The 140,903-nt window shown below is 38.9% G+C and overlaps 11 protein-coding genes and 2 long non-coding RNA genes across 20 annotated transcripts in view; 5 read left to right on the top strand and 8 right to left on the bottom strand.

Moving 5' to 3' along the window:
• LOC146483681 (leucine-rich repeat serine/threonine-protein kinase 1-like) overlaps positions 1–6,256 on the bottom strand; it is a 55,010-nt gene extending 48,754 nt beyond the window's left edge. For both annotated transcript variants that reach the window (XR_014863816.1, XM_085105809.1), the window contains exons 1-3: positions 5,972–6,256; positions 1,859–2,075; positions 580–620 (exon numbers count right to left, since the gene is read on the bottom strand). Coding sequence is in view for 1 of the 2 variants with exons in the window: in XM_085105809.1 (XP_084961935.1) it covers positions 580–620; positions 1,859–2,060 (243 nt within the window). In the remaining variant the exon portion in view is untranslated. The remainder of the gene's footprint in view (positions 1–579; positions 621–1,858; positions 2,076–5,971) is intronic.
• Positions 6,257–14,808: 8,552 nt separating this feature from the next.
• LOC146483680 (uncharacterized) lies at positions 14,809–16,755 on the top strand. The gene is made up of 3 exons (XR_014863760.1): positions 14,809–14,949; positions 15,279–15,345; positions 16,440–16,755. It is a non-coding gene; the product is annotated as an uncharacterized LOC146483680 (long non-coding RNA).
• A 2,521-nt stretch (positions 16,756–19,276) lies between these two features.
• LOC146483679 (uncharacterized) lies at positions 19,277–23,216 on the top strand. Its single transcript, XR_014863759.1, has 3 exons — positions 19,277–19,409; positions 19,865–19,931; positions 22,901–23,216. It is a non-coding gene; the product is annotated as an uncharacterized LOC146483679 (long non-coding RNA).
• Positions 23,217–26,218: 3,002 nt separating this feature from the next.
• Positions 26,219–49,415, bottom strand: LOC146483677 (mannosyl-oligosaccharide 1,2-alpha-mannosidase IA-like). Of its 2 annotated transcripts, none has more exons than XM_085105819.1 (12): positions 49,141–49,415; positions 48,732–49,027; positions 41,522–41,737; positions 40,850–40,930; positions 39,256–39,350; positions 37,548–37,671; positions 35,473–35,566; positions 34,877–34,992; positions 34,085–34,183; positions 31,905–32,022; positions 29,961–30,133; positions 26,219–28,769 (listed from the first exon to the last, which is right to left on the bottom strand). In XM_085105819.1, exons 1-12 carry the CDS (start codon positions 49,391–49,393, stop codon positions 28,536–28,538), a joined length of 1,899 nt encoding a protein of 632 aa, XP_084961945.1. In that variant the 5' UTR covers positions 49,394–49,415; the 3' UTR covers positions 26,219–28,535. The 2 variants fall into 2 exon arrangements, with proteins under 2 accessions (XP_084961945.1, XP_084961946.1); XM_085105820.1 differs by having other exon boundaries at positions 48,732–49,024.
• On the bottom strand, positions 46,132–47,353 carry LOC146483678 (uncharacterized). Its single transcript, XM_085105592.1, has one exon. The coding sequence runs from the start codon at positions 47,071–47,073 to the stop codon at positions 46,132–46,134; it is 942 nt and encodes a 313-aa protein (XP_084961718.1). The 5' UTR covers positions 47,074–47,353.
• Positions 49,416–53,391: 3,976 nt separating the features above from the next.
• Positions 53,392–57,378, bottom strand: LOC146483676 (palmitoyl-protein thioesterase ABHD10, mitochondrial-like). Its single transcript, XM_085105549.1, has 2 exons — positions 56,983–57,378; positions 53,392–54,028 (listed from the first exon to the last, which is right to left on the bottom strand). The coding sequence occupies exons 1-2, from the start codon at positions 57,338–57,340 to the stop codon at positions 53,526–53,528; spliced, it is 861 nt and encodes a 286-aa protein (XP_084961675.1). The 5' UTR covers positions 57,341–57,378; the 3' UTR covers positions 53,392–53,525.
• A 1,069-nt stretch (positions 57,379–58,447) lies between these two features.
• LOC146483675 (calcineurin subunit B-like) lies at positions 58,448–67,083 on the bottom strand. The gene is made up of 5 exons (XM_085105805.1): positions 66,766–67,083; positions 61,734–61,794; positions 60,771–61,010; positions 60,063–60,247; positions 58,448–59,356 (listed from the first exon to the last, which is right to left on the bottom strand). The coding sequence occupies exons 1-5, from the start codon at positions 66,766–66,768 to the stop codon at positions 59,300–59,302; spliced, it is 546 nt and encodes a 181-aa protein (XP_084961931.1). The 5' UTR covers positions 66,769–67,083; the 3' UTR covers positions 58,448–59,299.
• A 165-nt stretch (positions 67,084–67,248) lies between these two features.
• On the top strand, positions 67,249–76,156 carry LOC146483674 (protein ripply2.1-like). 3 transcript variants are annotated; one of them, XM_085105807.1, is made up of 5 exons: positions 67,249–67,397; positions 68,027–68,097; positions 68,522–68,588; positions 73,344–73,408; positions 74,355–76,156. In XM_085105807.1, exons 2-5 carry the CDS (start codon positions 68,093–68,095, stop codon positions 74,605–74,607), a joined length of 390 nt encoding a protein of 129 aa, XP_084961933.1. In that variant the 5' UTR covers positions 67,249–67,397; positions 68,027–68,092; the 3' UTR covers positions 74,608–76,156. The 3 variants fall into 3 exon arrangements, with proteins under 3 accessions (XP_084961933.1, XP_084961932.1, XP_084961934.1); XM_085105806.1 differs by lacking the exon at positions 67,249–67,397 and adding an exon at positions 67,453–67,572; XM_085105808.1 differs by lacking the exon at positions 67,249–67,397 and adding an exon at positions 67,588–67,901.
• Positions 75,364–84,649, bottom strand: LOC146483673 (acetyl-CoA acetyltransferase, cytosolic-like). Its single transcript, XM_085105804.1, has 7 exons — positions 84,407–84,649; positions 82,101–82,282; positions 81,110–81,227; positions 79,232–79,375; positions 77,857–78,134; positions 77,059–77,169; positions 75,364–76,634 (listed from the first exon to the last, which is right to left on the bottom strand). Exons 1-7 carry the CDS (start codon positions 84,606–84,608, stop codon positions 76,464–76,466), a joined length of 1,206 nt encoding a protein of 401 aa, XP_084961930.1. The 5' UTR covers positions 84,609–84,649; the 3' UTR covers positions 75,364–76,463.
• A 90-nt stretch (positions 84,650–84,739) lies between these two features.
• LOC146483672 (pre-mRNA-splicing factor syf2-like) lies at positions 84,740–91,708 on the top strand. 2 transcript variants are annotated; one of them, XR_014863757.1, is made up of 8 exons: positions 84,740–84,759; positions 84,879–85,022; positions 85,960–86,085; positions 86,800–86,917; positions 88,313–88,403; positions 89,495–89,596; positions 90,958–91,402; positions 91,563–91,708. XR_014863757.1 is itself a non-coding variant. In XM_085105548.1 (7 exons), exons 2-7 carry the CDS (start codon positions 84,894–84,896, stop codon positions 91,121–91,123), a joined length of 732 nt encoding a protein of 243 aa, XP_084961674.1. In that variant the 5' UTR covers positions 84,740–84,759; positions 84,879–84,893; the 3' UTR covers positions 91,124–91,708. The 2 variants fall into 2 exon arrangements, 1 of the variants encoding a protein (XP_084961674.1); XM_085105548.1 differs by having other exon boundaries at positions 90,958–91,708.
• A 1,036-nt stretch (positions 91,709–92,744) lies between these two features.
• Positions 92,745–100,033, bottom strand: LOC146483671 (uncharacterized). Its single transcript, XM_085105826.1, has 3 exons — positions 99,806–100,033; positions 98,337–98,409; positions 92,745–96,504 (listed from the first exon to the last, which is right to left on the bottom strand). The coding sequence occupies exons 1-3, from the start codon at positions 100,021–100,023 to the stop codon at positions 96,310–96,312; spliced, it is 486 nt and encodes a 161-aa protein (XP_084961952.1). The 5' UTR covers positions 100,024–100,033; the 3' UTR covers positions 92,745–96,309.
• Positions 100,034–100,590: 557 nt separating this feature from the next.
• LOC146483670 (uncharacterized) lies at positions 100,591–102,041 on the top strand. The gene has a single exon (XM_085105547.1). The coding sequence runs from the start codon at positions 100,785–100,787 to the stop codon at positions 102,018–102,020; it is 1,236 nt and encodes a 411-aa protein (XP_084961673.1). The 5' UTR covers positions 100,591–100,784; the 3' UTR covers positions 102,021–102,041.
• Positions 102,042–104,831: 2,790 nt separating this feature from the next.
• On the bottom strand, positions 104,832–125,943 carry LOC146483669 (patched domain-containing protein 3-like). Of its 3 annotated transcripts, none has more exons than XM_085105800.1 (5): positions 125,650–125,943; positions 112,961–113,057; positions 111,088–112,311; positions 109,189–110,339; positions 104,832–106,669 (listed from the first exon to the last, which is right to left on the bottom strand). In XM_085105800.1, exons 2-5 carry the CDS (start codon positions 112,984–112,986, stop codon positions 106,287–106,289), a joined length of 2,784 nt encoding a protein of 927 aa, XP_084961926.1. In that variant the 5' UTR covers positions 112,987–113,057; positions 125,650–125,943; the 3' UTR covers positions 104,832–106,286. The 3 variants fall into 3 exon arrangements, with proteins under 3 accessions (XP_084961926.1, XP_084961928.1, XP_084961929.1); XM_085105802.1 differs by lacking the exon at positions 125,650–125,943 and adding an exon at positions 118,885–119,148; XM_085105803.1 differs by lacking the exon at positions 125,650–125,943 and adding an exon at positions 115,297–115,318.
• Positions 125,944–140,903: the final 14,960 nt, after the last annotated feature.

Here is a 140,903-nt window from a genome sequence, read left to right as displayed (position 1 = left end):
AAAACCGAATGACTTTCAATAAAAGCCCAGGATCCATGTTGCCCCGACCGTACAGCAAAGACTTGAGATGGTGGGGAATACGGATTCTGAGCTTTTATTGAATTTTATTGGGTATTTTCTAGACTACCTTTCGGCATTGTCGCATACGCTTTTACGCTTTTTTGGACAACTTTTGTCGAAACAGCTGTATATATATAGCGCGCGCGGAATATTTTCTCATCCCGGATGATCCGTTGATCGGCGAAAGCTTGGATTTTAGTTTTTACTTTTAAACAGCAGTTTAAGGGCTCAATAGAACAGTTTTATACATTATTAAAAACTTTATTGGCCAGTAATCATTGCGAAATCTCACAGGATCCCTAAAGTGACAAAATAATGTATTTTTATATGAAGCTGTGCATGTGGTTATCCCTTGAAGCCCCAACAGACACAAGCATCTAACAATAATATTATTATACTAGATCATAATAAATGCTTTGATCTTTAAATAAATTCTCCCAACTATTGCCATATCAAATAAGTGGAGAACAGTTAGGAGAATATGAAAGTTGATCATTTATTTATTTATTTTTAACTTACAGAGCAGTTATCCTCTGGAGAAGACTGTAAGTTTGCATCTCCTGACCAAAAAAAAATTCAACTTAAGAAATCAGAAGATAGGTACATATTAAGTACACATCATATAACACCATTAATACTTCAAAACTGGAGACATTGTCTAACACTTTTCCAAGCACATCATGATCAGCACACCCATTAGGAATGTAACTTACAATGCATTGAACTACTGATTTAACATGTACCAATAATTATCATTAATAATATAATATTAATAATTATTAATAATAATAATAATAATAATAATAATATTTATACAAAAGTTGTAAGGTGCTTCACAAAACAGAAGAAACACTAAATATTGAGAATGATGTATTATTCATTGAGTGACACAGGCATACTTGGAAAAAGGAAATCCGAGTGCTCCTATCAGGAGTCGAACCTAAGACCTTCTGATTACTAGTTCGGATGCTCTACCACTGAGCTTCAGGAGACTCGTGGGAGCTAAGGTCATTAAACTGGTTCATGGGACAAACATCCTGCATACCAATAGAATTGGAATGTCATGAGTGGCATATGTTCAATAAAATAAATGTGATGGAATATTTTTTTTAAGCCTGGCAAATATAAATGAGAATGATGTGTCATTCAGTGAATGACACAGGCATTTACTCGGAAAAAGGGGGCATTCGGATCTCCTCTTTCCGAGCATGCCTGTATAATTCACTGAATAATACATCATTCTCGTTTATTCACCAGGCTTAAAAAATGTTCTATCACATTTATTTCATTGCACTAATTAAAAATATTCTTTCTTGACTAATATTTATCAATATGAAAATGAATTAGTATGAATGATAATATTATTCACGTTAATTACATGTTAAGTTCCTGATATATATAGTTCCTATCTTGCTCAACAGTACAAGTGGACATTTAGATTTAAAGACCAAGCCCTAACAAAGGAGCCCAGCCCCACAGGAGTTAAGTCTTGCTACTTATGAAATTATTTAATGACGTCTTGTGAAAGCATATTTACTCAATGGCCGTTTTTATACTAGAGGATGCATTATCTGTCTGAATGAACTTGGGCAAACATTCATCTGGATGAACTATCTTCCATTGCTGGTGCATCGTTCAAGACGTACAATGGAAGATAGTTCATCCAGATGCCATAACCAGACTAACAATGAATGTTTGCCCGAGTTTGTCCAGACAGATAATGAGTCTAGATCTTCTGCCTGTCTTTATATACTAGAGATGCATTACTGGACAAACAGTGCAATACACTTCAACATACCTTCCCACTCCAGCAACTCTGTCAGGCAACCTACGCTGTTGTGAAGAGCTGCAGTGTGAAGAGGTGTTAATCCACGAGGGTCAGGACTGTTGGCTCCACCATGCACTCCAGCCTGTAGAAGAGATTTGAGCAACTCCCGCTGATCAAATATTGCTGCTTGATGTAACAGGTCCCCTAGGAATGTGAACACTGGTGCAGCCATTGCATTAAGAGAACCCTGAAGAAAAAATACAATTCCAATAATTTATTTTGATAGTAATTTAAATCTTCTATAATAAAAGAACGTTTGGCATATGTTTTAAGAGAACTGGTACAGTAACATGATGTTTTGGTGACTCTGTTCGTGTCCTTATTATCTACATTTTCACACTTACATTATACTTTCAAATACTTGTGAAATGTTCATGGCTAGTCTGATGTGGCGTTTCATCTCGGCCAAGAGACTCTTCAGAGACCTTTAGAATTTATAGGCAAACTCGTTGAGCATCACGCCCAAAGTCCCGTCCGCGAGTTGAAATTTATACAATAAATTCTAAAGGTCTCTGAAGAGTCTCTTGGCCGAGACGAAACGCCGCATCAGACTAGCCACGAACATTTCACAAGTATTTGACAATAATTTCAATTCTTTACATTATATTTTGTATATATAATCATCACACCTTGCATATTCACATTGGACTCAGTTGTACAAATATCACGTTCCCTTTTAATTGCTGATCTTTCTCTTAAAACGATCAGCTTTGGTACTTATTTCTGCCAGCAATTTATGGTCAGTTTTTGCTTCCCTCCCTATATCAGGGCTTCTGATAGGGTGCGAAAAAAATTTGGAAATTATGCGGCACTTTTAATTAAGTCTCATTATGCGGCAAGAAAGGTCTACTATGCGGCAAATTATGCGATTTCATTTTAGCTAGTTTATCCTTGTTTTATTAGGTCTAAGAGGAGCATAATCCATTTTTTGCTGTTCAAGAAGCAATTAGAGCACAGATAAATGAAGAAACAGCTGAAATAAATCATTTGTTGCCTCATTTCAAATTATTGAAAATCAGATATTGCTAATTTGGTCAAGTCAGCATTTGTTGCTTCCCATCCGCATTTTTTTCCGCGCTCTGCTTGTACGTGTGACTAGGCTTCAAGCTTGAAGGTCACAAACTTTCGAAGATGATCAACCACTATGTTGCACAAAGAGTAAAACAACAGACCATTGTCAACATGAAAAATTCCTTTGGGGTACTCTCTTTCCCTGTCTTTCACCACTGCTTTAGCCGAAATATTTACAGGAAGGTGCGATCTTTTTTTCTCCTGCGAAGAAGCGCTCGGCATTTTAACATCAAACTTATCCATAATGAGGATGTCTGTTTCAGTTGAAACAAAATAGCTAGTACATATTGGAAGCGACTTTCGAGCACTTTTCACACCAATACCTACATCACAAGTATGAAGGGATCAAATGACATCCTAAAAATATATCAATGATTGTGATTGGAGTATTTACATAAAAGGATTGTTTATTCCGTGCCAACGATCACTCGCTTAATATTGAAAACCAGCACCAGGTCTCCAACATCTGTTGGTTCGCTTGTTCAATTCCAACGAAGGAATGCTTCCAGGTGATTTTTGACACCTTTTGAAAGAAAAAACTCCTTGAGATAACATTCAAATTATCGGAGAACTTAACATTAAGCAAGATTTTTGCTCTTTTTTTTTCTTAAATTGTGCGATTTTGTACAAATTCTGCAATTTTTCATGAATTATGCGTTTTGTTGCGATTTTAGGTCAAGTATGCGAAATCGCAACATCGCATAATATCAGAAGCCCTGCTATATGCTACTCTTTTGGTCCATAGGGAATCCTGAAATACCCAATAATATTTAAATTTGGCCACCTTTTGCATATTATTTGGTGAAAAGGCACCCCTATCAGATACAGATCCAGGAAAAAAGAAGTCTGTTTTCTGATAATGTAAGCGCTAATGGTGCAAGGTTCTAGTGGGGTCCAAAATTTTCAAGTTTTATCTCCTGAAAGTGCAATTTTCTAGGTTTTCAAGTCTCTCCTACAGGCATTTTTCCATAATTAAATCTCAGAATAATTTGTCTTTTACTCTAAAAATATCTATTTGCTATCAAAAATCTGGCCGCTTTCTGGAAACCAGTCTGGATGCACACCTGCCTTTGGGGGAGAGCCTTGTATAGCCCACTAAATAGACTCCCCCCTCCCCCCAACTCCCCTGAAAAATGTAGTGTCTTCAGTCAATAATGGCCATTTTGTAAGAAGGCAATGGCTAGATTTAGCTTTCAAACGTTGTTAACTGCCATTTTTTCAATGGCATTATTAATCTCCATTAAGGTTACCTGATACCTTAAGAGGTGTCTCGCGTTTAAGCGATGTAACGCGTCCAGTTTAAACTGTAGATACCTAAACCCCTATATCAAATTAAAGCTTATAGAGCTGGCTATCAAACTATACCAAGAATTTTGAAATAAAATAAATTGTCAAATTTTTCACGACCTCTAATTGTGAGCGTCCGAATCACCTTTTTAAAGCTACAAGTCAAAGTGAATTTTGTTTTAAGCTAATTTAATTTGCGCCTCAGTTTCCGGACCCAAAGCGCTAAAAAAACGTGTCTCCGTTTTGCCATATTCAATCGCAGTGAAAAGTTATAGAGCATTTTCGAAATAGGATGAAAAAAATGTGGAGTAATCGTACAAAAAGCGCTCTCGGAGAAAAATATTTCGAAAGAAAAAATTCGCAGACACGTTTTTGTTGTTTATAAGCTTTAATTTGATATAAGGGTTCAAGTATCTACAGTTTAAGCCGGACGCGAGACACCTCTGAAGACACCTCTGAAGGTAACAGGTAACCTTAAAATCTCAATATTTTCTGTAAAATTTGTGTTTTTTATAAAGGTCTTCATTGTCAATGTAATGATCCAATACACACTCTAAATCACTACAATTTATAATATTTATGTTAATCTGATAAATAGCGGAAATTATATTTCACTATAATTATCCAATAAGACCATGTCCCTCAGCTTCATAAAATAATAATTATAACAAATGCTAATCCATTATTTCTAAAATGTATTGTATTCAGTTAATCAGGCCATTCTCAAACAATGCTTGTTGTGGTGTTTTCAGGACAAAAAAATTTGAGTTGTTCAAGAACAAAGTGAGGTTGTAAACCGAAAATGAATCACTAAAAATCATATTATTTTTCGTTCCGCAACTGATTTAATAAAAAGAAGCCCGATGAAATATACTCTTAATTTTAGAATTTTCTCGGTTGTCAATTAAATATTTATCAAAACAGGCTTCAGCTGCAATGGAGTGATGAAGAAGAGACAAAAAATGATCACGACTAAAGGGTACAGATTGAAGGGCGTTATTTATAATACCCATAAAATGCTTTCAATTTACTCAAAAAATCCACACCGTTGTTACTCTATATTCTCCGATCTGCCGAACACGGGACAAACGTTATTGCATATTTTAAAGCTACCGGTTGATCGATTACAAATAAACCAATATTTTAAACTTCATTTCGTTTCTGGCACGAGATCAGTTGATTTAGCATCCACTACATATATTAAATAAAACGTTACTATAAAACCTATAAAGCCCGTCGACCAGGGATCACAGATCACATAAAGCGTCTCGATTATCATATAAAGCATCCCTGAGGAAAGGAAATCCGCAAAACGAAATATTGATCATAAATTCTATCTTTACTTTTAATACAGGGCTAGAAAAGCAAACGACTCGAGTTCAAATTGACAAGCTCTTAATTCTAGTGATCTGTGCGAATTCATTCGATTTAAGGCCCAAGTACCGTTTTTAAAACGTAACCAATTCACCATTAAGTTACTTGGAAAATATAATCGTCTGTACTTGAACACATCTGCCGATCTCCAATCGACAATTCCTGAATACACTCCGGTCGTTCGAGTACAATGTGTGATATTTGTTTACAACCTCGTGACACAGAGGCCGAGAAGCTAAGTCAGTGAACAAGACCGATCGCTGCACCGCCAATATCAGTGTTCATAGTATCGTTAAGAGTCCTTCCTTTCCACATAAACAAATCAGAAAATCGGGAGAATGTTTCACCTACCTCTCACATCTGAATTCCAGTCAATAATCCCGTAGACATTTTTACAGTAAGCTTACTGATTCATTTGCAGCGCCGGTAATTGTCGATCAGCTTGCTATTTTGGCGCATTTTGAGTTTCAAGATATATTCTCCAGAGCCAAAATATTATTTTACAATCCAGGAAAATTTTCAGGTTGTCTTCCGGACGTCAGAAGAAAATTTAGACCAAAAAATCATCCCACTCAAAATCATGAAGGCACTGGCAAGCGAATCGAGGGCGCAGTGCTGGTACAAGACAAATTGTTTAGGGTAGGGAGAGTGACGAAAATTCACCTTAGAGATAAGAATCGAAAACGTGTCAATTAAAAAGAAACCAAGATGTTTCAGAAGAAGGGACGATTCGAAAAAAGATACTTAAAAATATGGAATTATTAAGATACAACTAACAAATAAAGTAATTAAACTGTTATATTAGAGAGCCCTTCCTACCCGTCCGTCATAGAGAAAGCAGCTGCACCAGACAGTGAGCTGGCCGGGAAGTCAGTTACAAGAGCCCACCGGAAACAGCGTGCAAATGTCCCCGGAAAAACGCTAAATGGGTGGGAATTCTCTAGCCAGTCATTCTTAAAATGGTAGAATTAGATTGAAAAAGTTTTTATCGGGCGTAGTTCATTGAGCAAACTCTAAAAATTACCAAGAAAACAGATAAAAATGTAATTTGGTGCTTCGTCGCAACTTCCGGTGTGTCAGCGGAAAATTTTATCTGGGAGAATTTGAAAAGAAACGAGAACAGAAAAGATGGAAGACAATTTGTCTCGCTGGATTCAAGAAACTATTTTGTCTTCCTACCTGGAAGAATGTCAAATTTTCAACGAGCTGGATGGTTCATACGGATTTGACTACCACTTTTCGCCAGAATTTCCCAGTGGTGACTGCTCTGTGAGGAAAAGAAAGCTCTGTTCGAGTTCGTGTGAGGACAGCACCGTTTCAGTGGGAAAACAAGCCAGGAGTACTTAATTGACCGCCTTTAGCCGTTTGCAATCGCTGTGTTGTTTTCCCAAAAGGCTGACAAACGCGGGGGAATGCAAGAAAAGATTTCCCAGCTGGCAAAAGTTTGAAATGTTACGAGTAATGAGTTCCACAATTCCATGGTTGCGCGCAAGCTGATCGATTCCAGCCAGGTCCTTGCCCGAAGGCGAAAGCAAGTCTGGAAAACTTATCGTTTGAAGCAATAACAATTATGCCTTGAAGACTGGCCCGTGTCGTTAAAAAGTCACGTTACAGGTTTAAATTTGGGTCTGCATTGTTCAAGATTCTGGGAACCCTGATGTACACACCAGATTTCACAAGTCGGTATTTCTCAGGAAGGCGCCATATTGCTTGGCAACGTGATTATTGCGTGCAGTGAGCAGGGCGAGTATATGGTTTCTTTTCGCTTGTCGAGCAAATGCTGTTGCCTCCTCTGCCGGAAAATTGTACTGTTTTCTCATTTTTGTAAGTTGGCTAGAGCAAACATTTGCATTTTTTAAGTAGAATGGAAATTATTGTCCAAAAATAATTTTAAAAAGAAAACAAGCTGAACGAAAGGAATTTTTACAAGCTTCCTGTTTGCAAAAGAATGAGAGAACGGATGACCTTTTCCAACCCAAATATGTTTTCTGAAAACAGATGCCTGGGATGGTCTGCAGGCATGCACTCATGCAGGCTGTGGAGGTCCACTTTTTTGTTGACCAACGATCTAAAAGAAGGGGAAGTGATAAAAAATATAGGTATAGTTCTGTTCTGATTCACTGTAATTGTAGTGAAAATGAAATAAATAAATAAGCAAAAAATATATACCCTCAATTGCATCTACCCGTGAACCCTGTGAATGCACTGGCACACAAAACATGTTTTTAAATTATATCAAATGTGTGCATTTCAGGTGTCAAACTTTGAAGTTTTCCCTCCCAAATATGAAGTTCCCATGACGGTTGTTGCTTTATAATTCACCATCATATATTGATAAATCTTCATCTACTTCTCTGAGGAAGTCCACAATGCTTTTTTGGCTCTTGCTGTGTCAGTGAAGGGATTTTCGCAAATTTGGTGCACATTTTTGACTGTGATGACAGCAGGCGAACGACTGTCGAGGGAACTTCACATTAGGGCTGCGAAAGCCTTGAAGGAGGGCGATAAAGACATTTATTCCAATCTTTGCGTGCTGCTAAAGATTTGCTGTACCATCCCAACCACTAGTTGCAAATGCAAAAGAAGTGCTACTGCTCTAAGATGGCTACACACTTTTAACAGAGCCAGCATGACACAAGAGAGGCTTCTCTTCACTGGCCCTTTTGCACATCCACTATCTAACAGACATTGATCTGGAAGAAGCAATTGATCTGTTTGCTAAGAGGTACCCAAGGAGGCTTGAGCTTGGCACACTACTGAAAGATCATGATGCATGAACAGCACTGCTGATCAGCAAACCCAGTGAATAATAAGCATTTTCAACTATTTCTATTTATGTTCTTTTTAAACAGCATTATTTCTCTAAAACTGTAAAATACACACGTAAAGTAGTCTTTGCAAAAAAATCCATTTTGAAGTTCAAAAGTTGGAATGAGTAATATCCACGTTTTTAAGTTCGCACTCCTGCCTTGAGAATCAGAAATAAGTACCAAAATGGATCGAAATCAACCAATCCCGAACTATAAAAGCTGTTGAAATAAACTATTTGTTTTCTAAAACATCCGTTCAGTTTGATAGCAATATAAATGTCCTTAGTTTATAACAATGTAGTGTTGTCAAAAGCCCCACAAATATGTCCTCTCAAGAGCCACAGAAAAACAAATTCTCCTGCAGTCGGATTCTTACTGCCACCATGAAAGAAAAACTTGCCATCGTTTGTTTACGTCTTCCTTCAAACGTGAAATTAGGAAATTTCATGTGGTAGTCCATGTAAAAGAAATGTCAAGGAAATGTACCAAAATCTGTGTGTACAGGTGCAAAGTTGTTGCTTTGGTCAGTAAATCTACTGCTTTTTTAACGTTCTCATTGCACCTTAAATTCCCTAATCGGCCTGGTTTTGGAGTGATGGAGGAGGGGGGGAGTTTTATTTAACCAATTTGCTCGGCCCCCTCACTTGTTTTAGCCTTGCTACAGGCCTCCTTGTTATTAGTATTTCAATATCACTGGCCTGGCCCTTTGTCTCCCCCTCACCTTGTCAACTTTGCTGTGTGAGTCATGGGATCAATATGCCCTTTTGAAAACCATCCAATGTTTTCAAGTGTTTCCTCTTTGATCGTGGGAGTGTAAATTCACCAACGAGAAATAACCAGCCTGAAATTACCTATGATAAAAGCGTTACCATTAGGTCTATGTTTCTCTTCTTGAAAATGTATTCGGTTTGAAAGCGGCTAAAGTCAAAATGAAGCTCAAAAAGCAATATTATTAAAAGGAAACCAAATGATAAGATTTAGATCAAAATAAAAAACTGAAACCAATCATTTACACAACTGGACCCTAAGTGTCATAAAAATTGTGAGGCCAATTTTAATGGATATGTAGTCCGCAAAAAATCCGTCAGATAACATTATGCCACCCTCAATGGAGGATGAACAGAGATTCAAAGAGGGAGACCAGGAGGTCTCAAAAGCCAAAGTTGTATATGAAGGAATAAAGCTAGATTAAAATTTCCTGAGACGAGGATCAGCCCAAACCAAAAACTCATCCAAAGGAGGCTAAGGCAGGGATAGTTTCTGTATAAAAACACAATCCATGAAAAATTTTATGGCCTTCTAATACTCTTGAGGAAAGTGGGGGAATTAATTTATGAATGATAATTAACTTATGCATTCGACACTATCTCCAGCTTACCCTATCGAACACTGGGCTTATCTGTCTCCTGTTGTCTAAGGGGGGTGGGATTCCCACCCCCCACAACAATGAAACACATGGATGGTAAATAGTGCATCCAAAGATTTTTCTGTGTGGCTGGTATAATGCAGCAGATATTGATAATTTACATCATATGTTTTGGCAGTTATGTCACACTTTCTGAAGGCCAGCCATCTTGGGCTCATCCGCATGGATTTCAAGATTCCTGAAAACTTTAGAAACTCACCAAAATTGACCAAAACCAAAAAGAGAAACAATAAAATGACATACAAGCATAAAAGTTATAATAACTGATTTAAGATTTTTAAAAATAGGAATATTACAATTTCTGAAAATCTCACCTGTCAAAATTTGGTTGGCAAGGTAACTTCAAAACTATAACCACCAAGCTCATGCCCCGGCCCCATGGCTTTTCCCTTGTCTAATTTTTCAAGGGAAAGCCATTAAGGGAACAAGGTTGAATAACCACATTAAAAGGCTTACCAAAAGATGTGACAAAGTTTGATGGCTCTTACTCACATATTAAAAAAGTTATAAACGTTGACAGTTTGTGTGAACAATACCCCCAGCCCCCTCCCCAACCACCCCCCCCCCCCCAAAAAAAAAGAGAAGAAAAAAAAAAAGAATCCGGTCTAGATAGAGTTGATTGTCAATAACCACAGGAGGCAATATAAACACTGTAAATTTTATCACCAGTTCCAGTCATCTGAAGCCGATCACAACGCGTATTAAAAGAAGAGAGGTTACTCCAGTACACAGCGTACGTATATGTGTAAACATTTAATAAAGCAAGTGATTCCAGAGGCCCCATGAACAAGCCAGCGATGTCATCGAAACAAACTTACCTACCTTGGCATCGGTTTTAAAATTCCTGCTTTGGCTAGCAACGAGAAAGCCTCGAAGCGAGTTTGTGCGATTTAATTAAATTTTGATAAAAATTCCGTTTAAATTGCGGGCGCGAAAGTGTACCGAAAAGGGTTCATTCAGACTGATGAGGGGGCGGCTGTGACCTGGCAATTCAGTTATGTTCGATACGATATGGTACGATAAGTTTATTTAGACACGGTAACTCCATTAGCCTGTTCCAGACTCTCGGTTTAATAGTAAAGCGAAATAAGCCGGGGCGAGCGAAAGGAAAAACGAGGGAGACTAGTCCCACCGCCCCTTTTTTCGCTTTTGCTATCTGTAACCGATAGCCTGGAACAGGCTATAATTCCATCAGCTACACGATAATCATTATCAAGTAAATACATTATAAAAGTAAAAAAACTTAAAAGAATGAATGCTGCTTTTCTTGGAGCGCGTGTTTAAAATCTTACCTAAAACCGTGGCGACTCAATTTATTCGAGGAAGTGGCTTGGCGTAATTCTAGCTACAGTGGAGCTCAGTTGTGGAACAGTGACCCCTAGCTATGATAACCTCCTCTTTAAATAATCAGTGCGGGGTTGTGGAAGAGTTACTCGGTGTGTTTTCAGTATTTCTTAAATGATAAGAATTCGCATTAACGCGAAAAACAAAGCATGATCTTTGATGACAGAGTTTTCGCCACCCTCGTGCCTGGAACAAATCATTCAAATTTTAAAAAATACCACAACCAGCAGTTCTCTGCTAGCAGAGGTCTCTGCTACCGCCAGGGAAACCCAGCAGACATCAAAATCGAGAACATTTTTAAATGTTTCTTTACTTAAAAGTAAAATACTTTTAATGTTGTCTCTTATGTTTCCAGATCGTTTTAAAGGCACATTTGTGTAAACTATTTCAGTTTGATCTGTTCGGATGAAAGTTTTAGGGATTCCCGCGAATTTACGAGCCGTTGTCGGCTTTACGAAAATACCTCGTTTTTCTTTCGTATTTTTGAGGAAACATTTGCCCCTCCGTAAACGAAATGCTCCAATTAGTTTTCCAGTGCTACGAAATCTTCGAAATGTATGTTAAAGTTCCCCCGATTACTGTACGGGGTATAGCAAACACTTCTTTAATCATCACGAAGAGGTCATTTTTTTGCCACCAGAGACGGCTGTTGCGTTTTGTTTTAGTTGTATTTTGCCAGTAATTTAACACTTACTGACAAAACATTACCACAGTACATGACCAAGGCATGTTTGCCCGTGATCACAAGTTACGATCACAAATCGAAGCAAAGTCCGGCCAACACCAATGATATGGCAAACAACACAAAATGCGATCTAACAGGTCTTATCACGGTTTTCGACGCCATTTTGACGAGTAGGCAAAGAGGCTTGAAATAACAGTGTTTGTATGGAAATCCGATGTCAAGTTACTTTCATAAAACATCGTTTCTGAAAAATTCATGAATTGGAAACTTTTAGTACTAGGAAAAAAATTTTAGGAAAAAAAATTAGAATGGATGTAGCTGTGCCAGAAAGCGTCCAGTCGTGTTTTGAACTTTCCATACATTTGTCTGTAAAGCGAATCAGCCGTGAACTGCTTCTAAAAATAGTTCGCGGGAAAAATACAGGGAAATGTATGGAAAGTTCAAAACACAACTGGACGCCTTCTGGCACAGCTACATCCTTCCAATTTTGTTCTCAAAATCCTTTTCCTAATGCCAAAAGTTTCCAATTCATGAATTTTTTAGAAGCGATGTTTTATGAAAATTATTTGACATCGGATTTCCATACAAACACTGTTATTTCAAGCTCGTTTGCCTACTCGTCCAAAATGACGTCGAAAACCGTGATAAGGCCTATTAGGAACTTCCACATAGGCATAGGTATGGGAAGACTCCTGTCGAGCAGAATGGCAGGGAGCACAAGCGTAAAAACCACATCCTTGCTTTTTCTTGTAAATAACTACAGAGCCTTGCCTTATTTTTCTTGAGTATTGGGAAGATGTGTGCTATCGTATTTCACAGTAGTTTGAATGGCATAAGATTATCGCAACCTTAAAAGAATTGATAATTTCTTCACAATCTTTCATCAGTGAAATTATATTCCCGCTGCAGTTTTAATCGAACAGTCTTAATCACGTGAGCGTGTTCAATCACAGGAGCTTGTGAAAGAAAGAATGAATGAAATTAAAATATTTAAGTTACGTTTTTTCGTTTACTGTTGTTTTGTATCCTGTGCATTCGCATCCAAGATGGTTGACACAAAAGCAGAGCAGTCGTGTGTTTAGGTCTTCTATGCCCGAGCGGATCTGAGGCTGGTTGTTTAAAGAGTGGATAATATTCTGATCCACTTTGTAACTGTCTGCATTATCCGGCAATTAGGATGAGGAAATTTCAATGTAAGCCTATTAATTATGAAAAGGACAAACTCATGTATAGTTAGGTTAGGTGCTGTTAAAGAAAACTGTATTATGAGGACTACATTTGCTCCGCTGGATAGTGGCTTATCCATTGGAATAAGTTATCCGCTCTTTGAAAAATAAGGCCTGACCATAATTAGTCCGACTCAGGCTACTTGATACAATAATGACGAGAGGAGCAGCCTATCTACGAAGCAGTTTGAAAGCCAGTCCTACGCAAAACCTTTAAATCCTTGTAGTCTTCGTCTTCTTGCAAGTAAAGTTTGCACAAACGAAAGCTGAATAATTTCTTAACACACTTTTCTGGCAGAATCCCGAAACCAAACGATTTCTATGTACCAGTTAGGTTCCTTTTTGGTAGTTAAAGGCGTTTATTATTATTTATTTTTCTTTTGCCTGCAACTGCATCCAATTACCATGGTAAAATACGGGTCACTGTTATGCGCCATCGCTTGCTCTCCCTACTCCACAGGAATGTTTTTTGCGCGAAAACTACGAAAAGGCACATCTCCATAGAAGAACACGGGTGTCCCGGCATGTCTTCACCGGCAAAGCATGTTATCACATAGCACGTTATATCTTGGTTTTACCCGATTCTTTATATCCCCAAACCTTAGCTTAGCTTAGGACATCTGCGCTCTTTAGGGAAGCCGAGGTCGTCACTTATTGATGGCATATTGAGTTCAACGGGAAATAAAATTGAAACCAACTTGTCACGCAAAGCTGCCCAATAGAGACGAAAGGCTCACTTCCGAAACTTCATCACTCGAATCTCTTTACGACTCCCAAATGTCTTGAAACGAGCCCGAAGGTCATATTTCTTTCCGGTCCTTTCCTTCAAAGTTGCCAATATAAAGATAAAAGGCTGCGCCGTTTTCTTCCCTCTTCTCTCCCTTATTTCTCTTTTCTTCTCTCATTTACGTCATTATGAACCTTCTCGGTACAGTGGCGTTGGCCGCCAAAATTGGACTTTCGCTTTCGAAGTTCAGTTTACATTTTATCTTGGTTGCCAGGGTTTCGACATTAGAGTTTTGCAATGCAACATTGAATCTTTAGAATGGGACATTATTTTTTCACGCGACATACCCTTTACACATTTTCAATTCAAAGTTTCTCTCTTGTTTGTTCGCTTATGCCAGTTTCACTTTTTCACTCCCGACACGCGGAATTTCAGTGCTTGTACATCAGTAGATTGTCAATGAACTTACGCAACGGTGACGGCGACAACAACGCCACAAAACAAAACGGCTTAATGAGCAAAAACAATCGCTCTCCACGTGCGTTTTAAATTTTGGTAAATTTCTTTGCTATCCGCATCCTCTGCAAAACAACAACCTCAAATGACCAATTTTTAATTTTTACTACAATTTAGTTGCTGGCGAATCCTGGGTAGTTCGTCGTTTCTGTTGAAGTTGAACGGCTTGAAATCATGCCGAAGTAGTACGAATAAAGAAAAGTTATTTTCAAGTGACATTTTCTTTAGTGTTTTATCGTCGTCGCTGCTTAAATTTCCTTATATGTAGGCGGGGAGTCTCTTCTCGTTTTTCACGCGAGCACAGACGTCTTCGGACAGGCTAAAGCGCCCTAAACCGGCGTAAGCGAGTCTTCAGCTTTGGAACCGTTGCATCACTCAGAAACCTTTCAGTTATGACATAGTACGATAAAACAAAAGTCGCATATGCATGTTGTCACAAATCACAAGACAAACAACGTAAAACTCGAACATAGGATTAATGTTACCACAAGCGTTTTAACCTTGAAAGTGCGTGCATCGATACTCAGTATCCAGAGAGTAATCAGGCAAGAAGTTCACACCATATCGTTCAAGAATGTCTGCTGCAAAAGACGAGGTACAGGAGCGCGCTAACTCGAAAACTACTCAAGCCGGCCGGCGACACACTTGACGATTTTATACGACAATCGCCGCGATCGGCGCGTATAAAATCGCCGTCATCTGGCATGTCAGATATCGGCGATTTACTAGAAATTAGACGAAAAAAGCGCCAAGTGTTTCCGCCTCAATCAAATTCGCCGCGATCGACGTATAAAATCGCCAGTTGTTTCGCTGGCTTTAGGCGATTTCCTTTTTATTTTAGTATTTATTGTTGTTGTTGTTGTTGTTTAGTTTTTGTTGTTGTTGTTGTTTTTTTTTTTTTCCTCTTTTTTTTTGTTTGCGCAGGTTGTGGTCCAAGACGAAATCTCACCCGAAACGATGGAAGAGGAATCGAAAACAGCAGAGTCCAAAGGTAAACTGTAAATAGTTATTAAGAGTTTAGTAAAACGTCGGGAAAGAAAATTCCTAGTAGTCACACATCGACATTTACAAACGAGCCACAGAATCGACTGAAGCTCTTCTACAGTAGAAATTATTTGATAATAATTACTGACCCTCATAATATCCTATTGTTCTCTCTCTCCGCATTAAATCAACGATTTCAGCCCGAAGAGGCGTGTTATTCAGGCTTGTGCAAGTGTCTCGAGGAAGACTGGTGTTCCGTGATCTGGAATAATAAGGATATAAAAATAAATGGCAAACCAGTTTTTTATAAAACCTTTTTCGATTTCGGAATATATTCTGTTAGTGATCTTTTATTTAACCTTAGCAACATCGAATCCTCAGTAGAACGTAATAAATAAGAAACTAAAAAAAGTTAATTTTCTTACGTGGTTTGGACTTCGACCTCTCAGTTTAAAGAAGATTTGTGGCCCCACTAAAGGTGTTCCTTCCTTCAAGCATAATGGAACTATTTTTGACATCACGAAAAACAAATCAAAAGTGAGATTATTATTGCTTGATTATTAGCAATAAAGCCCAACTCTTAAACAATGCACATAAACTGAAACATGAATTTAAATTATCCGAAGATGACTTGGAACTTATTTACACACTAGGCCATAAATGCGAAAAACATAACATAAAAATAACAGAAACTATAAAACTCAATTATTTTTCAATTCAATTATTTTTAAATTCTTAAAAGACACCGCACTTTGTGGAAAAAACGAAAAAACCTATAACTTTGCTTAGATTCAATCTCCATTCTTACACTAAAATGATTGTCAAATTATTCTCTACAGATTGAATAAGATTCTTCTGATGCGTCGTGAACAAAAAATTTTCGCCTGTTTTTTCCACTAATTGAATTTAAAACTCATTCACTGGGCATGCCCGAAAGTTAACAACTGAACCAACCAACTAACGAACCAAGTGAAACCGCACCATTGCTATAACTCGTTCATTGCGCATGCGCGCATTCACAAGTTAAAAATGACGTGTTTAAAAAGTCGAACTAAAAGTTAGCGCACACATTGTCTCATTTCATTCTTTTCGTTTTCTTAGGTTCGCCATCAAGAGTATCCAAAGTCCCGGGGGATTTCCCTGCAGCTTTTTCAATGCTGGAAAAGAGAAAAATGCCGAACAAGCCAGGGTGTCTATCTGGCTACTCCTTTTATGAAGATAGGAGTCAGGGTCAATTTTTTGATTAGTTTGAATGGCATAACATTATCGCTACCTTAAAAGAATTGATAATTTCTTCACAAATTTTCATGGAAATTCCCGCCGCAGTTTTAATCAAACAGTCTTTAAAGCACGTTAGCGTGTTCAATCACAGGTGCTTGTAAAAGAAAGAATGAATGAAATTAAAATATTCAAGTTACGCTTTCGTTTGCTGTTGTTTTTTATCCTGTGCATTTGCATCCAAGATGGTAGACACAAAAGCAGAGCAGTCGCGTGTTTAGCTCTTTTATGCCCGAACAGATCTGAGGCTGAGTGGCCTAATGTTCTGATCTACTTTTTAAGTCACTATCCGACGAACAACAAGTGTTTGCCCAAGTTCGTCCAGACGTGTCCAAATGTGTCCAAATGTGTCCTCTAGAATAAAAACGGCCATTAAAATGAACCGACGTTGTTGTGAGGTGAAATTCACGAGGCCATTAAATGTCTGGCACACGGATCGGAACGGACGATGATAGGGTGAAAAACGTACGGGGAGGATACTATAAATCACACACTTAGGTATTTTTTTTCTACTTTTTGAGGAATATCTTCATGGCTAAGGTTAAAACGGAGATTTCAAACCAAAGCGCATTAAAATCGCTCATATGGAAACGATATATAGACGACATATTTTCCCTATGGACTTTAAACAGAGAGGAGATAATGCAGTTCATCTAGCAAGCAAACAAACATTAGCCCACAATTAAATTTATGGCTGAAATTTCATAAACAGAAACGATATTTCTGGATACAAACATTTATAAAGGCGAAAGATTTAGAAGCAAGTCAGTTCGCGATGTGTGTAAGAACTTCAAACTTAGTAAAACATTTCAATATAAGGCAGGTACAAAAGTCGGACCGGATCAACTCGGACTGCCAGTCCGGGTCGGATCAACTCGGATCAACTCGGATCGCCTCGGATCATGGTAAAAACATAAAATAAAATGAAATTGAAACTTTTACTCATTTGAAGGTTGAAATTCCGGTCAAGAAAAGATGGCCTAGGTTTTACCTTCATCTGGGTCCATGATCGTGGAGATCGACGCGGCGGGATCTCGAGACGAGTCCGAGAGGAACTGCGACTTAAAATACAAAAGGGCGGCTTGACTACACAGCACGACACGTAGAAACGTCGCGAGTCTTTCTTAATTTGGCCCATTTTTGACCGGAATTTTAACCTTCAAATGGGTAAAAGTTTTAATTTCATTTAATTTTATGTTTTTTCCTAGTCCGAGGCGATCCGAGTTCATCCGGTCCGACTTTTGTACCTGCCTTTTCAATAAACGCGCTTCTCTTCATGCCACCCACCAAGGGTCAAAAGGGGCTTCATCAAACGCGAGGCTCTGACACTTGTCAGAAGAAACTCTTCTAAAAGTAAATATTTGAAGAGCAAATTCATAATCATAAATCACGCCTACGCGAAAGAGATTATCCCGAGAACCTTGGTCAAAGGACCCTCTCAGAAGTGCAGTTTGAAAACAGGAAATTGGCACTCCTTCAAAAACTAAAGGAGAACAAACGAATCTTGCCCTTTGTTACACAATACCACCCAGCAGTGCCAAACTTAAAACAAATCCTCATGAAAGACTGGCATTTCAATAGATAAACAACAATCGCTTAAAGAAATCTGCAGAGACCCGCCCCTCATAAGTTACAAAAAAAGGCGGTTAATCAAAGATATACTCGTGAGAGCCAAATTAGGAAATCGGTCATAACAAGTTTTTTCGAAGAGGACCCACCTTGTCTGGGGTAGGGAAATTCAACCGAAGACCGACCTGGCCTATCTCGTGAACATTACTGACAAAATTTTATTGGCTTTAAAATTTGGGTTCACACAGAAATATTCAGCAAGCAAGAGTCCGAGCATTGCTAGATAAACAAGAAAAGTGATGTTTAAATCTCAAAATCATTTTTTACTGCTGCATTGAGGAGTGGCTATGCATCTGCATCCTCTGCAAAACAACAACCTGAAATGGCCAAATTTAATTTTTACTACAATTTGGTAACTGGCGAATCCTGGGTAGTTCGTCGTTTCTGTTGAAGTTAAACGGCTTCAAATCATGCCGAAGTAGTACAAATGAAGAAAACGGTTATTTTCAAGTGACGTTTTCTTTAGTGTTTTATCGTCGTCGCTGCTTAAATTTCCTTATAATTAGGCCGGAAGTTTCTTCTCGTTTTTCACGCGAGCACAGACGTCAAGCACCCTGAACCGACGTAAACGAGTATTCAGCTTTGAAACCGTTGCATCACTCACAAACCGGTCTAGGCCGACAACCCTTGTAATATAACACTAAAAACTTTACCTTTCAGTTATGACAAAGTACCATAAAAAAAAGTCCCATATGCATGTTGTCACAAATCACAAGACAAACAACATAAAACACGAACATAGGATTAATGTTACCACAAGCGTTTTAACCTTGAAAGTACGTGCATCGATACTTTTCTCAGCATCCAGTTTTCAAAATATATAAGCAAATGAAACAATAATAATAATAATAATAATAATAATAATAATAATAATAATAACAAAAAATAAAAAATAATAAAAGGAAAAAACGCTAGTACATTTCTTCGCGAATATTGAGGCCATGTGGAAAAAGTAACCTTTAAACCTTTAAATATAGTAACCTTTAAACCGTATTTCTATGTTGTATCGGTCTCTGCTTCTTGTATCATAGGATTAATGTTACCACAAGCGTTTTAACCTTGAAAGAGCGTGCATCGATACTCAGTATCCAGAGAGTTTTCAAACAATCAGGCAAGAAGTTCACACCATATCGTTGTGCAAGAATGTCTGCTGCAAAAGACGAGGTACAGGAGCTAACTCGAAAACTACTGAAGCCGGCGACACACTTAGCGATTTTATACGACGATCGCCGCGATCGCCGTATAAATCGCCGTTATCTGGCATGTCAGATATCGGCAATTTACTAGATATTAGACGGCATTCGCCAAGTGTGCCCGTTCCTGCGATTTTCTTAGTTTATTGATTCGAATCGCCAGTAAAGCCAAGCCATCAGGTTGGGTGATTTTATCACACGACTTTTCTAAACTGCCACATCGCCGCGATCGGCGAAAAAATCGCCAAGTGTGTCCGCCTCAATCAAATTCGCCGTGATCGACGTATAAAATCGCCAGGTGTTTCGCTGGCTTTAGGCGATTTCCTTTTTATTTTAGTATTTATTGTTGTTGTTGTTGTTGTGTTTTTTTGTGTGTGTGTTTAGTTAAGTTTTTTTCTTTTTTTTCATTTTTTTTTGTTTGCGCAGGTTGTGGTCCAAGACGAAATCTCACCCGAAAGTGTGGAAGAGGAATCGAAAACAGCAGAGTCCAAAGGTAAACTGTAAATAGCTATTAAGAATTTAGTAAAACGTCGGAAAAGAACATTCCTAGTATCCACACATCGACATTTACAAACGAACCACAGAATCGACTGAACCTCTCCTACAGTGGAAATTATTTGATAATAATAACTGACCCTCCCTCTCTGCCTTAAATCAACGATTTCAGCCTGAGGAGGCGTGTTATTCAGGCTTGTGCAAGTGTCTCGAGGAAGACTGGTGTTCCGTGATCTGGAATAATAAGGATATAAAAATAAATGGAAAACCAGTTTTTTATAAAACACTTTTCGATTTCGGAATATATTCTGTTAGTGATCTTTTATTTAACCTTAGCAACATCGAAATATCCTAGAACGTAATAAATAAGAAACTAAAAAAGTTAATTTTCTTACGTGGTTTGGACTTAGACCTCTCCGTTTAAAGAAGATTTGTGGCCCCACTAAAGGTGTTCCTTCCTTCAAGCATAATGGAACTATTTTTGACATCACGAAAAACAAATCAAAAGTCAGATTATTATTGCTTGATTATTAGCAATAAAGCCCAACTTCCAAACAATGCACATAAACTGAAACATGAATTTAAATTATCCGAAGATGACTTGGAACTTATTTACACACTAGGCCATTAATGCGAAAAACATAACATAAAAATAACAGAAACTATAAAACTCCGAGCAAGGGACGAAAACACCTAAAAGTACAGCGCATAGCTACGAAAATTATTCAAGGAACGTAAACAAAATATCTAGCCAACTTGAAATTGGGCAACCGCGGCGCCCGCCGGCTTTGAGGTTGTTGCGCTTGGGCTTGAGGTTGTTGTGCTTGAGCTTGAACTTGTTGGTCCTGCACTAACGTTTGTCCTAATGCCTTTGGCCCTGAACTTGCATAGGGTTGGCCAAAGCTTCAGCATTAGGCTCTGCTATCCCTTGCAACAAGAAGCTCAAAATGACCAAGTACATTGTGTTATATACTATGCTAATATTCTTCGTCATGTACATGAAAGCCAACAGCACTTTTCATGGGTGCATGTGAGATACACATGTTCCAGGGAGATATAGGTCCCGGGGGAGGGGGGGGGGGGGGTACTTGGGTTAAGTTTTGCTGGGTATGTGCCGCTGGCCTATCAGAGCCCCTGCCCCATTATAGTCTATTTTGTGGCCAGTTATAGACCCCATCTTAGTCACTTTTTGGGAAAGTGTAATTTTCGCGATCCCAACTAAGTCACTTTCTATTTATGCATCTACTTTCAAGAACGGAATGTAATGCAAGGTGATTGTTACATTTAATAAACAACACCTTTCTGAACTTTTTAACCGTGACCATTTTGAATCCCTACTTAACAGAATTTTCTCACCCCAAAAATCCGAAAATGTGCGACCCCATTCTAGTAACTCTATTGAAAATGCGACCCCATTCTAGTCAATCCAGTCGTGAAAATGCGACCCCATCCAGCGGCACATCCCCATTAGCCTCTTATAAGGAAGTAACCCCCCCGGGATATAGGTAAAGTTGTAACACTTTTTAAAAGGCCATTTTACAGTTGTGCGCTTAGCGACCTGGCCTTGGATTAGAAGCGAGGCTGGGGGTGACTTTGTTTTGACACAAACCTCATTTCTTTTCATATGTTAATGCGAACTAGTTAGCATAAGGACAGTATGATCTACATATGTAAAACAGTGAGGTTTCTATGAAAACAAGGTCACCCCCAGCCTCGCTTCCAATCCAAGGCCAGGTCACTAAACTGTAAAATGGCCTATTACCAAGTTTTAATAATGGCTACAGTCACATCTGGGCTACGAACTATAGTTAAGACGGGGATAACTATAGTTAGCAATTTCGGTAATGTGACTGCTTCTCTGTTCGCTCAAAATATAGTTAGAAAATTTACGCCTCGGTGATCGCAAACAATACAGACTAACTATAGTTATACCCAAGCAGGGTTTATGGGTTAAAGTTTACAAACAAACAACCAATCAGAATGTGACAATTCTTTTCGCACGTGCGAGATGAGCATATGCAAAATGAAAACCAAAAACAACAATCCAAAAATTTACATACAACAAGGTAGCAAAACGTGTAGCCTTCAAGCTTTTGTGGAACCGTCCTTGTATTTGCTGCGATGAATTCCAGACCTTCCTCGCAGAATTCTTTTCCTGAAACAGTTATTTCGCATTTTTCTCCGACGGTTTGCCGCTCGGAAAAAATAAATAAGAAAAACCAGACACACTTTACGTCGGTCAACTATGTTGACATTTCAGGGATCAACAATAAGGGCCCTTTAATTCTGACGTCATCCATATGCTAATTAGAGCTAACTGTAGTTAACTGCGTGGTGTGACCGCAAAGTCCACCGAAAGCACTAACTACAGTTAAGTATGACGTCACGTAACTTGACACTGACTTAAGTTAAACTTTAGTTACGTCGTAGATGAGCCCGCAGCCAGTGACTGAACGTTGTAATACTAACAAATACCACTACTAGACAATGTATACTAATTTCATTGTTCGGGTAAAAAAACAACATTGTGAAGGCGACAGAAATCGTTGATTTAATGCAGAGAGAGAACAATAGGATATTATGAGGGTCAATAATTATAATAGATAATTGCTTCGTGCTATGAGAGATATTGCAGCCAGCTTCGGGATACGCCCTCGGCTGGCTGCGATATCTGTCATCGGCTCCGACTACCTCAGTAATTATATATTTACGACTCACTCTGGAAAGCTGGTTAACTAACTTAAAACAAACGTCACTCAACCGTTGCCTACTCGCCAGGATTATACTAATTTACGTATACGTATCATTCTTGCTTGCCTTAATTTGAGCGCTCCTGAGCTCTCAATCGTCGTATAACTTGTCCTTACACAAGGAACTTTTTGTAACGAGTTAAAAATGACGTGTTTAAAAAGTCGAGCTAAAAGTTAGTACACACATTGTCTCATTTCATTCTTTTCGTTTTCTTAGGTTTGCCATCAAGAGTATCCAAAGGCCAGGGAGTTTTCCCTGCAGCTTTTTTAATGCTGGAGAAGAGAAAAGTGCCGAACAAGCCAGGGTGTCTATCTGGCTACTCCTTTTATGAAGATAGGAGTGCGGGTCAATTTTTTGATTAGTTTGATTAGCATAACATTATCGCTACCTTAAAAGAATTGATAATTTCTTCACAAATTTTCATGGAAATTCCCGCCGCAGTTTTAATCGAACAGTCTTTAAAGCAAGTTAGCGTGTTCAATCACAGGAGCTTGTAAAAGAAAGAATGAATGAAGTTAAAATGTTCAAATTACGTTTCTTGTTTGCTGTTGTTTTGTATCCTATGCACTTGCATCCAAGATGGTAGACACAAAAGTACAGCAGTCGCGTGTTTAGCTCTTTTATGCCCGAGCGGATCTGAGGCTGAGTGGCCTAATGTTCTGATCTACTTTTTAAGTCACTATCCGACGAACAACAAGTGTTTTCCCAAGTTCGTCCAGACGTGTCCAAATGTGTCCAAATGTGTCCTCTAGTATAAAAACGGCCATTGAAATGAGCCGACGTTGTTGTGAGGTGAAATTCACGAGGCCATCAAATGTCTGGCACCCGGATCGGTTCGGACGATGATAGGATTAAAAATGAACGGGGATCGGAGAATACTATAAATCACACACTTAGCTATTTTTTCCTACTTTTTGAGGAATATCTTCATGGCTAAGGTTAAAACGGAGATTTCAAACCAAAGCGCATTAAAACCGCTCATATGGAAACGATATATAGACGACATATTTTCCCTATGGACTTTAAACAGAGAGGAGATAATGCAGTTCATCTAGCAAGCAAACAAACATTAGCCCACAATTAAATTTATGGCTGAAATTTCAGAAACAGAAACGATATTTCTGGATACAAACATTTATAAAGGCGAAAGATTCAGAAGCAAGTCAGTTCGCGATGTGTGTAAGCACTTCAAACCTAGTGAAGCATATTTCAATATACGCGCTTCTCTTCATGCCACCCTCGAAGGATCAAAAAAGACTTCATCAAACGCAAGGCTCTGACTCTTCTCCGAACAAACTCTTCTAAAAAAAATATTTGAAGAGCAAATTCAAAATCTTAAATCAAGCCTACGGGAAAGTGATTATCCCGAGAACCTTGTTCAAAGGACCCTCTCAGAAGTGCAGTTTTAAAATAGGAAACTGGAACTCCTTCAAAAACCAAAGGAGAACAAACGAATCTTGCCTTTCGTTACATAATACCACCCAGCAGTGTCAAACTTAAAACAAATCCTCGTGAAAGACTGACATTTTTATACAGCAACAACCATCGCTCAAAGAAATCTGTAGAGACCAGCCCCTCATAAGTTACAAAAGAGGGTGGTTAATCAGATATACTAGTGAGAGCCAAATTAGGAAACTGGTCATAAAAAGTTTTTTCGAAGACACCTGGCCTATCTCGTGAACATTACTGACAAAACTTATTGCCCTTAAAATTTGGGTTCACACAGAAATATTCAGCAAGCAAGAGTCAGCATTGCAAGATAAACAAGAAAAGTGATGTTTGAATTTCACTGTCATTTTTTACTGCTGCAAAGAGGGTTGGCTATAATCTCGTACCCTGATCTCAGTCGGTTCGGGAATGTCGAAATGTGAGATCTCTCCCTTCCGCCTGACCGTGGGAGATCTGGGTACTGACGAGATTAGGTTGGCTATGCAATAAAGTTTTGGGGTTTGGTGGGTCCTGTTCGAGTATAGTAGTTTTGATGTAATATATCAAACACGAGAAAGCGTGTTTCATCAGATATCCAAACACCGAGAAGTAGGTTTAAAAAACGAGGCGCAGACGAGTTTTTTTTAAGCGACTTCGAGGTGTTTGGATATCTGATGAAACACACTTTCGAGTGTTTGATATGGCTTCTCAAATGAGCAATAATTCTTGGAGAAATTCAAGGCTAAAGTTGGCAAAATTTTATGGTAATTAGGATCACATATCCAAACCTCGGTCACGGTAGTGATTTTCTTTGTTTTCTCTTGATGAATTATTAATGAGTTTGAGAACATTCCCTTATAATAAAAAGGCTAAAAAAAATACGCTAAGGAGTCGTGCAGGCCTGTCACTCTTGTACCCCATTATTGCCATGCACGTGCAGAGCCAGTGTTTTCCTTATAAAACAATTGTTTCTAACGTTCTCGTTGACGTCGTCGTCGTCGCCTCTTAAAGGTCCCGTTAACAACGTGAAATGGCCAAATTCAAGGATTTGTGGAGAACGTGAGCACACGACGATGAATTTTCTTTATTCTCTGTCTTAACTTGAACGCCGTTCCCACCTTTTCTGTTCCTATATAGTTCGGCCACATTAAATGCACAAGTTGAACGAATTCAAGTGATCACGAAGTAGTACAAGTAACCCCCAACTTATATTTTGAAATGACGTTTTCGTTGGCGTTACCATCGTGGTTCGGCTTCCAAGTCCCTTGACCAGGCTATAAACCAAGCACAGTGCTCAAGCACAACCACTATCTCTAAAGTTAGTGCACAAGTACTGTTCCTGCTACTCTGGGCCCGGTTTTTCGAAAAGCGATTAACGCTAATCCCCGATAACAAATTAACCAATCCAGGTTAAAAGCTAATTTTAAGCTAGTGGTACAGAAAAGTCCAAGTCAAAACTGAAAAAACAAAAATCTTTTTGAAGACTCCGCTTTGATTAGTAATTTAACTCGAATAAAAGTTTACGTTAGCTTGTGTTAAGCAGTTAGCTTGATCATGCTGAGTTCTGAAATTCTACTAATGCCATGAGATCAATATCACCATGCTACGATGAGGTTTCTTTCTGCCAAGCCTTTTACCATGTGCGAAGTCGTTCGCGTTTCTTGTATTTCGCGTAGGAACTCTCGGGGAAGTAAACAAGCCCACTACGCGAAATACTAGAGACGCAAAAGACTTCTTACATGCTAAAAGATTTACCAGAAAGAAATCTCTTCCAGCCGGGTGGATCAAAATTTAAACAATGCGTTGAAGGAGGTTCCATTTGGTGCCAATCACTATGTGCCAGTGGCGACATCAAATCTCAGTCGCGTATAAAATGAAATGAAGACAATTTGTCTTCTCCACGGTCCTGGGAAAGAACTTCTTCCTATTCTGAGAAAGGAAAGTCGGCGGGGTGTTGCAAAGTAACTCTGTCATATTGTTTACAATAACCTTTGCGCGTATGACACGCAAGACCCACGCGCGCGCATCGGCCTTTTTGCCTTTTTATTAGGTCAATGAGAACCATTAACCAGTTCTCTCCAGCCGGCCAATTCTGATAAAGCGGTCTATACTTATACCTTTTATTAAGTTGTTCTCTTTCCACCTAAAAAGTGCTAATCCTTCGTATTGGCTATACCCTCGACTGGGCAGCATATTGTACTACATTTACAAATTGCTCCAAAAAAAAAATTGCTAAAATAATGAATCAAATATTTACGTCTTATGGTGCAATCAAAAATTGTATTGGGAATAGATGTAAACAATTCTAAAATTATTGTACAATCCTAGTTATACTAAGCTATATAAAATGTTCATTCCAATACCCACTATTTAATTTTTACAGATTGTGTATTATGAATGTATAGAGTTTATTCCAGAGGCTGGGTTGTGAGGATAGATCTGCATGTATTTGAGCTTCTCAAATATTTTGAGATGTTGAACTGTCACTACAAACATGGCACTAATCTAGGAGGCCTGGAACAACTGCCAAATGATTGCATTTTCAAACATTGTACAAATATAGCACTTCTTATCAAAAAGACGATTTATTAAAGCAAAAAGCTCGACAAGTGAACATCATTTTTGCGAACTGAATGTGTTCAAACGTCTTTATTTTCGGCTGACTTTATGGACTACAACAACAAAAGTGTTTATAATTGTAATAATTTTTGAAGGTATTTTTTGTTGCAATAAACCCACAAAACCATACTCTGAGAATAAACTCTGAAATTTTGATCAAAGTAGGTGATATAAGAGGGTGGTGTTTTCATCATACCACTACGACTTCATCCCAGTTTAACACTACTGTGTCAAACCCTGTTAACCATATCAAGCTAAAAAATTTCAATGAGTACTATAAAGTTTGCCGAGCTCTTTCAATAATATTTATAGAGTGCATTTGTTTGTAGCTAGTTTTGTCATTTATGCTAATGTGGCTGAACTTATGAACAAAGATCCTGCTACTCATTCACATGATACTGGTCCAAAATCTCACCTCACTGCGAGTCAAGCCAGTGTGAGCTCAAGACTTTTGTTTATGGAAAAATAAATGAAGGAGCCCACAATTAAGGCCAAAAGCTGAGACGTTAGGAGACAAACCTGTGAAATATTATGCTACAGTGAAAACTCTAGGCGCCCAGAGCAATTTGATGATAACAAGATGTATAATAGAGTCGAGCCTCCCGTAAATTGACACCCTTGGGGCCAGAAAAAGTGTCCGCTTAAGAGAGGTGTCCGCTTATAGGAGGTTAAAAATGTAGTGTTTGTATGTAGCTGAGAACATGACAAAGAGTCCGCTTACGAGAGGTGTCCGGCTACGGGAGGAGTCCGTAAGCGTAGGTTCGACTGTATGTTACACACGAGGAAGGGTGTTTCATCCGATTTTCAAAAAGCCGAGAAGTGGTTTGAAGAAACAAGGCCCTGCCAAGCTTTTTTAAAAGACCTCCAAAGGAAGATGATACTGGAAAACTCTGTTGCCGAACATTTTCATATTGACTATACGTATCCATTTCTTTTAACCTGTATCAATAGTTTAATTTACCTTAGTTTTATGATAGTTTAGGGAGGGCGGTAATTGATATCACCCTCATTAAATAAAGTGTTATCATTAGTATTATTTTCACCAACTTCAAGGGCCGTTTGGAAATCGAATGAAACACTCTTTTGAGTGTTATTGGAGAATTCAAAGCAAAAGGATCACCAAATTTTGCGACAATTAAGATAACATTTTCAAACCTCTGCCACGGAGCGATTCACTTTGTGTTGTCTTAATGTATTGTTAATAGGTTTGAGAATAATTAAGTAAATCCCTCCTATGGCTGAGGTTTGTGGAATTAATAAAATCATTACCGGTATTTGGGACAGTCAAAGTAGTTTAAGCTGTAGTGTGTCAAACAGAAATCAGCCGCCATCTCGGTTGGCCGAATGGAGCTAGCTAGTATGAAAATTTCAATATGATTGAGAAGTATAATGTATTTAGTGCAATATTGATATACAAAGTTAACAGTACATACAACTGAAGCAGGGGTACTAGCATTGAACATAGTTAATTACAGGCAATGGTTATGAAACCTGACAAACTTCTTTGCTATATGTTTTTGTTTGTCTTTTTGGCCTTGACCCTGCACAAGCAACACTAGAATTTGGAATGTGTTGGAGCAATTGACCAATCGAAACGCTTTTGTTAAGATATTCAACTGTGGTGTGAACGTTATAACAAAGGATTGTGCAGGGTCGCAGCCCTTCCAACATAAATTGCAGCACCGTTGTTTTTGTGGCAAGGTTTCCTAACCAGCCCCTCAAGTAACTATGCATTGAAGCTTCTGATTTGGACAAGAAATGTCCAATCCTCGTTTAAACACATTTAAGATGTTAGGTGTCCTACCTATCTACTCTGAGCTGGTTGCATTTTGCCGAGTACAGGAAGCGGATGCGCTTCAGTGTTGAAGACCCAGTGGTCTAAAGGAATGAGAGTGTCCTCGGAAAATGTCAAATACAAGTATTTCAAAGTTTCTGCTAAGAAAAAACTCTGTTGGACATCGTCGTGTGACACTGCTGTCGTGGAGACGTCTCTTATTCCACAATATCCTACACCAACACGACAGTACTTCTCAATATTCTGGAAAAGGGTTAAAAAAACGCCAACACCTCTGTTAGTATTTATTAACAGTCTTGGCATGTATTAAAAAATATGGTATGTACAGAACATTACTGCTTGTGGCCCTCAAAACTTTAGCCTGGTTCATACATGATGACACGGTCAGAACATTAGGAAACGAATTTTATCCGTATGTCATTTAATTCTCCTCTTACACCGTTAAGTTGCCTAGTCCACACTAGTAACATACAATGTATAAAACTGACATCAAGTTGTTGTTGATGTTTTTGTTTTATATATGTTTGTGAGGTGAGGCCATGTTGTTATGTTGCTAGTATGGAACAACAACAACAACAACAACAAAACTTTATTAGGATCTTTACTTAAATTGAATGTACTAACAAAAAAATAGCACGTAAATAAATGAAAGGTACAGGCTTCCTAAAATAACTGATGGAGTCAAAGAACAAGGAAGCCATATTTACATGGAAATAATTTAAATTACAAGGTCCAAATCACACATTACACACACACACACACAAACACAACACACCATAACATGCAAGACACATAGGTATCTACTAAACAAAACGAGTGAAACTGACACTCAAAAGTATGTAGAAAATGGATCATAAATAAGCAATAAAAGCGTTATGATATCTCAGTTAGTATGCGCAGTGTGATTGGTCAATTATGTGGGCCGTATTTCACTGTATGGCCTGCTTGATTTGAAAGTTCCTTTCCCGCGCACCAGATAAACCTCAGAGGTATAATAAATAGCTTACTAACCTCGTTTTCTCGGTCCCTACTGTAAGTCAAGGCTGGTTTCCATATGATCGCGGATCGCAGATCGCAATAAGGTCTGCGATCGTCTGCGATCATATGGAAACCAGCCTTTAGATAGAACATGGTTCTATCTTCTGCGATCGTCTGCGATCGCGATCGCAGGATCGCAGACGATCGTAGACCTTATTGCGATCTGCGATCCGCGATCATATGGAAACCAGCCTTTACGGATCCTCGTTCTTCACCTTAATTTTTGATGAGTCAACGGGAAAAACTTGGTCCGTAACCTACAGTACGGACCTTGAACTCAGTCAGTAAGAGGTATATATAAGACAATCCAGCTGAGAACACCCGTCCAGTCCAGTCAGTTGGCCAGTCTGTCAGTCTGTCAGTCAGTCCATCAATAATCAATCAATCTTTACTAACCTGAGCTGCCTCCCAGGCCCATTCTCGATATTTGGGATTATGTGTGTAGCGCCACATGTAGAAGTATGCCTCAATAACTTCAGGTCGAAGTATGTAATACCTCTCTTGACTGCGTAAACCTACTGCCTCGTGAGGTCCCTGAAATCTAAATGCCTCTGGACCAATACCAGTGGCTGAAAATTAAACAGACAAAAACTATAATTTGTACATAGAAATTCATTATGGTCTAGTATTATATTGCACACACACAAATTGGATTGCATCATTGACTTCTCTTTGTTTCACTGACAATAATATTATTAGACTGTAGCTACAAGGCCAAGTTTTCTATGCAAAACTGCAGCAAGTTGACTAGCACTCATCGAAAATGCGGACAAAATCATCATCATCATCATCATCATCATCATTTTATTAAAAAGTTCTTTTTCATATTGTAAAGACGAAGACTACTCGCATATAGCGAAAGCTAACTGAGGCAGGTAGAAAAAAAAGTCACACTATTTCATACATTACAGGTGAATTGAAAAAAAATTAATACAAGCAACTGATTCATGCCAATAGCAAATTAGACGGCAGCCAAGAAAACAAGGAAATAAATTAAAATAAATTAAATAATTTAAACTAGCCAAAAATAAAGAAAGGTACCTGCAAAAAAGGGGGGAATTAAAAGTATCAAAATTTATAGAGTGCAATCATTACAGGTTTTCAGTTTTGAGATTAATGAATGGGCGTCAACACAATCATCCTCAAGCCCAATCACTGTAAGGAGAAAATTATGAATTTGTTGTTTGAATTAGCTGTTTACGTAGACAACTAACAAAACAAATCAGATTTGTATGTTTGCAATAGACCGTGGCTTAAAAGAACTTTGGACAGATGGATCTATTAATCTATGCTTCAATAGATTAATAGACCCTTCTCCAAAATGGCGGCCGAAAATTCATCGTATACCAGCACTAGAAAGAGCATTTTTACTTTAGAAACCCTGCAAAGTTTCAGCATAACAGGTGTAATATCAGCTGAGAAAATGTAAGTTGAAAAATGAAAAATTTACAGACGTCTGTATGACTGGGGGTATGAGGTATACCCCCAGTCATACAAACGTCTGTAAATTACATTCCTAAGCTGATATAACACCTAATATGCTGAAACTTTGCAAGGTTACTAAAGAAAAGGTGCTCTTTCCAGTGCTGGTATCAGTTTTTCATCCAGTTCATTTTTAACTCAATCAAATCTGTTGCTGCCATTTTGGAGAAGGGTCTATTACTGGGTGGTGTGAATGCAATCGCATGTCAGCATGATTTCTGTTTATTTTTCATTCATTCTAGTTTGCCAGATTATCAGTGGTATCTTCCACTATAAGTAAGAAAATATATTTGGCAAATAATCTTGAAAGTTATTAGCTAATGTAGTGAACATGCAATGCCCTTTCCTTCAGAAAGGCCAGAGTTCCAATCCTATGTGATTTGCTTTGGTTGTCTGTCATTTAAATATTGTTATTCATAGCAACTTTTGCTAAAAATCACTCAAATTACCCCCCCCCCCCCCCCTCACCACCACCACCACCACAACCACAAAAAAAAAAAAACTTAAACAATCTCTAAAACAGTACAAAAACATTATGTGTAAGGTTACTTCTATGGATCCCAGAAAATATCAAAATATTGACAAACACACCAAAACATGATAGATTACTTTTTCAGTCAGTGACATAGGCATACTCTGAAGAAGAAAAATCCGAGTTCTCCCAACAGAAGTCAAACTAATGACCTTCTCATAACTAGTTTGGATGCTCTACCACTGATTTACAGGAGACTCGTGGGGTTTAAGGCAATTAAACTAGGTTCATGTCACAAACATTCTACATACTGAAAAAACAACGAAACATCTTTGCATACTGAGAAACCATGCACAATTTAGTTGAGAGCTAAAGGGCTAACTCACCTGTTTTGCGATAGGATTCGTGACAAGTGTTAGCAATTTCAGCTCCAAGGTTGACAAAATGCTTCTCATTTCTTGAACCTTTGCTTCCAAGAGCAAACATACCAGCAGTAAAACAAGCCTGAATGTTAACAAAAGAAAACATGAATAAGAACAGGCAATCAAACATCACAATCATTATATAATTGGGTAAATTGGCCAAGTTCTTGCAAGAAAAGTTTGGAATGCAAGGTTCTTGTTAAGATTTGTAAAAGGAGGTAATAAATTTGCAATAGAAGGTGGTCACAATCTTGTTAAATGTCTCCCAGGGAATGATGGGAGTGATATGGCCGTGGGAAGAATGGAAACCAAACATGGCAGGGCTTTAAGTCAGCATTGTTTCTGAAGGAAAAAAAAGTCTCGAACCAAGACCGATTTCTTTATAGGTGATGGATTTTCAATGTGAAAGGAAAATAATTCCTAAAACAAGGATGAGTTTTTTTCAAAATACGATGAAGTTTGAAAGTGGTCTCAATAATTTCGGAAACAATTTTTTCACAATAGCCGGTAACATTTATGTGAATAGATTGTAAAAACAATAATATTATTGGTTATTGGCTCCTAATAAGAACCATGGGAATGCTGTCAATATTTTCTCAATACAGACTAAACAAGCTATGTACACAGTAGTTTAATAGAGGTTATGGCTCTTCACAAAGTTGCCAACACCAATGGAAAAACTGGGAAGTGTGTATGTGATGCAAAGATGAAAGTTGAGTACAAACATTTTAGTATTGTGCAGTTCCAGAAAAAAATCCATACCCACCCCACGGAAGGTCATCGAAAATTCCTAGGGGGAGGGGGGTCTTAAAAGTCAAACTTTTAGAAGTAAAGTATAAAGCTAAACTGGAATTTCCTAGTAGGGGGAGGAGGGATGCAAAACAAAAGACCTTCTGTGGGGGGAGTATGGATATTTTCTGGAACTGCACGTTGCCATTTCCCCAAAATAAGGTGAACAACTATGTGAGCAGTATATTGTAAGATAACAGTCTTTATTTAGCAAAATTTGTACTGCTCAGAGAACCAATCAACACGACCCTTTTCATCTTCCGCCAGTGTGGCAAGTTTGACCCTCTCAATCGTAGAGCCAAACCTTTACACATGTGCTTACTTAAATCATTATCAGTTCTGGATGAAGTGTGGTCAATCAAATGAAAGCTCAATTTATAAATTTTTGCAGCTGCAGTACTTTCCCGTGGTGCTGTTTATTATGCTTTACAAGGTGATTCTAACTGTTGAGTCTGTGGATGAAATCTGAAGATGTGAGCACTCAATTGGTCTCAATTGAAAGCTACTGATCACTACTGTCCTGTGGTGTTGTATACTGTCATGTGCTATACAGTGTACAAAACAGCTCGAACTTTTGTGGATGGAATCATCACGTGTGATTATTCAATTGAGTATTTTGGAACATACTTTCTCAAACTCATTAATTTGTCAAGAGAAAACAAAGAAAATCACTACTGTGACCGTGGTTTGGATATATACATGTTCCAATTTTGCCAACTTTAGCCTTGAATTTCTCCAAGAATTCTTGACCATTTGAGAAGCCATATCAAACACTCGAAAGCATCTTTCATCAGATATCCAAACAGCCCGAAGTCGTTTAAAAAAACTTGGCTACGCCTCGTGTTTTCAACCTACTTCTCAGTGTTTGGATATCTGATGAAACATACTTTCTTGTGTTTGATATAAAAATACAAAATTAATTAAGGGTCTATACCACAGCCTTATAACACCCCTTAACGAATCAGACTGGACCACCTCTGCAGGGAGGCGGTTCGATTCAGACACTTAACTTGAGGAAAGTGAGTGTTTGTAATAATCTCTTGTAGCCCTAGGCTGCCTATTAGTATAGTAATGTTATTTAAGGGTGTGTTCTATTGACCCTATTCCGGAATAGGAATACAAACAATGATGACAAGAAATCCCTCATAAAAGGTTTAGGAGTTGCTGGCGTATGACACGGCTCTTAAATTATCATGTGTCAGCGAAAGTTTGTACAAATGTCTTCCCAAATTACTTTAAAAAGGAAATCTAACAGCTATTCCGCTTATTCTTATTCCGGAATACGGTCAATCGAACACAACCTTAGTCTAAGAACAATTCATGTTAATATTTTGCATAAATTATTATTATCCTACCAAGTGATCCATCTTGTGCTCCAATCTTCCAAACCTGTATTCTGCAATGTATGTGAGGTTTGATGGCGACGACTTTCTCACCAAAATACTTTCTATAGCCTAGGTTACAAAATAGAATAAACATTGATGAGATACTCACCTTCTGTTGATCAACTTGAGAGTACATTGAAATGAATGCAAAACGTATTAAATGTCAATATAATATTTGAAGACAAGTGACAGATAACATAAAAAGAGACCATCACAGAACTTTATAAATAAATAAAAAAATAAATATTAAATAACCTTTAATTACCCTTAGCAGTGTTTGTAGCACAGGTGCCAGTGGGACCGAGCATTAAACTTCACAAAAAAATAATTTAATTTGAACATAACATGGTTAAAAATCCCATCTGGCAGGAGGCAGAATACCTGGCTATTTATAAGCGCAGCCGAGGAGTTGAACTTGGGGCTACCGAGAAACAACTCCAGCTAGCGGTCAGAGTAGGACTGGAACCTGGGACCTCTGGATTTCAAGTTCAACACCCTAATGGCTGGGCCATGCTCCCTCCCAGCAATTGCAACTTAAGCAGTTGCAAAAGGAAAGCCTGAAGAAAATTAAGGCTTGCAATGGATTCAAACCAGTGCCCTGCCAACTGAGCTATCAAGCCATTTGTGAGCTGGTCATCAAATGAGTTCATAATATTATAACTGTCCACGGAGGATGATGTGTTTTCAGAAAATTGTCATGTATTTTGGAAAATTACTGAGCACAATTTTAGCTGCAGTAGCCTAATGTAAATTAAGACACACCTCCACGGCTTTGTCGTACATCCGCCTGGCCACAGTGTCCGTCTCTCCACTCATCACCCACGACTTGATCAAGTATTCATAAAAGCTGTCTCCCAGGGCACCCAGGGAAACATGCTCTGTTGTTATCAAGAGGAATGCAAGATTATTACATTAATTATAATCTTCTTAAAAACAGAAATCATTAATTGAAGGGGAAGTATCATGCAAATTTGCTGAAAAAAAAACCGAAAAATGTTTGACTGAAAGCAGAAACAAAGAAATAATTATTGTCAAGTTTGTTATAAATTGTTACCCCAGTGCAATAAAACTGTCAATTAGTGCCTCTGGTCAGAGACAGAGAAGGCCGGTATGGAATGAAACTTGAAAAATGTTAAGCTAATGTTTTTCAAGTTCTCACATTTTTGTTTCCAAAATGCGCTAGAACAGATTACAAGTTGTTCGTTTCAAGAATTGAGTTGATTTCTTTCCTCTCATCATTCTAGAATTATTTGGCAGCTGATTGAAGGTTTTATTTTATCATTTCAAACAAAAGATACCAAAAACCCCATGATACTTCCCCTTTAATTTAAGACATTCAAGCAATTCTCAAAACTTACGTGAACCCCAAACTCCACTCCTGGGATTCAAATAGTTGGGGTACAATCCATTGGGTTTCTCTATCTGATCCAGGACTTCTCGGACTCGGTAGACCTAAAACAATGGTTGAAAATCGTTGCCATCAAAAGGGTCCTTCTAGATTTGGCATTCTTGCAACTTAAATCATTACACGCACAGTTAAGTAGTGAAAAGAGGAAGGAGATCTTCAAGTCTTTAATTAAGTAAAGAAATTTTCAGGAAAATCTTAAATTAAAGTAGGTGAAAATGACATGTCACAACCAACCCTGCGTCCCCTTAAAAGTATGGATCTAGAAAATATCCATACCTACCCCAAGAGAAGGTCATTGGAAATTCCGAGTTGGGGGGGGAGGGGTCTCAAAAATTCAAAATTTTGAAGGGAAAATATGAGGCTAAACTGGAAATTCTAGGGGGGATGGGGGGAATTTGTCCAACCAAAATACCTTCCATACGCGTATGAGCCTCCCACGCAGACTCTTGCTTGTCATGCATTCCTCCCCCACAACAGTAAAATTTAAATAATGTAAATTGTACAGTTCCAGAAAATATCCATACTCCCACCATGGAAGGTTTTTTGTTTTGCACCCCTCCTCCCCCTGGGAAATTCTGGTTTAGCTTCATACTTTGCTTTGGTGGTTGAGTTCATTGCACTGTAAGACCCCTAATGTGGAGTGTTGTTTTGTGAACTAGCTGGCAACAGTACATGCCCACTTTACATTTTACAAATTGAGATTGGATCTTATTACACAGAAAGTGCTGCTGGCTGCCACTGTCAGTTCATTTTCTATCTCACTGTTACCCACCCCACCCATGCCATAAAAAAATGAATGAAATGGAAAGGCTACAACTTTCACATTAATAGCATTTTGCTAAACAGCTCACCTTTACTGAAACCCTTGAGGACAGTGCATCTTAATACAGAGGTATTTTTATGCAGTAAAATGTTGACTATGTGGGAAAGGCAGATCTTAGCAGAGGCTGTTGGAACCCTAAAAGCAAACTGGGGAACATGATGTATTTTTGAGAGATTATTAAGCAACGATAATTCTAAAAATGTATAGCATTTTTTTTTTCCAAAATTGAAACTAAATTATCTCGGGAAATATTTGGTAATGCCCAATTTTTAGATTTTGATTTTCTTTTTAGATTTCTTACCCCTTGCTAAGATCTTCTTTACCTGCAGAGCCATAAACCACACAAAAATACCTTTGAATTTGTATAGGAGGCACGGTCATTAAGAAATCAGTGACCAGAGCTTCTCAGACCATCCAAAGATGCACATCAAATGTATGCACGGTAGCAAAAGATTAGGCACCATCCTTCAATAACCGGACATTTTCACCATGGCATCATTTTACTGCAACTACCAGAATCCTTCTGGTTTTTCGTTTTCTCATGCTAATTAGAGCAGTTATTGTTCTTTGCTGTCCACTGGGATTACAAAATTTGAATTTGAAAAGGAAAACAAAATGAATCCTGATAGTTGTAGTAAAATTGCGCCATCATGAAAATGGCCTATTATTAACCTACGTCTCCCCCACCTCAATGATTAAAACATCTGAATGGTTGGAAGCTTATGGGTTTAATTCCCAGTGGGAGCTCAGACTTTTGTCTTTGTCGCATGGTCATGAAATGCTGAATTCTACACACTTTCTACTCTATGACTGAGACCCCGTTCAGACTAGGTGCCGGTTCCTGGTTCTCGGGCACGGGCACTAGTCTGAACAGAGCTTTTTGTTGGTGCCCAAGCAAAAATCTGGGTACCGTGCCAGGGCACGGGCACTGCCTCCAAGGGTATCACTCGGGCACCGTTCCTGGGCACGAGCACTGGTCTGAACAGGATTTTGTCAGTTCCCACGTTTTTTCCTCATGATTCCCTACGATACAGCAAACAAAGTAGCGGGCGCTTAATTGACGAAGGAGAACATGATTGCTCCTTGGGCACCAAGGAGTCTGAACAATGTCCTTTTTAGCGCCCGGGCACATTGTCCTGGCATGGGCACCTAGTCTGAACAGGGCCTGAGTTCAAAATCAGACCAGACCTACTGGACCTCACCTTTTTAGCATAAATTGGATTGTCTGTGATCTTAGACAAATAAACGAACTCCAAGTGTAAAGTACCCAGTTCTGCTAAAATGGAGCATCCACCAGATGCCCAGCCCCAGTTGTGTCCACTACCACTACAGACAAAAAGAAAACAAATAAAATGTTAAAAACATCTGACAGTTAATTAACAAAGACATTCCAATCCCAGCAGTATGCAGCCTGGATGTTTGCCCCATGAACCTAGTTTACTGGCCTTAGCTCCCACAAGTCTCCTGTAGCTCAGTGGTAGAGTAATCAGAAGGTCTTAGGTTCGACTCCTGATAGGAGCACTCAGAAATCTTTTTTCCGAGTATGCCTGTGTCACTTTCTAGAATAATACATCATTCTCATTCATTCACCAGGTTGGAAATATACCATCACATGTATTTCATATACTACACGTTCGACATTCAAATCCTAGCAGTATGCAGAATGTTTGCCCCATGAACCTAGTTTAATGGCCTTAGCTCCCACGAGTCTCCTGTAGCTCAGTAGTAGGGCATCCGAACTATTAATCGAAAGGTCTTAGGATCGACTCCTGATAGGAACACTTGGATTTTTTTCCGATTATGCCTGTGTCATTTACTGAATAATACATCATTCTCAACTAAAATATTGTTCTTTGGCTGCACAGAACTCAAATGAGATACTTCCGACAATGAAATACTGAAACTGGTGAGGGTTTAGCCTGGAGGGACTGTCCAGGCATCTTGTAGATACTCATTTTTAAATACCTAAAATATATAACACATTTAGATGGGGTTCAGCTTGAATAGTTAACACATTCAAGCAATTTCCTTTCAGGTCCTAAATTCTGGATCAAATTGAAATTTGGAAATGTGGTTTTTTTTTAGGAGAGGGGAAAACCGGAGTACACAGAGAAAAACATCTCGGAGGAAGGATGAGAACCAACAACAACAAACTCAACCCACATATGACGCTGAGTCTAGGAATTGAACCCAAGCCACATTGGTGGGAGGCGAGTGCTCTCTCCACTGAGCCATCCCTGCTCCCAATTTACCTCACATTTAAAAAAATTTAAACAGAGACATAACTGTACTTCTTGGATACCCTGTGTATCTTGATGGAAGCACAGCTCTGACTCAGACACTGTGCCAGTGTGGTGCTCAATTACTGACTGTAGCTGAGCCACAACTGAATCAAACATTTTTTTTTGCCACATGCACAAATTTAACTTGAATCTGTAACTTCACAAAATAACCACCACACCAGAAGTTGTGTACATGTAGCATGACAGAGCTCGAAAAAATTGCTGCTCTATCAAACTAGAATGTGTAGAACATATGATACAGAATGATGTCTTGTGGTTCTATCATGCTTTAGAAACATGATTCTTGAATTCCAATCTATACAATGTAGACTTTGCACACTTCTTAGAACTACAAATTATCCTAAGTAGAAAATGAACCCATCTGTAGCTCTTCACATTTTACTACAGTTTAAATTATGTAAAACTTAATTATGCAGGGCTTTAATTGAAGGGGTGCCTGGAAAAAAGCCCTAAGTGACTTCTGATAAATTGCTAGATTCTCCTTCCAAATTATCTTGTATTCGCTTGTGAAACAAAAGGAGAATTTGACCTTACATCAAAAGTCACTTAGGGCCTTATTTCACGCACCCCTTCAATTGTTTTAGTCAGTACTACCAGTGAATCATACCTGGCAAAATTTACCATTGCCCATGGTATTCCTGTTGGTGAATTGAATGCTGGTAGAAGCTTGTCACCAAGTTCTTTGGCTTTCACTTTAAAAACCTAAATTATTTAAAATGATAATTTATAAATGTAATTTACAATATGTGATAATTTCATTCATCAAATGACTGAAAAGAAAATACTGGTTGGCTGGATATGTTGTGGTTCAAAATTTTTAGGGTTTAAATATTTTCAAATCAGATTGATTTTTATTTCCCTTTATCTCAGATTACCGCACAAAGGAAAATAAAAATTAAGCTGGTTTCCAAAATTTTAAACCAACCAAATGTTAAATCACAACACATACATGTAAAGTAGTCCTCATTTGCACACAAGTGAGAATTAAATTAGACTGTCTCTTTCCTCATTAATTTGCACTTGCGTACAAATGAATGTACCTGTACCCAATAATTCAGCCTTAAGCTTTACATTTAATTCAAAAACTCATTAATAATTCATAAGCCCATTGACCTATTAAATGGTCGATAAAACATCACGTGCAGTGGTTTCAAAACCAGATAAAACCTTCTCCTTATTAGTATGTGGTGTTTAATGTTTTTCCCATATGCAAATTTCCAATGTTCACAAAAGCATCATTGTTATAAACTCTCTTGGCACATGCTTTTTTTTTGAAGCCGTTCAAAAAACTTGCAGCATGTGTTTTATCGGGTCTAAAACCACTCAGCTGCACCTCGTGGTTTTAAATTTTGATAAAACACAGTCTGCTGCTCGTGTTTTAAACATAATTTTACACAAAATAGTCAGTAACAATAAATAAAATTATTTTGATCACCCAAATTGAAGATGCCATTCTTTTGACTGTGCACACAGACAAACCAAACATCATTGAATATATTCCTTTTCTACAATGTTACAATATTTTAAACACCCAAATTGAAGACGTTATGTCATTTTCTTGTGGTAAAACTTACAACAACTAATGGTAATGGTAATGCATTTATATACCGCATTTTCTATTCATATATATATTCAAATGCTGGTTACATCAACATATGTCCATTAGCAACCTTATCCTACCCACCCAAACCCATGAAATTATGAAACAGCAGAAAGGCCAGACCAGCACACCGGGAACTCCATGCCCTACTCTTTGCGATTAGTGTCTGGGTTCTTTAACATCCCACAGGGTTGTGAACATTGAAGTGTTGTGAGACGGGGCCTACGGGGGCAACTAACCCTAGTCAAATAGAGCGCCAGACAAAAAAGAGGAACATCAAACACCATTCAGCTAAATTTTTTTAAGTAACACTTTGAGAGCAGTTATGAATCATGGCCAGACGAGAAGAATGTGGAAAGTGATTTCCAGTAGGGAGTTTATACATTTGAGAAATTATGTAAAAGAGAAATTATATCATGAAACTAATTCATCACAGTTTCAACATTTATTTCCAATCTCAAGGTCAGCATATTATTTTGCATTTCACGAGTGAAACCCGCCATAGCTGTCTGAAGCTGGCTGAAATTTAATACTCATTTCAAAGGATGTCTGGGTTAACTGCACCACAATACTTTAATTAACTGAATAAAAACACTCTAACCTCTTCTCCAGTAAACGCATAAGCAGATAAAAGTCCACCAAGAAATCGTATTGTAGTTTCAAACACAGATACATCTGAAGACTGTTAAAGATACAAGTCAGACAAAAATATTAATTAGATGTGGCTAAATGCAATTTAGGCTAAGTTAAACTCGAGACAGTGCTGGCTAGCAGTTTCCATTCGAATTATTTGGGGTGGCCGCATAACTTCGCAGGGGCTGTCGGGAATTTACAGCTTTCCTCTTGAGGTCAGGTCATTTCGTTCATGTTGCTTCACATTGCACACGCTCGCAAAGTTGAAGCTCCCTAACCCTACCCGCCCTTCAGGAACTATATGTTAAGTATGCTAGTTTTCCACTGATTAGCAGTGTGACGGTGCCTGGGTGGATGCCACTCACAGGGTTGTCATGATTACCCACTGCACTCGGATGCAGTTCTTGGTTCCACCAACCTCACAGGCACCTCCCCCACGCTCATCTATTGTTGATGAGTTTAATTCACAAAAAACAAAATGAACTCAGACAGTGTAGCATTAAGGGATATGATGGACTCATCATCCTGAGATTCAGCGCTTGCATTCTGCTATTAAACCAACAGACGACTTTGTAACACAGTACAGTTGAACTGCACTTTTTTTGCTTAAAATCAAACACCAAAAATTCTTGGTACTTACATGATCAAAGTGAAGAGACGATGCGACCCATTTCCTTGCACGTTCAAACTCCTCTTTCATGCCCATGATATACAGAGTGTCCAGTGCATCGATTATTGTAGCACCATTAGAAGACGCTCCAAATATCGACGCAGAATGCCCTGTCTTGCTTATTGGTCGTAACTCATTCCTTCCCCAGGCATGGTTAACATAACCTGACCAGGCATGTTCCATCATCTGCCGGGATAAGGGAAGAACTACACATGACCAAAGTAATGTCAAGTTTACACCACCAATTCACGTTCCAATCCACTTAATTACAATTGAGGGTTCAGAGGGGTTTCTTTTCCCTACAATCGGTTATGATGTTACGGTCTTTGTCCGGTCAATCTCCAAGATGAAAGCATGTGAGAGAAACCTCTCCCACCCATGGTCAGATTGAACCTATTTAGGACAGGGTCCGAAATTGTGCTTTCCTGGTCGCCAATGCGACTAAAAATTTTGCACTGGCGACCAGAATTTCACAACTAGTCACCAGCGGGCAATTAACTATTTCATGCCACGATCATTATACAAACAATAACTTTGATTTTCAGCCAAATCGATAAAAATAAAATTCAAAGCCGCCCTCCAATTGGTCACTTACTTTTTACCTTTCCACTGCTTTTGCAGTATAAAATCGATTTTCCTGTTATTTCAAGGTCCAAACTTTTATAATTCGCTTAAATTCTGACATAACTAGTTCTCCCTCCTCCGCTTCTTTTAAAAGAAAGCTTAAAGATTTTCTTCTCTCTAGGTATTAACTTCTGTAAGGCTGTATTTCTCAACTAACTTACTTAATATGTGTGTGCGTGTGTGTGTGTAAGTGTGCGCGGTCAAAGTTAATTATCATAAGTCCATATTGTAATTCTAATATATAAGATAGCTATTTTTTAAAAGTGAGGAAGCCTGACTTTATAAGCCTCGTGGTTTCTTTCAGGTTTTCTCGCCATTTAATTTCTTTCGTCAATTTTTCATCATTTTTTTTCCATCTGTAATTGTTGTATGTGGCAAAATAAATATTGTATTGTATTGTATTGTATTATAAATCTATCACAACGCTTCATAGCTCGAGCAGTGCAAAGCTTCGCCGCCACGTTTTTTGAACGAGAAATGCTGCACGGTTGTGGCCTGGTGCGAACAACATGGCGATCTGTCGATCATCTTGACAGAACGCAAAAGAAAAGATCGTTTACGGTTTTGAACATAGAGCAAAGAACCTACCGGCAGTTTTTCAATCGGGTACATTTCTTCTCCAAAAGGTAGAGACAAGAGAAGGTATAAAGTTGACTTAAAACATTTAGCAGTCTTATGAAACTGCGTATATAGCCGGCATTCGATTCATTCGTCGTGCTTTATCGGTGGTAGGTGTATAAATCGCCATTGCGGCCCCAAACGCAAACGCGTTCTCTTCGTTCTGATTCTTAAAAGAAAAATTGGCAAGCAGAATTTTCCATCTGGCAACCAAAAATTTTGGTTTGTGTTTCGCTGCGAAGGAAAAATTTTATTGACACTTTTTTTTCTGCTTTTTGGCGACCACATTTTTCCATATGGCGACTGAAAAAAAAAAATTCCGGCCGCCACTTGGCGCCTGCCTAAAAAAGTTAATTTCGGACCCTGATTTAGGACTATTAATTTTTATTTTAAAGTGCTACTGTGATCAAAATTTTACTTTCCTTTTATCTTCAGCATTCAAAAGTATAGGAAGAAAGTACTACCCATGCAAAATTTCAAGTTGTAATTCTGACGGGAAGCTCAATTATTTCAAGCATAATTTCCACATTCGGTTTGCCGCCATTACTCAATTCAAAAATGTCTGTGAAACCACTGAGAGTTGGGCCGAGTAGAATGTGACATCATGTTATCCCTTCACTTCACTGAGAATCATTCCCATTGTCTTCAAAACTGCCACTCACGTTAGCACTGAAATCAGAGGCATATTTGGTAGAAGTAAGGGGAAAACTTGAGCATTTTGACTGCTTTTTCTCATTTTCGATGCTGCCAATATGATAAGATGATGCCACCAGAGGGACATTTTTGCCACTACATCAAAATCCGCCAATCACAGCGTATGAATGTGACCTCATTGAACCACATGACTTTATTTTCTGAGAGGTCTGCTACACTGATTTGACAACAGTGACAAATACAGCAGTGCGTTATCTTGAACTTCGGAGTCCGCATGATTGTTATTAAATGGCACAGTAAAAGTAACTGCTTAATCTATCAGTAAGCACACCTACTACATGTATTTTGTAAGTACCCCTACTCCAAAAAGTATCTCTCCATTCTAGTCTCATCAGAGCCCTCCAAATATCTTAGCTGTCATGGTGTTGGCACAAGATACAGTGTATTCTGGGGACAGTCAATTTCCTAGTCTTCAATTCTAGAAAATTATTATGTTTTTGACTGAGAAAGACTTAAGAAATACAAAGTGGGAAAAAACAGACAAAACTCTGACAAATTTTCGCTGGCAACTTGAAAATATGTGAGGACTCCCATTTTCATAATCAACAAAACCATAAGGCACCAAGTCAAAAGATACTCTGGGGACGAGCATGGTATTGTGATTGAGAACAACAGTGAAGCAATTGACATTGAAAAGCAAGAGTATTGTAAGATTCCCTTCACCCGGGCAGATTTCAACTTGACTACACATAAAGTTTGACTGAAATATTATGGATAAAGTTCATGTCACTGATCATATTTTCAGATGGTTCAACACAAAAATCAGCATTTCCTGTCTCCAATTAACACCCTCCCTAAGGCCCTGTTCGCACTAAGACGAAAATTTGAGTTTAGCGCTTGCAAAAAAAATGAAAATTTTGTAATCACCAATTTTTTGTTTTCGTAATCCTGTTCGCACATGAAGATGCGAATTTTTTTTTTAGTAACAGATGTCAATCAATTTACCATCAAGATGTCACGACATCTTGTCTGTCGGTGTCTGTTTTCGCGCGAAGTTTCCGGTCGAAGTTTGTGAATGAAAAATGCTCCCGCGAAATGTTATTATGGCGCTTTTTTGCCTTTTGCTTTTCATGCAAAACCTGATCTTGCTACATCAACAATTAGTTATAGTTTTGGTTGCTAGGATTCGCCTGTTATGGATTTTGGAGGTTTTAATTCAGCTGAGAAGACGCCGCCATCGCCGTCGTTTTCACCCGTACTGGATATTTCCTCGCCCTGCAGAATCTTGGTTCGAAATCCATCTGCACCAGCGCCATTTTCCTGAGACCTTGTTCCGTAGAAATATGCGAATGGGTAGAGAGTCATTCGACGATTTACTGAGGCTCTTAAGGGGTTATGTCCAGAGAGAGAACACTCGCTTCAGAGATTGTATACTGCCTGAGAAAGTCTTGGCTATTGGATTATATCGGATAGCACATGGTGGATCTTACGATAATACAGCCCTGGCAATGAATATCGGAAAAACTACCGTCCACGAAGCATTTAGAGACGTTGTTGATGCACTCTATGACATCAGAAATGACTTCATTAAACTCCCATTGACAGTAGATGAAACGGCAGCTTCAATTGCAACTTTTCAACATTTGTCAATGCTACCAAATATTGCCGGAGCAATCGACGGCTCTCATATAAAAATCAGAGCACCGAGGGAGAGTGCTGTTGATTATTTCAGCAGATACCAGGAACACGGTGTTGTGGTACAGGCCGTAGTGAATGGGAAGAAATTATTTATTGATGTCGCGGCTGGGTTTCCCGGGAGTTTACATGATGCTCGAGTGCTCCGAAATAGCAGTATTTATCAAAAAGCTGAAAATGGGGATATCCTTTCAGCTGGACCAATGCACCTAATCGGAACCGAAGAGATACAACCCTATCTGGTGGGAGATAGTGCATACCCACTTTCCCCTTGGCTGCAAAAACCATACCCCGAGGGCACGAGAGACCCAGCGGAAATAAGATTCAATAAGGAATTGTCCTCCGCAAGAGTCGTGGTTGAGTGCGCTTTTGGGATCTTGAAAAGCCGCTGGAGGATACTAGATGTTATAGAGGAAAGAGATATAGCTTTTGTGTCCAAAATAATTGTAGCCTGCGCTGTACTGCATAATTTCTGTATTTTGGCTGGTGATGAATGGGAAGACGGTGATTTCAACGAGGGTAATGACAATGACTCAACAACAGCGACGAAGTGTTAAGAGATGGAGACGACGTAAGAGAACTACTAAAGGATTACCTTTTTACTTGATTTAAAAGTCATGTTTAATAAACGATTTGTTAGAAAATCATTGGAAAAATAAATGAATCATTCATGTTAAAATCATTGGAAAAAAAAAGGAAAATATTTGTAACATTTGATTTGTTTTGTTTTGAAAGTGGCAGCTATTTTTAGTACGATTGTTGATATTTCAAACACTCAATATCTAAAATACAACTTGCACGGAACACAACGATATTCACAATCTTGCATTATATGAAATCAGACACATATATATTCCTCGAGAAAATGAAAAAGTCCGAGTTCGTATGTGACAAATGTAAAGATGATTTGTTAAAGCCGTTGATCATTCACAAAAATGTCTTAACTGTCACGTTACTAGTACTTGAATAAAAAGTTATTTAAATAAATGTCATTGATTTTTGGAGGTTTTCAGTGCTTCCAACATTGCTCCCATAAACTGCGACATCATTTTCGTTTGCTCAGTGTTTGATTTCTGCAGTTCAGTGAGGACGGAGGTCAGTTTATCACCTTGGTCTTTCACGTGGCCTAGGGTCGCTGCAATCGCATCGTCTTGCTCTTCGCGAACGGCTGCCGTGCTCCTCCTTTTCTTGCGTTGCTTTCTTTCGTTTTTAGCTTCTTCTGGCGATTTCTCACTATCGCGGTTGTTATCTTCAGCCAATACTTGTGGCGAGGATGGCGAAGATGAACTGCTGCAACCTGCACTTGCGCTGGAACTTGAAGCACTTTCCTTCACATTATTAAATGTGACGAAATCGCGGCAGCCGAGAATCTCGTCGATCTCGTCGTAGAACGGAGATTTCCTGAGATGGCCACCGCTTTGTTTTCGATTCCAATCTTTCTTTTCCTTATATTTGTCAATAAGGTACTTCATCTTACGCATACATTTATCTACGGTGCGGTTATTACTGAATTGCGCATTTAGCTCATCGACGATTTTGGTCCACACTTTGCGGGAGTTTTTGCTCTCAAGTTGTTCGAAGTTTTCTTTCCACAGATTCACCAGATACTGTTCTTCCTTAAAGGGGAAGGTTTCATACCTGGCATTTTTTCTCTTTGTTCCCTTTTTCGTGTTTTCTGTGCTTCCAGTAGCTGCAGCAGTCGTCTGATTTTCAGTGGATGTTACGGATCTGGATGTTGTGTTCAACGGATGTGGATGCATATGTTGTGAATCCGCTCGAGTTTGCTGCGATGGAAACTGTAAGAAGTACTGCTGTTGCGTAGCGATTTGGGAATCGTAATAACTTTCACTACCCTGATCTTGATCTTGGTAGCACTGCGAGCCATAATAGTTGAAGTACCATGGATCCATGTTGCTTGTGTGAGGATCCATCTAGCTCAATTAAAATGGCGGGAAGTCATACGGTCACGTTCGCTTCGTAATCCATATGTTGTGAAATTTGATGACCCAATGACGGATGGATGTCAAGGAACAAAGGATTTTCTCGCCTGGCAAAATTTTTACAGCCTCCAAAGCTAGTCGACGGAATCTTTGAAGTTTCGTTGCCCTTGCAAAAATTTTGGTGCGTGCAAAAAATCGTTCGCACTAGAAATGGCTTCGCGTTGACAGATTTTTTGGCAAATCAAACAAAATTTCGCGTAGTGCGAACAGGGCCTAAAGCTCTCAGTTGCTACACTAATGCCCCATTCACACCAAGGCTTAAACATGTTTAAAAGCTGTCTAGTTAAACACAGTTTGAAATTGTTTCCTTCATAAAAGCTGCTTCTGGATCTTTTCAACTACAGATTTTTAGCACAAATGAAAGCATACATGTAAAGCCACCGTTACACGTTGAAACTTTTAGCTGCAACTTATGTGCAATGGCGCGGCGAAACAAGTTTCAGCAGGCGTTACACCATGTAACATGGTTGGTTTTGTGAAACTTTTCGAACTTCCGTTGCGAGACAAGTTTCATGAAAACTAGAACCACTTTCTACTTCTGCAACAGCTCGCAACGGTCGCAGTGGTGAAAAAACAAGAGTTTCACCGTGTAACACCACTTCGTGAAACTTGTTTCGCAGCGCCGTTGCACACAAGTTTCAGCTTAAAGTCTCAACGTGTAACGGTGCCTTAAAGTTAAAGTACAAGTTGAATCCTATGTCAAATTAAGCCAATGGTGTTAGCTTTCTGTTATCAATTTTAATTTTGTTAAACCTGGTTTAATAAAACATGTTTTGTTGGTGTGAATGGGGCTTTAGTCTTTGGAAAACACAGTTTACTGTAGAGCCACCCACCTCCACAACTCCAAACCCTGAGAGTATTTTGTAAACATGTCTGGTTTACATATTTTTTGCAGGTTCTACCAGTAGGTAAGTCTCTAAAAAAAACTCAGTATTTACAGCTGATTTTGATTTCTGCAGTTTTTAGCCTCACTTACCGACTGAGTAATGATGAGTTAATTTTAGTAGAAGGGAAATCATACCTTCCACCATCTAACTTCTAAAATTTCAAATTAACGCAACAGCTGCACAAAGTCATCACATAAATCACTTGCCACCTAAACAAATATCCGATTTCTATCAAAGGTGCTCAAGTTTTGAAAAAAATTGAAGTAGATGGAAAATTGTCTTAAATCAAGATGGTTGAGGTAACAGCAACACTCGAAAATAAGGCAGTCAATAAAGCCAAATAAAAAATCACAAAATCAATTAAAATAATTTTCACTTATTTTATCGCGAAAATGCCAAAATCCTTACACGCGCGCATTTGGTAAATTTTGCATGTAACTTTAACAGCCGGTCGAACATTATCAAGAGAATTCTATAACAATTGATAAACCATAACAGTACGGCTGATGTGATAAGACCGCTATAGTGAGAAAAAAATGCTTCGACTTTTAGACCTTTCTTGACCTGTTCTGTTGGGTTAACTTTCTGAGAGGAAAAATTCGATTGAAACACCGAAACATGCAGCTCTTGTTTTCTAAGAAAACGTCAACACAGAGACAGCAATGATTGTTGCTTGCACGTCTAGTTAATGCAATAACATACCTTTTTAATAAAGTTTCTTCTTTCTCTTGTTATTTCATCCGAAGGTTCTCCTCCAGTAATTCCCTTCGCTCCAGTGTCATCCACTTTCGAACTGTTTACTAATTGCTCAATTTTTGCTTGCTTATCAGCCTCCACTTGCGATTTCTTTTCTTGAATAAACTTTTCCTTTTCCTTTCTTATCTTTTCTATTAATTCCTTGTGGTTTAATGATAGTTTTGTGGGAGATTTATCGGCAGAATTAACTTTAACATCTTGGTTGTCGGCGACCTTCCCGTCATTGGGCTGAGAAGTGGCTTCTTGCGTGGGAACGAAAACATAAAGAAAATTAGCAATTGCTGTGTCATAGATACTCCATGCTTTTTAGATTCAAGCATCACGGCCTACAGGTCGATACAATATTGACATTTACCTTGAACATGTTTCACAACGGGTGTTTTGGGAGCCTTGATTGGAAAAATTTCTCCACCAGCGCCAACGAACCTCTTGTAAGCGTCCTCTAGATACGTCCTATCTCTCAAGTCAGGCACGAAAAAAAATGCGCCAAAGCATAAAAGAAGAAAAGCTATAAATATTAACACTAAAACATATTTTTCTCTAAGTCTAAGGCCCGATCTATGGACCGGAATCGGTTGAAATCTATGGTGACTTGGCAGAATCGCCATGATTAATTTCAAGCCGCCATCATGGGTAATACCGCTGAAAAAGTGTTCTTGGGGTCTCAACCTAACATTACTCGCTTGTCGGATGCCCATTGGTTGAAAAGGAACCCGCGTTTAAAATTTGGCAACACACGTTACACGTTTTTACGGGAGATTCAAATGATAAAGCATAAAAATTCCGGCTGTCGGAGAGAAGCTAGCGACAGCCGGAAATACGACTGCATTCGTAGGCTATGTGCTCACTGACTGACTCAAAAACTTTCAAAACAGGAAGAGCACAAGCATTCAGTAGAGATGTCAAGCCAGAGGACCCTGGGAATAAGCTTTGTCACCCTAAGTCGTTACTTAGCAACCACCTTCGGTCATCCCCATATGCACGGCCCTGTGCACGGCGGTGCCTACACTTTCCCTTTTCATTTTTTGATATTAAAGAAGGTTTTCATCGACAAATAAATTGAGACGGAAAAGATCTCTTTGGAAAGGGGATTCATTTATATAGAAGACGATTTTTTTTCGTCCATCGAATTCCCAATCTTTGGGAACTCTGACTACGTTTATTTTAATAGGTCGTTATTGTATTTCACATAATTGCTGACCCGTCTCAGCGAAAAATCACAATTTCTTATTTCTAATTTGTTGTACAATGTGAATTTCGCGAAACATTTTGAACTTAACCGCGTGACCAGATTCACGAATCTGCTCCTAGGTATTAGTAGACCCTTAGTATGTTTATCAATCTGGCGGCCCAATCTGCTGTTGTTCTATTGTCAGGAAACAATACACAAATCTGGACTTCATGGTGGTGAGGCTAATTTTACTTTTTTTGATGACCCGCCATGATCCTCCATATCCCTTTGCCGCCAAATGAAGGGCTCGGAGCAACTGCTTGCCCAAATGAGTTTTTAGATCGCTTTTTGTTGCCTTTAGCTCAGATTCACTGGAGTTTTTGCTTGTCGCCGTGAATTCCTTCAGGAAACGTTGCAACAATGTTTTTTCTGCTGCTTCTCGTTTCGTTTGCAATTTAGATGGGGAAGAACGCGCTTTAACTGGCATTCATTTTTTCCCAAATATAAGATTGCTGATGCTGGTTAATACGGGAGAGGGTAACCCAAAACGTGTCTTTTGAAAAGAGAAAAACCGGTTACTGCGCACACGTTCTGCACATCTCGAGATACTCGGGTTTCCTATGGGTGGTGCCTACTAATATAGGGATAATTTTTGCAAGGTTTAAAACTATGCAGAGAAAGCAGAAGTTAGCAAGTGCTTTTGGTATTTAAAAAAAAAAAAATTGGGGCAACCATTGGCAACCATGCATTTTTCAGAGATAATAAAGCTTCAATTTGGAAAAAAACGCCTGGCATACCGATTGCGTTGTATTTTACTGCTTTTTAGAATAACCTCCAATTTTCTTTTTGGATTTCAATAGCCCTTGCTAAGATCTGTTTTTCCCACAAAGTCATAAACCGCACAAAAATTATTCGGTATTAGTAGACACCATCCTTAAACTAAGCTAAGCCCGAAACGTCTGGAATAATTTCTACATATTGGCACTGAACACTCGTCTTCGAGAACTATATTTTACCATCCTTAAACACCTGTTAAAACGTCATAATCAGAACCAGGATAAACAAGAAATACGTGACTCGCAAAACCTCGCGAAGCTATTGTAGGGCTGGGTGGACTTTCTGCCTAGCATAAATAATAGATAAGTGTATTTTTGTTGTGTTACATTGTCGTTGTTGTATGAATAAATAACTCATTGATTGATTGTTGTAGGAGTCACTTTAAGCAGGTGTATAATGACTCACTGTAATTAGAAATGTCCTCTTCTTGTACCCGTGTTTTTTTTGTTTGTTTTTTTTTGTTTGACAGGTTTGTACCAAGTTTTAGAATTTCGTTTACAACCGTTATAGTCTTAATTACATCCATTTTGAAGTCACTGGTGATCCTTGGAATCTGATTGGTCCAAAATGATGCAATTTATTCCCAAATTGCACCATTTCTGCTCTAAATTGCATCCTTTCTTTAGCCCATCAAAATGGAAAGAAAGTAACACAAATAGAATATTAATATTGACAATGATACTCTGTGATTTCAAAATGGATGTAATTAAAAGGTAATTGAACTTCGTGTCGTGCAATTTTGGTCTGAAATCATACTTGTGATTTCAAATCAAACTCGCGCTGCGCGCTCGTTTGATTTTGAAATCACGCGTATGATTTCAGACCAAATTGCACTCCACTCAATTCAATTACCAATATTTATTACACCCATTTTGAAATCACTGGTGATCCTTGCAATCCGATTGGCTCTCAACAGTGCGATATATTCCCAAATTGCACCATTTTTTGCTCTAAATCGCATCAAAATGGAAATGAAGTAACAAAAAACAGAATATTAATATTGACAATGATACTCTGTGATTTCAAAATAGGTGTAATAAAGTGGCAATTGAACTTTGAGTCGAATCAAACTCGCGCTGCGCGCTCGTTCGATTTTGAAATCACGCGTATGATTTCAGACCAAATTGCGCTCCACTCAGTTCAATTACCATTATTAATCTTTGTTTGAAGAAAATAGTCTCTGGACGACAAATCCCTTTTAAAGGCTTCCTTACTTTAAAATCCGACAAAATTGAGTCCCTTGGGGTGGATGGGGGGGGGGAACTCCAAAGGCGGCGCCAAAGGGTATGGTTTTTGGGCCATTATAGTCTGAAACTGGATGTTATGTTTAAAACATGAGCAGCAGTGTTTTGTCGGGGTTTAAAACCACGAGGCGCAGCGGAGTGGTTTTAGACCCGATAAAACACGTGCTGCGAGTTTTTTGAACGGCTTCAAAAACATTCCTGGAAAAGCGTGTGTCAAGAGAGTTCAGAACATTGATGCTTTTGTGAACGTTGGAAATTAGCATACGAGAAAAACATTAAACACCGCATACTAATAAGGAGGAGGTTTATCGGGTTTTAAAACCACTGCACGTGATGTTTTATCGACCATTTGATAGGTCAATGGGCTTATGAATTATTAATGAGTTTTTGAAATATATTTTAACCAGTTTGGTCTGAAAGTGTGATGTCGATTCTAGACACCAGGTCTGAAAATTACATATTTTGGTCTGAAATAGGGTCAGGGTTTGGAGAACAGAGCCATGCACCCCAACCAAAAATTTTGAGGAGTCCCTCCCCCCCCCCCCCCCTCCCCACGAGATTTGAGTGTAGTAACCCGCAAAAGCATTTGTGTCTTTTGTTTCACACGCTACCCACGCAGAGTTACACTGGTTCAAAGTCGGCCAAACTATATAATCATTCCTGAGTGCCTTTTCTGTCCAAGTAAGATGGAATCAGAAACTGAGCAAGGGGCTACTCATCCCCAGAGTACATCTGAAGCTGTACCTGATAACCCACCAGTAAAGTACACCATGCAATTATTATGGATGCAGATACACTTAAGCACTTTTAAGCAACTTTTCATATTTAAGTTACTCATAACATTTCTTTTATTTATACCGCACTTACTTTCATTTTCTTCCTATGTGTTTTGGTGAATTTGTTTACTTGAAAAATTAATCCGCAGAAAGGAAATGTTAATATCAAAATGCATATTTCTGTTAATGGCTTCCAAAGTTTACTAGATTCCAGAGTGCGGCTTTGCAGGATTTCCGCAATAAAAAAAAATGCTTCATTAAATATACGTTGGCGCGTCAAATGGGGCACACAAAAGTTTGTCCAAGGATAAGTACTTATGAACTGAAATAAAGAATTCAAAAACATCACTGACGATAAGATTGATATGACCGCTGCTCTATCCTTCGAAATTTATAGCCTCTTACTGTCTCAATTGCTTTTTTCTTCTTCCTTTTTTTCTGTGTTCGTATTGTGCACTTTATTGACTTGCTTCTGAGAAGTTCAAATATATTTTTTTGGGGGCCCCCTTTCTTGAAAAAGGGGTCACCTATAATTACATTGGCCAATTTCTAGAATAAACCCATCTATAAATTTCCTACATTAATAGTTGGGAGAATTTCTTCAAACATGGACACTTTTTTATCTTCAGTTATCAGTTCCTTTATTCTCATGAGCAAGGCCTAGAAAGCAAAAATTTGCTAGCGTAATACTGTTTAATTAATGACATTATCATCACAAGGAGCATTGTTCAGAATGTTTCAATTGTGCAACCAAATGTCCCAATGTTCTTGTCAAAAACTGAAGATTACTTGTATCAGAAAGCCTATGACCACCATCCTTAACAAGTGTCACATGAACATCACTGCTTGCGAGTTTCTTGACCAGATCAAGTGAAACTTGGTATGGCACATCTTTGTCTTGCATTCCATGGATAAGTTGAACAGGACAGTTGATGGGGTATAATTCGTTTTCCTGTAGAATGTGCTTTCGCGCTTCTTGTATTACGTTAAAATCTAACACATATGGTTCATTAGGGCTGTACTCTGAAGGTATGACCCACTTTCCTGTGGACTGCACTTCTGCTTTGATTTTGTCAGGGAGATTGTCATAACGGCGAGACAAAAAGTCCACAGCACTGGCCACTCCCACAAGACCCTTGATTTGATCAGGTCTTGCCATGGCAACAAGGAGCATGACCCATCCTCCAAGACTTGAGCCAACAAGAATTTGTGGACCTAGAAATTGTAATGATTTACAGTCAATGCAAGTCTTAGTAAAGAGCAGTTTTCAATCAAGCATCTAAAACCAAAACCTTGAAGTATTAATTACAACTAGTTTGTACGTACAAGGCCAGCACTGCAATGAACCAAGTAAATAGTCCATTTTACAGTTGTGTGCTTGTAAATGAGTTGACTTTGTTTTCATACAAACCTCACAGCTCTTGATATGGAAAATCATGTTGTTCTTACACTGACTAGTTTGTATGTAACAAACTGACGGCAGTTTTCTATGGTCTATACTCTTTCATTAAAAACTGGATCATTGTATAATGCAATTCCAGGGTTTTGATTGGCTTAGCGTCCATGGTATATGAGCCATTATACCATGCCCAAGAAATAGCGACCATAAATATTATTGTTCTCTGGTTGCTCTTGGAAAGGAAATCAGCATGGCCTAACAATATTACTTGATTGTTTTTAATAAAACAATTATTCCACTCGCGCTTGTTAGATATGAGATGATTATGGCCAACTCGGCGCTACGCGCCTCGTTGGCTATCTATCATCTCATATCCAACGCGTGCTCGTGGAATAATTGTTAAATAGACCATAAAATAACATCATAAAATGTACAGAACTCAAGTGCGGCTCGTGGTTTCACTGCCAAGTTTTGAACATTTTATGGCACCAGTTTATGGGCTATAAGGATTTAGAGTGTATATAGACCATAGAAAGCTGTCATTGATTGTTTTCTATAATAACATGGAAAAAGTACGAGTGGAATTGGCTCTATTTTGCCTGCAGAAAGCGCGCATGTTACAACTGACATCATTTTTATTGACATTAGCTATGAGCCAATCAGCACACATGAATTTTGACAGTTATTGTAAAATTTCGTTTGAAAAACACTTAGGTTTGCACTTCTTTTTTATAGGTTCAACCTATATTGATTTTAAATATGCTTATTGTATTATTATTATTATTATTATTATTATTATTATTATTATTATTATTATCATTATTACTAAGACAAAATCAACTCCAGCCTCGCTTCCACTCAAAGGCCAGGTCACCAAGCACAACTGGAAAATGGGTTAAATTAATATGGCAATAATAATGTGGGAAAATGCAACTGTAAGCAAGTCTCAAGTATTGTTACTGGTTTACTCCTTTTATGACAACAAAAAGTTCATGTCATGAAGTGCAAAGGCAAAGTTTGGGACTTGCCAACACATGTATGACCCACAAACAGACCTCTCAACCTCAAAACACCAAAAAATCTGGAGACTGAGGTAAAAAATCTGGAGATTGATCGACCAGCAGACAAAATGAATAAATTAAACACAGATGCTTAATCAAAAGAAAGTGCAATTTCCGCCATTTTGAAAATGTGTGACCAAAATGCAAGAGACTGGTAATGAAAACCTAATTTGGCACGTCTTCTATATGTCATGGACTTTGTTTTCAGCAAACAGATGGATGAACTTAGGGTTGTTTACTGACAGTCTATGGACTGATTTGCACAGAATTAGCCCAAGAAAGTCACCTAAGCAAGCCAAAAGTGAAATTATAGAAGGAAATTGTATCCTTTCAGCTTGCGACTGTTTATCGTGAGATATTTGTGTCTCGTCATAAGACTGAACTGAAAACCGTGAGTTTCACGGCAAACTCGTGAGACTTGAGAGGTCTGTTCAAAGGGAATGGGAAGGAGCTAGCCTCTGAAACTCATTTTCAAGGTGCTGCTGCTAGATCTGAACTTACTTTAATATGGTGAACAATGCCGACAGCTAAGTAGGCAAGAGAAGGGAGCAGCAGTGTTTATACAAAACCAAAGCAAATGTGAATTGAAGGGGTACACAAAATAATTAGGCCTCGGTGACTTTTGATGTAAGGTCAAATTCTCCTTTTGTTTCACAAGTGAATACAATTTATTTGGAAGGAGAATCTAGCAAATCATCAGAAGTCACTTAGGGCTTTTGTCCATGAGGCACCCCTTCAATTACTTCTTACACTGAATTAAAAACCACCGGCCAACTTATGGGTTTGAGAAGTAGAAGGATAACTTCTGACTGGGCACCAGACTCCAAACACAACCATAACCACAGAGATATACCTGCCAACTTTTTCTGAGTCAAACGCGTGAGATTTTTGTCTTGTCAGGACCGGGATTTATGAAAATGTTCGAGCCACTTCCGAAGATTTCTGACGATTCTCCCAAGACTTCTGAACATTGCCGAAAATGTCCGAAGATATTCCGACGACGTTTGAACACTTACGATTCAAACGGATTGTAGACATTTGAAAGCTTTTGCGATTGTTATAAAGAGCAAAGAAATGATACATAACAAATCTGAAATGAAATGAAGTTTTTTTTTGGAACAACTCATCCAGATTTGTAAGTCAGGTGTGAGAAATTGTCCTTGATGTGTGAGATCAATGTCTTTTATCCGCAGGCGTGAGACTCACGAATAATGCGTGAAAGTTGCCAGGTATACTGAGATTAAGGCATTTCAATATTTTAGAGCATAATGTGGTCAAAGTTTCATCCACCAGACCACAGTTAATTGAGGGACTGGTTATGAAACCTTGAAACCTGCAATTTATGTTGGAAGGCCACAACGGTGCACAATCCTTTATTTTAACTTTCGCACTACAATGAATGTCTTAACAGGAGCTTTTCTATTGGTCAGTTGCTCCAACACATTTCAAAATCTATTGTGGTTTGTGCCCGGTCAAGGCCAAAAATGTTAACAAAAACATATAACAAAGAAGTTGGTCAGGCTTCATAACCATCACCTTTTATTAACTATGAGCTGACTTAGTCAAGAAAGCTGTTAAAAGCCCTATTCCTGTGCTCTAGTGTGGACAATCAATTGCTTCTATTCTGCAGGTGGAAGTAGGGTTCTCCGATAGCTGAAAAAGGGAGGGTTGGGGGCAGGGGTCATAATTTCGCAATGAACGTCTCATACCTTTCGCTACATTACCAAGAATTGTCAACACATCCTCCTTCCTCATGCCGATTGTACAATCTTGGCTTTTTCCACTAGACTTGCCATGTCCCCTGTAGTCAAACCTCACGTAAGAATGTCCAGTTTCTCTACAGTACCGTTCAAGAGCTATGGCTTTCGTCCCCTCCATGTTTGACATCAGCCCGGGCAAAAATATCACTCCTGGACTTTTGCCTTGAGTTTGACGGTATGCAATGAATTCGTTAGGAGACAATGATACATACTGAACCGGTGATTCAGCAAGGGAACTCATTCTTTTGAAATAGATGGTTGACGTCCGAGTAAAAACAAACTTAAAACTGTTCAAAGCTGGTCTCATTTTGCGGCCATTTTTTTTTTTTTTTTTTAGTGCAATACGTCATAACTTCTTCACGAATTATCCCTGCCAGTTTGCGCATTTGGGGAGAGGAGGCCGGTACGGGGTGTATTGCAACTCCACAGAAAATGAACTTGAGCTCCTTTGGCCACACGAAAATTAAAGTTTAGGGTATTCCCCAGCCTGTGAATAGGCTCCCAAATGGAGTATAGGGCGAAAAGAAACGGCGAGCTCGGTGAGCAATTTTTGTCTTCTCCCTGTACCCACTTGGGAGCCAGCTGTTCACAGGCTGCATGTCCTCCAAAAAATCATCACATTATAAGGTTGGTTTACGGTCAGTTCGTTCCATGGTCAGATCGTTCCAAGTCAGATCGTTCCACAGGAAAGTCAGATCGTCCCAAAAAAAAATCAGATCGTTCCACAATATAGCCAGTACGTTCCGCTTAGGAAGAATCAAGAAAACATTCTTACTCGATGAAAATGTAAAGAAAAATGTCCTGCTCGATGTTTAATTGACGGAACGAGTTAATAAACCGGAAAGGCATCGGTTTAAAGCGTGTGAGGTTGTATTTAGACTGACGTTCCTCTTAGTTCACGCTGGCTACTACAGAAATGTTTTTTGTTGGAGGGGAAAGGGGGTGGGCGCATATTAACATTATTGAATAAATACGGTATTTGGGGTTTACAGTGTAAGGTCTGTAAGGGTGCGAGAAACAAAAAATTAAACGTATGCCGCTAATTCGGGAAACTGGATCGATCTGACCATGGAACGAACTGACCGGATACCATAAGGTTTCGTGAACGCTCCGGGCAAAAGGCAATCCAAGTGATTACAGTCGACATGCATTCAGTCATCTTGTGCATTATCTGCATTTATGTGTCTTTTGCCTGTTTATGGGACTTTGTATGAATCCAAGTTAAATGCAGGATTACAACTTCTGAATGCTGTTGAAGATCCCAAAGATTTCCGAGAAAGACTGCAACAGATGGCCCAAGAGTTTCTAAAGAAAACTTGAACTACTACTCACACACCTCGTATAGTCATTTATAGGACTGCAGTATTTTTCATTGAAATGAATCAAATTTACATGCTGTTCAGTAACAACAACAATGTTCAACAACAACTTTATTCTACCCCCACAGAGCACTAAAACTTAAATGACAAAACGTACAAGGAAATTAAAACAAGGGGTATTGGCCTCCTAAAATATCTTGAACAAGGAAGCCAATTTACAAACCAGATTTATAATCAGCTTGAGAAAGTGGCATGAAAATGCATGAGGTCAATGTTTTTGATCCACAGATGGAGGTGCACACAAAATGTATATGAGAGTTAATTGGCAGGTACAAGCAATCCTATTTTCTGTCAAAATGATGGTATTACCACTGGTGTGTGGTGGCAATTAGGTTTGAAAGTCATCTTGAAGCCACTGCGATCCAAACAAATGTGCTGATTACAACTCTATTGAATTTGCTCCACTTGTATCTTTTAGATGACACACAAGGTACTGACTACAGCTAGTCTAGATGAAATACAGCAGAGATATTAGTGCCATTAGCTGCTAGACCAGTGCTGGGTTGATCACAATGTTCAGCACCCAGATTACAGTGCCCACAAGGTGCTACAAGGATCAGCTCTCACAGGGTCCTCCTCTGCTGCCATTCTTCTCAATTCTGCCTCAGTCAGTGTTTGTTTCAATGGTGAGATACAGTAGACCTTCACCTTTCAAAAGCTCTATTTTCACTGGACCCTGATATCCTGCGGCTGCATCGTTTTTCAGGGTTGAGAGCATTGTTCTGTTGTTCATTGAGTGCAGGTCGCCCTGTGAAATGAGGCTCAAAGCTCTCTGATCTTTGACAAACCACGTCTCTGCGGTCATCCTTCACTCGCTGACATATTCTAACTAGCCATCCGGCATCAATGGCATGTGTACTGCAAACTGCCTTGAGGTGATCTTCTTATTATGGAAGCTGTAATTCCACAGTGAAAAGTTCTTCTATTTCCTCATCAGAGACAATCTGACACACAAAAATAAAACATCTAAGCTGTAGAAACCTGCAAGCAAAATATTTTTAAGCTCTTTGCCATTTTGTGGGGGGAAATTCTTCAAAGGAAACTCAAGAAAATTCAGAGGAAATTTTACATTATTTTAACAGACAATAACTACATCACAGAATGGGAATTCACCAAAATTTGTTTCTGAGCATGCGTGAAGTTTAGAACAAGGGTTTTGTATAGTCAAATTGTGATGTGAATGCCTTGAATGAAATTATAAACTTAGGACATTACCTTTGACGGCTCTAACTTTCAAAAACCATAAGAGTGAACATTTTCTTTGAAACAGTTTACTATCGCTACTACAGTGCTGTAATTTGGGCTATATTGATGACTTGTTCATTCTTGGCATGGGCTTCCTTTAGCTCATGTATAGAATACTTAAGCCTTGTGTGCTTTGCACACATGGGCATAAAACTCTAGGGAACCACCTTGGGGCTTACAAAAGCATGACACTTGATGCCAAGAAAGAGGCGTGAACCGGGATTTAAAAGAAGAAGAGAGGGAGGAAGTTTAGACCCCAGTGCCCCCACACCTGCCCCACCACTAGATTGTACTTTGATGTGGAGATGGTGGATTGTTTTCCCAGAATTTAAATTTGAACTTGAGAACTTTTGAGAATTAAATACTAATTAAATCCATGGTAATTATCTAGAATCTATCCCTTACATTTGTGAATTCCTCAAAGGTTAATCTTGAGGCTTGTTGCAAGTCGCTCCTGCTCAGAATGCTTGTTATTGTGGCCAGGACTTGGTCATCTGTCAGTGCTGGTCCCGTCACCATTCTGAACAAGCTGAACAGCTCATGGTATGATAAGTATCCGTCATTATCAGTGTCCAGCACTTGAAAGGCGACTGTGTACAGTAAGTGGATTAAAGAATTATAGAAGCAAATCAAACATTGTCAGTACACTCAAACTTCAATATAATTCATGGAAGGCCATCCATGAAAGGCAATCCAGCATTTACCATGCACAAAATCCAGTGTACACAAAATCTTGGCAAATTTGGGAGTGTTGTTTTAAACCCATAAAATGTACAAACCAAGGGAGACAAGTGGGAAGAGTGAGGGAGAACACTTGCATTGATACTGAGTTTATAGCCAGGCAGGCATTCACATGTGTGCCCAAACATGAAGTAACTACCACTTTTTTCCTAATTCACTCTGCTAATCAGTGAAAAAACTGTTTTCATTCACAGTATGTGTGATAAGATACTAATTCACTTTTTAAAACTGAAAATAATTTGTCACATTTAACAAGATGACTTTCAATGTGTTCAAGTTAAAGCAAAAGGAGTAACTGCTTGCCTCAAGTGTAATTTTCAACCTGGGCATCTCTTCAATTTATGGTGTAGAAAAAAAAAAAAGAAAACTCACACTCTTTCTTGTCATCAAGTGAGTTGCGAGGACTCAATCTAGACAGCATGTTGATGAATGAATTGGATGTTAACTTGTTTGTTCTTGTTTCGAGGTAAGCAGATGCCACTTTGGGCATTATTGGATTTGTAGATATTTCTGGCATGTCCAGGAACTGCTTTAATGCCATGCCTCCATTTCTGCCTTCAGGATCATAACGTGCAAATCTTTTCAACAGCTTGGGTATCTCCTTTGCGGTGACTATAAATAGGTTACAAAGGAAAGAATATGTGTGAATATCACATTTAGAATGTTTGTCACTTGGTTTTTGAAACTAACATAAATTATTGAGCCATGTGTGTGCTAGTCGCAGATCGGTAAATTAAAACTTGCTTCTTTTGATTTGTGGCGTGGTTGATCTTCTCCTCCCAACCGACAATAAGTACACTGAGTTCAGCTAGACATAAGAAGGACATCCGACAAAAAATTCTAGAGATCACTGATAACTGAACCTGTGACCTTCCAACAAATGGTCGGATGTTCTAACCACTGCATAATTAGCTACTTGTTTCAAATTTTCTTTGGAGTAAGGTGCTAGTCCAACACAACACCTCCCCCCCACCCCCACCCTCCCCACGCCTACAAATCATTTTCTAATCAGACAAAACAAGAATAATATACTCAAGGTGGATTATGCATGGAAGGTCATTGGAGATTTCAAGGGGGGGGGAGGGTACTCTCAAAAGACTAAATTAGTATAGGACGGAAAGAAGGACCAAATGAACGAACGAAGGCCTTACTGGACAAAAGATCTCAGTTTTCAGATGCAAACTGGCAATCAAAAATTATTAAAATTATTTATGGACATGTGAGAATACAGGGGCCTTTTCTGAATGACCATCTTCTTAGAACTCGAGTGGGAGATTCAGCAACAATCAATACAATAAAAGCACAGAGAAAATCCATGACAAAATTTTCACATACAGTGCGAAGTAGCTTCCAATTCTCTTACTTCCTCTTCGCTGGCAAGTGAAGCTCCAGCACCCTAAACAGGCACAAAATCACAAAGATAATCATTCCAAGGACAAATTCAGCACCAAGGAAGTTTAACAAAGACAGGAATTAACTGTGGGTTCACATAGTCAGATTCAGTCAGTTGCAAATGTATCCCAACACAGAGTGTGACTTAATATATATCATAAGGTCCTCTTCGGTAAAGAGAACCAGACCACACTACAGAATGCAAACAAATGATTCCAACATTCTTCATACTTCCAGGGCCAGTCAGTTTTGTGTATGAGTGCAATGAAACATTTCAATTTCTAATGAAGTAGGAATGTTTTCTTTCACTTCTGTAATGTGATCGCTTTTCTTGTCCAAGCAATCCTAGTTACATGTATGCAACAGCTAACCCGTGAGTGAACTGTTTAAACACCTACACCTACTTAAAAAAAAAGTTCACATAGCATTATCCATACAAACGTTCAGTGAGGTGCAACCAAATACTTGTCACAATGATCTTGCAACACCCTACAATACTTGCTTATGATTCTTTAACTACATGTTTATTGACAGGGAATATTTGTACACCAATCCTATAAATCAAGCAGTCTTGTATTAAAATGAGATGTTTGAGGCCAAACTATTGCTACTATTATTACTTTCTTAGGGACTGTCACAAATTTAAATGCAAAATTAGGCAATGTAAAGTGAAATAATTCAGGGCCTAGTCTTGGTTCATATTTGCTACTTGTATATTTTGTGGTAAAATAAATGTTTTTGGCTGCAAGGTAACTGAATTATTCGTATACAAATTTGGGTCCAACATTGTATCTAAAAATTAGTTAATGTCACCAGTGTTCCACATAACCATTGACTACAACTTACTGTGTTGACTTATCGCTTAATCAATTGGAAGAAGTCAACAAACATCAACTTCAATAGCAAAACCTAAATTAGAAATCATACACAAAAATGGAAAATTTTCTGTTATAAAAATGAAAATGGAAGTCAGTTCTCCAGCAAAATGGTTTCAACAGGTAACACAAAAGTAGTTAATATGCAATTTTAGAAGCGTAATGTAAAAGAGTCTAGTTGCTTTGACAACTTCACAGTTAAAAGAAGTATTTCTTTGAACACAAATTTCATGCCAATTTGCTAGCAAGTGAAGATCCTGCACCCTAATCAGACACAAAAGCACAGAATGATATATTAATCAGTCCAAGGACAAAGTTGACCAGCAGCAAGGAAGTTAAATACTAAAGACAGGAATTAACTGTGAGTTGACATGATATTTTAAGTCAAGATTCAGTTGCAAATGTATCCCAACAAACAGTGTGACTTAATATTCTAACCAGGTCCTCTTTGATAAAAAGAACCAGACTACACTGCAGAATGCAAACAAACGATTTCAACTTCATACTTGCAGGGCCAGTCAGTTTGGAGTTTGATGAAACATTTTAAGTTCCAATGAAGTTGGAGTGTTGTCTTTCACTTCTGCAATGTGATTGTTTCTTGTCCAAGCAATCCAAGTTATGTTACAGCTAACCAGTGTGTGAACCGTAAACACCCATGTCACTTTAAAAAATAATGTTCACATAGCATTACCCATACAAACGTTGAGTGAGGTGTGACCAATATTGTCATGTCCAGTGATCTTGCAACACCCTGCAATACTTGCTTATGACTCTTTAACTGTTTATTGACAGGGAATGTTTGTATATCAATCCTATAAATCAAGCAGTCCTGTATTAAAATGAGATGTTTGAGGCCAAACATTGCTACTGTTATTACTTCCTTAGGGACTGTCACAATTTTAAAATTATGCAAAATTAGGATGTAAAGCGAAATAATTCAGGCCCTAAATAGTCTTGGTTGATATTTGCTACTTGTATATTTTGTGGTAAAGTAAATGTGTTTGGCTGTAAGGTAAATGAATTATTCTTATACAAATTTGGGTCCAACATTGTATCTAAAAATTAGTTACTATATCATGATCACCAGTGTTCCACATAATCATTGACTACGACATACTGTGTTCACTTTTAAGTTAATTGATTGGAAGTAGTCAACAAACATCAACTACAATATTATTGCAAAACTTATAAATAATTTAGAAATCACACACAAAAATGGAAAATTTTATGTTATAAATTAAAATAAAAATGGAAGTCAGTTCTCTGGCAAAATGGTTCCAACAAGTGACACAAAAGTAGTTAATATGCAATTTTAGAAGCATAATGTACAAGACTCTAGTTGCTTTGACAACTTCACAGTTAAAACAAGTATTTCTTTGAACACAAATTTCATGCCAATTTACTAGCAAGTGAAGATCCTGCACCCTAATCAGACACAAAAGCACAGAATGATATATTAATCAGTCCAAGGTCAAAGTGAGCAGCAAGGAAGTTTTACTAAAGACAGGAGTTAACTGTGAGTTAATTCACATATTAATATTTTAAGTCAAGATTCAGTTGCAAATGTATCCCAACACACAGTGCGACTTAATACTATAACCAGGACCTCTCTGATAAAGAGAACCAGACCACACTACAAAATGTAAACAAACAATTCCAACTTCATACTTGCAGTGCCAGTCAGTTTGGAGTGCAATGAAACATTTCACGTTCTAATGAAGTTCAATCGGAATGCTTTTTTTCACTTTTGAAACGTGATTGTTTTTTGTCCAAGCAATCCAAGTTATGTAACAGCTAACCAGTGGGTGAACTGTTTAAAAACCTATTTTAAAAAAAATTTAGCACAGCATTATCCATACAAACTTTGAATGAAGTGCGACCAAATTGTTACTGACGATGATTTTGTAACACCCTGCAATACTTGCTTATAATTCTTAATAATAAATTATTATAAGTTGACAGCAAATGTTTGTACACCAATCTTGTGAACTAAGCAGTCTTGTATTAAAATGAGATGCCTGGGGCCAAACTCTGCTACTGTCAATATTGTTAGGGACAGTCACAAATTTATACAAAATATATAATGCGACGTGAAATAATCCTGGGCCTAAACGTACTGTAGCCTCAGTTGTACAGTTGCTACTTGTCTATTTTGTGGTAAAATAAATGTGTTTGGCTACGAGGTTACAAATGAATTACTCTTGCAAAAATCTGGTTCCAACAGTTTTTTATAAAAAAAAATCAGTTAAAAAGCAGCATTTAACACACTACAAAGTTTTGAAATCAGGAATCACATATATTGTTCTAAATATGTAGTTGTTTAAATGTGGCAGGCATTACTGTCTCATAACTAATGATCTCAGTGAATGGAGGTATAAAGGTGCATTAGAAGGATTTAAAAATTCAGCTGTAGAAAAGACGGGGCAGCTGAAATGATAAGTAAACAAACATTAACTACAATAATTATTTCAAAACGTAAATTAGAAATCATACATAGTAATGGCAAATTTCTGCTATAAAAATGAAAGTGGAAGTCAGTTCGGTGGTAAAATGGTTCCAACAGGTGACACAATAGTAGTCAATATGTAGCTTCAGAAGTATAATGTACAAGGCATTAGTTGCTATGACAACTTCACAGTCAAAAGAAGTATTCCTTTGAATGAACATAAATTTCATGCCAATTTTGCAACCCAGTGTTTCCTGCTCAAAAGAAAAAATAGCCGAATTGAAGAAAACTGAATGCTCATTGTGAGCTTCTTTGTTGAAGAAAAATGGCCAGACTCGTAATGACAAATTATTACATGTAACAAATTTAAAAAATGCAATTTCCTGGATCAACTAATGGAAAGTCGTTTTTCCACTACAGCAACAAAATTAATGATGACTTTTATCCTAACTAAATCCCTCTGCTAGAAGAACTCCATTATCTTAAAAAGAGAAATACATTGAGTTGATCCAGGGTGTTAATAAAAAATCCTTTGAAAGCAGAAATGACGAAAACCTCATCAAAAAAACACTAACTTTTCATGCAAAGCAAGCAAACATAATGAAAACGTGAATAATTTGTCTGACCACTGCCAGAAGTTTTGTGATGACAAGTATATCTTCTTTTGGTGGAAAAAAACGAGTGCCTGGTCAGAGATAATCTTCAGGTTTTTTACAACATCGTGAGGCAAACAAGTTTGAGGTAATTCAAAAGTAATGGTTCAGTTTAAAAAAGAAAATGTACCTGTGGTGCAAAGCACCTTTTGTACATGAAACCGCCAAATTTTAATAAAGCAACATTACTGTACAACAAATTTGGATAACAATTCAGACCAGTTTGGATAAAATTTTGGAATAAGCTCACATTTTGTTAAATATTTTAAATGTATCTTAGAGGTCACAGGCCTAGCTTTATAAAGTTGTATTCTCCCATTGTTAAGCTTTACACAAGTTGGTGAAACTCAAAGAACAACCATTATCAGGACTGGCCGTAGCTTTTCTTGATTAAAGTACGGTTAATGGTGTTCCTTGGCCACTTGGAAGGCCCAGCCCACCACATTTGACAACAAAACAACATGTCAGCTGAACAAACCAATATTTTTTAATTAAAAAGAAAAGGCAATTTCCATTAGTCTTCGGTGCTGTTGTTGTCGTTTCTCTGAGAAAGACAGCTTTTAGACTTCATGCGAGTACACAGAGCGTATATATGGTATAACCAGTAAAAATTCATTATTTTATCTAGTCACAAAGGTATACCGCCAGGAAGAACTGTTTGTATATCTTCAAATCCATTATCAGAAAAATATCCGCCAAGAATCACCTGTGGACCTCTATTGTTCAAATAGTCCATTAACTTATAGCATTAGCAGTCTGTAAAAGCACTGAATTTCTTTTATCCTGAAGTAGATTAAATTTTAGGCGCTATTATCGAGCGTTAAAAAAAATCCTTGTTTCAAGCGCAGCTTTGAAGTTTCAATACAACCAAGCAACCAAGATGTTTTCCCTCACAAATCCACGAAATAATTCGCTAAGTGCAATGCAAATTGATGTTTTCAAAACCTTAGAGTTCTCACACCTATATCTAATCCAAAAACAATGTAGGTTACACGTCTTACCATCGCTGAATAAGCAGAAAATCTCCCTTTCCTCCAAGAGACGAAAACATGGCCGCAGGCTTGTATCTTCTGGTTAGCCCTCTACTTTCAAGGGGAGGGGTGAAAGTTCTAAAAATTATAATTTCTTCGAGTAACTTTTTGCCTTGTGAAAAAAAAAATCAGTAAAATGTGACAAAACTGTTACAAAGATGAGAAATTTTCCGTGTTAAGTTGCATATTTGGGTAGAATCAAAACCTTCAAGATGAAAACTCTGTTTTTCGTTTGATCTTCACCCCTCCCCATTGACATTTTAAATGGTCTCAAGCCAGACGAGTGTGACGGCTAAATTTATGGCCGATGCTAGAAAATGGATCTGAAGTCTATTGCCGACTACAAATACAAAATAATAAAAGCCTGAAAAGTCTTTATTGTATTTACCTCGAATGATAGTAAATTTACATGTCGAGTCGTGTCAAACAAAGCCGGCAGGGATTCAAATTGTCTTGCGTGACCAATCGGGAACTGACTCAGCCATGTGCTTTGGAAAACGTGTGCGAGAAGCTTTTTATTTTCAAAACTCGTTTACCATCATCGTTTTGACGCGCCATATGTCACAGGGTTGTTGTTCGCATCAACTTTAGCGCCTGAAAAAGTACTAATTTGCCTTTTTATTTTTAAAATGTTTACGAGTGAGGCGAGTTGAGTTTCACACGCGCCACAGAAGCCCTTTCACCGTCAAAACAATGAACCCGTCTTTCAAAGCCCGAGTGATTGGCCGAGTGAACGTCTGAGGTGTGAAAATGTCCGTGCACAGGACAACACCCGAGGCACGTCTAGACTATTTTGGCGCTGCTCAAACATTTTGCTAAAGATTTCACGCGTTCCTTTACTATTCCGCCGCGAAAATCTTCGAAGGCGTAACATTTGCGAATTTGTCCGTTCGTGACTTGTGTATCGTGTACGAACCCTTGCCAAACATGCGAAGGTATTAAACTCGAAAAGGCGCATTTGGTCGTACCATTTACACCTTTCTTGGTTCAATGCTCCATTTTGTGTAGCAGGTAAAACTGCTCTTGGAATACCAAGGTTGAAGGCGCTTTATCAAGCGCCAAACGGAATAGGGAAATTTTAAATTGCATCGCGAGCACAACATTAGGTAAACTTTACAGCTTGTGAACACGATTTGGTTATTTTACGATTTCGTGACCCAAGGTTGGCTCATTAATTCTTGAAATTATAATGTATATAATGACATCGCTCTTTTCTTCTTCCGACATACAGGAACACAGAGGAAGCCGAGAAGAAAAAGAAACCAAAGCTAATAGGATCTTTGACACAGCAAAAAACATGAAGTAAGTACTTGGTTACCAATAAATAGAAAGCGAAGCCAGGTGATACAAAGCGTCGAAAATTGTGAACGAAGCCTTCGTGTTCGGATCGTGCACAGCAAAGAAGGAATTTCACGAAGGACTGTGTCAACAGTCGATGTTGTGTTAAAACGTTTAATGAAAGGAAAAGCACGAGAGAGTTGAAAAATATGAAGGCGAGACCAACATTTTCTAGCTTGGTTTCACGAGCGCAATTTTCATGTTTTTATCACGGCGAATTATGTCCGAACGACAAAAGCAATTACTTGTACAACAAATGGATGCATCTTTCAATTTGTACAGCTCGTGTATGTCGACTGCAAGGTTCATCGGCTGAACAAGGCATTTGTCAATCGACACGTGTTCACTGTAAATCGTAAACTAACGATTTTGTTTTCGTTCATTTCAGCAAAATTTGGCGACCGTGGCTAGATACACCTGAAGAAAGCGAGAGAAAAACACAGCGGCGAAACACGGTCAGTTCACTGATTTAAAATTCCATTTCGACAGTTTTAAAATTATGTGGCTAGAAATATTCATACCAAATGTTCGTTCCTTTTTTTCGCACGGAAGATTTTTTGTTTTCAGCTTCAATAAAGAAATCAAAAGAAGTTTTGTTTATTTTTTGGATAGTCATGCCCTTCCGCTGCGGTTCGTCTCTTTGTTCCCTGTTGGTTTTCACTGGGATTTCCAGTGAAACGCTTGGGGAAAGGGAATGCAGGAGAAAATTTCAACGTTCTTAGTCATGGTTAGCTATGTATATTTACCTTTTTTTTTACTAAAGGGAAAAGGAAATCTACTTTGAAACAGCTTTGTTCAGTGCGGACATCTCGCGACTTTTGTAAAACTTGAATGAAATCTTGCTTTAAAAAAAACTAGCGCCCTCAATTTTTACGGTCCGATCTCAATGTCCTCAATGTTAATCCAAATCTTCTTTGAAATTTGTAACACTGATTTTAAGGAGATTTTTCAAAACATAATTGGGCTGAGTAAACCTATGGTCCCTGAATGAAAATTAAGGAAACGTCTTTTGACCTATAAAAAAAACCCACACTCGGCTGAGTCGGCTCGCGCACAGCTAGGGCACTTTCACCTTCACGATAACTTAGTTTTCTAACATGACCCAGATTAGTTCTACCTATCTCCGAATCTAATGGCTGTTTCTATTCAATATATGCCACATTGACGGAACTAATGAAAATCTGAATTTGACAAATATAAAGTTACTGAGAGAATTTTGTCGGCGTTTCTGCCGTTCTGTGTTGAGGCAGTCGATACAGTTGATCATTTAATTACATTTGACGATCGCGAATTCAAACGTCGCTGACAAGGTTGATTTTCTTCTAGCCGAACTGATAACTTGTAGTTTTTAGTGAAAAAAATTCTTATCAGGTCTACTGCAGGTTTGCAAAACGGCGGAAATCCGTCAAAGGAGGATTTCATTGTGAACAGCAAGTACCCTGTTCGTCTTTGATTGACAAAAAAAGGTTTGGTCAATCAAGATCCTCCCTCACCTGCTGCCGCTAAGCGAAATGTTAAACCTTCCACTCAAGTTACTGGTTTTGTCCCTCGTTGTTTCCAGCAAAGGATTTATAATTAATAAGACGTAAAATCCATAACATGTTGAAAACAAAGTGTTGTAAAAAGCACCAAAATAACGTAAGTTGAAATAAGCTTAGTTCAGGCACTGCAAACTGACTGGAAACGTTGGTTCGTCAGTTTCGGTAGAATATCGGTGACTACAGTTCGATGAAAAGCTTAAGTTTTCTTTTGCTAATTCCATTTGTTTTCTGAAGGAGGAATATGTCGTTTAAAGTGCGAAAATTGGCTGGCTAAGATTTTTGGAAAGCCAACCGAACGGCTCTCAGTGAAATTCCGGAGAATATAAAGACTCCGTGCCCTAAACTGACGATCTGCGACATTAAATTGCGGTAAGCTTATGAATCCAAACTGAGATCAGACTGTGTCAACCTAAACAAATATGCTTTAAAAAAAGGCCATAAAATCGTATTGGAGAAAACAGAAACGAAATTTTGAGTATTTTGCTTAAATGTCCTTGTTGGATGCCTTTCAGGACCATCCGGCGAGCGAAAACACAAGCGCAAATTGCACGAGAAGACGTTGAGTGAAAACGAATGAACTAGCGCCGTAAGCAAGTGCAAACACTTGAATGAAAACTAGTGATATATTTCTTTTTTCTTTAAGCCAGTTTTCCCCGTGAAGATGGTCTTTTGTGTTCATCTTGTGAAAACTAAGCTTTTCATAGCGCGTAAAGCGCTTCGTGTGCGATGAAAAATGGATCTGAAATTTTTAGAGTTCGCTTCAAATCTGTTGGATATTAAAAAATTGAACTGCAGATTGTTCAACTGCTGTTACTCGTTCAGCGCTAGCACCTATCGCCAGGTGCCAGCAGGCAAAATAGTCAAATGAATATACCTTTCTTTACAGTTGAAAAAAAAAGAAAGATACTCGATCGACAACTTGCGCCTTGAGTCAGTTACAGGTTTAACCAAATACTTTCGAGGCACCCAGTAGTTCGTTTCCTGGTCAATATATGTTCGGAAGGCAGTTAAATGGCCACAGAAATTCGGATTCATTGTGACGAAAAGCTAGCGTTTTCTTTGGTGTTTTCAAAAGTCAACTTAAACTTCAGTAACGTGGGAAAATTAAGTCCTTTTGTTTTTTCGAAGGGACGCGACAAGGCTACCCGGGATTTTCGGGAAGCTAACTGCCGCTCGTAAATTCGAGAGATTAGGATCCGTCTCGGCTAAATTTTCTGCCGCCGCTTAAAAGTTTAGCTAAAGAATCCGAACACATCAACTTGTGTTTGTGTGCGCAAATATCCCTAGCTCTTTAAGGCCGGTAAACGACCTTGAAAAGCCTAGAACAACATTCGATGTATTTTTCTTAGAAATTCTTTTTGGGGATCAGTCCCAGCAAATGAAGAAATTATCGAACACTTGTTTCCGGGTTCATCTTATTATACATCGTCCATCGTTACTTTCGTTCAGAGTCTGCTGCCCTGGTTTATCTGGCTTTAGTTCGGCTGCCATGTAAACTACAGCAAACTAAAAGGCGTTCATTGCTTGAAGAACTTTTCAGGGGTGCCCAACCAGAAAATTTAAGCAAAATACTGTGTTCCTAGATCGTTTTGTGGCCGGCCTTTTAAGGACATATCTGTGTAAGCTAATGCAGTTTGATTTGTTCAAATGCTTTAGCTGGAAATTTAAGTTTGCAGAAAGTTTTAGGGAACGGAATCTCAGTATTCCCGAATTTTAATACTAGCTGTTGTTGGCTTTTCGAAGTGATACGAAAATGCTAGCTAAGTAAATAAATTCCCATTTTTAACGACATGTTTCCTCCTTCGAAAACGGAAGGAATTAGTATAGTTTTAATTTCCAGTGTTAACAATTTTGAAGTGACATTTTGCAGAAAAACGTCAACTAATTTCCGAGGCGATGAAGCCCTGCGAGGAACAGATGACTTTTAGCAATTTGTAATCTTAATGTTATTCAGTGTATCGACCGTTTTTTCTTTTAATAACACATAAACCTTCCGTTTTATGTCATACTGTTTCCCTACAACCATATAGCCGATGCATTCAGCTCCAAAGTGCTTTCCCGTGTTTAGCCTCACTGAGGCGAGAGAACAAACGTTTTTTTCTTTTCAATAATTACTTCTTTGACGCAAAGTGTGCTTTAGAAACGTGTTTCTATTGTCACTGATGTTTTGTTTCGCCTGGTGAATAAATGATATAGATGTATTCTTTCAGAGAGTGACACAGGCATGCTTGGAAAAAGAAACTCCGAGTGCTCCTATCAGCGAACCTAAGAACTTCCGATAACCAGTACTAGTTCAGATGCTCCATCACTGAGCTACAGGAGACTCGTGGGAGCTAGACCATTAAACTAGCCTGGTGATGTTTTTCACATGAACCTAGTTTAATGGGCTAGTAGCTCAATGGTAGAGCATCCCAACTAGTATTCGGAAGGCCATAGGTTCCACTCCTGTTGTAAGTACTCAGATTTTCCCAGATGTTGCCGATTATGCCTGTGTTACTGCCCAAAAAAGACATCTATCATGTGAGTGTCCCATTTTAGCCACAGAGACAACAACGAGATAAAAAATATATTTCTGCAACAGTTTTATGGCTAGCTGGGCTAGGCTTTAAAAGAAAACTCTTTGCGTGCACTCGTGAGGCGGGCCGCCGAGGCTCTCCAAACCTTGGCGCCGTAAGGTTATTTTTGGAAGTAAACCTCTCAGGCGGCTGAGAGTTATATCGTGGTATATCGTAAGATAATGCGTGCCCAAGGCTGAAAAATTGTCCGAAGAATAAACATTTGGCCGAAAAGCGTCATAACTGTGACAACTGGGACAACCATTCGACATAACAGGAATTCAAAGGTGTTTATTTATTTTGTAACCTTCCGATTAACTTCTGGGGCGCTTGTAGTTAATTTTGGAAAAGACAAAACAGCCAGAATTGATCTTCGGTAGATTGCAAACTGACTAGTTCACTGTTGATTTTATTGTACTGCGATTACATTGAAACAGTTTCTTGGTTTTCTGTCCTTGAAATTAATGGCCGGGGCGACGGATATAAGATCGGACAATGGTTGCCGTATGATAACCGCTACCCGACTTTGTACCACGTGACGTGTTTTGTCCAATGAGAGCGAACGGAAATTGTAAATTTTAAGACTTGGTCAGATAATGCAACGAGCCAATCAGACAGAACTCCGAACGAAAATGTGCTAGTTGTGGTAAACGTTAAAAAAACGTATGTATTACCTGATTGGCTGAAAAAACTGAGACGTCTTCCGTGCCTGTGTTTGAAAGAATAAAAAGAATTGGCAAACGAAAAATCCGGCTCAGCTTAGAATGCGAATACAGCTGTCTAAAGAGAGTTTACGTGTTAAGAGCCGGCCCGCGAGCGATGCGAGCTCAGTGAGGTCCGCGCATAGCTTCAGTTCCTTTATCACTGAGTACCTCGAAATAAAGGATTTTGTAGCCGAGGGGTATAGTATTTTTTAAAAGAAAAATTTATTCCGATAGAAAATCGTAAGCCACTTCTTTGAGAAGTCGTGAAAATAGCTTGATGTTTTCACGAGGATTTTACACAAAGCTATACTTTTTCTTCCCCGGACCGATCATAGACTTGTTGTATTTTTTTTCCACGTGATCCAGCAATGGTAATAATTTTAATTAAGATAATTTTTTTTATTGCACAGCCTTATGGACAGCAGGACACAGTAGGAAATATCCAGCAAAATCCACAGTTTAAACATCCTGTCAGGTATGTAACAGTAATAGTCTCGAACCCTTTGATTGCAGAGGACTACAAAACGGACAAATAAACTGTTATACAGAACACGCCACTCAACCGTTGCCAACAACTACCTGCACTTTACAAACGACTTGTTGATAACATCAGCAAAATAGTCAAAAACGACTCATTCTACTAACAATAGACCAACGGAGTTTTGACCAATCACCAATCACTTTTTACAGTCTTTACAGCCAATAACATCTCGGCTTAACTGACAAACGACATCGACATCTCGACTTCGTTGATCAATCAGGTCAACAACCAGAGACATTTATACCATCTACACACGTTCCACAATTTACTTGACTCTGAAGATGACTTCCGCTCAGGTTGTCGAAACGATAGTCAATGTCACCTAAAACAGTCCTTCTCAGGACTACACTCACCCCGATAATCAATTTATGTACTTATGACATGACTCCTGGGTTCAAATCACTTACAGTGTTCTGAATATTTTTCGCTGCCGGCTCTCTTGTCACTCTTTACGTGTACACACAGTCGAGCTGATGATTACCGCCCTCGTGCTTGCAGAGCCAAGGACCAAACATTTGGAATTCTCTACCCAAAGACGTAATAAGTTCTGAGACTCTATTGAGCTTTAAAAGAAAAATTTTCTTCTTAACCTTTAAATCAGGCAATGCTTCAACTGGTTCTGCAAATTTACTGAGGAGACCTCTTTCGTATAAGCCTGGCAGTTTCTGAAGGCCTACTTCTGTATTTATTATCACTCAATTGTGTCACACTTCAGATATTTCTTTTCATTTTTTAATGTCACTTCATGTACCTTGTAATCATATGGCATTGTGTTCTCCCTTCTTGGCGAACTGATAACCAAATTGATTGCAGGGCTGAAATTTAAATTGCCCTTTGCCGTAATAATCGTCACTGAACAAAGCGACTTCTCTTCATGCAGGTTGCTTTGGACAAAAGCCGCTTATGACTACATGTACGCCTCAGGAGAAACGCTTCTACGAAACTTCCCAGTTCAGGCAACTATTCAAGTGGTCGACATGGACAGCGACAGTAGCGATGAAGAAGATGAAGAGGATTATGAATATGACGAGCAAGATAATGCAAGAATATGCAAACGGTGCGACGGGCAAGGAAACAAGAAAACATGTACGCAGTGCCAAGAACGAGAAAACACGAAGAAATTCAAACAATAGTCACGAATTAGTGAAAAAAGAACATTGTAAATATTTAAACTAACGAAAACGTATTCATATAACATTATATACACAGAGAAATTCCAAAAACTTGTTAAGAACAGTTTTTAAGCATGGGTTGATTTTAAGCCTTGTACGAGACTCTTTGTAAAAGAAAACTTGTGAAACTTAATCGAGACAATAATGATTGATGAATATAAGTTGTGTAAATTAACCTCAGTATTATGAAGATTATGGCTATGGTCACTGTGTGATAATTATCAAATTTTTAAGGCCTAAATAATACAGGGTTTTGAAGTCTGTTTAATATTAATTATTAGTAAGTTGTTGCTGCGGCCTGTTTTAATTCTAAGCTGCCATCGTCACGATGCCCGTATTAAAGTTGTTGTAAGTTTTGTAAGTGCCATGGTTAATTCATTTGATATAAACATTCGAATAAAAAAAAGTAATGTGCGCCACTGATGTACAATTTTCCACAAAGGAGGCATTTCTGTAGGCAAAAGCAAACTTTTACTGCTATGGGTGTAAATATCAAAAGTCCAGCTCTTTTCATGCGAAAGCTATTTTGTAGTGCATTCCCATAGTAATGCTTAATTTCCTTTCGTCCCATGTTGAAATTTAAGAACATTTTTCAAATTTGTATATTTGCTCTCTAACGTGGCTATAACGTTAAATTGAAACAAATTCCCCGGAGGATGCTGTCGAGTGATGGCATGGCATGGGTTTCAGAGTCAAAGCAGAAGACAAACAAAAACATTCTTTCACAAACTTTATTTCATATTGCCTGCCGTTTCACCATGATAACAACACCGCTTGCTTACGTTTTACATTGAAATACCTTTGATGTAGAAAATAAGAACTAGCAACAAAAATAATTATATTGCCCAAATGTAAATACGCCAGTTTACATAAATATTTATACCTGCATAAATATTAATTAAAAATTAAAAATAACAATTTATGCATCACGGTGTGCGTCATTCTAGGGCTAACATTCTGCCACCTAGGCAAGTTCCAACGAAAACAACCCCAACCCCCACCCCCTTCGCCAAATCCCTCTTTTCATCCCATAATACTCTCTTCAGTATCAAAGAAACTCTTTAGATTTATACCCGACTGTTGCAGTTGTTTCATTTTACACTGCTATAATGTCGATGTGACGACAACAAATTATACCCTATAAAATCATCAGAAGACGGAATGAATCTAGATTGAGAAACGTTGTTTCGTTACAGCAGTTTTCAATTGAGTGTTGGAAGTAATTCGCGTTTGCTTTGGTTTACTACGCTCTGTGATTGGTGTACAAAATTCGCGCCAAAAAAAATTCTCAACCAATGAGAAACAAAACCAAAAAGCTCGCACGCGTTTTTCCGCGCTTGACGCCGGTTACACGCATCTGCTTCGAGTTCTGATTGGTTCATTGGCTTGTTTACGTCTGTTGTGATTGGTCAAAGTAAGTACTTAGGTTGTGGGTTTTACGAAACTCATTTGAAAAGCGCTGTAAAATCCATAGCGGGAAAGGAGAATCACAAAAAGCTCGAACTATACCGCCAAAGGCGTGGATTCTCAACCTGCGTTCGTACGACGGATCCAACGCAAAATGTACGGACTGTTTTGCAATCCAAAATGCATTAAAAAAATTCATTTTTTTAGTACTCCCAAACCCCCATCCCTGGAGTTTGGTAGCAATGACACAATGACCACCTCAATAACTTAATTTTAATTGAAATTATTTCCCGTTTTTGTTTATAATCTGAATAGTTATTTTCTGCTATTTACGACCTCACCTATGCAACTTTCATATAAAAATAGACAAAGCATACTGGCTTTGCATTATATTATTGCCGTATTTATGGCTATAACCTTTCCACGCACATAGCGATACCCATTCCACCACCAATACACAGTGCAGCCACGCCCCGTCTTCCTCCTGTTCGTTTTAAGCCATGCAATAGAGTAACAAGAATTCTGCACCCTGAAGCTCCAATGGGGTGCCCAAGTGCTATGGCACCTCCACTGACATTGACCTGAAAAATACATAAATTAAACAATCATTGGCAAATTCTCTAGGAGAACGTTTTCAGAGAGACGCTAGCCTGTTCCAGGCTCCTAGAGAGACGCAGGTCTTTTTTACAGGTCACATTCCACAGGTCACAAGTACAGGTCACTGTTGCACTGGTACATAACTTTGAGGTTAGCATGCCCTAGGCCTGAATTAGCTTTTTAGTGGAGTTTAGGGCTTGGAGACCCTGTTTAGCTTGTTTATATACAATTATTACAGTGACCTGTGACCTATAAAAGAAACATGCCATTCAAAAAGTTGCATTTTGGGTTCACGAGGGAATTGACGCTGTTTCCGTGTTGACAGAAGGCCTGCCAAACTGGAAAAAAGTTGCAGATTAGAGTGGACGGAGCCTTAGTCTTACTGAGTATCTAAACTGTTTAACGTACCTTTTGTGGATCAAGCGCCAAATCTTTAACAACAGCACATGACTGAGCTGCAAATGCTTCATTCAGCTCAAACAAGTCAATCTCTCCAACCTGCCAGTTGGCCTTCTCAAGCTGAAAATATAAAAAGAAAAGTCACCATATCATGCTTACGCATCTATAACAGAATTCTGCATCTTATAGGAATGTAGCTGCTAAATATGTGGTTGATGCAGTTAGCGAGACAATTTTAAATATTGGCAGTTCAAGTTCGACAACTACAATCTTGGACAAAACTGTTCAGAAACTTCCTTGTCAACCTACAATAAGTGTTTGCAAGAAAGGCATAACAATTTGTGCATTTTTGCATTTTTGAACTTGGCATCTGAATTGCTCCAAATCAACTCTATAAATATTATTATTAAGCCCCTCAATTGAAGGGCTCAAAGCATAACCAACTTAGGTGCATTTATGATCGCTTTATGTTTTGTTTTTGTTGTTATAGCTCAGATTCACCGGAGTTTTTGCATGTGGCCTTGAATTCCCTCAGGAAACATTGCTCCAATGTTTTATCTGCTACTTTGCACTTCATCTTGTGATGAAAATGAAAATCTTGCTCATAATCATAGCTTTTCATTGCAAACGAAGTGCAAAGAAGCGGATAAAACATTGGAGCAACATTTCCTGAAGGAATTCAAGGCCACATGCAAAACTCCAGTGAATCTGAGTAAAAAAATACCATGTACCATAGGTTGGTTATGCCCTGAGCCTTTCAATCATGAGTGGTTGCTCAGCTCTAGAGATCTTTTTCATTAAACATACAGCTTTCCAGGTTGCTGGGATGGGCCCCGTGCCCATCACTGCCGGGTCCACGCCAGCCTGACCCCAGGAGACGATGCGAGCTATGGGAGTCACACCCCGTCTAGAAGCTTCAGCGTATGTCATGAGTACAACTGCCGCAGAGCCATCGTTGATTCCTGAAGCATTCCCAGCAGTGACCGTCCCTGTACCGTCCTGAAGAAAGCAGGGTTTGAGACGAGCAAGACCTTCCATGGTGGTGCCATGACGTGGAAATTCATCCTCTTTAACTTCTATTGTTCCTGTAATGTTATTCAATACATTGAAAAGTAGTTAAAATCACTGCCAGTAATCACCTGCATACTGGATAATAATAATAGTATTAGATACTACTTTGATTTTGGGATCCCAAGTAACCAATGCTCTAAGTTGAAAACAAATACTTTGAACGTCAAATGCGATAAGCTGAATGTTGAAAGCTTTCACCTCGACTGAAGCGTACTTTATGATGAATAAGTAATGATAATGGTAATGCATTTATATACTGCATTTTCTATTCATATATATATTCAAATGCCGTTTACATCAGCATATGTCCATTAGCGACCTCATCCTACCCACCCAACCCATAAAATAATGAAACAGCACAAAGACCAGACCAGCACACCGGGAACTCCATGCCCTACTCTTTGCGATTAGTGTCTGGGTTCTTTAACGCCCCACAGGGTTATGAACATTGAAGTGTTGTGAGACGGGACCTACTGTTTGTCTTCCTTATCCGATAAGACTAGAAAGTCTAACCATTTGCAGATGTCATTACAAAGGCAGCACTTTCTCCTCAGTTATTTAAAGACTTTGAGTGTTGGTCTGGCCGGGGTTTGAACCCATGACCTCCCGCACGGTAGTCCGATGCTCAATCAACTGAGCTAACCGGTCGGCGGTAAGAAAACTACAATATGAGAAGAAATTGCAAAAGTTGCATTGTCAAAAGGCGTGACGTTGGATGCTGAAACTGAAAACTACAATGAAAACTAATGCGTGTGAATGAAAGCTGGAATGTTCCATAGATCTAGGAATAATCAAATGAGCAAGTACCATAGAAAATACAACATTGAATTTTGGAGGGGATAAAATGCCATTCTAACAAAATGTCTGCAATGAGGGTCGTACAGGGGTATTTTCGTGATGCGTGATTAGCTGATTTTATTTCCCGTGAAACATGAATGTAATAAATTATTCTTAGTAATCCATGACCTGAAGGTTTTGCGTGACCCGTGAAGAGCTTGAAAACGAAATGTTCATTTCTGTGATCTGTGATTTGCTATTTTTTCTGTTCGTGAACCATGCCAGAGACCCCCCCTGTACGACTCTCTGCAATGCAAGAGCTGCTTGTATTTACCCTTTCTTATTTTCACAGGAATGCTGATTATCTCTTCATTAAAGTGACCTTCCTTCTGTGCTCTCTCAGCTCGATTTTGAGATGTAACAGCAAACTGATCTTGGCGATGTCTGCTAACACTCCACTGTTTTGCAACATTTTCAGCTGCAAGTTATAAGAACATTGTGAACAAAACCTCTCTTCTTACATACAATGACAACTACTAGTAGCCACATAAAAAGTCATATATTTGACAGTCAATCAGTGCCTGCATGTAAATGACATCTCTCTCCATCCTACTTAAAAAGTTCAAAATGTATTTTTACTTAGGGGTGGGGGGTTGTGGAAAAGGGGTCTGAACATTTCAATGCCTACACCTTTTATCCCAGGTTCCCACCCCGTCCCCGGTGGCCTCTGCCTATTAGTGACACTTCCGTCATAAGATTTTTCCACTCACTTTATGTAAACAACTAAGTTGATAGAATAAAATCGCTGTACAATAGGTCCATTTTGGACATGCCGTGGGCTGCCAAAACAGTCAAAACTAAAGAGACACATCGGCAGACTGACATTTATGAAACAAGCAGAGTTACTGTGATGAAAGGAAACTCTTTCTCAGATAAAGAAGATCAATTGAGATTTGACAGACAGTATGATATGATAAACACCTCATTATTTGCACCATTTTGGTAACGTTCAGCCAACCTTGGTTGATCAGATTAGACTATGATATGTTGCTAAAGTGTACCAAAATGGTATTATTTGACTTCCCCTTTCTCCCCCTTCCCAAAATCGTGATTACAGAATGTCCTTCCACCCTGCTACCCTTCTACTGTCTCTCACACACTTATTACTACATAATAAAATATAGTAAAAGTAAAATTGCACATGAGCCACAGACATCCCAGATGAGCACATCCTGGTGTAGGTAGCTCAAACCAAGTGAGAGTAATGCTACTAACCCCTTTGCCCCCCCCCCACCCACCACAACCCACCCCCCACCCCCCCCCCCCCGAATGTGGGATAATTGTCCAGGGAGGCAGCATGGTCGAGTGGTTAGGGCGCCGGACTCGAAATCCGGTGGTCCCGGGTTCAAGCCCTGCTCTGACCGCTAGCTGGAGTTGTTTCTTGGTAGCCCCAAGTTCAACTATTCGGCCGCGCTTGTAAATAGCCAGCTGGTCTGCCTCCTGCCAGTTGGGATTTTTAATCATGTTATTTTCAATTTGTATTATTTCTTTATGAAGTTTAATGCTCGGCCCCAATAGCACTTGTGCTTTAAACACTGCCGAGGGTAAATAAAAGTTATTTATTATTTATTTTATTTTTACTGCAGGACTAGCCCTGAAGCAGCACAGAGACAATGTGGAGTGGAGTCCTGGTCCTTGTCTAAGGAATTGAAAAAATCTGGCAGCAAAGGCTAGGCCTCCGACCAAAGACCCCACTGCCACACCTTCCCCTAGAACGGATTTTCCATCCCCATAAATTTCTTGGACATAATTCCTTTCTGAGCCATTCTATAAAGGTTGCAAATTCAATAGACCTTTTTTCATAAATGGCGGCCAATTTATTATTCTTTTCAGTATAATTATGTTAATTAGCCCTACTAACCTTGTTTTAGAGTCAAAATTCTATTGAATTTTGCACATACTAACGAAGCTAGTAGGGCTAATTGTCATGAAAACAAAAGAATTATTTATCAGGCACCATTTATGAAAAAGGTCTATGGAAGGGCTTAAACAAGAGAAGGCATTTCATATCAATTTATTTGTACTTTTGTAATAAAGATTCTTCCTTCACCAGTCTCTTTGCTTTTTTTATGACATGACGGAGGGGGGGGGGGGGTGCTTGAAAGAAGGAAATACTTATTAACTAAAGGTATTTATAATTAATTCCCCTAACCTGTTATTCCCATGTGATATTCATGAAAGGCATCAACAAGTCCATCTACCATCATAGTATCAACAAGTTTAACATCACCCATCTTCAACGGTGACCTCATGTGACAACAGTGTGGTGCCTAAAGTATGCATTAGGATGCCATCAATTTGAGACAGAGTCAACTGACTGCCACCGGCTTATTTTAACATAATGTCTATGTAAGATCTGGTTCAAGTCTGAATCATTGATTGAGCCTCAAACCAGGTCTTACATAGATGTTATGTTAAAAATGATCAAAGTTATACAGTCGACTCCCGATAACTCGAACCCTTGCTAACTTGAACCTCACGCTAACTCGAACCAATTTTCCTTTCCTTTCAGGTCATTTTCTACTCCAAATAACTCGAACCTTTTTCAATTTCCCTTGAAGGTTCGAGTTATTGGGAGTCGACTGTATACTAGACCTCCAAGCCTCATTCCAAATTGACCATAGCATTTAGCTGAATATGATGACATCACCTATCAAGCTCACTGGAAAAATTTGGCTTCAATCTTCTGACATGCTCAGTAAGTGCATTATTTTACGTCTGGGTTAAGCTGTATGAGTCCATTTGGAAACAACTTTGAAGGAGATCTACATTGTATTTTATTATAACTTGGATGAGCTATAGCTTATGAGGACCATGTTGGAACATGTTCTTACGAAAAAATTAATTACTAATGGTAATGGTAACTTTATTTATACATGGTAAATCCTTCAGCAAAGATTATAAAGAGATAAAAGATAAAATACAACCAAAATCATCCCTAACTAAACTAACTAACCTAAAATACTGTTAACCACATGTATACTAAAAGCTGCTTTACAAGGATGCCATGTTAATTACTTTGCTACTGGTACCCTGTTTACTAGATAATTAACCTTGAGGCAAAACACTTCCTCAATGGATGTTTAGTCAATGCTTAACCAGTAAGAAGGAGATAAATACTGATACTAAAAAAATGTTCCTACCTGGCTCATACTTTCCTGACCACCAGCAACTATGACAGCATCCGTGTCACTCAAAACAGCTTGGTAACCCAAAGCCACTGCCTTTAAACCAGAGCCACACAACATATTAACACCATAAGCTGGAACTGATGATGGAATTCCAGCGTGTATTGCTGCCTGACGCGCAGGACCCTGGCCTTGTCCTAAAAGGTAACATAATTTGAACCAGTAAAAACATTGTTTGTACTGGGAATGGTTAACTGTACAATTTATCTTTAATTATTAGTTAGTTAGTTAGTTAGTTAGTTAGTTAGTTAGTTAGTTAGTTAGTTAGTTAGTTAGTTAGTTAGTTAGTTACATGTAGTTAGTTAGTTAGTTAGTTGGTTGGTTGGTTGGTTGGTTGGTTAGTTAGTTAGTTAGTTAGTTAGTTAGTTAGTTAGTTAGTTAGTTAGTTAGTTAGTTAGTTAGTTAGTTAGTTAGTTAGTTAGTTAATTAGTTAGTTAACATGTTCATCAACTGAAGGGCTGGGAGCATAACCAACCTTAGTGTATTTCATTATTTTTGTTGTTTTAGCTCAGATTCACTGGAGTTTTTGCATGTGGCCTTGAATTCCCTCAGGAAACATTGCTCCAATGTTTTATCCGCTGCTTTGTGTTTCACGTGCAATAAAAAGCTACGATTTGGGGTTAAAAATTTCTGTTTTTATCACAAAACTAGGATATCAGACGATAAAACCCTCAGGTTAAAGACTGTCCTCAAAGTTTCACTTCGCTTCTCAGTCAACTGTTAATTTTTCAGACAATCTTTCAGCCTTGGGCATTGGCCTCTGATATCACATACAATCCAGCTAAATATTGTATGGCAGATAGCTACTGGTAGGTAACCATGGTAATTATTAACTTCAATCCATCTATCAAAATCCTCAACGACCCGGAGAGTTATACTGACAGGAGCATATTTGTCATCTGGTATGGTCGCCCAGGCCAGACAGGACAAAGGGCATAATGTCCACACAAAAGTCAGTCTTGTGGTCCTCCATATTCGGGATTGAGTGTTGGACAGATTCTGCCACATTAAAATTGTGAATAAATCAACTTTAGATGCTTAAAATTTAATGAAGGAATACACACACTCGTGTACTTCCATGCCAAATGGCTGCCGAAGTGCCTAGGCCAGGAAAATGTTATGCTGACCGCCTCTACGCTCTAATTCCAATACCAGGAGAGAATTTCCAGGATATTTTCCGACAAAAACAGTTTGTTTGAATGGTGGAAGTTTTCAGAAGACTAGGCATGCTGAATTTCTTGTCATGCCATTACTCTTATGAGTTAATCTACAGCTAGGCATTACCTCTATCTTAGGCCACTTTACGCCAAAGACCACGATCATGCACCAGTAAACCAAGCAATTTGGAAACCCACGCAGAAGATCTTCAGTGTAACCTACATAAAATGCAGCCTGGAGGAGAAGGGACCACTCCAAGGACGGGGGGAGCCATGTATGTGTTGTAATCAGTTGTAATGTTACTGATTAGGGACCCCACAGGATTCTGGGTCCCTGACTGTTTTCTTGGGCCACCCCACAGACTGTTGTGGCTGCCATGTTTGAGTAGAGTTAGAGAACGCGTGTTGAACAGTTGTCAGTTCGTTTTCGTAAAGGGTGATTTAGACGGTACGATTTTCTCTTACGACTGTCGCATGCGATTTCTAAAGCGCGCTCTGCTTGTGTCATGTAAAAATCGCACACAACTTTCACCACTCGACATTGCCTTTACCTACCGGATTGTCGTAGGATTTTAAAATATGTTTTAAAATCCTACGACATTTTTCGTGTAGTGTGCGTCTGTCGTAAGGATGTTGCAGGTTGATTTACACGACGCGATTCGTGTTGTAGGCATGGCGTAAACGTGTCGCTTGCGACAAATCGTAGGCAAAATCGTACCGTCTAAATCGCCCTTATGAATGTTTGAAGTTTAAGTTTAGAACTGTGTTTAAGATGGATTTACAACAGTACTTACGCAGGTCTAACCTGCTTTGCTGTACATGTGAAAAATAATTATTGCTTCTTTCTGAAGTATTTTATACCCCATTCTCCTAATTCCTGCTCTCTCCTATTCTCTTTTCTTCTACTCTCTACCCCGCCCATGCATCCTCCCACGACAGGCCCGCTACTCCTCTCTGTAACCTTATAAGAAACCCTGCAACCCCAACAAGTTCGAGATGAAGAGATTTAATAGACTCATATCTTAACAACGGAGGCATTAGTTTTCGAAAACTAGGGAAAAATCTGCAATTTCACAATATGTGCAATATTGCCACAGATATTACCTGCAGTACACACTTGGCCCAAGATCACTTCGGACACGTCAGAGGGAGAAATCTTGACACGCGCCAAGACATCTTGGATGACTAAAGCACCCAGCTCATGCGCTTTCAGAGTACTAAGACAACCATTCAAGTTCCCAATCGGTGTCCTTCCTGCTGAAACAATAACGACATCCGAATTTTTGTATCCCGAACTGGCCGCCATTGCACAGAGTGTGACGACACGCGGATGGTCCTGGGATGAAGACTTCTTCGTGAACTCTTACACACACGGATATTGGAAAATTTGTATTACACTGGACTCCTTATACTGCAGGCTCAAGTATTCTAAAATCATGGCATCGCAAGTTGATGAAGTAAGAAGTAAATTTCATATTTCTTGCTGTTTTATTTTTAATCTAAAAGAAACTAAGCTTTCTGTTTAAAGAAAACGATTAGCTTCTGGTGTTGTAAGCTTCATATTTCTCATTTGTAGCGTGGAACCTCAGCAATGGATGGCCAAACGGGCAGCTCTGACGATGCAGCAGCCGGACCGTCTTGTTCTTCTACTTCATCGATCTCCGCTGAGGAAAAACGAGCAGAAAGAATGAAGAGGTTACGGGAGCTTCATCTCAGAAGGGTAAGGTGTATGGTGATTAAAGAAGACAGAGCGGTGGGAGCTGCTCATAAAATGCGTTTGATGTCAGAGGATGGTACGTAACATTTGCCTGATAAAATTAACGACAGAGCTGTAAGCTAGGGGCGCTGAGTGAAAAGACACAAGCGATCGCGAATGATTCAACAACTTCAGATTTTTTTACCATATTCTGACATCAAGCAATCATTTATAAGAGTACCCACAAATGATTTATGTCTATCAATTTTTTTACTTAAGCGATTCTCAAAGAGATGTCCAAGTTATGAGTGGTGAAGGGGTCGTCCTTATACAGTAGTGTATGCAGAAGTGGACTGGTTGTGGGCACTTTTTGCAAGACTTTGTCCCAGAGAATTGTTTCCTGATTGTTCTTTGACGTGAAATATATGAAGATTGATATATTGGAACTGTGGATGAAAGATTTTATAAGAGATTACGGACTGTTGGTAAAGTTTTCATTTGGTTCACAGCGACTGGAGAAGTCTGTGACAGTACTCCTTCCAATTCAAACCAGTTTGAATCAAACAGGTTTGAATTCATGGGATAAGTTTTAGGGAACAAGCTTTATCCTGTGACTACATATTTCTATGACAGAGATGGGTAGTTCACATGAACGGACTGGTATAAGAGAATTTAAAAGATTCCTACTAGGGTATATTGATCTTAAATACTCAATTGAAGCAAAAAACATGTATAAGAAAGATGGCGTTCAAGGTTACTAGGTTTGTAAAACTGTTGTATTGAGTGGAACGTTTTTATACAGTCATGTATTATCTTGTGGCTTTAGCAAAGCTGAAATGAACTAAATCTGAACTTTACTAAGTTGTAAAATCTTATCTATGGGAACAGTATACATTTTTAAGTCAGAGAAGCCAAGATTTTTTCTCATTTGTAATTAAAAGTGTTTTCTTTTTTGTCCTAGAATGAGGCTCGTAAATTAAATCACCAAGAGGTGGCTGAAGAAGATCGAAGAAAGAAACTGCCTGCAAACTGGGAAGCTATGCAGCGACGAGTAGAATGGGAAAACAAAGAGGAAGAAGCCAGAAAGGTGCTTAGTAAATACATTTATTATTTTAATAGTAGGCTGGTAACAATACAAAATGATGGAAGTATTCAGAGATTGCCACTGTATAGAAATTAATACAACCCTGCAATTTGCAGTTGCAAGTTAACATACATATGAAGGGCCTGGTGCAAAAAGAACGTAAGTGCTGATTTGGCTTGGCGTCCAAATTTCTCTGAATACACTCTAACCTGACATACACAAAGACTGGTTCTTATGTTGGAAACATAGTTCCATGCCTACTCTGTGATTATGTGTTATGTGTAATATTTATAATCAGGGTTGCTTTATATATGTTGTGTTTCAAAGATGTTTTGGTTTAAAAATTTTCAAACCATTTTGATTTTTATTTCCCTTTGTCTAAGATTATGGTAATGAATACTGCACAAAGGAAAATAAAAGTTAAACTGGTTTCAAAAATTTAAAACCAAAATAAAATTAAACCACAACATATACATGTAATGGCAAGTAATCTGTTTTCATCAAAATGATTACTTAAAATGCAGTGCTTTTGGAAGTGAGCCTTCAGTCATAATCCAATCAGACCCTAGGATCGGTCAGAAGAGATGTTGTCTTGTCACAACCTTAGAGAAATCCTGGAAAAGCATACATGTACTATAATAAATTGTTATAGAATACTGTAGTTTCTTTTCAATTTATTGGGTGTTTATGTGTCGATTTTCTTCCACGTTGTACCAGGAAGCTGAATCTCGTGGAGAGAATTATGACAGAGTTAAAATGTTAGAGGTAACTGCTGAAGATGCAGACAGACTTGAGAGGAAAAGAAAGAAGAAGAATCCAGATCAAGGCTTTTCAGGTATTACTCACATTTTAGTCTTACTACTGTATTTCCTCAATTAAGAACCTATCTTTGATTAAGTGCTATCCTTTGAGTATGCCCCCAAGTTGTTGTCATGAAACAACCACCAACCTAGCTCAGGAGTGAAAAGAATTTGATAAATAGTGAACGAGGTTGAATTTACTCCATAATTACTGCCAAGGACAAGACATTGTGACAATTTTAAGCCAGTTTGTTATTGTTGAAAAGACAAAACTGGACAATTTGAAATACATGTGGTAGGGACACCAGACACTGGTTGGAAATGCAGTGTTCCGGGTGTGAGTTTTAATTATCAATTTATATCATAAAAGGGGTGATTTGAGTCAAGTTACATTTACCATATTAATATATTTTTCATCATTCCCATTACTACATGAAGAAATTAAGGAGGCTCGCAGCAGTTTTTCTGGACTTAGAGTGGAAGTTTTGAAATTACAATCTCGCATAGAAGATAAACTTCGATCTCCTTCATACTACATCATCATTTCAACATATGAGCAAAGTTAATTTTTCATCGGTTTCCAAGCAACAACTATCACCATAGCAACAGTAGTGCATAGCCTTTCATTTCAAACATTGTCAATTATCTCAAAATCTACCGATAGTCAGACACTTTATGACGAAACTTTAGGGAGTTAAACTACTCAATCTAGAACACTTGTAGGCGAAATTAGAAACAAATCTGTGAAAGTTCAGCGTTTTCAAGTAAATAATAAATCAATTTTTACGGGTGATTTCGTTTATGGTTATATTTTTCACCAATATCTCTGGCAAAATAAAAATTGACACTTTGCCTTTTCTGTTAAAAGGTCTCTCCTCATAGCAAAACCATTCAAATGTATATTGAGCTTCATGGGTGTCTCCGATTTTAAGATAGTTATGTTTGAAAACAGTTGAAATAAAGCGCAGATGAATGATAAAAGTTCCCACTTTGTATAAATCGAGATATCTTTAAAATGCTTCCACAGACTTTTCTGTTAAATTACAAGCGGTTAGAGTAAGAATTCTTTTCGACATTCGCGCAAGTTTTAGGCTCAAGAACCAAAACCAGTGTTAAATAAGGAGATAGAATCTTGTTCAAGTTTCAGTCGTTATTCCCTTTCTCCGAACAAGAGTTATATTTTGTTTGTCCGGGTCTATTTCATTGCTATTCACGTGTTTTGAATATTTATCATAACCTGAAGTCGTGCAAATGGTAAAATTTACAATGGAAGACTTAAGAAGCAGGAACATACATTTATGTAAATTTTACCTTTTGCACGACTTCAAAAGGCTGGATGGACTAACCACTACACCACCCACCTCCACTTAAATGCCCCAAAGGCAAAAATAAAAATGTTTTAATGTGTTTTTTTTTTATATATGACCCAGGCTTTGCTGCAGCTCAATACAGACAGTACCAAAGACTCACCAAACAAATGAAGCCTTCTGCAGATGAATACAAGAGAGAGAAAGAACAAAAGTAAGTGCATATTAACCGCACAAGTGCAAACCTGGGTAACAATTCATTGTGGATCATTGATTTGTGAGTATCACAAGTGTTTAAACCCGCCAGGTACATGTATGAAATAAATACTATGCACTGTACGTTAATGGTCTCTGCAGGTTGGTGGCAATTTCATGATTGGTCATGTCAGAGCATTAATATCATGATAGCATCAAATTAAAGGGGAAGTGATTTGGTATCATTTCAATAATGCTAAATCATTTAATTTCTATATTATAACAGAAACCTAAAAAATAATAATAATATTCCAGTTTTGTTATAAATTACCAACCCAGGGTACTAAAACTGTCGATGGGTGTCTCCACCATTGATGGACTAGGTGGGAATGCAAGTTAACTTTTTTCAAGGCTCGCATTTTTGTTTCCAAAGTGCACAAACTCCCTTCACAAACTCACTTGATTTCACTCTCCTGGTGGTCTACTGAATTATTTTGTTATTACGTGACAATATTCATTTGTTACTCCATGTTGATGTTGAGATACTCGCCTGCAAATTGTCTTCCTCAGCTCAGACGGTTAAAGGTGTCTATGTACATAAATTATAGTTTGTTATGAAAACCTTCATGCAATGAACAAGTGCTACAGGTAACCTCACAGTGTACTGCAGAACATGGATGTCACATTGATCAGAGAACTTGCCTCTACATAACATGTCTTGAATTTGAAACCTGGACTTAAGCTCCATGTCTGTGACTGTTGTTTGTTGTCAAATTATATATTATTGTTTCTTTGCTCCAAGGGTTTTTCTCCTAGTTTTCTAGTTTCCTTCCTCCACAAAAAGTAATATTTGTTTAATAAATAAAAATGATTTTGCTTGTAGAGGAGGACATGATTTAAAACGACCTACAGATGAAATGGCTTATCTCTTTAAATATTGTGATTTTTAAAGTTTTAATTATTTATACAGATGGAGACTTAGAGAAATATGCTTTGTGCTAAAGAGTTTTCAAGAGATTTTTTTGCCATTACAACAATAGGCTTGAATCTCCAATCAGCTTTAGACTGGAACAGACATCACAGGTGTTGTTTGTACCTTGTTTGTTGCAGAGGGGAGGCCATGTACCCCAGTGTAGATGACGTAACTTACGGTGGAGAAGGTAAAGTTCCCGAGGCGGCAGTGGACAGAATGGTTTCTGACCTGGAAAAGCAGTAAGTGAATTGTTTGAAACAAAGTCTGGGGCGAATTGATGGCAAGATGTACCTCTGGCTGCGACCAGTGGTATTCCCTTTCTGCAGTACAGTATTTCTCATCCGACGTGTTCCTTTAATAATATATAAACAGTAGCCGCCATTTGGTGCGAAAATATGCTCAGATATTTGTCTGCGGTACATTATCTGTTCCGAGAAGCGAACAGTTTTCCAAGAGCGAAGCTCGAGGAAACTAAAAGATTAATAAACTTTATACAATGAACTGTGTAAAACTCGCGTTTTGATTGGTCTAGAGGAGTGTGTGATTAGAGTATAGACGCACGATTGACGTCATCGAGTGGTGTGACCGGCGCACGTGATCAGAGTCTAGAGTCCAGCCAGAGAGACTGGTCAACAAAGTTTTGCAAACTGTTTTTGCGAGTAGCGGACAAACACAGGCAAATTTTCGCAGGAAAGGAAAACTGCCCGATAAAAAAATTGGACAAAGACCGTTGAGAGTGATCTTAACGAGGACAAAAAAGCTAGAACTTTGTTGTGACGTGAAAAGGAAGCAAATATTTGTAAAAATATGTCGCTGATAGAAATCCGGTAATGGCGAGTTAATCGATTGCAAATCGCACTGAACCGACTTACATGCTGTAATATTTTGGGGTCAGGATTTCCTTCTGGAATAAAGGTTAGTTTTGAAAATATTGTTAGCGAAATTCTTTCAGATTATACTCTAATTTAGAAGATCATAATCGCATTTGTGTAGAAGTCTAAAACTGAGTTTGCTGGAAAGTCTTTGACTCAGCTCAGGCAACGCAATGCTCGCTTACAAAATGTGTTGAAATGCCTTGGTTATTGTATAAAACAAATAGATTCGATTTTGCCATGGCTCTGTACTCTGATAACGCACAGAGGACGTCAAAACGTGGTGGAGAACATCAGTCACGCTACTCACCTGCGGCTCGTAGCGTACTTCTTTGTTCTCACCACGTTTTGACGTCATCTGTGCGTTATCAGAGTACAGACCCACGGCAAAATGGAATCTATTTGTTAAATAACAATAATATTAAAGTAACGCTGAAAAAGGTAAGTTTTAAGACTACTCTTGAAAGAACTGAGACTTAAACTAGATAAATTTGCTTGGAGATTTAATATTATTCATAGTCATTAATAATTTTAGTCATAAGAGAGTAGAAGTTGACAATATTTCATTATCAAGCAAATAATTGTTAAATATTTGGGTACTTGAAAAAGACAGAAATTAATTCTTAATGTTACTTAGACAATAGGGTAGACAGAAGGCATCGGAGTTTCTAATATTTGTAAGAGTGGATTTGTTTTAAAAGTATTTATTTTAATTTTCTTATTTGCAGGATTGAAAAGCGAGAGAAGTACAGCCGTCGGCGAGCTCATCAGGATGAAGCAGACATTGATTACATCAATGAACGAAACATGAAATTCAACCAGAAACTAGCCAGATTTTATGATCCATTTACCTCGGAAATCAAGCAAAACCTGGAAAGAGGAACTGCTATTTAGATAAAACAAGATGGGTCTGTCAGTTTCAACAACTTTGTACCCTGAATGATATGTACAGTACATGTATATTTCTGTATCAATAATATTGAAAACTGTCAGTCCACAGACTTTTGAAAAGGTACTGTTTATTATGCTGTGTAGGTGATCTCTGGTGTTCCATTTTGTTGATACTGCAACTGAAATCCTAAAGCATGACCACTCTTTGAAAGCTTTTCAGCAGTATTATATACAGCTATTTTGCCATCTCAAGTCTTTGCTGTACGGTTGAGGCATTTATGGGTTCCGAGATTTTATTCAAATTTATTGGGTATTTCCCAGACTACCTTTCGGCATAATTGTCGCATACGCTTTTTTTGGACAACCTTTGTCGAAACAGCTGTATATACAGTGTAATACGTACTGTCCTTTGATGCTGTTTTAATCCTGCTCTACAAATTAGTTCTAAGTTTTGACTCTGTGTAAGACACTTCAAGTGTGACGACCCAAATGCAAGCTTTGGAGCAGTGCTGTGCTTTGGTACTTTTCGATATGCTGTACAAGGGTCCGCAAGAAAGGATAGATAAAGATTCTGTTGATTTTGTCTTAAGGTTACTTCCATGTTTCGCGAGTGCCTTCAGGGAAATCTAGCGTACGCGTGCTGCTTTCGATAAAACCACGGAAAACTATATATCACTGTAAAGCTGATAAATTGAAGTTTGCGGAAATTTATATCAATTTTTTCTTATTTTGTTGGATACATAAGCGCTCAGAGGCCTGCAAACTCAATATTAGCGAGGTGTACTTACTCACTCTCACGTAAAGGCACACAACCAAACAGACTGCGCAATATCAATCAGGAGATAATAGGCTAACAAAGTGTGTCAGGCTTTTTCTTTATTCCTATTGGTTTGTGAGAAAACCCATCCTAAAGATGAACAATGGAAAATTTTTGTAGTCCCGTCAGATGTTAACACGTCACGGGAAAAATATTTTGAATTTCGTAAAAGCCTGACACACTATATTGGATAGCTCATTTGCCTGCACCATATCAGAAAGGGCTTTCCTTCACACACAAAATGACGATGTTGGATCGATCCTGGATCGATCTTTGCGCTGGTGTGATGCTGCGCTGCTTTAGTCTTGAAGGCATGAAGGTAAATTGTCACATATCAGTAGGTTTCATGACACTTTCATGAGTAGTGCGAATAGAGAATTGAACCGAAACGGAAGTCAACGAGGAGGAGCCGTGGATTCTAGTGGAAACATGTCCGCAGTTTTGGGCCACTTCTGGTCACACCAGGCCGGACTATTTTTCACAATGGCATAAAATGCTATCCAGCATAGTGTAGACATAGCCTAAGTGTTGCAGTGTTACTTTGGCTGCATCTAAAACAATGAAGTAGAAAATGAAGTGAAATTTTTTCCATGTTAGGAGAGGGTCGTACAGGGGGGATCTCTTGCACAGTTCACGAACAGAAAAAATAGCAAATCACGGATCACAGAAATGAAAATTTCGTTTTCAAGCTCTTCACGGGTCATGCAAAACCTTCAGGTCACGGATTACAAGGAATAATTTATTACATTCACATTTCACGGGAAATAAAATCAGCTAATCATGCATCACGCAAATACCCCTGTACGACCCTCTTAGGAGGATTTACTTATTTATAAGCTTATATTCCAGCCTCAATGAATAACAAAACAATTTATTGAATTTATTGTCAATTAATATTTCACAAAACTACATACAATTTTGAGATTCTTGTTATTTTAAAGATATGTGAAGTGAAGGAACATTGTGCAGTTCCAGAAAATATCCATACTCCCCCCACAAAAGGTTTTTCGTTTTGCACCCCCCCTCCCCATCCCCCCCCCAGGAAATTCCAGTTTAACTTCATACTTTGCTTCTAAAAGTTTGACTTTTAAGACCCCCCCCCCCCTCCCCCTAGGAATGTCTGATGACCTTCCATGGGTTGAGTATGAATTTTTTGTGGAACTACACATTACCAATCTGTGGGCTTATCAGTTAGATGTAAAAAGGGTTTAATATTGTTTCATCTGTCATTTGTGATTTTCAATAGGCTTAATCTACAGGTCAGTAGTTTGATGGTTGCAAAAGGTTGTAAAATAATGAGTTTTACTGGATGTACACCACATTACAGGGTAACCATTCATCATGATAAATAAAATTGCCTGACTTTTCACTCACAAATGCATTGGCAATAAGGCCAGTTTTGAAGGCACACTGTTTGTCCTTTCAAAGGTCTTAATTCTAGAACAAAACTAGAAATACTAGGAAAGTATAAGGGGGTTTACTTAGTTTCTAAAGGAAATGTGGTGCTGCGTCGGTGGGGAGTGGAAAAGAATGTTTGGTTTATCAACAGAGTTGGTAAAGATAATTTGGCCACCGGAAAGAGATTCGAGTGTTGCATGAAAATTAATCCAGCCTCGTTTGATTACATATACACATTGTAAAAGTGCCCAAATATGCATCATGGTCATGGTCCTCAATATTCATCATCCATATACACAACAGATATCCTGCAATATACATGATTTTTTGTGTCGGGGAGAAAAATGTCAGTGCGCTTTAAACAATAATGACCTCAGAAGATCATCTCCAGCTTTTCTGCAATATAACTGTGCTTTGTTATCAATGTGTTGTGAATGAATAATAAAACAATTTTATCCTGCTCAATCTGGTTGAAAATTCCAATTTTAGCCAAGTCATTGTAGTGGCCAGAGGCCGGACGTTTCGTCCGGTCGTTTGCCATTCCATGGCCGGTACTTTGAGATCAATATTGGCCAGTTTTTTTACTACTGTATTATATATTTTTCTTACTAACGCATCTCATGAACATACTGACTAGAGGATAACAGAATAATCAATTACATTCTTCAAAACGGCCATATAACTCTTTTTTCTTTGCTTATTGCTTACTGATCCCCCTACCAACTGACCATTTTCATTCAGTAATTTACTTTTTAAAGAGAATTTTAGTGAGCGCCAGCATTGCCAGCATTGTTTCCTTGGTTCCAGAAATGCTGGAAATGGCGTTTCTGAGTATTCATTTTAAAAATTTCCTGGGGGAGCATGCCTCCAGACCCCCCTAGGTGCTTGCGCCTTCGGCACTCGCGAGGCGCCTTAATACGGCGCCAAGAAAACATTCACGTCCGGTGCTTTCAGAAGTATGTCCGCTACTTTACAAAACAGTTGAAAACCCTGAATGGCCCTGTCTCCTAAGTATCAATCATATTCCACATGATTTCACGGGATAATAATTATTATTATTATTAAATATTTGTACTCGTTTTGTGCATTATTTAAAAGTACTTGGTGGAGTTGGGTAATAACCAAACTGATAATCACAAGGCAGTTTTCATGTGCGTAAGCAGAAGGTGAGATTGACAGGCTGGACTGCCTTTGTTTTATTTTATTTCATTTGTTGTTGTTTTTGCTATTAGTTATTTCATTTGAATATTGAATACTTGATAACAGCATTTGGATTCAACAAAAAGTTGTTAAAAATGGAACATACACATGTACAGTCCAGTAGTAAGAATGTCCAGTTCACACTTGGGATAAGTTTGTCATAAAGTCTGTACAGTAGAATACTTCATCGTTTTAAACAGCCGGTCGAGGCACCTTACGTCGGTCAAGCCTCGCCACTAGATAGATTAAGAATCATGTTCGTGGCAAACGGCAAGTGGGAGATTCGCATTTATGTTTTCTTGAAAAAAGTTAAGTACATAGCTGAGAATAGTGCAATATCTGAGATATGGAGCAAGTGGTAGAGCAAGAATGTTGTTATGATCTTGTGGTGTAAATACCCCGATGCTATTTCAATAATTACTTGTAATATTGTAGTATGTATTAAATTAGTTACTGATTTTATGATGGTAATGATGGTAGTTTTGTATTTTTATCTTTTTCCTTTTGGCACAGCCCCATAAGCTTTCTAGCTTTAATGTCTACCGTGGATAAATAAAGTTTATTGTTATTTGATTGATTGATTGATTGATTGATTGATTGATTGATTGATTGATTGATTGATTGATTGATTGAAAAAAAATCTGACCTAGGTACTCAAAATGAAAACAGTGAGCGGCAACTATAGGGTAAACATGGTCACGCACTTAGTTTCTACCATTTTTAAAATAAAAAATGAAACAGCAGAAATAAAAAAGTAGAAAGCTTCTGGGCAGAGCTGGAACTATACTGCTGAACGTAAACCCTTTCCTGCAACATGAAGCAGCCAGGAGTCAGATTACTGCTGCCCAACAGATGGGCTGCTAGTCCATCGCAAGATAATCATGGGCAAAGAGGGACAATGTGGAGTAAAGTTTCTTGCCTGGGGAAACAACACAACAATGTTGAGATCAACTTAGCCTTGAATCACCTACACTGAGAATGACCTCAAAAATTTGACACTGATAAGTGGGGGTCATTTCATAAGGCTTTGAACTCCCTACTTCTCATACCTTTTACTTGGGAGCTTAAGCAGCGAAGAAGGCAATTGTATCGAAAACATCATCTGAAAATATAACTTTTTTCGCGATTATTTCAACTCGCTCAACTTCTACAGAAACGGCGATCTATCCAGGAACCAAATTGGTAGGAATGGCATTCAAGTTAAGGGAGAAAATGAAAAATTCACTGTAGTGTGCTCACATTCTCCAAAAAAACTAGAATTTGGTCATTTCACGTTGTGTTTTGCAGAGGACAGCAAAGAAATGTACCAAAATGTAAGACGCACATGCAGAGCAGGCAATTGTTTTCGCTCATTAGACCTATTATTTTGTATCGTTGTCGTCGCCGTCGTCGTTGCTTAAGCTCCCTTATAACTGTTCCCAACCCTTCCTTTGGCAGTTTTGCATTTCTTATGAAGCAATATTGCACCATTCAGGAGTGCTTTCTATTTCTCCCACTGCTCAGTTCAGTTTCAGCCGCTAAATGTCCATCATTGGATGTAGGCCTTCCCCATTGACCTCCACTGGACCACGTTTTGTGCGACACGGTGCCAGTGCTTTAGGAAACTATCTAAGTTGTCCCTCCATCTCGTCACTGCTCACTATCTCATAAATTGCTGTTCCTCCACCCTGCAATGAAAGCTCCCATTTCCAGTTAACAACAAAAAGAAAGATATTCCACCACTGGTTGTAGCTCTGTGCATGAACAATCTTTCCATTGTAGAGACAAGAACTTGTCAATCGACAGGCTGGGTGTACTGTTCATCAAATTCTTCCCTGGGTATTGTGATCCTTCCAAACCTGATCCCGTTGAGGCGCCGTTTGTTTTTCTTTGTCTGATTTTTATCAATTGTCAACACTGTAAACCGGGAAAGTTCTACTTCACTGCTTTCTTTAGATTTGGTGATGTCTATTTCATCTCCTTCTTTCACCTATGGGATCAGAAAAAGAAACATTCTTGATTAGGATAATTTTGTTAATTCTTAACAAGTTAAAATCCATGCAAGTCATAATCATTACCATAAAGCCCAGCACAACCAATATCCCCCAGGCCATAAATTGATGCAGACCAAAGCATAATAACTGCATTTGACGTAGAAACAACGTGCTCCTAATACAGATTGGAGTGAAGATAATTTGTATGGGACAGTCGATCAACGAATAAATGGATCTAGGGATGCATATCTGGCATCCCCCGCAGATTTTGCAGGGGCAGATGACATCATCATCAACTTGGCAAAGGAGAGAGGAGGGAGGAGGAGCAGGAGATTGAGAAAGGAGATCAAGATCATCGAACACACTCCCTGATGTTTGACTACTACTAGTTTATTAGTAGTCTGAAAATAGGGCACCAATTTACGGCTGATTAAGAAATGACAGGCCATCGTTGTTATGTACACTCACTCACCCACTCACTCAGAAGCAACTTAAGCAGATCCAAATCCCATTCATACCCAAATTTTTTTCATGCTTCCTTTTTGCAGCTGATAAAGTTGCATACATGAGTGCGATGGTCTCTCATTTAGAACTTAAATTGTTTCGTCTGCAGTTAAAACATTTGAATTTCATGCATTTCTCTTCCAATGAATATTTTATTATTTAAAGTTGAGTTGTGAAAATGGGTATGGATTTGAAGCTCATGAACTCCAAAAATGGGCATCAGAATTACATATTTTAAGGATGGTGCCTACTAATAATTATTACTTACCTACTTTAAATACTTACTGCCCATCACACTGGTGTGGCATATAGGGCATCCGTGGTGCCTACAGCTAATACAGAGGAATTTTTGTGCAGTTTATGGCTATGTGGGAAAAAAGCAGATCTTAGCAAGAGCTACATCCATGGGAATCCAAAATTGGGCGTAACTAAGCAACAAGAATTCTAAAAATGCTCTAAAATACAAGACAATGTACGGCATTTTTCCCCAAATTGAAGCTTAATTATCTCAGTCTGAAAAATGCAAGGTCACCCCTAATTTTCTTTTTATATCCCAAACACCATTACCAAGATTTGCTTTTCCCACATACTTATAAACTGCACAAACATATCTCCGTTTAAGTAGGCATTGCCATTAAGAAATCCGACTTTCTCAGACCATCTGAAGATGCGCAGAACGGATGCGCAGTACAAAAGTAGGCACCATCCTTAATGGTCTAAACTGGGTTCAGAAAATCTGTATTTTGATAGATGTATTTTTTCAGTGGTCAGTGACACACTCAGGTATATTTTTTAACCCTTTCCTGTCCGAGGGAAATAGCGAATTTTTCTAAATCGCTAATTATGAACTGGGAGACCGCATGTGATATACCATTTAAAAGGTATTTTCTGGAGTGTGCTATAAATCACACCAACAGAGATGGAGGAGGTCACATATTAGAGTGAGAAAAGTCCAAAACGAAAGAAGAAAAACTTTGAAAATTTTCTTATTCGTTGTACATACTGGGTATCCCCCTAAACTATAGCTTAATGTACAGCTCTCAGTGCATTGCTTGTTGTAAGATATCAACTGGACCTTTAACGTACAAAGGAAACAAAATCCAAAAGTTTGAGGGGTGGTAAATCAAGTCTCATATAGGAGGGGGGCATGATTTTATGCCTTCAATTTATAGATCTTTCAAAGATCTTTTGGTTGTGCAAATTTCACACAAATTGACCAAATACTGAGCTCAAAATTGCGTCTTGCGCCATATGGCATCTGAATTCTCCCAACAGGAGTTGAACCAAGGACCTTTCGGCTTCTGGCTCACAAAATGAAACTTACTTCCAAAGATGCTTTTTTACAGTTGGCTTTGTTCACGAATAGGTTTCTGGCAGCAATCATGTCACTTGCTTTTCTGTATAAATTAAATCAATACAATTCTGACAGTAACAATATTAATAATAAGTTTTCAATGTGTCACGGACATAGGACAAGAGAAAAAACGTCTGAGACCCTGACAGGTGTCATTAATCCACAACCTTTCACAGGATTTCACACACTGGTTGGTTACAGAAAACTTATCATGGGATCATCTCCCATTGGCTACTCAGTTATTTTTCTTTGTCCCATGCCTGAGACATGCTGAATTTTTTCTTGTAAAAGAGCCATTATGAAAACTACTGGGCCAGGCTACATTTTATATAAGTAAAGTTACACCAAACATGTTTGGCGTGGGTGGTGTCCAAATTACTTGGCGCACTGGTGCACAACCTCATTCTTTGGCATAAAGTGTTATAAGACAGAGCAGGGTTCATACTCTTTTGAACTTTTGAAATTCCATTATTTTCCATGACTTCTCCAAGTTTTCCACGACCAAAATTTGACCATTTTCTTGGAAATCATCGTTCATTTTGGGTATGTTTTTACCATTTTCTTCACAAAAAAAAAAAAAAACCATTTATTTTAAACTTTTTAATAAACATCATTTTCCATGACTTTCCATGACTCACACCTAAATTCAATGACTTTCCAGGCCTGGAAAATGAAATTCTAAAATTCCATGACTTTCCAGGTTTTCCATGACCCGTGCAAACCCTGCAGAGGAACTACCTGGTGTAAGACAACCTCAGTCATAGGTGTTGGCAAGAAGAATAATTCCTTGGCTTTTGAAAACTTGTACCATTTAAATGAACTGCCGTTATCCAAAAATATCTGGAATTTCTCTCCCAGTGTAGTCAGTCTACAGGCAGGGGAGTGGGAGTCTGGGGGACGAAGTTGGCACGGCGGTTGGGTTAGTTTCAACTACCATTTGGCTTATAACCTCAAAACTCTTGGCAGATCTCCAGTGTGGGATGTTTTTTTTTTCCTCTGGCGAAGTTTATAAATAAAATAAATAAAAATAAAAACTAAAACACGAATGCACCCTCTGCTGACTACTGGGTGACAGGTATTTCACCAAAAATAAATAAATTTCACATCACTCTTATTTTAACTAGGTGTTTCACATTATTTTCATGGACGCATAACACCCAGCATTGTTACAGAGCTGTAGTTTGGTTTGCTATGTACTGCATGCTCTAAAATGGAATTGGTTGCTGACTAAATTCAAAAGAGGGTGCTTGGTGGTACCCCAGCTGGTTCAGATGACGATATTTGACTAAACTTTGGTCAGACATGCATGTGTATATTTTTGAAACACCACTTTCGCCATTCAGTCGCAAGGATACCTTCATAGAAGGAAGAGCGCTACCATTTAGTCATTTATCCATCTTTTTTCACATGCCTTCCAATAACTCCTCACAAACACAAACCTTCTACCAATGCCGAGCCCACTCGCAATCACACGATCCACTCTTAAACATGACACAACCAAGTCGAGCTTTTTTCCTGAAGGATTCTCTTGTGATTGATCTACGTTGTTGCCATCTGCGGAACAAAAGTGGCATCCAGGGAGGCGTGTTACGTTGAATTTAAACCAGCAAACTCTTCTGAACTGGAGCGCGCGTGAAGACATGGCAGCCGCAGCCATGTTTGTTGTTTACGGCCACACTCTCATTCTCAGTCCTTTTCGGTGAGCACTCTTTGACCCGTGCTGACCCGCGGTCGACCCGCGGGAAAACACGATTCAATCCAAAATGAGGCGCACTTGTGGCATCGATCGATATCCGTGAACAGAACAAAGGGTCCAAAGAATAATTATGGTCGATTATCCATACTGAACCGACTCGTAGGATTAAGATTCTCATTCACGTCGGTACGAGAACTTCTGGTAAAAATATTTCAATTTGTGATCACCAAGGAACTCCTAGGTAGTCCTGATCCGCCGATCAAAGACCACGACAGGCCTAGAAATTAGGATCACCAGATCTCTGGAAGATCAAGTTAAACACTATACATGTTATTGCCGCCCGAGCAGGGGCCCGTTTCTCGAAAGTTCTGAGAACTTTCCGGGGGGCGATTCTGATGAGTTTTGAGAAGCAATTGACCATGTCAGAAGTTGCAAACAGAATTTGAAAAAGACTCGACTTGATTCCAATTCTGAGGTGATACAAGGTCGACCCGCCTTTCCTCTTTCTTACATGTAAAGCACTTAGGGCCGGGTCGCACTACAGGATAAAATTGGTTTTGTTGAGATAATATTTCGCTCAAATTTCTGTTTCCGGTAAAAAAATGTTTTGTTAAGTCTGGGTCGCACAGTCAACTAGTTATGTCAACCGTGTGTCAACAGAAGAAGATAAAATTTCATCTCCCGCCAAAAGTGAGTCACATAATCACGCTGTTTACAACAACATGGAACCACAACGGGCAGCTTTCGCTTTCCTTGGAATGATATTTCTTTTAAAATGTATGGAGGTTAGAATTGCAAGTACTTTTAATATGTATGCTAGCTACAGTCTTCATAACCTGAATACTCAACTGGCGCTGTTGGAGTACGAGCGCCAAGTCCGGCAACGTAGACGACGAAGACGACCCAATCCATACCGTTGGCGATTGCCAAGACCAAATGTGTCTTGGTTTGAAATACATTTCAGGGACCGAGCAATTCCTGCGATGTATTTCAAAAGTCAACTTCGAATGACGAGGGATACGTTTGATGTGCTTCTAAATGTGCTGCGTCCATTTCTTTTGAGACAAAACACAGCGCTGCGTGACTGTATTCCTCCAGAGAAGGTACTTGCCCTCGGGCTTTACCGTCTTGCACATGGAAACTCATACCTAACGATAGGCGCTACCTTCGGTGTAGGGAAAAGTACCGTGATTGAAGCAGTGCAAGATGTTACTGAAGCGCTGTTTGAAGTGAGAAATGAGTACATAAAATTTCCAGTTACCGAAGCAGAGACTAGAGCTTGTGTTGAAACATTTGCCGAACTCTCTGATCTTCCCAATATTGCCGGGGCTATTGACGGCACCCATATTCAGATAAAGGCACCCCTTGAAAGCGCCGTGGACTATTTCAGTCGATATCATCAACATGATTTCATAGTCCAAGGGGTAGTGGACGGTAGAAAAGTGTTCCTCGATTTTGCTGCGGGATTTCCTGGCAGCCTACACGATGCACGAGTATTGAGGAACAGCACGTTGTACAGACGCGCAGAAGGCGATGAAGTTCTGAGAAACCCCACTGCACAGGTTGGTCATCATGTCATTCGGCCTTATCTGGTGGGGGATAGCGCTTATCCACTTGTACCATGGCTGCAGAAACCATTTCCCGAGGCTACTAGAGACCGGGATGAGATTGCATTTAATAAAGAGCTGACTGCCGCTAGAGTGTCTGTAGAATGTGCCTTTGGTATTTTGAAGAGCCGATGGAGGATTTTAGCTAAGCGTTTAGACAGTAGCATTGACTTTGCAGTCAAGAGTGCAGTAGCCTGTGCAGTACTCCATAACTTCTGCATAATGAACGGTGATGAATGGGAAGACGAGGATGGAAATGATGGTGACGATAACGCGGATGATGATGTTAATACAATGCACGATGGAGATAACGTAAGGGAGATTTTAAAAGAATATATTTCTTCCTTGTAAACCTGGCTTTTATTATCGTCACAGTAGAAGTTTAATCGGTAAATCCGACTTGTACGTAGGCTACCAAACAGTAAACATTTAGAAGAAACAAAGTTACTGGCTCAATGATAATCAGAACAGTGCAATGCTACAAATGGCAATTAATTTTATTGTTGAACATCTGTTATTACTAGTGAAAAAAAACGCAAAATATACTTAGTTTATCCGAAATAAAACAATTTAAAATTTCATTTTCCTTTTAATGTCAGTATAATTGTCTTTTCCTGTACGATGTATAGTTCGTAACGCAAATTAAAGCAACGCCATGCTTAAGCTTGTAATATACATAATAAAAATAGCGGTAAATTTCAAATTACTTGTCCTTAAATGCCTGGAGAAAATTCCCCATAAACTGATTCATAAACTGCATTTGCTGCATTTGCATTTCCTGCATCTTTTCCATACAAGAAACCACCCGCTCTCCTTGACTTTTGATGTCATCAATAGTGCGCTTGTGGTGCACTTCGTACTCTTCATCGTTGGCATCCTCCAACTTCCTTTTTCGTTTTCCTTGCCCCTTCTTTCGTTCTGTGCGAGTCTTCGGCGTAGCAATGGTCTCTTTTTCCCGGTTTATTTCTGGGATCACATTCACTGAGCTTGTCTCGCTATCTGAGGAAGACGATCGCATTGATGAATCATGAGCCCCTGCGTCTAAGACATGGCGCAAAGTCACGATGTCACGGCACCCCAAAACAGCATCGATCTCATCGTAGAACACAGATTTCCTTAGGTTTCCACCCGTCTGATTCTTGTTCCACTCTTTCTTCTCTTTGTAGGCATCGATTAAATATTTCATTTTTCGTTGGCACTTATCGATTGTCTTGTCGGTGGCAAACTTCAAGTTTATCAGCTCGGCAATGTCCCGCCACGCCACTCGCGAATCCTTGCTATTGAGCTGGTCCTGCTTATATGCCCAGAGCTGGACCAAGTAGCTCTGTTGTTCGTTAGTCCACCTGTCGTACCTCTTGCTTGAAGCAGGGCTTGTTATCTGAATCTCTTCTTCGATCAGCGAAGGGGTTTCGCCGATGGAGCTGGAGTTGGAACTAGAGCCAGAGCCGCGAGGGTTGTACGCCGGATACAGTGCAGAATATGCAGGGCTGAAGGTCGGCTGGCTCATCGAATGAACTCCTGGACGGTTGACATCATTTGCTTGTCCGATGGAAGCTCGCTGATTGAATGGAAGGTAACTGAAAGCACCAGAGTTTGCATATGGCCACATAGGATCCATCTCGAGAAAATGGCGCTAAAGTCGCAAGAAAATTGATTTTACCGCGCTATTGATTTCTATTTACGTCATGATTGACGTCTTAAAAGCTTTTTTGATGTTTTGTGACATTTTGGCGAGGTTTAGAGCTCGCCAATTTCAAGTGGCGGTATCTTTGAACATTTCGTGCATTCCGCTCATTTTTGTAATTTTTTTACTAGAGGTCGCACTAGCAAACCCTATATGATGACAGATTTTTTTGCAAAATAAACAACATTTTACGCTAGTGCGACCCGGCCCTTAGAAGAACAATAAATGGCGCTCTAATCAACGGAACCCTCGGAACTTAAAAGAATCGAAAGGAATCAAACTAGTACGTGTTGTCTTACACCCCCCCCCCCCCCTCCTCTCGAGGAAAAACGGGAGGTGGGTATGGCTGGTTAGTAAGCAAAGTGGCTTGGAGTTGCCCCTCGAAATACTGAAGCGAAGTTGTTTGTAAAGAAAACGCTCTTTTGTCCTTCTCCTGCGTTACGCGACATTGAAAAGTAAGGTACCCTCGGTCACCCTGTTTCCTGAGACATAGTTTTTCTTTTCTTCCATAAACTGTTCACTTTGTGGCGATTTTAAAAATCGGACGAGGCAACCCTTCCGCCGGGAACAACTTCTTTTTCCACATAAACGGCTCTTGGTTTTGTTTGAGTCACTGATCTTGAACGCATCAACAAACAATGAGGATGCTATATTTGAGTTTTTGAGATGGTATTGAGCTCATAATGTGAAACTACAAAAGCAGCCTTAAGGCATTGAATTTTATTCTTACAATTTAACAATAAGAAAGTGATCTTTCACATTTCCAATACCTTTCTCGAGTATTTAAAAAAAAATTTTCCCCCGCATTCTCTGAAATACAATATATTAATTTTATAGACATAAATAAATAACAGTTCTGCAGCAAAAAGTAAAATCGGTACCTCTTTTGGTTGACGCAAAAACTGTTTTGGGTACTGCTTTGATTTAACATTCTCAAACTCATTAATAATTCACCAAGAGAGAACAAAGAAAATCACTACCGTGACCGTGGTTTGGATATCTGATGAAACACTCTTCCTCGTGTTTGATATATTACGTGAACCTACGGATTTATCAGGGGCGCCCAACGAGAACATATAAGTATGGGGGACACAAGACTGAAAGACGTCCACACTTTTCACAATTTCACCAAGATTTTAATATTCTTCAGAATCACAGTAACACAACCGCATCAACTTACAATTCCTCGCAACACAAAACCTCGCCGTGAAAGAAAAAAAACCCAATGTCTGGCACGCCTTGAAACAGACAATTATCATTGGCTAAAAAGCTTTATCAATTTAGACAATCAAACCTCATCCACATACGTTCTCTCTAAACACTCATTACAATAATCAATCAACGATCACGCTGAAGTGAATAAACTTGAAAAACTTTTGTACAGTTTCTGACATAGGCAAAATACTTCAAATGTTGTCTCCTCGATCTGTTCCTAGAGAGCTTTTTTGTTATTAAACCCTTTTGAAGGCATATCTGTGTAAGCCAATACAGTTGGACCTGTTTGGATGCCTGAGCTGAAATTTTAACTGAGCTGCACAAAGTTTTATGAACCGGAATTTTATTCCCCGAATTCGGTTAGCTGTTGTTCGTTTTACGAAAAACCTAGCTGATCTTACTCGCATCTTTAACGACATATTTGCCCCTTCGAAAATGAAAAGAATTAGTTTTCCATTGTTACGAAATTTTGAGGGGACGTTTTATCGAATAAAACTGCAGTTTTTTTCACAACCAATTAATTCCGAATTTTTAAGACCTTCGTGAATCGGGACAGATGTCCACCGAAATATAACACTGGCGGTATTTCTACTGCTCGGCTGTTATATAGTTTATATCTATATATTACCTATTTATTTAAAAAAAAGCCCTGCAAAATGCAAAATAATTTCAATCTATACCTTTGTCGAGGCATCTAATACATTTCTCTTCACTCAAAGCAAGTTTTTTCGCTTAAGATTTGTGTTGTTAAAAATAATAATAATAATAATAATAATAATAATAATAATAATAATAATAATTCTTTATTAAAATATTCCACACAAATTGCTATTTACAAGTTAAATTCATTTCGATTAAAAAGAAAGATAATATTTTCAAGCAATAATGTTTTTGTAAAGAAAACAAAAAAAAAACAAATGTCATGAATAATAATAATAATAATAATAATAATAATAACAATAGTTTTCATAAAATAATAATAAATATTATAATATAATCATTTATTTATACACGATAAAAAAAAAAACAGCAGAGCTGGTATCGTCGTTTAGGGAGCTTAAGCAACGACGACGGCAACAGCAACGAAAACGTCACCCGAAAATATATCTTTATTTCATTTGTGCTACTTCGCGATTATTTCAACTCGCTCAACTTTTACAACAATGGCGAACTATCCGAGAACCAAATTGATAGGAGTGGCGTATAAGTTAAGAAAGAAAATGAAAATTCATCGTCGTGCGTTCACGTTCTCCACAAAACCTTAAATGTGGTCATTTCACGTTGTCGTTTTGCAGAGGACGGCAAAGAAATGTACCAAAATGTAAAACGCACGTGCAGAGCGACTGATTTTGCTCATTAAACCTATTGTTTTGCGGTGTTGTCGTTGCCGTCGCCGTCGTCGTTGCTTAAGCTCCCTAATACTGACCACGAGAACATAAAACTAATTTACAAGCTAATCCGGCGTTACTTTAAAACCTACTATAAAATTACCTACTCTATCTTTTAAATTAAAAGGGCTATAATGTACAAGGAGGTCTCTGACCAAAAAACATGCTGAAATTAATCTACATAAAATTCAACGTCCAGTGTGGCTCTTGTTCCATTATCTACGGAGTTCCACAGAGATCTGGCCTGATAACTTGTTGAGTTGCTGTTTGATTTTCTGTGTTTTCCCGCCTCCGTCCCAGTTTTCCTCCGCAGTGATATCCTCCCCTCTACTAACCATCAACCCCTACTGGAACTCTCTGATCGACAGGCTTCTCCGGTTGTCCATGCAGTTCAAAAGTTTCGTTTCCACTTACACTGTTCACATATGCGTCCCTGCTCGTTCCTTGATCCTCCGCTTTACCGCTGGGTTGTGGGCCAGCGTTCTCGCCGCCGTCGGCTGGAAGCCTATCTACACCCACATCATCATTACTGCCGACTGAGAGCGGCTTGCTAACGGCTGGCCTCCAACAGAACAGGGAGAGGTACACAGGTAGAATGCACAGGCCGTGAAGAAGACCGAACAGAACGATACCAAGGAACATCCGAAAGAATATTCGGAAAATCTCCGAGGCGGCAAAAGCCAGCACTATCATGCCAAGAAACGTACTGAAGCCTAAAGAAGAAAAGAAGTATCGAGAGTAAGTAAACTGATTCGATTTTATGTAGCAGACATGGCGATGGCTTCTTCACAGACTATCCAATGTGAAGGTAAATCCTGAAATAGCTCGCCAGAATATAAATAATAATTACAGTGCGACTCCTATTACCGGGGTCACTTAAAACTAGCCAATCAGATCACAGTAATGTACGAACAGTAAATAATTCCAAAATTGTGGGTTTTCACTGTTGTTTTCCGTCCACTCGTGATTGGTTCAATCGGCTTTGGTAGAAATTCATTGTTCTTTTCCTGCAATCTGATTGGCCAGTTTTGTTTAAGTCACCCCGGTAACAGTAGTCGTATTGTAATAATAGTAATAATAATAATAATGATAATGATAATGATAATGATCATAATAATAATAATAATAATAATAACAATAATAATAATAATAATTCACTTATTTATTTGTTTCTACACGTAGCCAACAGCGCTTAACAACAATAAAAACTCAATTTAAAATAAGTAGCTAAAATCGGACTAAGATTCCACTAAATTACAATTACAGCGGTTACCAATAACACGCGACCTATCGCCTTCAAAAGACTTCGATAAAGTTGCGTTTTGGTGGACGTCAATCAAAGAAAAGCCGTTGAAATTGTTTTCAATTCTGAGAACATTTCAAGGCAACAGAACAAAGAAATTGACAGTTTTATCCAGTGACGGATGGTAAACTTTATGGAAGTTGATTTCCAAGACAGGTTATCTAAAAACAATGCGCATTGTTTGGACGAAGCTGTATTTCTTTGATGAAACATTTGAAATCGCTACACCTGACAATTAAATCAGCGATGCGTGCAAGTGAGAAATTATCACCAGTGAAAATCGAAATTTTTAATTCAAAAATACCTTTTATTTGCGCTTGATCTGGCTGGAGAATCAATTCAAATAAAGTTTACCTTCTCTTAGCGAGGTAAAATTCTTAGTTTCTTGCAGGGTTACCTTGCAATCTTATCAGAATTCAAAATAATTTCAACGGTTTTCCTTTGATTGACGTCCACCAAAACGCAACTTTATCCAACTCTTTTGAATTCCGTAGGTCGCGTGTTATTGTAAACCGCTGTAAAAAAGAACGCTTGACCCTGAGAAACAAATTGGAATGCTCCACGGCTAAGAGGCCTCTTTCTTCGCACAAAGATAACATAAGGGGAGGAAAAATGCAGATGAATGCAAAGTCGCCGTTCACAGCGTGTCACCTGTTGCGTGTCAATCTCTCTTCCTTCCGCGTGGGCGATTTTCACACTCAATAGCAAGTACAATCTTGTAACCGCTACCTGTATTCCCCGGCCCCCTTAACCAGTAGGCAGGGAACGACATATATCCAACCAGTGATAAAGAGCAGCGCAGGCTTTGTTTACGAGATTGATTCTCCGCGTATGTTTTGTTGTCTCTGAGTATCTTATACTGGCTTTTTTTTTTATTTACTCTTCGTTATTTCACTGATGCACCATTTCACCCGACCTCGTTTCCAGGCTTTTCCCATGTAAATTGGGAGGGCAAAGTACTGGGAACAAGATTGACATTTTACCATAAAAGGACAGGAGAACACGCAAACTAGTACAATGTGTCAACGGGTTTGCTATGAAAATTATTTTGCGTTCCCACAATATGACCAGCTCCCAGTTGGCTTGAGAGCTCAGTTGGTAGAGCACTGCACCGCAATCGCAGAGGTCCCCGTTCAAGCCTAAATTTTTCAGGCTATCTTTTCGCAACTGCTTAAGCTGCGTATTAACTGCAAGGATCTTTCTTCTATTTAATCTTTCATCCACAGTTCAAATCTATGATGTTTCATATATTTATATTCAGTTCTGAAAAGGTTAGTCACTAACAAATTCTCTTAAAGAGCTACCCTGCCGGGAGGTCATGGACACAGACTAACTAGGGAACACCTACTAGTTATACCAAATTTTCTAATCTTGACCTTGTAAGCCCAGCGTTTATTTGAACCCGGCGAAAAGCAAGGGTATTATTTGGTCACCTGTGGCAGTTATTGGTATTTTTTTATATTTATACTTAAAGAAAGAATCAATCATATAACCTACAGAGAAGCAAGAGGTTTCTGTGTGTCCCGTTAATGTGTTTAAGTGTTCAGAAATGAAATACTACCAATGTCAATGCAACTTATGTACAACTTATGGGAGTACGACAGCAATCAAAAATCAGCTGTAGATAAGGTCGGGTTCTGATAAACACCAGGGAAGGCAGATTCACAAAGCTCGGATCCCGGACAAACGTCCTTAGTATTATTTCTGAGAAATAGTTTGTTGTTATTCCAACAATGTTTTTGTTAAGAAACAATACGCCAGATAGATACTTAGGGCTTTGTGAATCTGACCCAATTGTCCCAGGCCTCAAGTAACGAAGGTAATTCGAATAAAAGCGGAGAGTTTTCATTTCAAATTAAGGCGTTTGTTCGGGGTCCGGCTTGCTATCAAAGGCACACGGCATACTCAAATAAAATTTACCAAACATACCTCCCATAACAACACTGGCGCCCAGCGTTCCAAGCGCGTGCACAACACGCTCATTGGCTGTCTCTTTGTCTGACATGACGTACGCATGCGCAATGTGCGCGCTGTAATCGACAGCGAAGCCGATAGCCATGACAAGGTTGATCATGGACACAGAGTTGAGCGACACATTCCACACCACCATCAAGCCAAACAGCTCGCATATCAGGGCCGCAAAATTGAACACCACAAGGAACGTGACTGTACAATCCACTAAAAAGGGGCTGGTAACTACCAACACCGCTAAGGCCGCGATCAAAAGGTTCCTGACGGTTTCTTGGGTCGTAATAGCGTACTGCTCAAAGAAGATGAACGATCGGGCGATCGGGAATGCGTCGAGGTTTTTTAATTTGTCCGATCTGAGATCATCTCGAAGGGTCAGCATAGCGTTCTTCTGAAACGTAGAGCTAGCTGAGTTCTTCATAAAACCGATGATCCGAGAAGCTTTGACTGCCTTTTTGTCATCTGAAAACTTTACGTCTTGCTTGAAAAACGCAAATTGCGTCATATTTAGGAATGACAACAACTCCGACGCAAACTTCGCTCCTTGGATGCTCTTATTAGCACTCTTAGCGTACGAGGAAAACTCATCGATCCAAGACAAAGTAGTGTCCTTATAATGATCGTTGGACGCGACAACGCCTGACAGCTGTCCCAACTCTTCCTGGACAGACGGTTTCCCATAATCCACCTCACCACTAACCACAATGCTAACAGGAATGGATAGCTCGAAGTACTTTTCTTGAATACTCAAAAACTTTTTAAGGTATGAGTCATCTTTGGCCAAAATTCGTCGGTCGAAGCTTTCGTCTACCTTTGTAACTCCGTATATACCGGCGCCAAGGAGACCCAATGACAAAATTATCACCGCGACCTTGGTTGCTGGGAAAGTCAGGAACTTCCCCCAGGCCCACATCACCTTGTTTGAGGTCTGAAGACGAGGCTCGTCCCAGGCCGGCGCGTTTTCTTTAGGCTGTGGTACGTGGCAGAATGGTAAACAGTCTCGGCGGCCTGCTTTGATTCTCTTCACGTCGAACGACATGATGGCGACAAAATAGGTAATGACCATGAGGTAAGAAAACGTCACCATCAACGCCGCGTAGACACAGAAATACCTTACCAGAAAACAATAACAGAAAACCAAGATCAGTATATCGGAAATACGAAAGATTTTTCTGTAGCATTCGCGCCGGTCGAATGCCCTAGCCACTGAGAGAGTCGTGGTGTGCTGGGTCAACTACTGGGTCAGTCACTTAGAACATCCGAGCAGTGTGTGGAAAGTCATGACATGGCGTTTAAGGATTTGCCCCCGTCATGGACATGCTGACCGTAACATCGCTCTTGTTAATCTTTATTCGTGAGAACTACCTCTTGAAAAAGCAAATCAGGCAACGGAGGATATCCGTGCGTCAACACAGAAATTATAATGAACGATTGCAAACAGCTTTGATAAGAACACTTGAGATAAATATTCACTACTTACTACAACGTTAGAGGCAACAGTTGTGTTAATAATCCTTCATTGAGATCATACTTTATTTTATAGGAGACAGAAGCTCTAAAACTGTGCCGATCCTTTCTCCCAATCCTGAAGGAATTTCACTTTAGAAATTCAATTCCCTTATCTTAATTCTCCCTATTAACCCTGTATACACTTGAATGAAGAAGTCCTTTCATTTGTCGCCCAACGATCAGCACTAAGCGATGCTGTTTCACGCCTTAGTTTGGTTGGATTCTAACACACAAAAAAGGTTCTAATTTTTCTCTTCCTCCCACCCACCACACACAAAGTCATGTCCCTGTCAATTGTAATGATGTCACTACATGAACAATGAACTCGTTTTTGTTGCTATATGAACTTACTTAATTGCCGGAAACGAGGTGGAAGTGCTAACTGCAAACGCGACCAAATCTGTCAATGTTGTCATGGTGATAGTGGCACCTGAACGGGCCATGACCTCTTTAATTGTTTCAACAACTGTCAGACTAGTCTTCTGCCTATCAAGTTCGTCAACCAAAATAAACATGTCGTCGATTCCGATTCCGAGGATTAAGAACGGCAGAACTCCAACCAGACTCACAAAAGGCACGCGGCACCACATTGCTAAACCGAATCCAGCTAATATCCCTAGAGCCACTGCGAACACGCCTGCGTTTGCGAGCAACGAATGTCCAGTCAGCGGATTCAGAAACTTTCCCAGCATGACACACGCGAAAGTGATCATGAGAGTGAACGTGATTGACACCAGAAGGACGTCAGAGCCGCTGCTCTCGGAGATGGCATCGTCCAGGCTACGCTCGCTCGAGTAGTAAACCTCAAAACAGGGTAGCGTGTCCACCAGTGACGCGACTTTGTCTATAAAAGTTTTCTCCCATTTCAAAACTTTATTGTTCGCATCTTCGTCGCTCGGATCGCGGATGAAGTAGACCATCTGAAGTGCTTTTGCGCCGGTTATGCTCTCGCCTTGCTTTGTCACGCCACCAAACATTCGATTGAAGTTGAGCTTAAAGGAAAGGCCGTTACGTGTAACAAACAAACTAGAATTCCTGTACTCTTCATCGAGTCTTCTCTGAATTTCCGAATCCGTGCCGTTTAGTTTCCCTTCTTCAAACTGGAATAGCTCCAACGGGTTTACCATCATACATTCTTCTGGAGATTTAGCTGCTTCTCCGGATAATGTGACACAGAGTTCGGAATACTTTTTCAACGCCACGACGGCTTGGTGAGCTTTCAAAGCCTGCTTCAAGCATTCGCCAGTGAGAACGTTCGGGGAATTTGGTGCAGCTGCCAATAGTATGATTTCCTCTCGAAATTTAATTCGAAAGTACTTCTCAGCGGCGTTCAAATCTTTTATGGCTTGGCTGTCCTGCGGAATAAATAGTTTTTCTGTTCTATTTTCCACTTTGAACCACACAAACCCCACGGAGCAGATGCTGACGAACACCAAACACAGCGGGATGGTAAGCAGCGGGTGTTTCGCGATTCCTTCGCCAAACCATCCGAAGAAGCGCTCAAGAAGACGAACAAACCAACTGCAGAACGACGACCACAGAACACAGGGGCTGAAACGGTGATAGCAGCAACAACTGAAACGGAAAAAGCAAAGGACGACGATAAGAATGGCTGTTTTATACTAGGGGACGCATAATCCGTCCCTGAGACGGACAATGCGTCCGCGCATGCGTCTCTAGTATAAAGGGGACTTTAGGCAACCACGACGGCAACGCCAACGAAAGCGTCACTTGAAAATACAAGTTCGTGTTACTTGTACTACTTTGCGCGTATTCCAATTCGTTCAACTTCTACAATGTGGCCGAACTATCCAGTAACAGAACTGATGGGAACGGTCTTCAAGTTAGCACAGAGAATGAAAATTTACTGTCATGTGCTCACGTTCTCCATAAAACCTTGAATTTGGGCATTTCACGTTGTTGTTTGGCCGAAGATGGAGACGAAATGTATCAAAATTTGTAATGCACCTGCACAGCGTTGTTAAGCTCATTAAGCCTTTTCTTTATTGACGTTTTCGTGGCCGTCGGCGTCGTGTTTGCGTAAAGTCCCAAAAGACGGACACAAGACGCATTATGCGTCTGGACGAACTATCCGTTCCGTTGTTCGTCTTGTGGATTAAACTGAACGGGCCACCCAGTATAAATAAAGTTTACCTCACCTTATCTTACCTTACCAAGATCACCGTTGTAATAGATTTGATGAAAAAGAAACAGGGCATCCTACCTTCCTGCATTATTATTATCTGCCATGACGTCCAGGTTTGAAGCAAAAGCTTCCGGAACAACTCTTCTCTGATCCAACGTGGCAACAAGGTTTTCAGCTGTAATGAAAGAAATATCGTATGAGTATAGAATGGTCGGTTTTTGGGAAGGATGCCGGAAAGGGAAGGGGAGGGGTAGAGATCAAATTTTTCACCGTGCTATAACGTTTTTCAGACAATCAAATGATAGGTTTCTCGAAGCTCGATTATCTAACAACAAAACGATTTCATAACTGAATAGAACTGCAACACCATAAATGCTTTGATTCCTGCGGCAAACGCAGAAGAGAGTTGGTCGCGATCCAAAAGTTAGGTGTATCGCGTTCCGCGATGTAGGAGAACGCTATTCTAATTTAGTCGCGCGGGTGTCAGGATTCCTTGCTCCGTCTTCCAAGCCAAAAAATTTCGAGATTCCTCATGGCAACACAAAGGGACGGATCCGTCGAACGGAGTGTGTATGCTTGGATTCCGTTGTAGTAATCGGTTAAAATTATCCACTGGATAAAGTTATCCGTTCTTTGAACAACTGGGGCCTGATCTATAACTTGCTAGTAAAGTAATTAGTTTAAATTTTCGAATTTCATGATCGAGAACAACAACTCCCAAACTACGGTGAAAGAATATACCTAAGACGTTTCTTCACATCAATATTTCGGAGCCAGGTCTGGTTTCATAATCTGAAATAATCGGCGGTTATAGTAAGGCGATAGTGCACAAGTTTAAACAAATGTCTTTTTGTCGCATGTTTAATTAATAACAATGGAGATACATGTCAGCTCTAAGAACATAATACTTGTCTTTCAGTCACAAAGCAACAGAGCTGCAAACAACTGCCAGGGGCCAAAGCTCTCGAAAGCGAGAGTCAACAGTAAGATAACAATGATCAACTTTGTAACTGAGACGTAGATCTATTAGACTCTCGTATACGTGATAAACGAACACCCTGCAATCTCACTGCAGATAAATAGCATCAGCACGAAATCACGACTAACGAATTCCACGGATCCTATGTCTTCATAGATGACATATATTTAGCGCTGTCTCGTAAAGACGTGGATCTATTAGACTCTCATATACGTGATAATCAAACCGCTTCTGCAATCTCACAGCAGATAAGCATGAAATTACGAGTTACGAAATCCACGGATCTCATGTCTTTATAGATATCATTTTTATTTGGCACTGTCTGATATCTTGAAGTTAATCCGAGCCGGTAAACCTAAACAAATGCCACAGAGCTAGCATACCCAATGGCATATGAAAAACTTCTCCCAACGGCTCAGAATCATCATTAAGAAAACCTCCATTCAGTATATTTGAGTTTTCCCTTCGTGATCAAGATAAACATCATTAAGCAGAGCTAAGGTATGAAGCCTTTATTACAAATTTATTTGCGAACTGCAGGAGTCGCGTTGGCTCGTCAACACTCTTTAACTCAAACAAATAAAATTGTTTTTGTTCTGTTTCTCTTGTGATTGTCTCTTTTCTTGTGATTGTTCACCAGTTCATGTTTTACAAATCCACCTTTTACAAATCCATGTTTTAGAAATCTGCGTCTTACAAGTGCTCGTTTTACAAGTCCAGTCCAGTCCAGTCCAGTCCCCCCATACAACAAACCCATAACGTGACATTGTACAGAACGCAATTCATTTCGAAAGCGCAGGGTTTCTCGATGTTATTTTGTCGATGATTCGTTGTTCGGCATGATTCTAGACTTGGACATGTGTACATCCCAACATCCCTTCCTGCAATTTGTTTCCGCCATCGTCATGATACGCTATTTTCAATCACGGTATAACCTTAATAAATATTAGAACTTTAAAATTACAATATTATTATATTAAAAATATGCCCAAAAAAGTACAACAATAAATAAATCATAAATCTTGTAACACATTTATACAGTATCGATTCAAAGTAAGAAATCCGTACTATTATGAATTGGAAAAACACGTACAAAATGTAGTCAAGCACACTTCCTCGGTTCATTGTTTTGGTTGTTTTTGGACCACTTAATTAATTTCATTCGATTTGGTACGTTAGCCACCGACAACAATCGCTCAGTTGGGTTTATTCGTGACCACAACGGTGGGTACGGCTACACGTAGGCTAGACGGACTCGTGAATGCATACAGATTGCTGCCCTTATAAGTGTATGAGATTTCGCAGGCTTCAGTTCGTTTGTCACACACATAAGCATTATTTTCGATGTATTAAACTTTTCAATACGCCGGGGAAAACGATCGAACTACTACCTTCAGTGAACAAACAGCAAATTAATAGCGACTGAAATACTCACCAAATCCAGAAATTCGAGGATTCGCCGCCGTATTTACAGGTAAAGAGCGAGAACGCAGAGCTACAATGGTCAGCGGTGCTGTTGAAAAACCGCGCGCGGCTGGACGACTTACATGTAATCGAACGATTGGGTGTTGAGGCCTCAAATGTAATAAATGTCCCTAAATGTAATAAAGGTCCTAAGTGTAATAACTTTCGGCCTTAAATGTAATAAAGGTCCTAAGTGTAATAACTTTTGGCCCTAAATGTAATAAAGGTCTCGAATGTAATATATGTTCTGCTCCACATGAAATCACAGTGATAAATATGTGAGATTTAACTGCATTTATTATACAAAAGCAAGAAGGCCAAAATGTGTCAAGGGGATCCCGATTACATTTTACCTTAAATACTCAGAACCCACTGAAATAAAAGCCTTACAACAAGTGTCACATATGCCATTTTAATCTGCAGGTCCTATTCTACAGGGGCCAACAGCAACACTAGTTAGGCAGTAACAACAGAAGTAGTAAATTGTAACTAAGGCCTTTTTAATTAAGATGTTTCACCTTGTAATCTCTTTGAGTACACAACGAATGGATGCGAAAAAAGTCACACGGGAACCCGAGCGTAAACTGTACTGCGCTTGCATCTGCTTTAACCTTTGAACAGTGGCGAAACTGTAAAAAAAACCGCCTTCAATGGCCTGTTAGCTTAAGGTGAAGTCTGCTTTATGTATGTCTTCAATTGTTTCTGTCGAGTCTTTCTGTTTGTGGCTAAAATTTTTACATCAAAAAAGTGTTTATGACTTCATTTCTCTAGTTTTCTTCAAAGCAGGGTTTGTAAGATCATAGAAAAAATCGCTTGTGGAATTTGAGAATGTAATTTTATAGGCCTGGAAAATCGTGCAATTAGGCGGATCATGAGAAATCATTAAAAGTAATATCCCTGCAGTGAAAATCAAAGTAAGAAAGTTAGTAAAACAGTTTATTAGAGATTTTCCATGTAAGCTTCACCAATATTTTTGATGAATGAGTCACAGAATAGTCTGCGAAAATGAGCTTCCAAACACTACAATATAATCCAACTTAAACATCTGACTTTTTAAACACAAACACTATTTGCAAAGGCTTCAAAGATACACGGAAATTAACGCAAATTTTTCGAAAATTCGCGTTAACTTTCCATTATTTGAGCACGATGAAGCAAGGTTGTTTTAAGTTGTATGCTGCTACCATAAGACATTGACAAAATAATTCAAGTGAAAATTAGCAAAGGAAGGGGAATTTTGGCCATTTGCCTGACTGATGACGCCATCACTATTCAATCATTAAAGACATGAGGTCAAACCGTGGTAGGACTCAGTCAATGACCTTTATGACATTTAGGGCCAAAAGTTATTACACTTAGGACTTTATTACATTTAGGGCCGAAAGTTATTACACTTATGACCTTTATTACATTTAGGGACATTTATTACATTTGAGGCCTCAACATTGGGTTCGATTGAGTTCGGCAATCGAACCAAAAAATTTGTGTGAGAGTTCGATCGAACCCAATCGAACTTCAATAATCAAACGTTCTAAACCATCACTTGATATAGACAAGAATTTTGAAAAGTCTTTTTAGCATGCAAGAAAAAAGAAAGAATTAGGTGAAAAGAACAATAGATGAGTTGATGTAGCTTTACGATCCTTTACTAGCTTTTACTGAAACATCATTTCATGATCCTCAAAGCCATGTAACAAACTCGAGCCGAGCAATGCAATGAACTGAAACGAAGCTGATTCAACAGTATAACGTTTTTTTGTTTTTCATTACTCCACTGATGGGATGGGAACAGACTTTTCTTGGATTGTTAAGTAACGGTACGAAGTAACATGAGATAAACTGGGAAGCTGCCACGCTCGCCAGAAATACAATTAATAAAAGCACTACAATCCGCTACAATCACTCCCGGAATGATACCAAAAAAGAAAGGAAACATTCAGCAAAACACGCGCAATTTTCCTATATAACTCCCACTTTTTATCGAATGTATGTCAACTTGGACCATCGAACCTAATCGAACTCAATCAAAGTTCGATTGGGTTCGATTGCTCAAATTTTCAGTTTTGTGAGAGTTCGATTGTGTTCGATTGTCGAACTCAATCGAACCCAATCGTTCGATAAACTTCGATTAATGAAATGTTCTACATTTGGTTCGAGTAGTTTCCGGTAATAAACGGTAACATATAGTTCGGCGCAATAATAGTTACATAGTTATTTCCGTAGCTCTACTTTTAATAGGAATGTCCATTCCCTATACCATGACGTCAACAGTCCTTGGGATGTGCCGGATGTGGAAATAATTCCACTTCCTTTTGGAGTTTATCAGTTCACTATTTTGAACCCTATGTACCATGTCACTCGGTGATTTGTCTTAACACATCACATCGTTGTTGCCGCGAATTTAAGCACTTAATCAGTGATGTTTCTCACACTAAAGAATAGTTTCTTTACAATCAGATAAGAGAACTTCATGGATAAGTAAACTGCAAGAAGAACATGGCAGCCTAAGGGAACTGGTCATAACAAGTTTGTTCGAAGAGAACCCACCTTGCATGCATGTCTGGGGTGGGGGGGGGGGGGGATTTTCGGGGGATCATCGAAGACACCACCTCTCATGAATATTACTGAGAAAATTTTACTGACTTTAAAATTTGAGTTGACACAGACCTGATTCAGCTAGCAAGAGTCAGCATTGCTACATGCACAAGAAAAGTGAGGTTTGGATAGAGGGGTGGCTATGCAATAAAGACAGCATCTTTTGAGGTTAATTTTGAGGAAGGCGTTTGCAGGTAGAGACCACCATTTATTTTGTGGTTTGGTGGGTCCTGTTTGTGCACAGAAGTTTTGACCACTTCCCTAATTAAACATCTGTGTGACTGTGTCTAAAAGTTCATTGATCGAGTGATAATGCTGTGTTTTGTGCCATTCTACCAACATTATCGACATTGGCCGTACTGATCGGTCGTAAATTTCAAAACGCCTTATCTCCTCATGTCTCATATAAAGCCGGGATAAAGGAAAGACATGTCAACACATACAAATCTGTTCTACTGAAAGTTTTGTTTTCCTTTTTAGGACCTCTAACCAGGAAGAATTTTGTCTTCAGTTCATCTGGAAAATTTTAGCCGGGTCGGCGGGCCTTGTACCGAGGTATTAAAGGGCTCACTCTTCGCTTTGACCTTCTCTTCCCTTGAAAGTTTGACGAAGTCGTCCGGTAACTCAACTGTGAAGCAATTACTGGCCGCAAAAAGAAACACATCCACAAAAAGTTAATTGCCATATAAATATATCGCGGTTCTTGGTATTGAATTTGTTTATCGGGCTTTATATAGGCCCGGCATTTTTTAATCGTCCGGGAAAGATTTTCAGCTCGGTTAACGAGATCTCGGTAACCGAGCTAGTCTATCTTTTCATATGAACATCGAAATTTTTACAAAGGATATAGCGGTGAGGCGAGATCTTGGAAACCGGGTCAGCCGAGTAGACCGGGCTCATATGAACAGGCCCTTATTAACATTATTTTACTTTTCTCTACAGATAAGAAATGGTTATACTTTACCTGATCACTTTGATGAGGGTAAAACACGTCAAAAGAGAAGCATAGTAGTTTGCGTAGCCGCCCCTGTGAACCAAGTCTTAGAGGACATGTACTTCAAGCGCAATATAACATCTGGTCCATCGAAGAGCGGTCGCGCCGGCACGAAAGGTTTTTTTTAAACTCGCAAATGAAGTGAAGAAACGGCAGATGTAGAAGAAACAATATAACAGAAGAGTTTTATGCAAAAAGATGGGAAAACTCTGACAAGCCACGAAGCCCAAATCCCTGGAAAATCAACGAGAAACCGAGGAGACAATGATCATAGAGATTTTTTGAAATGGCGAACAACGCAAAAATTGCAAATTATGACTCGTTTTGGACGAAGTCTGTTTACATAATCTAGCCTTTGATGACTATATTGTTTATTTTGCGTTTGCAAGTCTCGATAATCTGCATATATTCCGCTGTTTTGATTTTCAGTGCCACGCAATTGTCAAATCTCAGTGAACAGAATTTAAAATACACTGAACTAGGCCTAGAAAAAGATCGTTAAAAGACAGAATTTAACATATTCGGTATGAATTTCTCTGTGTTCAGTAAAATTTCGTCCAACAAATATTTATTGTTGGACAGGGCCAGCTTGTTTTCGACTACCAAATTATTTTCGAATCTGCATTACCCTGCGAACAATGGTGACTGCTCGCAGGGTATAATTACGTCAACGCAAGTAAAAAGAAAAACGTGTTAGAAATAAGGCTTGTTTTGGCAGAATGGGATGCGAAAAGGAAGAGTTTTGTACCAAATGTTCATCTTTAATCTCCCGCTTCTCGAAGCGGTGTGAATAGAACTGTGTAAATAAAACCAAAATTTCTGTGTCGGTTCGCTGTCTTTCATACCCGTGAATTCATAGTCCCTGTACCGCTCTCTACCAGGCCCTCACGATCAATTCATTTCGGTGACGTAATCGAGGTGAACCAAAAGACTCTTGGGTGAACGAAACAGTTTGACCGAGATGAAAGACAGAGACAATTTCTGGTGAAAGCCGGGCCGGAATAGCTCGGAATCATTCAGTGAATCATTCAGTGCCCGGAACTCGGTGCCCAACACTAAAAAAACTCAGTTATTATGGGTCAATGTGTAATACACTCTTTTTTTATAAGAATATTGTTTTTCCGGCCCAGGCAGAATATTCCTATTTTTCTTCCGATCAGTTAGGCTGAAAATATTCTTGTGAATAGAATGTATTGGGGTATCAGTTACGTTATTTAAAAAAGAAAGAATTTATCATGATAGGTCATGTCTTTTGTGCTGTATACTATACATTTGTATTACATGTACCGTTCATCGAACTGTCATTAGCATCGAACATTTGGCTAGTGCAGGTTTTTGTCGTTTTATATTGGCTAGCTTTGCCGTTTAGAGAAAGGAAGAATTTTATACGGTTTAGTTAAAAACATATAACTGTATTGTGTTTAAATTTTCAACACACAATTACATTCTTTTCAAAATCTCAGCCTCGGCTTTATTCTTAAAAATATTCTTACAATTTAGCAAATCAGCCTCGATATTCTTATAAAATAAATTCTTAAATACATGTGTTCGCTTGGAGTGTCTCTGTGTGTAATTGTAATTGTAATGTGTAATTTACATCAGCAACATTTATGGGTTCGGTTGTTCGAAGGCCGCCAATTAACGCTAATCGGCTACGATTGAAAGTTAACCGAGGTTTTCATCTCGCTCGCTAAAAATGCTTTTAAAAAAGCTTACTTGAAGCAAATGGCATGCGCGCGGCAAAGAAAAGTATCCGTCAAAACAGAGGGACAAAAATCTTTTAATTTGGAAAAAATAGTGACGGAACATTAGAAAAGTGATGAGGGGAGGTGGGGGGGGGGGGGGATCCGGAGGGGGGATGGCATCGTGCAAGGGAAGGTGCCCAAATTCAAATTCATGCCAGGAGGGATTTTATAAAAATTCGCGCTGGAGGGTTCCTAGGCTCAATTACCAAGCGCTGTTCGGGAAGTGAGCCCAAGTACGCTCCCCTCCGAAGAGACTCTCGGGGAGGGAAGCCGGACCCAGGGGAGCCTGAGTATCAGACTCACTCCCCTCCCCCCTTCCCGCCCCCTTAGGAAGGCCTGATACTCAGGTTAGACCCCGGGGAGTGGCGGAAATCGAGCCCAGAGGGTTCCCCTTCAAGCTGAAACCAGAAGGCAAGTGAAACAAATGATCTCTTGGTAGATGTACCTTGAAGAAATGAGACTCTATGCCATCAATGATCGACTCGTGGTATACAGAGACTTCCTCCCTTCCCTCCCTCCTTCCCGGCCTCTCTTCCTTCTCTTCTTTTACTTGCTTTGTTTTACAGGGCTATTCAGACAAAAACTTCTCCAGTATCCAGCAATTTTCCAGAGGGACTATAATATTTCACTTTTGCAAAACAGGTAACCACTTATGTTTTGGTTTGACATTTTGGGAGAGGAGGGCATTATAGAGGGGCTGCTTTTGGTGAATGGAGTTTGGCTCAGTCACATAACTGTATTTGAAATTTCTTCCATGAAGCTGGCAGTGTCGACCCATGTTTTGGTCGCCATTTTGCCAAACATGGGGTTTGCCCAAAACCAGGAATCCGGAATCCGGAATAAAAAAAAAAACAAAAATGAAAATTCGTCGACATGAAAATTTCAACGAAGCCGTTAAAGTCACTTGGGAAACAGTTTTGATAGCTCTTGAAAAATTATAATATCAGTCAGGAGCCCAGTGAAATTTTCAAAAGTTTGCCTAAGATTTCAATTGCTGCAGTTAAGCCTATGATGTTAGTATTCTAAGGCAGTGCCCTTAAAGCGTAAAACTTTAAAACACACCAGAGCGACACCTATCTATGTTTACAAAATCAAATACACGGAATCCGTAAATCAGGAAAGACTTTCTTTTCTTTCTATTTTTCTTTTTCTGTGTAACTTGCTGTATGCTGGTTGGCTTGTGAGTAGGAGATTTTCGTTCTTTCGGAAGAGCTAGGGGAGAGAGATGTGTACGATTGGTGGTGTTCAGGGAATCCCGAATCATCGAGTTTGGATTCGAGTTCGAGTTAGAGTTGGACTTCGGCGGTTGGACTTCGAGTTGGACTTCGAGTTAATTGGACTTCGAGTTGGACTTCGAGTTGAAGTTCGAGTTGGAATCGGAGTTGTACTACTATAAAAATACAAAAGGCGAAATATTTCGTTATGTTTTTTACTACTATAAAAATACAAAAAGCAAAATACTTCGTTGTGTACTTCGAAGGGCTCCCAATGAAATCGGACCCTCTCTTCCCCCTTTCTTCCCCAAACGAAGGATGGCATGTATACGATTTTTGCTTTTTGCTTTTTTTTTCGCCAAATGTAGATACTAAGCATGGTCTATACGAAAAAAAAATGGTGTACAACAAAAGAAAACAGTTTCGATCTGTTCAATTTAAAAATACCAACGAATTTTCAATAAAAATATCCCTACCTAAACTCCCTTGTCTGTTGTCCTTTCTCCCCTGTGTGGTTGAGCGCGATTTCAGTGAGTTTTAGTTCCATTGATTTTCTCTCTTGTATGGAGATACAATGTAAGTGTTGTCTTCATTTCGTCATCGATCTAAACAGTGTTTTGGGAGATACTGAATAAACAAAGAACGTTTTGTCGTTGGATTTATCTGTCCGTAGCTTTATATGCTTTGACGGTGGAGTGGCTTAGTATTAAACTACAGGAGATCCGATTTTTAATTACCCGAAAGATATAGCCTGGCGGTTAGTTGTCTTCTCCGTGCATTTATAATTTTGAATTTTCTGCGTGGTTCTCATCCACACTTCCAATAGCTCCCACGTGCGAGTGACACATTCATTTCGTGGGGGCTATACATAGAGAAGCTTGGCGGTTCGCCAGTCAAATAGACTGACAAGTTTCATTCAAGCCGCTCAGCGGCTCACCAGTCAAATTGAGTTTGTTGATACAACTAAGAACGTGATTGAACAAAGCGTCTGATTATTACGCGCCTGTTGAAATAATACAAGCGCGGGTGTTCCCCTGTAAGAAAACGATCGTCGCACCGAAGGAAGAAAGAGACGTAAGCGATTTTTACGGATGATTTTTACCGATTGATAACGAAAATCGGTGAAAATCGATAAATTGATTTCGTGTATCATATCGATATTATTGATTTTTCATGGGGTCCAACTCGAAGTCTAACTCGAAGCCTAACTCGAACTCTAACTCGAGCTCGAACTCGAATCCAAACTCGATGAATCCTTACTCCCGTGTTTTGACAGGTACAGTAGGCAAATTAACGCTTTCACAATGGTGACGATGGAAATATATCTTAAAACGTGTCATAACATTTATATTACGGCTCAACAAATTGTTTGGGCATAAGGGTGGGAATGGGGCTTAAAATATTTAGACTTATTACCTCTAAATCAAAATCAATAGATCTACGGCTTCCAAGGTATCTGGAATTAGAGGATATAAAATAATTTGTTATCTACATCCTGCTATTGTGATTACTAAATTATGGGAAATTGCTCACAGGCTCCTGAAGTTCTTACTGTATTTCAAAAAAGGCCATCGACATAAACGTTTCCTTTGTACCGGCAGCTCGACACTCTTTTGTAAAAAGGTGCATAAGTGAATACATGCATACATGACTGAACGTACGAATGTATGCCGGCAGGCATGACAGAACCACGAGCGAGTGAGTGAGTGAGTGAGCGAAGGAACGAAAGGAATGAATGAACGAACGAACGGACGGACGGACGGACGGACGGATGAGCTGATAAATGAATAAATAACTTTGCCTGCTGTCTATCCAGGATCCGAAGCTTTTTTTAGATGAAATCTAAGCCACCCCCCATACCGACTTGTTTCAAGACTTTTTATATTATTATGCAAAGACAGTGAGTCTTGCGAAGAGTTGATGAGTGATAAACGCAACACTGACTCTTTTCTCTAGTTACGTTTCAGTGTCTCTACGTGCTATGGTAGTAGAAAACGTCAACGAGTAGGAAGAGGTGTGGGGTATTTAAGAGTACGTTTGAAGATTGGGAACCTTTATTCCAAATGAGTGGCTCAACTGCCTAAGTAATTGAAAATTGAAATCTAATGCAAACTTTTGAAAATTTCACTGGTCTCCTGACTGATACTATAATTTTTCAAAAGCTATAAAAACTGTTTCCCAAGTGACTTGAACCTTCTAATGATAAGAATAAGCGAAAGAAGTTTTACACTACGTTTCGATGACTCCATGTCATCATTTTCAAGTGAAAATAAAATAAAATTGACAACTTAATATATACCGTGAAAATGATGACATGGAGTCATCGAAACGTAGTGTAAAACTTCTTTCGCTTATTTTTATCATTGGATGTTTAACTAAATCTAATCGGCTTATTCGACTTGAACCTTCGTTGAAATTTTCATGTTGACGAATGTTAATTTTTTATTATTATTATTATCATTATTCCGGATTCCGGATTCCGGCGTACATTGCTTTCTGGCATAGTTTCTAACGCAAGGATCGCAAGAGTGGTTTCCATTTAAAAATTTCACAATCATAAGGATCGCAACGGTCACAGAGATAGAAAAATTTCTATCTCTGCCATCGCAGTCGCAACGATCGCAGTTTGTAGCGATCGTTGTGCTGCGATCGCTGCGATTCTTGCGATCGTTGCGATCATGTATCTGCTTCTCATACTCTTGGTATGAAAATCAAAGAAACAAATAACTTTAGACATATAATGCGAAATATCATTTCATTCACCTTTTCAATACAGGGATTTGCTCCACGTAGCGCCTTGATTCTAACGGAATGGATCTTCGGCTACACTTGCGTGACTGGGTGTTGTCCAGACATAGACAGCTAGCTAGACGGCTTTATAATTTATACGTCTGTGCTATTATTCTTGGTTTTCACGTGACGTCACCAAATTCTAGAATTCAAAACTGGGAGGCCTACAAAATTTTTATCTTCATCCAAGGAAAGATTACCTAAAAATATGTCTGTTCACAATTTCTTAGCTCGATGTCGTGCTTCCTTTTGAAAATAGAACAGTTTCAATTTCCGAGTTTCCATTGTGCGTGACATCAGGAGGACGGCCGTGACAGAGCTTTTCCGTATCTTAAAAATGACTCTTCGGCTGATTTTCAGCATTCTAAACAATTTAAGTTTGAGGAGAAATATTAATCTAAACATTCGAAAATTCACAAGGGCAAACAAACATCTTTTCTGGCAAAAGTGAACGCCAGATGTTTTTTCCAATTTCCGGCCGCCATGTTTGTGCCCCTCCGAGGGACACAAACATGGCGTCTCCATACTAAGCTCTATAAATTCATGTGGAACATTTTGTCAAATAACTCAAGTACGGAATGCAGCACAGACCTGACACTTGGACAGATGCCTTATTTATTTATCCTCTATACCATGTCAATTTCTTGACTACATTCATGGAATGGTTTCAATTTTTTTTTTCAATGGCGTGACAGTGAAAACCGAGAATTCGCGACAACCAAAAATAAATAGCCTTCACACGAATTTGCTTGACAAAGTCAGCATTCGAATATTTTAGAACACTTTAAATTCAAAAGAAATTAACTTTACATGCGTTAAAAGTAGATGTAACAACGTAAAACATCGATTTTTTGATAACCGAACAAAACAATGGTTGTCTGGCCGAATTGTCAAGCAGCAGTGGCGGGCTATAATTTCAAGACGAAATACGATATTCTGAAAAGCGATGTAAACTTAAATATCATGTAAAATCAGTGCTAGCAAACCTGAATTCGCCGATCAACCTGAGATCCCTGGGCCTTTGAAGTCAAACTATCAAGACAGGATTGAGGCGTCGCTTTGGTAAAGGACAGTTGGATATTGATCAGCAAAGTAATATAATCACGAAATATATATGCAAATCCGGCTATCACACAATGTTTAGATGTTACAACACATCACCGCATCGTCCACGACTGAGGCAAGAGTGCTAATTTAGAGCAAACTTGCCGGAACAGAGACATCAGAATAAAAAAAAACATCAAATCTTACAAATTCCGCGTGACCTACGGGAAGTCGTATTCAGCTGGAAAGTGAAACATGACTCATGACATAAACTTCCTAGCCAGCTAGCTAGAACTTCCCGTCTCAAAGTCGATCTGACCAAATAAAAACATTTTGCCTTATTTTAGTCAAAATTGCTCAAATATTTGACAAAGAAATTTTTTTTTTTTTTTTTTTTTTTACACGAAATTGCTCTTACAACACCGGGAGAAAATATTAAGGTTTTTCGCCTCGGAAGAACAAACTATAACCAGTTTTTAGTGACTTTTGTAAAAATACCCAGGAAGTCGGCCAATTTTTTCAAGTTGCCAATCCAATTCCATCCTTGCTGTCTACAGCCAAACATAACAAATAGTAGTTTCTGTGCACTAGCAGGGTTAGAAGCAACCTCGTTCCCAGGGACTGCTAGGGAAAAGTTCCTGGGAACGAGGTTGGTTTAGAAGAAGAAGAAGAAGAAGAAGAAGAAGAAGAAGAAGAAGAAGAAGAAGAAGAAGAAGAAGAAGAAGAAGAAGAAGAAGAAGAAGAAGAAGAAGAAGAACCTTTATTGATTTATACCGCTCAGGGTAGCCCCTTCAGATGCAAAAAGTTGTCTGTTATCAATGGGACCCCTGAGCACAACAATGTACTAAAACGACAATATACATATACATTAAACCAATACTGATAATAAAATAGATAGAAAACTATGTACGAATAAATATAAACAAAACTCAACCATTGTTTTAACGTGAGTTTTTCGGCTATTCATAGTGACACCAAAAAAAATTAGTAATGTGCGCGCGCGAGCTGACACGAGCTCAAGCAAAACAACGCACAGGTTAACAATACAGCTCAAATTTCAGCCCTGAGAAAGAGAAAAAAAAAACAAAAGAAACAAAACATTCTCGACACCTCTGGTTGAACTTTGAAACCGCAGACGAAACGGAGCTGCAAAACGAAACATGTTCGCGTTATTTAAATTTTTTATGACATCAATAACGCCCAAAAGAATGTCGAATATTGTCTCTATTTTATTAGAAGAGAGCTTGCTCGCAGGCTACTATTTTATCGAAGTTTGGCATAGGAATGAAGTCAACAGTTTTGGAACACCTTGGGTAAAATAGTTTTATGACAACCCCAATGGACCTTTGCCCGTAATGCAAATATCACAAACAGATGTGTCTATGTCTTGTGTAAATTTAAGGTTTTTACTTAGCCATACAATTGTTTTTTTTTTTTTTCTTCTTCTTCTTCTTCAGCGTTAAAACAATTTCAATTTGTTGCCCGACATGAATGTGAAGTTGATCCTCTTGAAGCTAATCTTTAACCAGTCACACCTCCTCCTCTCTGGAATTCAATCCTGATGCCTTTGACCACCCAGCCCCTCTGGAATTTCCAATTCTCTCCTTGGTGGGGGGATCCTGCTGGAATACTAATACAGTTTTCAGGATGAGTTTTTGTGCAGTTTATTTTCTCCACAAATTATCTTGCACATAGCCTAAAACCAAGCTGCATCATGTGTGTAGTCTTCAGCTTAGTTTCCTTATACAGAATAATAAAACACTCCTTCACGGTTGTATTAACCTACTTTGTTATAGACATAAAGAATTACAAAAAGGATGGACATATTTAGCACTATAATAACGATTACCACACACCCCTTTTCAAATGGCAAATTGTTTATAATACACTTCAGTAGCAAGAGCACAACTGGGCTCCTAATTTTCCTGTCTCGTCGATGGCGCTTCTACTGATAAGTATTGCAAGTAAGAATCATAATTTAACACAGGAACATCAGAGAAACGCCGGAAGACAGGAATACAATGGAAGCGGAACTCCGACACGCCTAAAAATTGACATAAAAAATGTTCGTGCGTGACTACTGAGTAAAAATCACCACCAGAAAACACACACTAAAAAACAGACAAACAGACAAAAACTGACCTTGAATGCAGCAGATAGTAGATTGGGACAAGGAAAACACCGATCACGATCAAAACGTTGTCTCCAGTGATGGTATTCCTGTGTTGGCACCGCTCGAAGGGAAAAACCTGGTATGGACGCGACCTCTCACCAGTTTTCCTTTGCGCGCAATCGATTTATGGGTGCGTTCGATTGACCCTATTCCGGTTATAGGAATACATACATTGATTTCAAGCTGAATCCCTCAAAAGAGGTTTTTGGAGTTACAGGATTCCAAATTCGCTCCGACTTAAATTATCATGTGTGCACTCAGCGAAAGTTTGCAGAAGTGTCTTCCCAAATTTACTTAAAAAGAGAAATCTAACAGCTATTCCGCTTATTCTTATTCCGGAATACGGTCAATCGAAAGTAACCTTAATTGTGACGTCTCCGTTAAGTTGATCATTCCCTCTATTCTCCAGCGTGGGGACAAATAAGTCAGTTGAATGCCCTGGGGTGTAAGACAAATGCCCCACTTCCTGGGCACTAGCAGATATCAACACTGCCCAAGATATAATATTCCATGTTTAATCTTTTTGTGTAGCCTGAATTTCAACCGTCCCTGCACGTCATCTTCCGGAGAGAGCGACCGAGAAGTAGGAAGTGCCATCTCAAAACGTTTGAGTACAATTATTTAGGCAGTAGTGTCAAAAATAAAGCAAGCTGCACTCGAAAGCGAAACACCCTGACTCGAAAGCCTTGGAAAACTAAGCACCAAAGCTAAATAGATTCAAACTGGAATATTTTTAAAATACTTTTCAGCAGAATGATACCGAAACATAGGAAAACCATTCATTACATTAACGTGTTATTTACACATTGTTACCTTTCACTGAACGTTACTGAAGACAACAGTCTTGTGAAGTGCTAACTGAACCAATTCAGCTATCCAAAGCCGCCAACAATCAGAGTATGACACAGCCCTTTTGCCCGCTATAGTTTTTCCGGTGCAGTTTCGGGATCTATAGCTCAGTAACACCTCTAGGTGATCATGAAGCTGACCAGCTTGCATAACTTGGTATCAGGGGTGGGGGGGGGGGGGGGGGGCAAGGGGACCGCTGTCCCCGCTTTTTTCTTGCATATTCTTAAAGTTTTTGTAACCGTCTTTTAAATAGTATTATGCATTCAATTGTTTTAAATCCTCTTAAAGTCTGTCTTCTGAAGCCTTAACTTTTGGTCAAAAATGCTCCCTAAATGCTGCAAAGTAAAGCTATAACTCCGCGAAAATGAATTTTCTATTGCGGTAGGGGGGGGGGGGGGGGATCTTTCGCTCTCGCTCTCTTCGGCCCCCTCATTCTTACTGGAACCGCCCCTGGGTGTCTCAATTACTATTCAAAGGGAAAATAAGTGGCCGCAAAGGTTGCACTGCTCGGGAAGCACGACAACGAGATCTGCCTGTGAAAGTCAGACATTTTTTCTACGACATGATATTAAATCTCTACCAGATCCTCAGGGGACTTCAATATATTCATCGACTGTACCGAGCTACTAGTCGCCAGTCTAATCGCTCAAATTGATGGAAAGAACGAACATTCACTTGTGAAGGTTTCTGTACATAGTCTTATCACGAGCCGTAAACTCGAAAACTGACATTCCAGTTATTCATAAAATCTCGGAAAAATAGCAAACAAAGATACTCTGTGTGAGCATAATGGATCTCACTTTCATAAGAGTTCGGAGACCACGCATTATGTTAGCAGTTTTTCGAGTATTTTAGTATAGGCATTATTCGATAAGCGTGAGGGGGCCTGAGAACGAGGCTGGGTAACAAATAATAATAATAATAATAATAAAAATAATAAAAGGTCAGCTGAAAAATTACAGCTCGTATTAACATATGTGCAGTAGTAGCAATAACAATATCGAAATATGGAAATATACCTACATATAAAGTGATAAAATTGGAAAGGCGGGATATTTTAAAAATACTCAAAGGTCTAATACCCAGGGACAGGAAAGTTTCGAGGGCGTTTAATTTCGCGTATTGCCGTTTTCTTCTTCTTTTTTTCTTTTCTTCTTTCAGTTTTTGTATAACGAGAACACTTAAACTTTCACAAATTTGGATTCTAGATTTTACCACTTGAAACTATGACAAGTTTTCGCGAATCTCGTGCAAGTTCCTCAGTGTCCGGAGAGAGGGTACATGGAAAGAAGTAAGTAAGTAATAATAACAATCTTTACTAAGGATTCCAACGTCACAAAACAGTGGTTTACAGAAAGCTAAAACTAAAGACAAGCAAACGACGAAATCCACGCGCTGTTGATAAATTTCAATCTGGCCGAAGTATTCATACCAGGCAGCAAATACTACTTGCATGTAATGGGTAAACTGTCATGTCGAATATAATGAGACCAATATCTTCCCAATACAGAACGAAAAATCTTGTCCAGAAAAGTCCTTCATTTTTATGGTTCTTTGATAAATTTGCCGATAGCATATCACAACTCAATATGGCAAACGCGCGTGAGGAGAAACACAACATAAAGGTTTTTTGTTGTTGTTTTCATGCCACTTTCGTAGTTCGAGAAAACAGGGATTAGGTTCTTACTAACACAAAAAGTTTACTTTTAATCTTTTTTCTATTCAAATATTCAAGTCTACGAGGCCAGACTCAGAGAGGCACTTAAATTACTGCCCTTCATTTCTTCATGGACCCATCAAACTGCTCCTTTTCATTTCATCATGGACCAATCAAATTGCTCCTTCTTTTTTTCATCACGGACCAATCACAATGCTCCTTTTATTTCATCATGGATCGTTTTCGAAGGCGACCAACTACATAATGCATGACTTAACCTACATAATATTTCCTTGGAGGAAGAAAAAAAATAAAACAATTTTAATTACTATACAATTTTTTTTTTACTGAGAATGGCACCTGTATCGAACAAACAAGGAAACAAGCACAACCATTACATTTACATTTTGATAACGGGATTTAACTGAGGCGTAGTTTTGCCGATAATTAGGTTAATTAATTACGTTTAATTAATAGACAAACTAACACGGAAAATTCATTTATGTTTACCAAATTAAAATTCAGTTAATCGAAATACTGATATGTTAAACTCGAAATTGGTAAATTTCGGTTGCCCTGCTTGGCGACCAACTACATAATGCATAACTTAACTAAGTGATATTTTCTTGGACGAACAAAACGAATAAAACAATTTTAATTACTATAAATTTTTTTTTTTACTGAAAATGGCACCTGTATCGAACAAACAAGGAAACAAGCACAACCATTACATTTACATTTTGATAACGGGATTTAACTGGGGCGTTGTTTTTGCCGATAATTAGGTTAATTAATTACCTTTAATTAATAGACAAATTAACACGGAAAATTCATTTATGTTTACCAAATTAAAATTCAGTTAATCGAAATACTGATATGTTAAACTCGAAATTGGTAAATTTCGGTTGCCCTGCTTGGCGACCAACTACATAATGCATAAAACAATTTTAATTACTATACAATTTTTTTTACTGAGAATGGCACCTGTATCGAAGAAACAAGGAAACAAGCACAACCAATACATTTACATGTTGATAACGGGATTTAACTGAGGCGTTGTTTTTGCCGATAATTAGGTTAATTAATTACGTTTAATTAATAGACAAATTAACACGGAAAATTCATTTATGTTTACCAAATTAAAATTCAGTTAATCGAAATACTGATATGTTCAACTCGAAATTGGTAAATTTCGGTTGCCATGCTTGACTTTCATTGCACAGCAGTTAAAATACTTCTAAATCAAAACAGAACATAACATTGAAATTGAGCAAGAAGTATCGTGAAGAACAAATGAGCAATACTACACCACCGCTAATCCTAGATAACACCTCTGAGAATTATTAAACATGGCATTCCACCATGTAGAAAAAGGCAGTAAAACGTGTTACAACATTACTTTTCTACGTAACTTCCAAGTTTTGTTAGATTTTATCTTTTTTTTAACGGTAAAACTGAAGACACAGTATTCCTTTTATAATTACCACCATACCGCTAAACCTCGCACGGTCAAGTCATGTGTGACTTGCAAATTGTGTCTATGTTTTTCCAAATGCGTGCCTTCAAGAAACCAAGCACGTTCTATTGCGCTGCACACTGCGTTTCTTCTCCTGTTTAGAGTTTCTATAACCTGCCTTCTTCGATCAGCTATCTCCGCGGGGGTCCTTTTCTTCTTCCAACGCAATTCTTTTTCGTCCCATATCGCTTGTTGCTTTTTCGCAACGTTGTTCTCGATGAGTTTGGCGCCCGGCGTATCTCTGGGCCAGAACTCGTTTATGGAGACCTCTCTTGACTTGCTCATTTCGTTCTTGACGATGTCTCCACCTGCAGTGCTGAATATCTCTCGTCCGGGTTTTTGCGTCGTCACAAAAAGAGCCATTCGCTCATCAAAGGACAAAGCTTTATTCGGACTTTGCCGATCAAAGATCAATCCATGGTGTATTTTTCTTCGTCGGCGGCAGCGAAAGAGCGACATCATTTACCCAGGCAATGGAAAAGTAAAAAGCAGAAGGACAAAGGAAGATGACTCTTACAGAATGGTTGGAGCGCGTGCGAGCGTGATTTCTCGCTCTAAAAATTAAATGCAGGAATATTTTCCGCAACTTACGTAACACAAAAGCAGGTCATTTGTAAGCGGCAAGGGAATAAAAGTATATCACATCCCTTGTTCAGTGGAAAAACACAGTCACTCGACTCTCCATTATCAATTTTGGCAGTTCATTCTTGAATGAGCCAATTCAGCAGAAGGTCAAACGTTGTACAGTTACGGTAATATCAAGGCACACAGGTTCTTCCTTCGTTTGATTGCTTTGAAAAGAAGATATTCCCCAGCAGTTATACAGATCAAATTAAAGACATTGGTTGGCTTACGCAGAACAAACGCCGTGTCATGCCAACGCCCTCGAACGGTGACGACAGTGAGCAGGAGAGCCTGGAACGAGTGCGGTGAAGAGCTGAAATTCGCTCTGACCAGGGGTCCGTTTCTCGAAAGTCCCGGTAACTTATCGGTCCCGATAAGTATGTTTTAAATGTTTTCCCGCCGATTACACAGTGATTACAGACATGGTACTTGGCCAATGTTTTCATAGAATTGTAAGATTTCAAAGCTAACAAAAATCGACTTCTGTTATCTTCAAAGACGCTTATCTGGGCCCGGTAAGTTACCGGGACTTTCGAGAAACGGACCCGGCGGGAAAAAGCTCTCCCCTCCCATCCCCGGAGACTCAGGGGCAGCTAGTCGGGTGGAAGGGATTTTCATGGGCGAAAGTTTACTACAAGAACGGGAGAGAATTTCGCCCATGAAAATCTCTTCCACCCGACTAGCTGCCCCTGCGTCTCCGAGGCTGCTACCCTCCCTGCTCCGACGAAGGACGAACGCCAGAAACGTCAGCACCCGAATTTCTTTATGGTGGCCAAATTACCTTATCAACTCAGTTAACAAAACCTAACGTTCTTGTTGATATTTGCGAGAGATAACGGTGAATGAATGAAGAAGGAAGGAAGGAAGGAAGGAAGGAAGGAAGGAAGGAAGGAAGGAAGGAAGGAAGGAAGGAAGGAAGGAAGGTAGGAAGGAGGGAAAGAAGGAAGGAAGGAGGGAAGGGAGGAAAGAGGGAAGGAATGAAGAGATAAGTTCACCCTTTAAATACTCCTCCATGTTATGCATTGTTTTTTTTTTTAACGTCTTTTGCGTCTCGGACCGAAAAAGCAACCTTGGGAAGGGTCGTTACCTTGGCAACGAAGTTGAGATCAGGGTCACAGAAGACAAGACCAACTCGTGCGAGAATTCGCAAACGAGGTTTTGCGTGTCCACCGACAAGATTTGTTGAACAAATGACTAGTGTTTGACGTTGGTGAGAAACAAAGAAATATTCTCAACTTGCGTGTCCCCTTTTGCCGCTAGCCAATCACTGGTATTTTGACAAGATGTGTAGGATAATTGAATTGAATTTGACGTTCGTGGTGGGGTGAGGCACAAAGAAAGATTCTCAACTAGCTTGTCCCATAAGCCGCTAGCCAATCACTGTACTTTACTAAGAGATTTTGGCTTTCGGGGGTTGGGTAAAACGTATTTTGCACTAAAAGCAAGCAAACATCGTACACACTCATGCATTCGTTGCAACTGTCAACAGTTGATTTAGTTAAGTTAAGGTGTCAAAACTGATAAAATTCTCTGTTTTCTGCTCCTAACGAGCCTTGTACTCAGTAATGGCAAACTTTGGATTTCCGCGGCGAAGAAAAATACATCACCGCTTGTTTTTCGATCAGAAAAACACTGACAAAAGTTCGATGGCTCTTCACAAGAGGATGAGCATATTTGTGACCGAAGCTGAACACGCCGGTCTACAGAAATTCAACTGTGATACCGACAAGAATGAAGAGGGGAATATACACAAGCCAAAAGAGGACTTGGCAAACGGAGAGAGTTCGAGAGAAAACGATAAAGTCAGCCAAACCGACAAAAAGGTCGACCACTACATCATGCCAAAAAGACCGCCAGTGGTGTGGGACGAAGAAGAATTACGTTGGAAGAAGAAAAAGACTCCACAAGAAATGGCGGAGCGAAGAAAGGAAGTTGTGGAGACACTAAAGAGGAGGCGAAACGCAGTGTGCCGTGAAATAGAACGAACATGGTTCCTTCAAGGCGGGTATTTGGAAAAACATAGACACAATTTGCAGGTGACTCACGATCTGACCGAACGTGGTTTATTAGTATGGTGGTGAGGTGCATCAGTTTGTTTAAATTTTTCCGTTTCTATTTAACCGTGTTTTACTGCAATTCTGTTCGCTCAACTTAGCTTATTAGTTTAATTTAATACTGCCGGTATTCAGTGAAGAAGCGATCCTCGTTCTTTTAATTTCCACAGGGTTTAGAATTCGTGAAAGTCGCGCAAAATTTACTTAATGAAAGCAACTCTAAACCACAAAAACCATTTCTTCAATTCTTTCTAGTCTTCGCGCTTTTTTGATATTATATTCAGTGAAGAAGTCGACCTCACCATTCTTTTAACTTTCACAGGGATTAGAAATCGTGAAAATAGCGCAAAATTAACCGGTTGAAATTCTCACGATACAGATACCAGCGAAGATTCCTACAAAACCTTGTCTAACAAAAAAGTAAGGGGTACATCACAGCCGTCTATTTGTGAAAATTTCTGTTATGTGGATGAATTTTCGTGACCGTTAATATTGCGCGAAAGTAATGAAATTAAATTCCTGTCTAAAATAATAATAATAATAATAATAATAATAATAATAATAATAATAAAAATAATAAAAATAATAATAATAATATATAGTGATTGTGGATGGATGGATGGATGGATGGATGGATGGATGGATGGATGGATGGATGGATGGATGGATGGATAGATATATAGATAGATCTTTTTATTTTCCGATGGAATTCTATCAAATTAAAATAAATACGTATTCAAATTTGGTTTTCACAGGATCTCTAATAATTATCAGAAATATGAACAGTGCAAGCATGGGGTGGAAAATTTCATTTGTCTTCGTTATAGTGTTTTCAGAACAGATAACATTCCATACGTAATATTAATTTGTTCTACCTTGATTATTTCACTGGGCGGTAGAATGGCTTTTAAAAGAGTCTAAATGATTCTTTTTTGTAAATTAGTTAATTTTTACTTACATGTCCTGATGAAGGGCGTACAAAAGAAATTGTTGCTTACCAACCTAAGAGTCTATAGATCTATCTCAACTTATGTCAGTGAATAGAAATTGGTTTAGCTTTCATGCAAGTGCAAACTTTTGAATAATTTCCTGTCGATGTGAGTCTATTACGTTAAAGGGAGAGGTTCACGGTTTTGCGCATGTCCATGAATCAAAATACTTTTTCGCCTTTGCTCGCTATGACCCGAGCCTGTTTAATTTAATTCGTTGTTTATGAACCATTCGGAAGGCAATAGGCAACTCGGGTGGTAATTTTTTCATATGATTGCGTTATTTCGCATGCAAATAACTGTAAACACATCAACCGTGGAGTAAATCCTACGGGTCAACACTAAATTCAATATCGACAATATGAGTACAATCCGCTAGCATTTTCTGTGAATTTTGGTCATCAGTCATTTTGCTTGGACTAATTATAGAATGTGATTACTGAAGTACATGTGAGAGGGATGTTTAAGGCCATGAAGTTGATAAGAAAGAGAAAAAAGCGATTAGGTTCATGCACATGCGCTGAAATGTGAACCCCTCTCTTTAATTTAAAGTATCTTTTAAAAGGCCCTTTCCATTTCTCAGAACTGGTCGACCAGTTCAATCATTTCGCAAACGGGATGCATCGATGTAAACAACACTTTACATGTCACTTTTTTTCTAATTTCTTCAAAATGGGGCACACTACTCTCACAATTCCAATAATCAGTCCTTCAAATCGGTATACAGTACTCCATTTACGGACTGACCGGTCTCTGACCGGCCAGTCTGATAAATATATTTTGGTCGTGTTACATCCGATATCGGGGAGCAGGGATAGCGCAGTGGTGAGAGTACTCGCCTCCCACCAATGTGGCCCAGGTTCGATTCCCGGACTTGCCGTCATATGTGGGTTAAGTTTATTGTTGGTTCTCTTCCCTGCTCCGAGGGTTTTTCTCCGGGTACTCCGGTTTTCCTCCCTCCACAAAAACCAACATTTCCAAATTCCAATTCGACCTGGAACCCACGGACGTCTTTGAACGGGCTCCTAGAGCTCTTTGGTGCTACGTGGGGAAATAAATTACATATACATTTACAATTTTTTTTTACATATCAGATAAGTTGTCAAATTATTTTTAAGGCCGCTTTGGGGAGTGTTCAATAAATATTGTGTTGTATTGTATTGCATTATTTTGAGTTTCATTTGTATCATCTTCGTGTCACTTTTGTGCTTATATTAATTCGAAACTTCCACATCTCCTGTCCGGGTGACCCCCAGGCGTTTGAACTTTTCAAACTCCGTGGCTTGTTCAAATTCCCGTCGCGCGGGACCAAAACCCGTTCAAATGCCCCATACCCCAGCGCCGAATTTGACGATCAAATGCCCTTCCCCAAAACATATGTTCCAATTGCTCTTATGCACTATTTGAAAACTGGCTGATTTACGTTCAATAAAATTTTATATGCATACCTTCGAAAACACTGCAAAGGAAGTTGTGAAGACCCTTTCTGGAGAGGTAATTGCTCATTCATTATGAACCACGTGTATTCCACCGGACAAGAAAAAAAAGGTGCAACTTGACACTTCAGGTTAAAATTTCCCACCCCACCCAAATGAAGCTCAAATCAACCACCTCCTGGAAGGCCTTTTGCGTCAAATGCCCTCGTCCCATGCCCGGCGGGGGTTGGGGGGTGGGCGGGGGAAAGGAAAAATGTTAAAGGTCCGAATTGATCGGCAATGTTGCCTAGCATGGAACGTTTGACCGATTTTTGGCTAGGTATTCTGGCTAAACTTTGGGAATGGGTGCGTTCTTCTTCGCCTCTGAAAAATCATGTCAAAGGGCCTCATTTTGGCTTGGCGAGAAAAGTCCGCGGTACAGAGATTAGTCCAGGTGAGGTTCAACCGTCAACTCAACTTTCACATTCACCTGGTAGGAGAGTAGAAAATGCTTTAACGAAGACAATATGCAGATTTATCTTCCATGTTTCCGACAGTGTCGAATCAACCAGTCATAAGCGAAATTGCGCAACATTTCCAAGCAAATGCCCAACATGGTTAAAGATTTCAAAGGCACTGAATTACGATAATTTACTTCAAAGGCCTTTCCCAACAATTATCTAATTTCTCTGTTCTTCAGTCATTTTCAGACTTAAAAGCTGTCTTCTAGCATTAAGACACAAGAATTCAAACAGTCAGTGGAAAACAGAGCTTTGTTCACTCAAAAAATCTTGAAATATGAAGACGTGCTCGAACACCAATTTATCTGCTCCTTTGTTCCATAATGATCACTGACCATTGGTTGATTGGTAACAATAAATCAATATTTGAAACTCTTTTGTTCTCCCCTAATTAAATAACGACTATCTGGGTGGTAACGCGGTCTACTTTTCCTTTAAAGAGGCTACATTTTGTACTATACTTTTGTACTATACTTGTTAAAATGCCCTAAGGAAGTAATCCTTGAGATTTCAGTGGTGAATGTGAAAGTTGAGTTGACCGGCGGTTGAAACTTACCTGGACCTTAGGAGGACTTATCTCTGTACCGAGGACTTTTCTCGTCAAACCCAGCAAAATGAGACTCTTTGACAGGATTTTTCACAGGCGAAGAAGAACGCACCCATTTCCAAAGTCTAACCAGAATGCTTTGTGCGATTCTTCGCTTTCTGGTCCGAAGGTGGGAACTGCTGTAGCTGCACGCCATGATGGTTCAGCGTCGAGTAAAGTGTCTTCTGATACTCCTGGCAAAACAGAAAGGAATCAGATAGCACCAACTAACAACAACAACTTGGCGGTTCTCGAGCAGATTAAAATCAGTAAGAGAGAGACGAAGGGTTCTGAAAGCGCGAAGCAAACAAAACGAAGAAGAGGCACGGCTAAAGAACGAGAGGAACGAATGAGGAGGATCGTCGAAACGCTGAACAGAAGGCGAGACGCGATTTGCTCCGAGGCAGAGCGAAATTGGTTCCTTCAAGGGGCGTGCCTGCAAAAACATAGACATAATTTGCAAGTCACTCATGAACTAACACTCCGCGGTCTTATGTGTGACTGTACTGAACCGTAACAAGGTAGTTTCTTGGCAATTTAACATCCTCTAGTGCGTTCGAGAATTTACACTATAAATTATTGAAGTCATTACAAATGAAAGCTTTACAAGACCGCTATTGCAGTCTTTACTCAACTAACAAACTGTCAAAAATGTATTGTTTATACCTTGAAGAAAAAGTTAAAATGTTCTGTTTTTCACATTTATTTCTAACTGGCAAATCAGAAAACTATCCGACAACTTATTTTCGCTATATTGACATTTCTTAACTCTTCATTTTCTCGAATCTAGAAAATCCGATTTAACAGTTTCATATTTTTAAATCCACATGTTAACATGTCCAGAGGAAAAAGTTACTTTTTGCTCCTTGTTCGCCTACACTCAAATGTCATTCTTAATGTACATTGCTTAAATTTTCATTTTAATTATTAAATCAGCGGTGTCAACTGCGATATTTTTAGTTAGACATTTTTAAGTAGAAATGCCTATGTGTTGCCCTGTATATATGAGGAGGTTACATATCTGTACCTTAGTTTCATAAAACTACCCAAAATTGGTCAAAATCGGTCAACAGGCTACTGGCCAGAGTGAAAGCCTTTAAGTGTGGGGGCATCTGCGAAGTGTGGGGAACCGCTCCAGCTCCAACATGGATATTTAGGTGAATTCCTGAAGTCAAGATTGTTTTTGAAGGGGCTTTGGGGGCGTGGCATGTGGGGACACGCAAAAGGAGTCGATATACTGAAGTGTGGAGCAATGGTATCTTAACCCGGGAGGTACTCATCCACAAAATGAGCTACATAGGTATGTGCAGCACCAAAGGGTTTGGTTTCTTAGCCGTTTTGGTGTCAAATAGAGCATAGATTTTGGTCATTATGGTCTATGAGTCTGAAAATGGGTATGGATCCTAGAAACCAAGTATGAAAATGATTATGAATTTTGGAGGCAAGCTAAATTAAAGAGGACTGAAAATTAATTTGCATAGTTTGAACTGAAATAGGGACAGGGTTTGAGAACCAAGCTACACCTTCCCCCCCCCCCCCCCATAAGCGAAATTGCGCAACATTTCCAAGCAAATGCCCAACATGGTTAAAGATTTCAAAGGCACTGAATTACGATAATTTACTTCAAAGGCCTTTCCCAACAATTATCTAATTTCTCTGTTCTTCAGTCATTTTCAGACTTAAAAGCTGTCTTCTAGCATTAAGACACAAGAATTCAAACAGTCAGTGGAAAACAGAGCTTTGTTCACTCAAAAAATCTTAAAATATGAAGACGTGCTCGAACACCAATTTATCTGCTCCTTTGCTCCATAATGATCACTGACCATTGGTTGATTCGTAACAATAAATTAATCTTTGAAAATCTTTTGTTTTCCCCTAATTACATAACAACTATCTGGGTGGTAACGCGGTCTACTTTTCCTTTAAAGAGGCTACATTTTGTACTATACTTGTTGACTAGTTAAAATACCCTGGGGAAGTATTCCTTGGGATTCCAGTGGTGGGGTGTGTAGCTTGGTTCTCAAACCGTGTCCTTATTTCAGACCAAACTATGCAAATGTTCAGTACCCTTAAAGTTAGCTGGTCCCCAAAATTCACAATCATTTTCATACTTGGTTTCTAGGATCCATACCCATTTTCAGACCAAAATGTTTAAAATTTATACCCTATTTGAAACCAAAACGGCTAAAAAACCAAGCCCTTTTTTTCGCGCCGCACATACCTATGTAACCTATTTTGTGAGTGAGTACCCCCCCCCCCCCCGGAGTTAAGATACCATTGTTCCACACATCAGTATATCGACTCCCTTCGCCTGTCCCGACATTCCACGCCCCAAACGCCACTCCAAAACTATCTTGACCTCAGGAATTCACCTAAATATCCATCTTGGAGCTGGAGAGGTTCCCCACACTCCGCAGATGCCCCTACACTTAAAGGCGTTCAATCTGGCCATTAGCCTGTTGACCGATTTTGACCAATTTTGGGTAGTTTTATGAAACTAAGGTACAAATATGTGACCTGCAGATGTATACAATATACAGGACAACATATAGACATTTCTACTTGAAAATTTCTAACTAAAAATATCACAGTTGCCATTGTTTTAACAATTAAAATGAAAATTTTAACAATGTACAATAACTAAGGATTTGGAAATTATTAGGTGTGAAATTATATTACTTCATTCACTTCCTTTCTTTATATAACATTACCGATCTTATTATAATTTACATTTGATAATGATGACATGTCGTCGCCGAAACGTTATGTTTTATTATCGCTACTTTTTATTCTGAAATGTACAATAAGAATG

The sequence above is a fragment of the Pavona decussata genome, unplaced genomic scaffold (assembly GCF_977016875.1).
Source record: "Pavona decussata unplaced genomic scaffold, jaPavDecu1.1 SCAFFOLD_38, whole genome shotgun sequence".
NCBI classification, from domain to species: domain Eukaryota; kingdom Metazoa; phylum Cnidaria; class Anthozoa; order Scleractinia; family Agariciidae; genus Pavona; species Pavona decussata.
The sequence above is the reverse complement of the archived record's forward strand: the minus strand, read 5'-3'. Positions and strand labels throughout refer to the sequence as shown.

Bases quoted from the DNA above. Each gene is read 5' to 3' on its own strand.
- LOC146483669 (XM_085105800.1), bottom strand. From the start codon at position 112,986: ATGGCAGATAATAATAATGCAGGAAG. The intron at 110,340-111,087 runs GTAAGTTCATAT...TTTTCTGGTAAG, and splicing joins ACCTCGTTTCCGGCAATTAA to GTATTTCTGTGTCTACGCGG. The intron at 106,670-109,188 runs GTATGTTTGGTA...TTTCTTCTTTAG, and splicing joins CGCCAGTGTTGTTATGGGAG to GCTTCAGTACGTTTCTTGGC.
- LOC146483677 (XM_085105819.1), bottom strand. From the start codon at position 49,393: ATGGCGATTCTGCCAAGTCACCATAGATTTCAACCGATTCCGGTCCAT. The intron at 37,672-39,255 runs GTATGATTCACT...TTTTGTCTGTAG, and splicing joins GCAATGGTAAATTTTGCCAG to TGGTAGTGGACACAACTGGG. The intron at 35,567-37,547 runs GTGAGGTCCAGT...CCATTGTTTTAG, and splicing joins ATCCAATTTATGCTAAAAAG to GTCTACCGAGTCCGAGAAGT.
- LOC146483673 (XM_085105804.1), bottom strand. From the start codon at position 84,608: ATGGCGGCCAGTTCGGGATACAAAAATTCGGATGTCGTTATTGTTTCA. The intron at 82,283-84,406 runs GTAATATCTGTG...GTTACCTTTTAG, and splicing joins GGGCCAAGTGTGTACTGCAG to GACAAGGCCAGGGTCCTGCG. The intron at 76,635-77,058 runs GTACGTTAAACA...TGTATTTTTCAG, and splicing joins TGGCGCTTGATCCACAAAAG to GTCAATGTCAGTGGAGGTGC.
- LOC146483670 (XM_085105547.1), top strand. From the start codon at position 100,785: ATGGAACCACAACGGGCAGCTTTCGCTTTCCTTGGAATGATATTTCTT.
- LOC146483674 (XM_085105806.1), top strand. From the start codon at position 67,546: ATGTCCGTGCACAGGACAACACCCGAG. The intron at 68,098-68,521 runs GTAAGTACTTGG...CGTTCATTTCAG, and splicing joins GACACAGCAAAAAACATGAA to CAAAATTTGGCGACCGTGGC. The intron at 68,589-73,343 runs GTCAGTTCACTG...TTTATTGCACAG, and splicing joins AAACACAGCGGCGAAACACG to CCTTATGGACAGCAGGACAC.
- LOC146483675 (XM_085105805.1), bottom strand. The intron at 60,248-60,770 runs GTGAGTTTTCTT...TACTGTACACAG, and splicing joins ACTTGATGACAAGAAAGAGT to TCGCCTTTCAAGTGCTGGAC. The intron at 59,357-60,062 runs GTAAGGGATAGA...TTTGTGTGTCAG, and splicing joins CCTTTGAGGAATTCACAAAT to ATTGTCTCTGATGAGGAAAT.
- LOC146483671 (XM_085105826.1), bottom strand. From the start codon at position 100,023: ATGGCTGCGGCTGCCATGTCTTCACGCGCGCTCCAGTTCAGAAGAGTT. The intron at 98,410-99,805 runs GTTTGTGTTTGT...TAATTTATACAG, and splicing joins GGGCTCGGCATTGGTAGAAG to AAAAGCAAGTGACATGATTG. The intron at 96,505-98,336 runs GTAAGTTTCATT...CTGATCCCATAG, and splicing joins GTAAAAAAGCATCTTTGGAA to GTGAAAGAAGGAGATGAAAT.
- LOC146483678 (XM_085105592.1), bottom strand. From the start codon at position 47,073: ATGGATCCTCACACAAGCAACATGGATCCATGGTACTTCAACTATTAT.
- LOC146483676 (XM_085105549.1), bottom strand. From the start codon at position 57,340: ATGAGACCAGCTTTGAACAGTTTTAAGTTTGTTTTTACTCGGACGTCA. The intron at 54,029-56,982 runs GTATGAGACGTT...TACAATTTCTAG, and splicing joins TCTTGGTAATGTAGCGAAAG to GTCCACAAATTCTTGTTGGC.
- LOC146483672 (XM_085105548.1), top strand. From the start codon at position 84,894: ATGGATGGCCAAACGGGCAGCTCTGACGATGCAGCAGCCGGACCGTCT. The intron at 86,086-86,799 runs GTGCTTAGTAAA...ACGTTGTACCAG, and splicing joins AAGAGGAAGAAGCCAGAAAG to GAAGCTGAATCTCGTGGAGA. The intron at 88,404-89,494 runs GTAAGTGCATAT...TGTTTGTTGCAG, and splicing joins AAGAGAGAGAAAGAACAAAA to AGGGGAGGCCATGTACCCCA.